At 38.8% G+C, this 138,480-nt stretch overlaps 6 protein-coding genes across 8 annotated transcripts; 5 read left to right on the forward strand and 1 right to left on the reverse strand.

The window, feature by feature from the left end:
- The first annotated feature begins 738 nt into the window (after positions 1 to 738).
- On the forward strand, positions 739 to 27,914 carry LOC117302992 (SUN domain-containing ossification factor-like). Of its 2 annotated transcripts, none has more exons than XM_033787011.1 (16): positions 739 to 943; positions 1,476 to 1,614; positions 7,568 to 7,761; positions 18,024 to 18,146; positions 18,871 to 19,712; positions 20,115 to 20,304; positions 20,837 to 20,944; positions 21,416 to 21,580; positions 22,047 to 22,120; positions 22,588 to 22,725; positions 23,396 to 23,456; positions 23,778 to 25,016; positions 25,405 to 25,492; positions 25,902 to 26,006; positions 26,345 to 26,585; positions 27,279 to 27,914. In XM_033787011.1, exons 1-16 carry the CDS (start codon positions 885 to 887, stop codon positions 27,674 to 27,676), a joined length of 4,164 nt encoding a protein of 1,387 aa, XP_033642902.1. In that variant the 5' UTR covers positions 739 to 884; the 3' UTR covers positions 27,677 to 27,914. The 2 variants fall into 2 exon arrangements, with proteins under 2 accessions (XP_033642902.1, XP_033642903.1); XM_033787012.1 differs by having other exon boundaries at positions 7,574 to 7,761.
- Positions 27,915 to 31,126: 3,212 nt separating this feature from the next.
- LOC117303432 (blastula protease 10-like) lies at positions 31,127 to 42,113 on the forward strand. The gene is made up of 10 exons (XM_033787625.1): positions 31,127 to 33,484; positions 34,322 to 34,574; positions 35,217 to 35,349; positions 36,097 to 36,160; positions 37,226 to 37,417; positions 38,301 to 38,430; positions 39,296 to 39,418; positions 40,239 to 40,348; positions 40,807 to 40,928; positions 41,596 to 42,113. The coding sequence occupies exons 1-10, from the start codon at positions 33,422 to 33,424 to the stop codon at positions 41,723 to 41,725; spliced, it is 1,320 nt and encodes a 439-aa protein (XP_033643516.1). The 5' UTR covers positions 31,127 to 33,421; the 3' UTR covers positions 41,726 to 42,113.
- Positions 42,114 to 42,455: 342 nt separating this feature from the next.
- LOC117303000 (major facilitator superfamily domain-containing protein 6-like) lies at positions 42,456 to 68,492 on the forward strand. 2 transcript variants are annotated; one of them, XM_033787025.1, is made up of 8 exons: positions 42,456 to 43,120; positions 57,911 to 58,054; positions 61,718 to 62,690; positions 63,599 to 63,758; positions 64,858 to 65,005; positions 65,873 to 66,076; positions 66,563 to 66,798; positions 67,376 to 68,492. In XM_033787025.1, the coding sequence occupies exons 3-8, from the start codon at positions 61,741 to 61,743 to the stop codon at positions 67,439 to 67,441; spliced, it is 1,764 nt and encodes a 587-aa protein (XP_033642916.1). In that variant the 5' UTR covers positions 42,456 to 43,120; positions 57,911 to 58,054; positions 61,718 to 61,740; the 3' UTR covers positions 67,442 to 68,492. The 2 variants fall into 2 exon arrangements, with proteins under 2 accessions (XP_033642916.1, XP_033642915.1); XM_033787024.1 differs by lacking the exons at positions 42,456 to 43,120; positions 57,911 to 58,054 and adding an exon at positions 60,044 to 60,924.
- On the reverse strand, positions 45,654 to 55,196 carry LOC117303303. The gene is made up of 6 exons (XM_033787470.1): positions 55,118 to 55,196; positions 52,876 to 53,211; positions 52,052 to 52,387; positions 51,434 to 51,802; positions 48,964 to 51,077; positions 45,654 to 45,988 (listed from the first exon to the last, which is right to left on the reverse strand). The coding sequence occupies exons 1-6, from the start codon at positions 55,194 to 55,196 to the stop codon at positions 45,722 to 45,724; spliced, it is 3,501 nt and encodes a 1,166-aa protein (XP_033643361.1). The 3' UTR covers positions 45,654 to 45,721.
- Positions 68,493 to 68,500: 8 nt separating the features above from the next.
- LOC117302999 (major facilitator superfamily domain-containing protein 6-like) lies at positions 68,501 to 74,907 on the forward strand. The gene is made up of 6 exons (XM_033787023.1): positions 68,501 to 70,006; positions 70,604 to 70,757; positions 71,467 to 71,617; positions 72,225 to 72,428; positions 73,408 to 73,643; positions 74,092 to 74,907. The coding sequence occupies exons 1-6, from the start codon at positions 69,036 to 69,038 to the stop codon at positions 74,161 to 74,163; spliced, it is 1,788 nt and encodes a 595-aa protein (XP_033642914.1). The 5' UTR covers positions 68,501 to 69,035; the 3' UTR covers positions 74,164 to 74,907.
- A 2,596-nt stretch (positions 74,908 to 77,503) lies between these two features.
- On the forward strand, positions 77,504 to 112,218 carry LOC117303398 (nuclear receptor subfamily 6 group A member 1-like). Its single transcript, XM_033787580.1, has 5 exons — positions 77,504 to 77,786; positions 88,386 to 88,658; positions 89,404 to 89,459; positions 109,750 to 110,485; positions 110,966 to 112,218. Exons 1-5 carry the CDS (start codon positions 77,705 to 77,707, stop codon positions 111,268 to 111,270), a joined length of 1,452 nt encoding a protein of 483 aa, XP_033643471.1. The 5' UTR covers positions 77,504 to 77,704; the 3' UTR covers positions 111,271 to 112,218.
- Positions 112,219 to 138,480: the final 26,262 nt, after the last annotated feature.

A 138,480-nucleotide genomic window follows, 5' to 3' on the forward strand; every position in this document is an offset into this window, starting at 1 on the left:
TATCGTATTTCCTTCTTGCAAAGTTTCAAAGTCCTACTTAACTTCCAGCGTGTAAACACATCGTCTTTCATTTTGGTTACAGCAACCAAAATCAGCTAATTGCGTATACAGTTTTCTCTTCCAACAGTTTGAGTTGGAAATTTTTCACTGGAAAAAAAATATGAACTTTAAAATCAGAAGCTTTAGACTACTATGTGGTTCATTCTCACCAACCCTTTATAATCATATGTTTTTGGTTAAAATTTTATTTAAAACCGTCACCGCAATAAATTCTACAAAAATTGAGCAATCAAAATAGTTTGGGGCGTATCTATTAAGCGCACATTGGGTGCATTGATACATAACAACCCCTTTGTGATTCGATCAAGCGAAACAAAAACTTATTTTTTTCTAATAACAATATCGTGTTGTTTTGTCTAGACAGCGCCCTCTTTCAGATCATACACGTCAGCGTTTCTGCTGGTCAGCCAGTCCATTTTTATTATGGGGGTCACAAACTTAACCATCACACATAAACACAACAAATAACAGCATCCGGGGATCTGGTAGAGTTCAAAGAACTTGATAAATTATTTCCCCTTTATTTCTACAAATTTGACTATTTTGTACACAAAAATATCTTTTCATTTTTTTGTTCACCCTTTCAAAAGTATGAGCTGTTTTGTTAAATTAGTTTTTGGTTGTGTCCAAACCCAATTTTTGACACACATGTCATGTATGTTGTTTTGAACGAATGTACATGTACAAATACACATCATGTACATCATGTATGTTTCCAGAAAAGACTGTCATGTAAACGTAGATTTGCAGACGACTTTTCTTGTTTTGTGGCATTAATCTAAAATGCCAAATGGTGACTTAGTGACAATAACACACTGCACAAAATGGTGCCTTTCTGGTTTCAAGGGGCCAGGCGGATACTTTTGGCAGTGCTTCTTTTGTGGTAAGTAACATTCCAAAAAAATGTTTATCGACAAAACACTCTGCGTGGACTTAAATATGGGCGACATTGCTGCACAGTCAAGTGCAGTCACACTCACAGAGATCACAAAACATTTCATTCATGTTTGCCTTTCTATCTCAGTTTCAGGAACCCAGTTTCACACGATACTTAGGTTTATGAGTATTAGGTTTATGTTTGTTTCCCTTTATTTTTGAAATTTTAACAATCAATGTTGTTTTTAAATCAATCAGGATGACCTTTTAATTTGGACAATTAGGCCTATAGTAAAATTAAGGAAACGTGTCGTATAAATATAACTTTAGAAGTTAGAATAGATGTCCCTTGTCTTAAATTGCAATTGCATTGGCTAGTGTGGATTGCTGTTGTGAGGCTGTTGATAAAGTCCTGTTTTGGGAACACAGTTCTGCATTGATTGTCTCATTTTTCAAAAACTTGATTACTTGATTGATAATTGAGGTGATTTTGTTCGGTGATAATGTTTTTATTACGTGATATTTTATTTCTTTGACAGTGTTTGTAGACAGTCTGTGACTGAAACTGCACACAATCAAGAGGACAACAAACCCAACGAGGATGTTGATAAACAACCTGCCGTCAATGTGCAGCAACATCAACAACAACAAGATGTCAACAACAACAACAACATTGATGTAAGTATCCTACTCCACACGTTGGACTTAAAGGCAGTGGACACTATTGGTAATTTCTCAAAATAATTGTTAGCATAAAAACTAACTTGGTAATGAGCAACAGAGAGCTGTTGATAGTTCATGTGTATAGTATTTAGTAACGTAGTTTTTGAGAAAGAAGTATTTTTCCACACAAATTTGATTTCGAGACCTCAGAATTAGATTTTGAGGTCTCAAAATCAAGCATCTGAAAGCACACAACTTCGTGTGACAAGGGTGTTTTTTCTTCCTTTTGTTATCTCGCAACTTTGACGCCCAATCGATCTCGAACTTTCTCTTGTTAGTTATTTTATGCAAATGTTGAGATACACCAAGTGAGAACACTGGTCTTTGGCAATTACCAATAGTGTCCAGTGTCTCCAACTGCATTTTTAACACAGTGTTGACATAAACTCTACACACCTACATGTACAATGTATACTTAACATGCATACCTAGATGTACCAGCCTACTGAGGGAGTCAGGGGTACACTGTTGCGCCGTTTTGCTTGTATTGTATCATCAAGTTACGAAACCAATCTCAACAGTAGACACCGGAAATTAGACGATAACAGCCTCTCGTCAAACCTTCCACAGGCACCAGCATAAGTTTCAAAGTTTGTGGCGTGTTCTATATCAACCAACATGATCAAAGGAACTTTTGGAATAGTGGCTGTGCCAAAGTACAAACCATTCAATTTAGTCAAACAAACTAAACTTTACACAGTAAGGTGTGCTTTATTGTACGGTCCGTTTAGTTAGACCTACATGTCTGACCGGTTAGTGATGACAAGGCGTAATAGCTTGACCTGGTTTTGTAGTGCAGTGGTGAACTCCTACATCAATACTTGATGATAAAATTTAGCAAATATTAGTACACACACTGAACTTTGCTCTTGAATTTGAAGGGGGCACATAAGTTTCCCTCCAGGTACATGTTGTAAGGGGCACTTACAAGTAAAATGTTAATCTATACGAACTTTGCAGAGGGCACCACAGCAAAAGCACAGGGCGCCACATCAATTTCTGTGTGTTCCCGGGTTATTTTGAGGCCTGTTCTAAGTACCTCTGATGTACTGCATTCCTTTTTGGTTTGTAATACCAAATGATCAAATATAAATAGTCAGTCATGCTGATTCTCAACCAGGTTTTAAAAGCATTTAGGAAGGTATGCTGTCATGGTTGTAATGCAATAATCAATGCTAAGCTTAAACAATATCAATTTATTTCATTCATCGTTTACAATATATCGCAATATTCGATATAATCGCGATTAATTAAATTTGACATCATCAGTCTTCAAACTCCCTGTGAAAGTTGTAGAAGAGACAGTCATGGCATAAGAGAGGTGTTCTAATTTCACTCCAAACCTATTGGGTGTGAGATGTCTCGGCTAAAAAATACATCGCGATACTGAATCGATATTGCGATACTTAACTGATATCGCGATACTTAATCGATAACGCGACATTTCGATTAAAACCAAATCGATCCGATGTCGAGATCGTTTCCAAATAAGTATCGCGATATTCGACTATATAGTGGTATCGCCCAAGCTTTAAAATCAATGCTACAAGTTTTTGCAAGGCAAGCAGAATGTGCTACATTGAACTTACTTGACAAGTTCAACATTTGTGTACAACTGAATGTAATCAGTAACCAGATTCAACTTAATAATGCACTTTGATTCTACTTTGTCTTGTAGATTAAATTTGAATAAAATACCTCATTGTGTAATATCTTTGTATAATGAAACAAATGTTGACTGTGTGAATGTGATAATTATCCTCCAATTCTCTTTCAAGAGTATCAAAGTAAAAAAAAAAAAATACACATTAAACACAATCTTCTTTGAGTGTTTTAAATGAACATTACCGAATGCCCCTTATTTTTGACAGCGCGAGGGCGCTATAAATACTATTTTTATCACTTCCGGGGGTACACGCGATTCGCCCTGCACAAATTAATAGGCGTTCTGTCACTTTTTTTGCGCCGTAGTTTCAATTTGCTTTAGAGGTGGATTATAACGGCTCCTTTAAAAGTCTTATTGTCTGTGATGGATTAGATGTCTGTGGTGGTAATGTGTTCCAATCTTTAAAAACTGTTTTGGGTATGAATGAATATACCCCCGGAAGTGATTGAGAGCGCCCTCACACGGTCAAAAATATGGCCCATTGGTAAGAAACAAAAATCGTGAAGATCACAGATTTACATAAAAACTTACACAATCTAATGATGGTGATAGTAGAAAACATCCCTTGAAATATTTCTGTCTGAAATTTCATATTTTATGAGAAATAAATAATCTAACTTTGCGTTTGGAGTTTATCGCTCAGTGAGCGTTTTATTCATTTTTGTTTTGGCATCGATGCAATGCAAAATTTGTAATCGGTTTTTCACTATTCTCTCGTGACCCCTGGACCGATCGATCTCAAACGTCTACAGGTTTGTCAGTTATGTATAGATTACATAAAGTGCTTACACTGCCAGCAACTTGTTTGCTAGCAAAACCAATTCTGTAATGTTCCTTTAACAATTCATTTTTATTCTGATCTTGTATCTGAATTCTAGTCCAGTAAACATGTTGAGCTACGTATAAGTCATGTGGTCTTGTGGATTTCCAAGATATAATATAATAAACACAACTTGCAATTTGTTTACATATAGTTGTGGTATGGATTTATAGTATGTAGCAAGGACAAGTGGGTGTTTCTTAAAGGCGGTTCGGGGTGCATGTAATTTCTTCTCAAGGCTTTTTAAAGAAAACTAAATGGGAAGCAATGTACATATGTTTCAACTAGTTTGCGGAGTTCATGTTTTCTCCAATGATATTGGTGCAATACACTTTAGAACCATGAGAAATACACTGTAAAAGTAAAAAGGTTCTGAACAATTAGCGAAGTCAGCCTTTTCCCATGTTCTGCAAAACCTAAAAGCTGCATGTAGTGTTAGTATTCTAGCCAAGATTTGGTAAAAGGGTGTCTTAAATTCCTGGAAATTTAAAAACTGGGTGTCCGTGTTGTTGAATGTTCACTTACTTTGTACATACATGTATACACATGTAAATCAATGACCAATAATAAGCCAAGGTGTCTAAATCTAAAACAGGGTGTCCAAAAGACACCCAGACACCCCTTTGGATAGCACTACCATTGTCGGGCATTTATTCTCACCCAGGTAATAAATCCTAAGGACAAAGAGACCAGCAGGGCATGCAGGTTGCCTTTTGAGTACCTGGGCTTTATGATATTGCTGCAAGATCTGGTTTACAGGAACTTCAGTATTATGTGACTGGGTGATGTTATATAACACTTAAGGACAAATACATATTTTCCTTGCAGTAGCTAGTAGTACTACAGTAATTGAAACTCAGTATGTAGGCCTGTTACATATGGATGTCTACTTGATACTAATGCAGGGGTGTTTAAGGAACGCGTTGCCTTGGATCGGACGAGTTGGCCTATAAAAAAGTGTTTGGAACCGTTTGTTATAAAATGCATTTGGTTGGAAAGATAATTTAAAAGTAGAATACAATGATCCACACAAGTTTGCCTCAAAATTGCGTGGTTTTCCTTTTACTGTGTGAACTAACACGGTCGGCCATTTATGGGAGTCAAAAATTTGACTCCCATAAATGACCGACCATGTTAGTCGACGAGGTAAAAGGAAAACCGTGCAATTTCGAATAACAAACTAGGCCTTCTCCCTGCAATTGCTCTTGATGCATTTGTTGCTCCATGGTTGAACCATGGTTGTAGAATTGTACCTACTACAATTATCATGGAGATCTATAATATGCAAGGTTTTTTTTAAAGTCAAAATCCCAGCTCTCTGATCAAATCAAGTGATAAACAGAGATTTGGCTGATTCTATACAGCTGTGTGTTAATCTGTTATCACTGCGTCATAAAACTGGAGAAACAATTATGTACATTATTGCCATTCAACATGTCTCAGCATGATTAAGCGTTGACACTTAGAACAAACGAACCATCAGTTTACTGATTAAGTGGGATTATTTAAATATCTAAAGATATTGGTGTTGGTGACACTCCTTGTGTTCATGTGAGAGATTAAAATAACCGATTTTAGCAATAACGATCCATGATTGCTTTAAAATAAACAAACAAATCTTAATTTGTTCTTCAATACAAATGTCAGGTTTTGAAAACAAGGTTGAAAGATTCTTATCGACGATTATGTGTGAAACTGTACAACAACAATAATAATTCGCATTCCCAGGAAGTAATAACTGGGCTTATGAGTACCTTTATCTTATTTTATTTTGATCCCCAACAGAATTGAAAGATATTGATCACTGATATTGATCAGGTCCGTGGTCAATATTTGTTCACAAGGGTATTACACAACAGAGGTTTATTACTTCAGTGGAAAAAAAACCAAGACCCCTCGGCTTGTCCGGTCAGGAGGTTACTGGCCTGATGCTAAAATCACTGGCCTTGGGTGAAGTGGTCTACGAGAGTAACCTAGCAAGGGTCCCTTGCTAAATTATAGTGTGGTTGTCAAATTTTACCTCGTGTGAAAGGACCAAGATTTTTTTTACTTGCCACGTCCCCTTTAAAAATATTGTCAAACATTGCAACATTGTATAACCATGCTAAAATTAAACAAGGGACCCCAGTTAAAGTGCTGTCTTGTGAATAGGGCTTATGGTAATTTTCATACGACAGCAGTTTAGCCAGGGGTCCCTTGCTTAATTTTAGCTTGGACTGTCAAACGACCCTGACGTGAAATCTTCTCAAGTTTACCGTCCTTTATGGACAGTATAAACAATGTTATCCTTTCACATGAGGTGCATACTCGCAACCATGCTAAAATTAAGCAAGGGACCCTTGCTAAATTGCTGTTGTGTGAAAAGGGGTTATGGTGCTACAACTTAAAGTCATGTATGACACGTCTTACATGAGCAAAGGTGTATGTGCAAAGCAGAGTTTATCTCGAGTAATCATAGTGCATCAGTAAATCTATTTATTCAAACTGCCTCCCTTGGCCTACATGTACTTTGTAGAGGGTTTTCGGTTGTTGGGGAGTGCTATCAGATTCACACTAAATGTCAAACCTTTATTTGGCTTAAAGTTGTCTGATAAGAACCCGGCAAATGGAACTACATCGCCGGATGTTTCCCCTCATTTCGTCAATCAGTAATTTATTTATCTGAACTTGAGTAAATAATCATTTCTTTGGAGTGCTTTTACTCCTGGGTAAAAGGACAAATTACAGAACATCACATGAAGAGAATTTGCCAAAAGCAGATTGTACCAAAATGCCCTTAAAATTGGCTGCTACCGGCCTCAATATTGACCTATTTCCACTCACGAATTTGGTTGTACAGTAAAATGTCCTGTTCGAAATTGCAATGTGTTTCCAGTATTTCTTGTGTTAACATTATTTCCAAAACAATAAAGCAAGTTTCTGTTTAGTGTTACATGTATTTTGTTCCTTATTATACACAGACTGGTTTGGCCTTTTTGAGGAAAATACTTTGACAATTTTCTGTTGCTTTGGTAATAAGTAGCCATTGTGTTCAGCTGAAACTTTCACAAGTGGCTTTGAATCTTTATTGCATTTGGCACATAAAAAGGGTAGGTTTTGGCAATCATGACCAATAACTGTTTTAGTCATTGGCCAGTGATCAACCAATGGCAAATTCAACCGAAACTGTTAATGAATACGACCACCAAAATGCACCCTGTTTAACTTCCACCCGAAAACAGAAGCATTTCGATTCCTAATTTTTTTTACACAGATTTGAATTCTTTTACTGAAACTAAATATTGACAACATATTGGTATTTACTCGCTTAAACAGTAACAGGAAGTCTGACCAAATTAATAATCAATTATCAAATCAAATGTGTTTACATCTGTTGTGCGTGATGTCACAGAGTCTTTTGTTTCCTCATATAATTTGTAAAGCAACAGGTGGGGGAAGTGGACGCAAAACCTGCCGACGGCGAGACCCAAACACCGTCATCGTCACCACCAGCTGATCGTGGTGCTCCTAGGGCAGGATTCAATGAGGACGAACCAAAGGCGAGGAGAGGATGGGCGGAGCTTCCAAACGATGAGGGTGGGCCAGATCATGGGATGAAGGATGAAGATCAGGAAAGGTGAGAACATTTTTGATCTTTTGATAGCTGTAACCAGATGCTCCTGGGTGGGTGTAAATTGGATTAGGTTTTAAATTAGAAAGTGGAGTTAGCTGTTGCGAACTGCTTACCAATAAACAGGCATGATACTCGTTCTACTTGCGTGAGATTTCCAATTTTTTCGCCGGAAAATTTGTGATAAAATAGCATGAAATGTCTGTTAAAGTGTATGTCACTATGTGTGCAGGTAGGTAAGCCTGTGTACTCGATAAAATATTCCTACTATTTTCCAAGGACTGATTTTCCAACACCTGCATCGAAAAGGAGCTATAGTGCCTTCATGTAGTTAGTGGCAGCCTGACGTTTCGAACATAGCAGAGTCATTTTAGCCTTCAAGAAAGACTCTGCCAAAACTCTGGTCGAGGCATTAGGCCATGAACGATTTTTAAGATTAATATTGATAACAGAATACAACGACCAGATTAAAGGAGTCTTAAACTTGGAAAGTTTGAAAACTCAAAAGATTTGAACCTTTTGAGACTAGGAACTGAACCCGATTAAAATGAGCTCATAAAAAATATTTTTGTCCTGCAATGCGAACTCCATACATAATAAGGTCATTGATTATTTCCACCTGATTATTACAAGGGGTCAAGGTCAGGGTCATTCCTTCAGCCTACATTTGTGCACAGGCAGTATTTTACGAGTGCCTCTTAAAATTGAAAGGTTGCAGCAGGTGGGAAGTCAAGCTGTCGAAAAGTAATATTATTCCCTTGCTTTTAAATTAACAGCAGACCCGATTTTATAAAAAATTGTAAATGGGTTTGGAGGCATCAATTCAGTTGTGGTAACACTTCGTGTAATATATTCTTTGCTACATTGTTCCCTGAGTGTTTATCTTGCAATTTATTCTACTGTAGTGGAGTAGACTTTTTGCAATTTTCTGCTAAGCAGAAATTAGCATGATACCACCACAAGTTGTACATGTGATATGTTATTATGGCCGGTAATTTATTTTGCGAAGCATGATACTGTGGCGCTTAGCTACTGTTTTGTGCTTTAAACAGCTCTTCGACAGAGTGGTTCTGCCAGGTTGTGTATATTGGAGGATTTAAACAGTCGACAACAGTGCTGATAAATAACAATGAGCTCCACTTTAAATGCAGTCCAAACCTATTCACTCTTTAAACATTCAAGCGGTCTACTCTGCATTTTGCAGCTGTGAATTATTTGATGCCAGATGTAAGTCTGGCCCAGTGGTATACATGTACATTGTGTGTCCCTTCACCTTTGCCAAGTCTCTCCCAACGGGTCTTGTCTTTCCAGGGCAGACAAAACTTGATCTTTGAGGTTTCCTTCAAGCTGTGTAGACTGAATGTCCCTGAGCTGAATCTAAATTCAGTTGAGTAGCAACAAAACCTCTGGCTTAAGACCTACGTTGGAATAGGGGTTTGGCAGTTAAAGGCAGTGGGCACTATTGGTGTTTACTCAAAATAATTTATTAGCGTAAAACCGTACTTGGTAACGAGTAATGGGGAGAGGTTGATAGTATAAAACATTGTGAGAAACAACTCCCTATGAAGTGCCATAGTTTTCGAGAAAGAAGTAATTTTCCACGAATTTGATTTTTAGGCCTCAGGTTTAGAACTTGAGGTCTCGAAATCAACCATCTAAACGCACACAACAAGGTTTTTTTCTTTCATTATTATCTCGCAAGTTCGATGACCGATTGAGCTCAAATTTTCACATGTTTGTTATTTTATGCATACAAATGTTGAGATACACCAATTGTGATGGCTAGTCTTTGACAATAACCAAAAGTGTCCACTGCCTTTAATAAATCCAGGATTTCAATATGGGCGATTTGCACTACAGTACACCATCACCCTCTACTGTGGTCCAGCTGTTAGACTGCAATCACAAGGTTGTGGGTTCGAGTCTCACTGAGCTAACTAATGATTTCATAATGATTTAAAATGTCTTTGAAAGGTCGCTTAACAAAAATTATAAGTGTACTCTATACGCCTCTCTTAATATTTATGCATGAGGTACTTCACAATGCTAACTCAAAACGAGGCGAGGGGCGCAGCCACTGCAAGTGATGGCGGACGTGCGCCCATAGCCTCATTTTGGGTGAGAATTATCGCGTCATGCATAAATATTAAGAGAGGCGTATTGTACGGTACCAGTCATGTCTTGGATTAAATGTAGATGATTTTTTGTAGTTGCCAATTGAATTCAATCCATGATGCACAATTTCAGGTTCTAAAAATGTACGAAGCAAGAGCGGGACCGGTGTCTGTCAGAAAGTTGGCAAGGATCATGTACACATGCATGTGTACATTATTTTGATGTGTCTTCTAATTTGATTATACCCACACGTACAGTACAGTATGTAGAAAGATCAAGTGATGATCTTGACACACTTTGTGCAAGTCGGCAGTTTTCTTTTAAAGCATCTTGGTGAATTGGTGCAAAAGAACCTCACATATACAACTTGGACCTTGTCAGTTCTTGAAAAACAGTTATAAATAACATGGGTAGGGTTTTGAAAGTGTACTTTGTGGGAATACAATCAAGTGAGGTTTGCCGAGACACCAAGACTCTGTGAATAAAGGCCAGGTCACACAGGCCTCGATAACGAAAACGAGAATGTTAAAAAATGCATGCGCTCGATTGGTTGAAAAAGTGGGTCGTATTCTGCGTGGAGCAAGTCAACCAATTGAATGCGTTCTCTTTGTGTCGTTATCGTTTTCGTTATTCGCTGCAGTGTGACTCGGCCTTAATCCTCTTCATTCTGCGCATTGGTGGTTCTGAGAAGCACACTGTGGTTGACATCTTGATGATTTGATCAGTGTGCTCTTTCTCTTGAAGACAATCGGAGCCCACTGGTTGAAAGGTCGACTTGTTAACCTCTGGTTCCTCTCAGAACCACCATAGCTCACTGGTAGAATTGTTTACAGACCTCAATTTATTGTACAAGTATGTTTATCACTCAACATTACACTTACAGTATGTCGTAACATGACTCTTTAAACAAAATCACTTGGTGTTTACTGTTTGCTCGAATTCTTTACGTTTAATCATACATGTAGGTTTACTAGAAAATCAAAATGTTTGACCAGTTCCAATGGACCTCAGGTTCATTGGTTTTTTCATTGGTTTTTTCCCCTGCCTTTTACAGTGTGGACCCCAGTTCGAATCCCACTTGCATGTTGATTGGGTTTTCAGTTGTAATACATGGGTTTGCCCCATTTTGGTTTTCTACCCACATCTAAAACTGAAAATTTCTTCTCAGTTCCTAACCACCATTCTGTTAATATTTGGCGCTTGTTCGTTTGGATGTGCAATGAAAAAAACCACCTGTTAGAATCGAGCTGCCTCTAGCTACCGGGCAATCTTGGTGGTCTTGTTGGTGTGTTCCAAGTAATATGCCTGTGATTTTTTTCGTAGAACTCGGGTAAGTACCGAGTATACAGTGCTAACCCACATCGGTGTATATATGGGTAAAAACAAAAATGAATATGAAATAAACAAAGCAATGAAATAATTTTGCCTTGAACTCTTCATTGATAATCTTACATGCGTTATGAGATTACAAGAAATGCTTATAATTCATGCAATGGGCATGTTGGTAAACTGGTTCAGAAGGCTTACTGTGCAATGCAATGATGTACAACAGAACACAGAGTTGTAGTGCTCTAAAAAAAAAAAAATGTCTGTACTTTTGCTGGTACATCTGCTGTACATACAAATTATTCGACCATAAGTTGCTTTTTTCAAAATAATTTATTGCATCCGTACACGTGTACATAAAATTCATTCTAATTTATAAAGGGGAATCAACAAAGTTTTTAAAGCAAGGGTAGGCTAAGCCTCATGGTAATAACTCCAAAAATTAACGAGCAGAACTTACCTGAAAGAAGCGCTGCAGCTGATTATAATGTTTAACAATCCCTTTCAAAGGAATTCAGTTTTAGAAAGAGGGATTCAAGTTAAGTTTCAATGTGAGAAACATTTCTGAATGAAACATTTCTCAGATTTTGTATACCAATGACGGGTCATTCTTCCACCACGGAAATCACCACTCCGGATTTTCAACAATATCTCAAAAATACTACCACCAAAATTACGGGTCATTCTTCCACCACGGAAATCATCACTCCGGATTTTCAACAATATCTCAAAAATACTACCACCAAAATTATGGGTCATTCTCCCACCACGGAAATCACCACTCCGGTTTTTCAACAATATCTCAAAAATACGCCCACCAAAATTACGGGTCATTCTCCCACCACGGAAATCACCACTCCGGATTTTCAACAATATCTCAAAAATACTACCACCAAAATTTCACAGGTTGATTTTGTTGTAATATTTATCTACAGATTTCTATTGGATTAAATGGTTCAAATAACCTATTATTAGAAGGTACTCTTTGCCTTTCATAACACATGGTGAAAAGGAATTTATAAAGCCACGTATACCAAATTATTCTTCAATGGACCAACTGTAAACAGTATTTACTATGCAAAGTGCATGTTCTTTTGTAAAAAAGAAATTGTAACACATAATAGGGGCCATTCAGAATACTAATTGTTCAAACAAATTTCAATTTGTTTTCATAATTGCGGAAAGATGGTTAAAAATAAAACCTGACAATCAAATGTCAGTTTTAAGTTCAAATGACGGAATAATTGTCAGTGCAACGGGATGACGTGGACTTATTCTTCTGTTTCAACTACAAAGTTGCATGATGGAAGGAAGCCCTGAAAAACCGTCGGAAACTTCTGACCTCAGAGGGCAGTTTTGATTCTGACAAATTTGAGGCATTTCTTATTTTCTAAGTTTTGTGGAGTTTGTTCGCAGAACTCTGGACAAATTATGTTGTTTTTATCCCCGATGTAACACTAACTTCTAATTAAGAGAAATTATTTGCATCGTGTTTTTTTTAAGAAGGGAATAAACTAGGAACTCCTTTTCTTATTCAATAAACATATTTGAGAAGTTGTCATATTTTTTCTTCAATAATTTCTAAACTGTTTTCCATATGGATACCGTAGATAAACAGCCCTCAAACCTTGTTATATTTTGTCTTCCTCAATAATTTTTTGATTTTTTTTTTTTTGCAAAATGGAGATAGATAACCGGCCCTGAGAAATTGTCGTCAAATTCAGGAATACGTCGTAAATTGACATAGCATATGATTACTGTTGATAGGATACACTGTTTGTTAATGGGAGGCCATTACAGTTTGAGATAATAAGAGTAACCAGTAAATGATGCACACGTGAGCTTAATGGAGTTATTATCAACCGGCTGGGTAGAGTTTGGTTAAAGGAACACGTTACCTTGGATCGGAAGAGTTAGTCTATAAAAAGCGTTTGTAACCGTTTGTTGGAAAATGCATATATGGTTGGAAACATGTTTAAAAAGTATAATACAATGATCCACACAAATTTGCCTTGAAATTGTGTGGTTTTCCTTTTACTTTGCGAACTAACATGGTCGGCCATTTACAATGTATGGGAGTCCAAAATTTGACTTGGGAGTCAAAAATTTGACTCCCATAAATGGCCGACCGTGTTAGTCAACGAGGTAAAAGGAAAACCACGCAATTTCGAGGCAAATTTGTGTGGATCATTTTATTCTACCTTTAAAACATCTTTCTAACCATATGTATTTTATAACAAACGGTTACAAACGCTTTGCAAAGACCAACTCGACCGATCCAAGGCAACGTGTTCCTTTAATTGTTCATCATAAATCGACATCAACACAGAGTTTATAGCCTAGTTCCTGATCCTTCCAGACTGGACTGGACTGAGTTGACTGGTAACGAGGAATCGCAGCCCCCATCGCTGTTATGATCCGGTTTTAACGTCTTGCGAAAGACAATCACCTTATCTACAATGCGATCACCCTTTGAGTTATTGATTGTAATAGGATATTCTAGTCACGTAGACTGCAGTAATGTTTACAAATTACCGTGGATGAGGTTTTTAAGACAGCGCAGCTTTCTGAATGTCAACTGATGAATACTGAAAGGCGATTATGACTGCTTCTGTTTTCAGGAATGTTATTGGGTGTTGACTGGCACAAGAAAATTTTCCTCAAATAGAATAATTATCAAGTATAAAGTTGCACAAGGAGAATTGTTGTGATCTTCTCTGCTCTGTCCAAAATGTCTTTGATAACCTTTTGGTTGGGTTGGTGCAGTCACTGGCAGTGGTATCTTTCCTTCCACCTCTAGGACCCTGGTTCGAATCACGCCGTGAGCACTACGTGGATGGGGTTTTCAGTCCCTACCTGACTGCGATGGTTTCCCTGGAATAATTTCACTGCAGTTTTCCTCCCACATCTAACACTGAAACTTCCTCGTTCTCTCTATTGGGTTCTTGGCTAGTGATTATAAAGTTCGCTTCTTGGCTTCACAACCAGAATCGATGAAATTATCAACACGCGCTCTTTTGGATAATTAATAATAATAATAATAATTTTTCGATTTATATAGCGCCTAATAACTAACACTTAATTCTCTAAGCGCTTTACATTAGTGCCCTGGTCATAGGGCCAATAACATCCCTTTTTAATGTTTCTCAGCTCCCTTGGGAGTATAAAACCTGGGCAACAGTTTATATCGCTCCAAAGGCTTTTTCATTCACAATATCAACCTCTACCCTCGCAGGTACCCATTTATTCCCCTGGGTGAAGAGAAGCAATTATAGTAAAGTATCTTGCTCAAGGACACAAGTGTCACGACCGGGATTCGAACCCACACTCCGGTGAAAACGCACCAGAACTTGAATTCGATGCTCTTAACCACTCGGCCATGACACTCTACACTCTATAATTAAGACCAACATCGACTTCAAAGGGAAACATTTTTCAGGAAAAAGTTGGTTGTACTTTCTCATAATCAGTAAGGTTCTAGACTGAAATTTAACTTGCTTTTATATACATTGTACCTACCAATTAAGTATAAATTCATTACAGACAGATGGTGTATTAACATATAAATTAATGGTGGGAGAAGAGTTTTTTTATGAAGACCAAAAACTGAAGAATTATCTGAATGCAAATTGTAACAGCCGGTTTGGGATTGTACATTCAACTGCAATATATAGTGAAATGTGTGTCTAATACTAAAAAGAACAAATATTGTCGTAAGGTTGTTACTGTTTCAAACTTATCATGTAGGCCTATTCAGTTTCAGGTTTGGTCCATTGTGAGTAAGAATCATGAACCGGAAAATTCATATCTGTTTCACATTTGAAGTCTAGAAGAACAAAAAGCAATGTTCGTAGTACGATTTTTTGCTGAACTCTTCTTCACGGAGTGATTCACAAGCAACAATGATTGAGCAGAAATATTGTCGTAAGCTTGTTACTGTTTCAAACTAATCATTTACTCAGTTTCAGTCCTCTGTGAGTATCACAAGATTAAACCGAAAAATTTATATGTTTCACGTTTGACATCTAGAGGAACAAAGATAAAGAGTACTATCTTGTGCTGAACTCTTTTTAACTAGTTTACTCTATGAACAACAATAATTGAGCACAATTGTCTTAAGCTTGTTAGGCCTACTGTTTCAAACTATCATTTACTCAGTATCAAGCCTTTGTGAGTAAGAACAAAACCGAAAAATTCATTATCTATTTCACATTTGAAACCTAGAAGAACAAAAACAAATAGTACACTCTTACGCAAACTGACTGACTCAAGGAACGACTATATTGTTGAACGCTTTGTACTGTTTCAAACTCAGTTGCAATCCTTTGTGAGTAAAGATTGAACCGGAAAGTTCATTATCTATCTCACATTTGAAACCTAGAAGAACAAAAACAAAGAGTACAGTCTTGTGCTGAACTCTTCTTAACTGATAAAGTAACCATGATCGTGCACATTTTGTAGGGGGAAAAAATGAACAAAATTAGAATTGATAAACTTGAGTGTGACCCACACTGAACTGATTATCTTTCCTATAATTTGTGCACATTCTGGCTTTTTTTTCTTTGTCTATCGCTCTACTAAAAATTGACCGGCGTGGAGTTTGAGCTGGTTACCCTTCGGACTTTGACAAGTGCCAACGAGGCTTGAAAGTGTGCCAAGCCGACTGCAATTGGTGGAATCACTCTTAAAATGAGTCTGAAGCCATAGAATTCAATCTGATAGCTTTGTGTTTTAACAAACCCATGTGTAGGTGGATGTATGCACAGAAGACAGTATGGCATTAGGGTGATGGTCTTTTACACATATGTAAACAATCGCAGTGTTCCTGCCTGCTGCACCCCTTTATGCATGCTCAGTATCAGAGGTGTGGGAGATGCAGAGTTTAAAAACACTAACTTTGTGCTGGAAATAGGGGACCTTGCAAAGTGAAATTTGACTGCTCTTTGAAAATAGCAAATGCACACTGGATGAGTTTTTGTACAGCTGACTACACTCAAGTACACAAGTATTGGATGAGACAAGCCATACCTACTCTACTGTGTGTGAGTTTCTCTTTTGCCTCTAAAAACCTTCGCGCATGGTTGGATTTTATTTTACTCTGTGTTTGATCCAGGGGCCGGCAAAAACTATCCAGTATTTGAAGCAGCTTTCCCTGTGTGTCTGGGACAGTTTTCAGCTCAGAATTTTCACGTGTACCTATATGAAGTCAACTGTAGTTGCATGAAGAGCAATTTACCGCATTGTTATGTGTGTGCTTCAATTGATGCAAGAAGCTGCATCTGTCTGTCTTACTGCCATGCTGAAATCGTACCGTCAACAATCCACACCCGATGTGTTTGTGTCTAATGATGTTTGTCTAACTTACTGAAGGAGTATGTGTGTAAGTTACATGAACATGTACATGTGAGTATTCACCAATCAGTGATCATTGTGTAGAGCTATGTATATCTGGCCTCGACGACACATCATAACTAAGTTAATTACCAGATGACTGTATTGTATTACGGCAGACTGATTGGAAACAGATAGCGTTTACATGTGACCCGTCATCATCATTGGATTCCAGTTCAATAACGTGTCGTACGTAAAGTTTCAGCAACGTCTTCCAGACGGCAAACTTTGTACAAAATTTAGGTTTTGAAGAAAGAAAAATTGGACTCGGGCTTGAACCATTGGATTAACTTATCAGCGTACTACCAACTGAGGAAACTTTTCAAAATATTTTTTTTTCAAGAAGTACCTTCTCTGCAAGAGCATTAAACTTGGAGAAAATTCGAATGAACAAAACAAACCCTGATATGATAGTGGTGTGAGTGAATTGGTGGAGTCAAGTAAAGTGTCATACGTGAAGTTTCAGCACTCTGTTTCAGACGAGAATATATTTGATAACCTCTTAAGAAATAACTTCTCTGCAACAGCATTAGACTTGGAGAAAGTTTAGTGACTTTGTGGAGACAAGTAAAGTGCTCTACCTGAAGTTGTAGCTCTCTGTTTCAGACGGGGATCTTTTTGGATAACTTCTCAGGAAATAACATCCCTGCAACTGCTTAATATTGGAGAAAACTACAAATGGAAAAAACAAACCCTCTTATTATGAAGTGTTAGTGAAATGGTGGAGACAAACTCGTTGGATGTTTGGTTGAGATATCTGAGAGATTGTCATGATGATTTTGACTCTAAGTTTCTGGAGGGGAATCCCCGAGCATCCTGAGACATCATGCATCTACTGTTAGTTTTATTCCTACTGATGGCAGTCTACATCAGACCTGTCTCCTGGAAAGAGTTCAAGTAATTATATATCGATTATAATACATTCCCCTTCTCTCCTCCCCCCCCCTTTCCCCCGTCCACTTTCCCCACTCCTTAATAATAATGCGTATATAGTGCCTTTTACAAGATCTTTAGAAGTGCTTCACAGTTTACCGATAACATATGTATGATATTATAAGCTGGACAGAAATAAAAAAGAGGAATAGAAGTTTTTTAATGTCTGAATGGAAGTACAATCTCTCATGTGTTGTGAACAGGGAGTTTGTTCCAATCCCTTGGGCCAGTTATGAAAAAAGTCTTGTCGCCCGTACTCAAGATTTTATGTTAACATATGTAACAATAAGTATTAGATCATAGATGAAGACCGAAGCCCTGTTTGCCTGGGACATGAAATGACAGTAGGTCAATGAGGGAGGATGGAGGAGCTACGCCATGCTGGCATTTGAACAGATTGAGTAGTAATTTGAATCAAATTTTCCCCTTCCCTTTCCCTTGTTTGAGAGTCTCTTTGATTACCTTGTTGACAGTTTGGTATTTGTTTGTCTTTGTATTTCCAGCTTGCCAAATGAACCCATTGCCAGTGGAGGCACTTTTCAAGGAACAGTCAGCCAAGTCATCGAGCTACCCTACATCAAGAAGTCAACTGAAGAGGAGCTTAGTTCCGATGAAGAACAGTTGGTGTACGTATAATTCTCCTGTTAAAGCCATTATACACTTTCGGAATAGAAACAAAAATAATAGTTCACAGATTTACAAATAACTTACAGGGTTTACACAAGGTAATGGTGAAAGACTTCTCTTGAAATATTATTCTATGAAATGCTTTACTTTTTGAGAAAACATTAAATTAATTATCAATTCTCAATATCGAGAATTACGGATTTATTTTAAACACATGTCATGACACGGTGAAACATGCAGAAACAAGGGTGGGTTTTCCCAGGTTTTTTTTCTCCCGACTCCAATGACCGATTGAGCCTAAGTTTTCACAGGTTTGATATTTTAGTGTGGGCCTTTGGACAAATACTGAAAGTGTCCAATGGCTTTATTATCCTACCAGTGTAAAATTAAGCTTTGGACAGAATTTAACCTTGTAGTGAAATTCCCATTAAACCCACAACTTGCTGGCAGGGAGCAGTTGTCATACAGCGTAAACAAACAGAAAATATTGCTTAGCAAATTTCTTTTCTTAGTGAAAAATAGTTGGGCACCAGTTGCAACAATGTAAACTCTATGGAATTTTGGCTGGTGACCAGTAATTTTTTTGTTTGTGCTACCAGGCTTTATTTCTATTTATTTTTTCCTGCTCTGAAAGCAAAAAATGACTTGAAACAAAATTGTGGAATATTTACGAAATGATATAATGAATTATTAACAGAAGTTGTATTAATATTTTACTCACAGAGGTCTTGTTCCTGGCACTGATAGTGATGTTATACAAGAAGACAAAGTCCTGGAGGCAACAGAAGGAGATGGTTCTCCAGAAAGCATTCAAGATCCTTGGAAAGATTCGGACGGCACAGCTGCGATAGATTCAGGCCTACTTTCCCCTAATGAGGAGGAAGTGCCTGGTCTGGAAGGAGAGCCTGACACAAGGACAGAGCAAATTAATCGAGAAGCCTCTTCCGAGAAACTCAACAACCTTGCCGCCTCGCAGTCGACAGACTCCATCGAGGAGGCTGAAGAAGAATCCTCATCCCAGCCACCCAAGTCGGAAGATGAAGCTTCCTCAGAGGTGAAAGAAGATCCAGCTGAGGCTGTTGTACAGGGAGATACAACTGGTGTCGACACTGAGACTGATCCTAGCTCCAAGCTAGTTGAAGGTACTTCCCAAGGAGAGGACTCCAATGAGGGAGCGATTGCTACGGATTCTGAAGCTGTTGAGGAGGATCTTCAAGATGTTGTGAAGGAGGAGCAGCCTAAAGAGGTTTCCTTAGAAATATTTAAAGACACAGACAGTGAAATTGAAGTCACTCCTGATAGTGAGCTTGATGAGGTTGAGGAGAATCTTGGGGAGGAGAGGACGGTAGACGGAGAGGAGAAAGTAGAAGACAAAGATGCTGTCCTAGAAAGAGACATTGGAGAGCAAGGCAAGGACCAAGCCCCAGGACTTGTTAAAGAGGAAGATGCAGTCAAGGAGGATGGGAAGACGCCTACCCCATCTAAGAAAGAAGAAGTTGAGGATATGCCGTCATTTGATGAGTGGAAACAGAAGATGTTGGAAGAAGAGAAAGAGCGACAGCAAGGTAAGAATCTTCAGGATTGAGTTTAACGTACAGTGTCCGGCCGTTCAATGAAAAACACTCAACTTCACTAGCTTCCCAGACTGTCAAAGAAATACATTTTTTAATAAACTATATTGTTACATTGAGAGCTATAGAACTTCTCTTGCCTTATACTCCCAAGTCACAATCTTCGATACATGTTACTTACTGTCTCTAAAAAAAGTAACATATGCTATAGCCATTGGCCTTTTCTGGACCTATTACAAAGCATGCTCAAACTGCCCCTCCGGCTGCTGCTTCCCAGGTTCTCAGGATAGCTGAGTTGGTACAGCTCTGGTATGTTAATCCCGCTCCAGTCAATTTTTCTTTGTCTTAACCTCAACATTTTATAAAGACTGTTGATTTATTTTACTATTCCCTTAGGTCAAGCAGGCCAAGGTGCTGTAGCTCCACCCCCTCGTCCATTCAGCCTGACGGAGAACAGTAAGAACCACGCCTCCTCAGACTGTGGAGCTAAGATCCTCAACGTCAACAAAGGGGCTCAGAATGCCCCTGCTATCCTACAATCCAATAGGGATGTATACACCTTGAATCCATGCACAGCTAATATTTGGTGAGTAATTGTGTTACATCCACATGTTACAAGGAGGGTCATCATTTGGTCTTTGTCATTGTAATGCTGATTTGTGGTGTGACCTGGCATAGGTAACCGAAACCAAAGCTGTGGTGTTTTCAGCAGCAGAGTGTGGGTTTGAAAACCCTGCCATGACATTTGTGCCCTTGAGCAAGGCACTTAACCATAAATGCTTTTTTAAAAAGTTTGGAAGGCAGTGTATCTGCTCCACCAGCCAGGCTCCTAACGGATGACACACATGCCAACATCCTTACGAACTGTGAAGGGGATAACCCTGTTTCAGCCCAAGGAGTAGGTGGCAACATCGCTATGGTTACAGTTGATTTGGGTTGACAGCCTTGACCTTGAAGTGGTCATAATTTGCTTTATGATCTGTCATTAAAAATAGAAACAAAAAACATAAAGAAAGGGTTCTTTAAAAGAACAAGATTTGTTTGATGTCATGCTTTTCTCAAACACATATATAACTTTGAAATTAAAGATGACATGTATGTGCTTCATTCATGGACAGGTTTTCTGTGGAGTTGTGTGAGCCTATACAAGTAAAGCACCTTGAAATAGCAAACTATGAACTTTTCTCGTCCGTACCCAAAAGCTTTCGGGTGTCCATCAGTGACAGGTAAGTACACAGAATGAGTTTATGGTGGTAGAAATGTAGTGCGTTTCAGTAAACATTTGGTTGTATAGGATTGGTGTGTCAGGGCTGAGCGGATAAGAGCACCGGACACAAACTCTGGTGTTTCTGTTCAGCAGAGTGTTGTTTTAAGTTTGTGTGCCTTCTTTTGTAGCGCTAACGTGAGGTTCATGGCGCTTCAGCATTCAGTATTCTTTTTTCTGCAAGGTATGTGGAGCGCTGTTTTTTTTTAAAATATGAGACGTTTCCCCTTTACATAACACCATGTAATGATTCTCAAGATTTTGTGGCGCAATATGCAGCTAATCAAACAAAGAACACCGGGGCGTTTCTCATGTTTTGCTGTCCTCTTATAATAATGCTCCTGTTATAAAGAAGTGATTTCGCCAGTCCCATCGATCTTGTTATATTGAGGGTCGACTGTAACTATTCCTCTTCTTTTATCTTTATCTTTAGATTCCCAACCCGTGAGTGGCGACAAATCGGCACATTCCACGCTCGTGAAGAGCGGTCACTGCAGAGCTTTCCCGTCCACGAGGAGCAGATGTTCGCCAAGTACATGAAGATTGAGATGTTGACGTTCTTTGGCAGCGAGCATTATTGCCCACTTAGTATTCTCAGGTACGGTAACTCAAACCTAGGCTGCTCTTTTATTTTGGACTGGCCTATGGCACCTGTTTTATGATGCCTTGAAAAGCTTTGGAGAACCCTCACATTGTTGCAGTCGTGTGGCTGAGGTATATATTCACTGGGCCAGTCCGTTGTGTTGTATGCACGGGCACACCTACCCAAATGATCCCAAAAATATTCTTTATCTCAAAACCAACCTGTTCACTACCGACCCAGTCATAGATGTGAGAAGATGTTTTTTATTATTTACTTAAAGGGTTATGCCTGCAAATTTGAATTTGAGAAGCATTACTTTCAAATAACATTTTGTCAGATTGTGTATTCCTATAAGGGATTATTCATCCTGAGTGAACATACATATGTATTCACTCCTGATTTACAACGCTATCTAAGAAGTGAAACTGTTTCGAAAATGAAATTTTCACTCGTTAGTTTGCTGTCTTGATTTTGTTTACAGAGTGTTTGGCACAAGTATGGTTGAAGAGATTGATGACGAGAATATACCAGAACATGGACTTAATGGGGAGACAGGTCAGTGAAGATTTTACTCCACACCCCCAACCCTCGAACACACTCTTTTCTGAGTGATCAAACGGGCAGCTTAAAACTCAGAACTTAGGACTGCAGAACTTGGTGGTTGTTCTGATCCAGTAAAAATTGTGAGATGCAATACAAACCCCTGTGGTCTTGTTGATTTTCCAACCAAACTTGGGCCATTATTAAGCACAAAAAGTAGCTTAACACAAAACTCAATAATTAAAATTTGGGGGGCTAATCATCCTTACTCGCAGCTAAGAGCTGAATTGCGAAGGCTACAAGGTGTTCGAGAAGCAGGCATGCAAGGGCGCCTTTGGCTGCCAGCCACAGATGTGCGCATGCTCAGAACTGCGTAATCAATGGAAATTTATATTGTAAGTCTGCTACCACCCAGCGTGGCAAAGCTCCCCATTGATGTGCTTGTGTTTAAGCAGTTGTAACTTTTTCTTAACCCTTGGCAGAAGTGTTACCAGCCCACCCTGCGCAGGTACATGAAGATGATAACAGTAGTTTACTGCAGAGTGCCAAGGGGCTGGTACGGAACATCATGAACGTTATCACTGGGAATGGAAACAATAAAGCTGCACCACACTGTGATAGTAAGTAACAGTTTCTACGCCAAGGGAAGTTTTTCTTCTTATCATGTCCACACATGCTATATTCTGTGTTTCAGCCAGAACTGAGCACAGTCGTTGGCACTAGCCAGGGCCCAATTTCATGGCTCTGCTTACCGCCGAATTCTGCGCTTACGATCACGATTCCCCGCTTGACATGCTAGCGCCAAATTTCTGCGCTAGCCTTGTAAGCATAGAATGCCTAGTAATGTGGACAAGCCACAATTCGCCGCTAACCCGTGAAATACGCTTGCCGTAAGCACAGAATTTCCTGCTTCCGTAAGCGCTGATTCTGTGCTTACAGTAAGCAGAGCCATGAAATTGGGCCCAGGTCCCTAGCCTCGCTTCTTTGCGCCAGCAGGGAACTTCTGAGTCTAAGGTGGTTCATGGTTTGTGATTTTGAACCGCATATGCAGGTCCCAACCCGGCCGTTCTTGAGCGTTACTTTGCATTGACCGGTACAAGATCCGAGTCAGTTGAGGCATTTCCTTACAGCCCAGGCTTTTTCACTTTGGCTAGTGTGCAAAAAGTGATGGCGCTCTCTGTTGTCCAGTCACATGGAGACATTCAACCTTTTGTGTTTCTTTAATTAAGCAGGACTCTTTGGTGTGTTGAGTTAACAATGGGCTTTGTTTGTTTATTGTTTCTGTAATAGATGAGAACTCATCGTGTGGAGTTGGTGATAAGATGCTGCCATGTTTGCCCGGAGAAGAACCGTATGTACTTTCAAGGACTCTTCAGAATGATCAATATTTAACCATTTCAATATTTTTTCAAAATTGTTTTGACCGACCCACCGACCCCAAACTTTGACTTTTAAATATTGACTGATAATTAAATATACACTCCCTATGTTCTGAAGAACAAAGTAATGCGGAAAATGAAGCAGATTGAAAAACGAATGTTCTCCCGGCTCATGAGCTGCAATGGCTTTTCCTTGCTTGCAGCAGGCGACTTTTTAAAAACTAAGGTCTGTCTGTCTTTGTAAACATGTATAGTAATATTTTGTTGTCTTGTCTTACTTTTTTTTCCGCCAGTGACAAAGAAAATGCAACTTTATCAATGATGGGTAAATCTCAAGGAAGTAGCCAGTGTCTGTTCAGAAGCATGTTCGATTTTAGCGTGGACAATAAATGGTTCCAGAAGGAGTGCAGCGGCTCACGGTGGTGCTTCAGCCCAAACTACGGCCAGCATTTCCAAGATTGTTGTATAAAAGACATCTACACTTCTTCACATAGCATTAATTCATTTTTATATTGCAAAGACGCCATGCATCTACCGCTGTACCGCAGCGTGCGGACGCAGAAGCCTCTGGTCGTCAGTAAAAACTTGTTGCTGGAGTCCCACGAGGAGACGCTTCATGTCGGGGACTCGAAGACAAAATACCAAAGACACATAGATGTCGAGGTGGAGGTGACTTCTGTGAAGTCGGAAAAGGACCACCTCAGACGCGCCGATCAGGATGATAAGGATCCCGCTAAAGAGGGGGTAAAACCTAGTGGTGCTTCAACTCCAATCCCCTCCAAACCTATTAAGAGACACACAGAGTCGCAACTGAAACCCAGCAGCTCCCCGCCGGCAGTCAAAGCAGTTTCTGCGACCCCAACACCAGCTCTGACAACCACCTGCGGAATGCTACCCTCAGATCATCCTAAGATCCAGACCATCCCTCCTCTGCCTATCCAACCTACAATTGCTCAAAGGGGCAATGAGGTCCAAGGAGAGAGTGGTGCCATCATCGTAGAACCTGACCCTGGGAAAGGGTCGGAAGCCGGGAGGCAACAAGAGGTCGAGGAGAAGCCCTCTCAGGAAGAGGTTAAATTGCCAGTGCTTGAACTCGACGAAGACCAAGAACTAGAGGATACTATTGTAAAAACTCTGGATGAAATACCGACTCCCATGGAGCCTAAACATGCTAAAGCACCGAGCGACACCGCAGCTCTGAACGACATCCGAGCAGATCCTCTGAACCTACCGGATGAGAGCAGGAAAGCCGACAGCACAGGGAAGGACCCCAGCACCAAGACCGCAACTCCAGATGAAGCAGCAAAAACTATGAAAGCAGAACCCGTCCTGAAGAGTCCTGAGACTGTTAAACTGGACTCTTCAGGAAAGGGGTCCAAGCTGCCGTTGGAGTCCGGGGGTACCGGAGCAGGGATCGGGTCCATGGGTGCGACACAAAAGGAGTCCGTCTTCATGAGGTTGAATAATCGCATCAAGTCGTTGGAGTTTAATATGTCTTTGAGCAGTAGATACTTGGAGGAACTCAGTCAGCGGTGAGTCGATGTTTTGGTTTGATTAATGACCTGACATTCTGTTCCAAGCAAAGTTTTTCTCCAAGGCTTTAAAAATTATATTGCTTAACCTTTGAATACGAATCTGCTAGGGTCGGAATGTCAGACCATTAACTATATTGGTTGGTAAGCAGTTAATTCTATTTTCTCGTTTCGATTTATTGCGAACTAATTCTCTAATAGTCTTGAATTCACGACGCTCCGGTTGTCAATCAAGAATAATTCTAGTCAGAAAAATAAACATTTCTTTCTTAATTATGAGTTATGTGTCACTGTGTCAAAATCAAATCAAAGTTGTTTTTTTTAGCATCTTGAACATATAATTACTATGTCAATAATAATAACAATCAAACTCTTATTTGTTTGTCAGATATCGGAAACAGATGGATGAGATGCAGAAAGCGTTTAATAAGACAGTACAGACACTGACAGACAATGCCCAGAAAGCTGAAGAAAAGGTAGGATATTTCTACAATCCCGGCCGAAATGCTTGGGCAACTCGACAATAAATTCTTTTTCAGGGAATAAAGTATGGTTTAAAATTTTTGATAAGCAACATTCAGTTACAGGGGACATATATCTTTGGTTTTTTGGAACTGTAAGATTGTATTCACCACACAGGAAAAATAATTCAAAATTGGAAAAAGTGTCTTACGGTAACTTTTCTCAAACTCAAATTTTGGGAGATAAATCAGATGTTTTAAAATCCAAAATACATGACTTCAAGTCGAAATGATTTTCAAAATACATTTTACTACCGACGGCTGCTTCTCACCAAAATATTGGATTGCCATTAATTTAAAAAGTAATTACCAGTTGTTCGCCTTCCCTTTAAAACTTTCAAACACGTTGTTCTCTTTCCATCAGGACCTGAAGCAGCAGGAATATATCACCCGTCTTGAAGGTCAGATGTCAGAGGTCATGTCCAGTATGGAGACGACAACCCACAGATTAGACTCCCTTCATAGAGAGGTCAGTAGAACCGACAATTTTGGTGTGTCTTGGCGGAGCAGAAAAAAACACTGGACTCAAGCTCTAGTGTTTCTGATTAGCAGAGTTTAATTTTAAATCCCGGTCAGGAGACTTATGTCCCATTATTGCTGCGTCCTTCGAATTGGACGTAAAGTGATTTGAAATTCCAGGACTAAGTTGGTCCCAACCGTCAATGCAAGGTCGACCTGAGAGTATCATGTCTCTACAGTCTGCTGTGGAATTTTATAGCACAGGGCAGCTCGGCAGGAGAGTAAACCAAAAGTAATTCAATCTGTACTTTTTTATTTTTTATTTTTTTATTTTATTTCAAATTTCAGGTTATCGAGCGCCACCTCTTCCTCATGTTTCTTGAGATCTTGCTGATGTGTTTTCTCTTCCTGATCTGCATACGACGAATACGCAAAGAGAGACGCAAGCTGGAGGTGACCATTCCGTCACTCATCAAGGCAAACGATAGCGGAGGGAGGAGACAGTCGCTCCCAACGGCTAAATCCAAAGACGTACGCAACAACAATATCCTGCCTGGAGGGCGCCCTCGCAGGCGGACAGTGTCAGGTGGTAAGTCATTGTTTTATTGTGTGTTTTTTTCAGCTTGCGGATAAAGTCACTTGGAGTTTATATTTTGTGGGAAGCGAGTTAAGTCAAAAATTTACACAATGGTTTAAGCTGACATTTATTGCATAAACATGAAGCACTTTCAAACACTGTGTTTCAAATCAAACACTTTCGATCTTGGCTGTGCGCCGTGGTCATAATGGGTTGATGTGGCTGGCAGCCAAAGGCGCCCTTGCATGCCTGCTTCTCGAACACGTTGTAGCCGCGTCCTTCGCAATTCAGCTCTTAGATTCGAGTAAAGGATGATTAGTCCCCCAAATTATTATTATTATAAACTCCTTGCCTGGTGCATTCTTCCCTCCATCCTACAATCTGAGATTGTAGGATTTCAAGAGGAATATAAATTCTTACTTGTAGCTTCCCTGAGTTTTTTTTCTTAATACTTTTCTTCCTGTAGCTCCTTACCAAGAATGGCTTGAAGCCTTGTTCGGGGCGAACTTGCATACAAGTCTGAGGCTACTTCAGAAATATGTAGGCATGAGTGCTTGTAGGTTTCCTATTTGTGTTAATTTTTCACCCAGTTACATTTGATTGTTTTTTAAGAGATGTTAAATTTGCATTGGGGATAAAGAATATATAAAGAATATTAATTTGTTTTCCCTTTTTTTTTTTTTTTTTTTCATTGTTCAATCGTAGGAAGCTGTGATGATCTCCTCATTATCGGTCCAACACTCCCCATCAAGAAGACAGATGCACCCCCACCACCACCACGCAACAAACCAAAGGCCAAACCGCGGCACCGATCAACATCAAAAAGTTCATCGACCTCTGGACTACACAAAAATCGGTCGCACCTCCCACCGAACAAACCTTCCATAATGTCACCCGCCGGTCTACTCTTCAGAGGGTCCGCTTTAAAAAGGGACCGTGCCTCCCCTGAGCTCCCCACCATGCCCTTACACAGAACGTTCAGTGCTGAGAACCTTAAGAGTCGTGTGGAGGAGGTCAAAGGGGGAGCTCCCCCTATGAAACAACATTCCAAAGCCGGGGGTAAAAACGCGGGGAAAAAGCACGGGTTGTGGATGAGGAGGTAACAGAACATTGAGGTAAGCTTTTAAAAAAAACAAATCAGTAACGTGTGCCAGGAAGTGGATAATTATTATATTAAAAGATGCAGTGTTTTTTAAAATGCTTCAACATCATACATGTATTTAATAGATGTTCAATTTGCAACGGGGATGTAGAATAGGATTACCCTCACACCAATGTGTGTTATCGCTGTATACTCAGTACTTTTCCAAAGTTCTGTGAAAACAAAATCACAGGCATATTATTCGGGTAGGATTCAAACCAACGACCTTTGCCAATCTAGAGCAGATGTCTTACAAGTTAGACCACCGAGATTGCCGGGTTGCTAGAGGCAGTTCGAATCCTATATTTTAGCAGCAGGTACTGCAACAATTTAATAGATAGTTAAGTTTGCATCTTCATCCCGTATGCAAATTTAACATCTATCCGTGTATTTATATGTCAAACGAATGCTGCATGGTTCGACTAGCTAGTCCAACTGGATGAACCTAGCATCGGGCCGACTGTTTCTGTTGACAACTCGCTAAGTTTCATCACTATTTCATGATGGTGGTTAAGGTACATGACTAGAGAAAGTTGTGTATATGTTATTAAAAATCACACAATAATTAATTTGAACAGCTATCTCTTAGAGTACTCAATGGTCTAACAAAACAAATTTGTAGCTTTTTTTGCCAACAAGTAGCTAAGCACAACAAAATTCTGCTTACCAGAATAAGGGTTGCTAGCCAAAATACCATGTCGCATGTAGAATCCTGGACTGGTATCCTGGTTACTTTTGCTTAGCAGAACATTTTTTTAAGCAATTGGTTTCTGCAGCTCTATGATATTTGGCCCAGGGATCGATTCCACAAAGTTAGTCCTAACTTAAGACTAGATTCCACAAAGTTAGTCCTAACTTAGGACTAGCTCCACATGTAGGACTCTTTAGGAGTTATTATAAACTTAAGACTAGTCCAAAGTTAGGACGAAATAATAACTCATCCTTACAGGAGAGATGACTAGTCTTAAACTGGTGAAATCCACCCCTGTACAGTTTGGATACCAGGCACAAATGGTACATGTTGACATGTCATTTTGGCGGGTGCCCTTATTCAAAATGCTTTAATTATTTTTTTGTGAGCAGCTCCGTAAGCCATTTTGGGATATTGTGGACACAGTACTATAACACTATTAGGTTGGGGGTAAATTTGTCTGTAGTCACCCAAATCAAACAGTGCACTCCTATAGTGTCGACCATATCTCAAAAAGGCTAACGAAACCGGGACCTGTTTGTGTACACAAGTGTGATAAAAATGTTTTTCTTTAATTTTCCAAATGAATCTTCCATTTATTTCACCTGCTCCGATGAACGGAGACTAATTTTTCTATGTAATTGACCAATGCAGATTTAAATATATGTATTGATTAAAATGATAAACTGCTTTATTTTTTGTGTGGAGAAAAGTGAAGTTTGGGGGATTTTGGATGTCGAGATGTAGTCAGGAGTGATTATTTTGGTCTAATATGGGAGTTATTTTAGTTGCCGACATGAACAACAGTTCAAAAACCACTTCTAAGTTGATTGGCTCGTGTAAATCTTTCCATTTATAGACCCCTTTGCATGTAATGAGGTCATATTATTCAAAAGCGCCCTCACTGGCGCAAAAAAGCGCTCTCACTGAGGCCAAAGAAGGCAAATCTTTGGATGATAACTGTTGTACGTGAAAGCGTGCACGCGACCTCAGCGTCCTTAAAGCGTTCAGCATTATGCAAGGGGTTTATTGTTGACTTTTGTTTTCATCGTGAAATGTTGTGATTATGTCTGTTTAATGTCACCGTAGATAAATTAGAGGGGACCACTATGCATCAGTTTTTTTCCAGTGGTTGTAATGTTTTAGTGCGAGTCTGTACAGGATCATCAACAGCAAACATTTCAAATGGATTGCAAATTCACACAAACACAGCCAACAGTAATCGTTCTGGGTACTTTGATGTCAATTTATTCTAATAAATCTTGTTTTCTCAAAACTGATTTTGAAACTTGAGTTGCATTATAAAAAATAAATGCAACAATAAATGCACTCTGTAAAGTTGTTTGTTTGTTTGTTTGTTTGTTTGTTTGTTTATTGTTTTTTTTGTACCAACCAAATTCTGTACAGACTTCATAATTATTTTAAATGCATTATTACGTTCACACAATAGTAATTAACTTGTTGTTTATTTCATTGCAATTTGTATTTACAGAACACACTTTATTTCATTTTTTAATACACATGTATCCTATTCACAATGCATTGACATTAACAATTATTTGTCAATTTACTTACACGGCTCAGTTTCATAAACTTGGTAAGCACAAAACAAAAGGTTTCACCCTGAACAATTGTAGCTTAATAACAGAAACAGGTTTACCCACCAAACTATATTGTAATGTTTTTTTTGTGTGACTGGTACCTAGCTTATTTTGGCTCAGCAGAAGAATTTGCTAAGCACGTTTTTTCTGCTAAGCTGTTAAGCAGAAAATTGTGTTTAGCAGATTTCTTTGCTTAAACAAAAAATGATTTGGGAACAAGTGGCAACAGTTTCAACAATGAAATTTGTTGGCTGGTGTTTCAGCTAAGCAAAATATTGATATGCTTAGAAAGGAAGTTCTGTGCTTACACACTTTTATGAAATTGAGCCCAGGTAAGATGTTGACCATCGTAAATTTCAACAATTTTCCAAATAAAAGGCTTAAAGCACTGATATTCAAACAGGTCTTTGTGGTTATAAACAAATACTTGAATGTTAATAGTAGTAATTACATAATTATTATCATATATGCATTTATTGTTTATCACTGTGCCTTCCTTTGTTAATTGAAGGTGCTTGTCGGATTGTGTTGGAATTTATTCAGTTAAATATTACTTATATACAATTTAAGATTTTTGTTTAACAAAAGAAATGTTAATAAGGTAGGGTGCAATTTGTTTTCCTGATGCTAGAGACACAGGTGTAGTGTCAAAGTATCGGCTAAAATTTCAAGTATTCATCCGTTTACACATGGACCTTGTGTTTATCTGGTATATTTTAGAGGGAATAAAAGATGAACAAAACAGAACCTAGCTGTTGCAAACTGCTAACAGCCAATAGGACCAATAGTGGTATAAATGCAAACAATAATAGGGCCTGGCGTTTCGACCCTAGCAGAGTCTTTCTCGAATCTTTCGAAAAAGACTCTGCTAGGGTTTAAAAAATGTCACTCAGGCCATTAACTATTTTTTTTAAATATAGGATTTGAGGCATTGCATGGTGAGATATCACTGTGTATTTGTTTTGCGGTAACACCATGTGTGTATCTACTTGCCAGGTAGAGTTTGTTTTTTAGAGAACCTGTCTTGCTTTATTTTACTGCCGTTGAGTAGATAATCAGGGGTTCGGGAGACTTCTACTCCACAGCAGTAGAATAAAGCAAGACAGTTCTCTAAGAACAAACTCTACCTGGCAAGTAGATACATGTACACACATGGTGTTACCGCAAACCAATAAAATACATTTTTTAAATTAAGATGCACAGGCTGAATGCTCCCAATAGTGACAACTGCAACACATTTTAAGTTCCGTAATGGTTGTCTTTTCTCAGAGCTGTGGTGTATTTTGTTGTGTGCTCAGAAAGACACAACAACAAGTTACTGGAGAAAGCAATTGTTTTTTTTTCAAACACCAGAGTGTGAAAGTTTTTTTGCCATTCATCAAGCAACATCTTAGGAATGTTAAAAGCTGAATGGGTAATCACCGCTTGTGGGTAATTTTAGCAACAAAAATGTAACAGTAAATTAATTGTTGCCAAATAATTGTTGTCAGGAGCCAGTTTATTACTGGAAAAAAAAGTACTCTATGTGGCTGGAAGAAGGTGATGAAGAGCCTTCTTCTGGGCGTACATTTCATTTTGTTGTCACTAACAAAAAACTGTGTTCCAATTTTGTGTGTTATCCAAATGTTATGAAGTAAAGCTTTAATTGTCTGTATATACAGTACATGTTCGATATGCCCACTAAATAAAGGCGTTAACAATTTTTATGGAAGTTATAAAAGTGTCTCCAGAATTATTTTTAACCACTTTTGCTTGCCTGATTCATAGAAGGAAGTTTCAGACCTCAAAATAACCCATGGCACTCACTGAGAGCAATTGCCATGGTGCCCTTTGCAAAGTTCCTATAACAATTTAACTATTCCTCATCGAAGTGCCCCTGACCAGAGGAAATTTGCTGTGCCCCTTCAAGAATAAAATTCAAGGCCTTAAGTTTCCAATAGCTAGCTTTGTTTGTAAAAAGTTTCCAAGAGATTATTGAAAACTAGAACCTGTAACTTTCAGGCCTGTATGCTTCGTTTTTGAAAGGGCAAGGGCACCAAGGCACTTTCTCCTCGGTTGAGGGCATCCTAGTATGTGTAAATTGTAAATGTCTACTGGATTGTTCAAGGGCACCAGGGCACATTGACCAGGGGGGCATGGAGACAGTTGCCTTTGTTGCCTCAGTGAAGTATCAGGCCTGAACTTTCATGTATAAACATTTGAGTTCTTGTCGTGATAAACTGTTGGCTTACCCTCATTCCCCACACAATTTAGAGAGTTAATTGCATGTTGTTGCCAGATTATTTGGACATCCAACTCCCACTGTCTCAACTATATATGAGTTATTTTTATGTACACGTACTGTTTTCCACCCTGTGCGTGGATCCGCTTTGTAGACAACATATTGGAAAATGACTTTTTAATTAAGCTATTTTGTTGACACAGTGTGAATGTGCCTTGAAGAACTCTCTTGGTAGGAAATTCTGTTTACTCCATGCTGTTAGTCATTAAGATGAAGGTTTGAAAGTGCACTGACTGGCCTCGAGACAAGCTTTATAATAAGGTTTTTATGATATTATACCACGTCATTTATCAGACAAAATAAACATCCGTAAAAAATGTTGATTCTGAAATTTCATTTGATAGGGCTTTGGTGTAGTTCCCTGTATACCCTTTCACACTATACTTTAATCTTGAGAATCTTTGTGTTCAGGAAAATATTTTAACTCTGAGATTTTCCAGATAAGTGGAGCATCACACAGCACTTTTCAGGGCTCAACATTCTCCAACTGGGTAATAAGGGTAATATTTAACCCAGCCCAGGACGAGGGTTAACCAACCAATCTCGGTGTTAGGATGGAGCTGGGTTAACCTTTCTCTAGATTAGATACTGTAGTTTGAAAGGTCATTTTTAATCCTTGTAGGAGAATTTTACACATAACAGATTGCCATGGAAAGCAGTCATTAGTATAGAGGAAAGGTTACTGTTGAACGTCCATGCTTACATTTTATTATGCTTCACACTAAAAAATGTTGCTTAGCCACACACTGCATTTTGAGTTTTACTTACAAAACTTTAAGTCATCGCAACTGAGTTTCTACTTTAAGACAAGTTACATACCACACTATATATCAATTAGTTTGGACAGCAACACAAAAATGTTCAATTTTGTACTGTACCTGTTTATTTTGTAGAGAATGATTTATTGCCGCCAATTAAAAAACTTGTAATAATTATCCCAGTTCATGTGTGTAAAGCAAACAGAAACTCTGGGTAATTAAATTCCACCAATCAAATAATTTAGAAGACCTGTCCAGGTATTAAGTTTGGTGCGTGACTTTTCCAAGCTCTGTAAGGCAATATAAAGGAGAATTTCCTATAAAAGGTACGCTGAAACTCTCTCTCTATCTCTTGCTATACATCTGATTGGTCACCATGCGGTTCATGCTGCTGATGAGTGTGGTGTTAGTGTCGGCCCTCACAGATGCTGGAGAAGTAGTAAGTTGGCAATGTTTAAATCTTTTTAGATCAGGGCCAAATTTCATAAAGCCTTCAAGTACAAAAACTTGCTAAGAACAGAAAAGGATACCAGCCGAAAATGCTGTTCAGTTTACCTTATTGTGACTTGTGCCACACTCAATATTTGCTTAGCAAAGAAATTTGCCAAGCAGTATTTTCTGCTTGGCAGCTTTATGAAATTGGACCCTGAGCCCCAATTTCATGGCTTTGGGTACTGCAGAATTCTGCATTTACAGCCCATAGATTCACACACTTTACATGTACATGGGTCTGTAAGCGCAGGACTTTGTGGTAAGTAATGTTGTCAAATTGTTATGTATGTTATGCAACGCTGGGTCTGTAGATTTAAAAGTCTAAGCTAAGCAGTCAAGGGCACCAGACTCAAGCTCTGGTGTTTCTGATCAGCAGAGCGTCGGTTCTAGTTCTGGTCTTGACACTTTTGCAAGAAACTACACCAGTATTGCTCGTCCTGTACCGTGTACTGGCGTAAAAGAACCCAGTTATTCTTTGCTACTCAGAGAAGAGGTTTGCCCCAGTGTTTCTGACAGTGGCCGTCGAGTGTGCCACAGCACTTTGTAAGCCCATTTAAGGTGCTCTGTGAAGTTGTCTCATAATCACAAATCCTCAAATTTCTACTGAAAATTACCAGTGATCTCCCTCTAGCTACCATCGTTTCACGTTTTAAGAGTCTTCTCAAAACATTTTTGTTCAATTCGTCATATACAGAATTTTCTTTTGTTCATATAAGTGCTTAGAGACGTTCTTTTGGAGGTTTTAGGCACTAAACATTATCAAAATATTTCCTTTTTACCTCAGTTTCGCGATGACTTCAGCGGAATGGCGGAGAGGTTCTTCATGGGGGAGGACAATTTGGCTTCCAAGCTGGAAATGACACCATCGGAGAACTGCTTGGAGGGTGATATGGAATTCTCTGAGCAACAGAAAGAAGTTTACTTCGCCATGAGAGCTGTAACGGCAAAGAACAGGGCAAGAGTGCGGAGGGACGCTACCGAGGCGTTCAAGTTGTGGCCGGAGAAAACTGTTGTCTACGAATTCCATCCTGATTTCAGTAAGACTTTAAAATTGATTAAAAAAATTGTTTTTAATTTTAAACTTTACTTTTAATTTTATGTCATTTGGGTTATTACTCAAAATAATTGTCCTTATAAACACCTACTTGGTAACGAGGAACGGAGAGCTGTTGATAACATATAAAATTGTAAGAAGTGGCTCCCTCTGATGAAGTAACATCATTTTGAGAAAAAGGTAATTTCTCACTCATGTTAAAAGGGTTCAGGCCTGAAGTATTCCTAAAGATTTTTGTAAGCATCTGAAAGCACACAAGTTAGTGCAACAAGGGTGTTTTTTCTTTTTTTTCATTATTCTCTCGCAACTTCGATAACCAATTTAGAAAAAGGTAATTTCTCACTCAAATATTAAAAGCCTTCAGGCCTGAAATTGAAGTAATCTGAAAGCACACAAGTTTGTGCAACAATGGTGTTTTTATTTTCATTATTTTCTTGCAACTTCGGTGACCAATTGAGTCCACATTTTCACGTTTTTGTTTATTTTATGTTGGGATACACCAAGTAAGAATACTGGTCTTAGACAATTACCTAAGACGCCCAATACTTTTCAATTGTGCAGTGACCGTTACAATTGTCTGGATTATTTAAACCTTACGTATTTCTATATATTTTTCTTTCTGAAGGCCCTGAAATGAAAGCTAAATTCCATGAAGCAGCTCGTGAATATGAGGAGAACACATGTCTCAAGTTTACTGAGGCAATGGACGGATACTCCGGGGACGTAAAGCCATTGCTCGTCCACAGCAAGAAAAAGGGGTAAGTTTATTTTTGAAATGTTTATTGTGTTTTATGAGAGGTCACCAAACACCATAAGGCCACTGATGGCCCTTTAAAGTGAGGGCTACACTTAAGTGAATTTGGCTATCGACCCAAATCAAGGGGCCATTGCCACCTGCTCCTGGAGCTGAAACAGGGTTACCCCCTTCACAGTCTGTAAGGAAGTAGGCCAAATCAACTGCCACCAGGGGCCATTGCCACCTACTCCTGGAGCTGAAACGGGGTTACCCCCTTCACAGGCTGTAAGGAAGTAGGCCAAATCAACTGCCACCAGGGGCCATTGCCACCTGCTCCTGGATCTGAAACAGGGTTACCCCCTTCACAGTCTGTAAGGAAGTAGGCCAAATCAACTGCCACCAGGGGCCATTGCCACCTACTCCTGGAGCTGAAACAGGGTCAACTTCACTAGAAGCCTGGCTGGTATTAAGCAGAATGCACTTCTTTCTCAACTTTTACTGTGTCATGACTGAGTATCGCACTAACACTCAGCTGCTGACAACACCAGAGCTTGGGTCCAGTGAACTAGACTGTTCTAATATTGGTTATATGTATTCTGAGCAGGACTCAATTTCACATAGCTGCTAAGCACAAAAAAGATTGCTTAGCAAAAAAAGAAATTGCTAAGCAAAAAATTGAGTTGGTGCACCAGTTGCAAAAAGTCCAAGTTAAAAGAACATTAATTCTGAATGGTCTGGTAACTATTTTATTTCTTTATATTGGTGGTAGGTGCTCATCCACTATCGGGGGACCAGGTGGTAATCTGAATCTGGAAGAGAAGATGTGTGGCCATGTGAGTAAACCCATCAGAACTTGTTCATATTCTTTGATTAAGTTTTAATGGAAGTTGTCCGTTTTGGTAATCGCTAATTAATGGTAAAAGTTAATGGTAATTAAACCTTTGTTAGAAGTACAGCAGCTCTCGATACTGTAAATCTCTTTTGAGTGGTGTTGGTGGTTCTGAAAAAAAAACCCTGGTGGTTGACAACTGTTTCGATCAGTATGCTCTGATCCTCTTCAGGAGAACGCTGGACTGCCTTGGATATTAACTGGTAGTCGGGCTTGGCTCAATGGCTCACAAATGTTGGACCTGCCAGTTAACCTTCATCCCAGTACCTAAGCAGCATCCAGCAACCGAGTCCAGCATCCTCCAGAAGACCATCAGAGCATACTGATCGAAACGTTGAGTTGTCAACCACCGGTTCTTCTCAGAACCAACACTACTCAAAAGAGATTTTCACATGGTGCTACCACTAACCTCAATGGGAAACTTTGGACTATCTGCCAATCACCAAGAGAGGGCGCTCTTCACCAGGTAATGTCAACAACTTAGGAATAGGAGAAGCATGAGTGACGGTCACTGACAGCAAATACCTTGTGTTTTGCGTGTTTTTGATTTTGTACTTTAGATTTAGCCAAATTGTATTTTGTTTTTAATAACACATTGCCAGCATAAACCAAACTGTTCTGGAACAGGACGTACTGGACACGAGTTCCCCAAGGAAAACAAGCGGTGTGCATGAGTTTTTGGGAGTGTTTCTTCTAGGGTAATTAGCAAAAATTCCAAAATGCTGACCTACCAAAAATTGAGAAGAAATCTGAAGTTTAGTTGTATGACAATGTATCTGATATAATTTTCAAAAGGCTGAGAGACTTCTAAATATTTTTTGAGTATTTTTGAATTTTTAGCATTTACCACTGTTTGCTATAGCTGTTGAGCACCCTTACCTGGTAGGTCTGCTGCCCTCTAGTGGCAGAGCTCTCAAAAAGTCTCCCATTGATTATACTCCAAACCATGCAAAGTTTCAAGTTCCTTATTACTACCATGTCAAACCAACTTTTCATTTTATCATGTCAGTTTGGTGTAATCTTGCATGAGCTCGGCCACTCCTTGGGACGCTACCACGAGCAGACCCGCAGTGACAGAGATGAACATGTCAGCATCATTGAGGAAAACATCAAGTCGAGTTACTCTCATAACTTCAAGATAGCGGATCGACCACTGCTGGTCATTTACGATCTTCAGTCCATCATGCATTATTCATCCGATGTAAGTGATAACAAACTTATTCGTTTTTTGTTTCTTCTGTTGCTCATTTGATTGATTATGTATTATGCAGGGTTTTTCTAACATAGATTTCAAGCTCTGGGCCCAATTTCATAGAGCTGCTTAAGCACAAAATTTTGCTTAAGCAAAAAAATCCTTGCTTAGTAAAATCAGATTACCGGCCAAGACTCCACTCAATTGTTATGCTAAGTGAACAACAGCTAAATACAAGTCACAATCAATGTATATGGCATAACATTTTGGCCAGTAACATGTGTAAAATAAGCGAGCTGTTTTCGTGCTTAAGCAAAATTTTTGCTTAAGCAGCTCTATGAAATTGGCCCCTGGTGATTTCGGTCATCCGAGTGTGGGTTCGAATCTTGGTCATGACACTTCACTATAATTGCTTCTCTTCACCCACTACTAGAGTAGAGGTTGATAATGGACCCTTCCCATGAAATATGCTAATCACATTCACGCATGCGTACAGACCCTGTTGGTTGGCAAACGCCGTAGAGTTGTGCACTAAGCAGACGCGCAATCGCGTCTGCCTCACGCACCCATTAGCCGTGTACAAAACAGCGCGATGTTCCCTCATTCTGCCAACCAAAACGTTAGTGCGCACGCGCTATGTGCAATTAACATATTTCATGGGAAGGGTCTATTGAAAAAGCCTCTGGAGCGCCACGGCAGCTCAGGGGTGTACACTCCCCAGGGAGCTGAGAAAGATTACAGGAATGTTTAATGGCACAATAACCGGGCACTTAAGTAAAGAGCATTGATCATTGATGTATAAATGCGCTATATAAGAACTAGTATTATAAAAACCTAGCAATATACTGCTTTAATGATTGAGTTTAAACACTATTTTTGGACTCTTATACAGGCCTTCAGCAAAGACGGCAGGTCAGAAACAATAATACCCAAGAAAGAAAGTGAGAAACTGAAGATGGGACTGCAAAAGCGTCTCACAAGACTTGACAAACTCAACCTCAATACTATGTACGATTGTTTTGGTAAGTAAAGTACAGAAAACGCAAGTTTGGCATTGGAGCTGTAAAAGTATTAGGGCCCAATTTCATAGATCTGATTAAGCACAAAAGCTAGCTAAGAAAACAAAAAAATGTGCTTTCCAGAAGAAGGGTTATCAGCTAAAATCACATTTCCATGCTCAATTTTGCTGAGTAATATTTGATTTCCTTATACGAAATTGGGCCCAGTTCTATCAACACAATACGACTTGTTTTTGGTTCAAGTCCTTTACAGTTTGTCTACAGTTTTTCTTTCCCGCAAAACCTAGTTTACTGCATTTGAAGGAGTTTTTTGGGTTTGTTTTCAGGGCTGTAGTCCATTCTATAGTTTTTGTTTTTATTGTTTTCCCTTCCTCTTATTGTGTTTTGTTGTGGGTTCAGATTTTTTTCCCTCAATAATTTGGGATTGCTTATTGTGTTTTAATGTTTTCTTTTGTGTGATTTTTAATGTTTCAGTGCAATCTCCTTTTTATATTGTATGGTTATATTTTTTTCGTTGGCAGGGTTCTGGTTTTACACATCTTTTGAAGACAGTTTTTATACTTATATCTACTTATATCTACTTATATCTACTTATATATCAGTCCTACAGAAAAACTCATGCCACAAAAGACGGAGGATTTGAACTGCCTCTAGCCGTCGCACAATCTTTGGAGTCTAGTTGGTAAAACACTGCTCTAGATATGTAAAGGGTCGTTGGGTCGAATCCCACCCGAGTAACATGCCTGTGAATTTTTTTTCACAGGACTCAGGAAAGTACTGGGTATACAGTGCTAACACACATCGATGTATGGGTAAAAACCAAAAGTAACAATTCAACATTATATTTTGACCCTTTTTTTTTCTACAGAAAACTGTCCCGAGGACATGAGTGATAAATGCCTGAATGGTGGGGTGCCTTATATTGACTGCTCCTGCGACTGTCCTGAAGAGTATACCGGAGTGTTTTGTGAGATCTTCAAAAACCCACCAGGTGAGAAATAGAGGACAAGTTAAGCCCGGTTCATACTTCCTGCGAATGTGAATGCGATAGGAATGTTGACGTCACTAATTCACAACGAATAATTCGCAGCAGTTCAACTTTGGACAAGTCACTTGCGAATATCGCTGCGATAGGAGGGTTGTGACGTCAAACTCAACCTCAAATTAGCTTTGCATTCGCAGGAAGTATGAACCAGGCTTAATCATTGCGTCTGGGCAAATGGCACTCGTCTCCAGATCTTGGCTCACTTTCATGGCTCTGCTTCTTACCGTGAGCACAGAATCAACGCTTACGTAAGCAGGGAAATACGTGCTTACAGCAAGCGTATTTCAGGGGTCATCAGAGAATTTTGGACTGTGGGCATGCGTACTCCACGTTACTAGGCATTCTAGACTTGTACAGCTAGCGTAGAAATTTATAGATTGCCATGTAAAGCACTTTACATTAGAGCTCTGCGTGGTCATTGGGCCAGTAACATCCCTTCAATCTTGCTCAGCTCCATGGAGAGTATACAGCCCTGAGCTGCTGTGGCACTCCAAAGGCTTTTTCATACACAGTATCAACCTCTACCCTTTGCAGGTATACCCATTTATACCCCTGGGTGAAGAGAAGCAGTTATAGTAAAGTATCTTGCTCAAGGAAACAAGTGTCACGACCGGGATTCGAACCCACACTCTGGTGATTTAGCACCAGAACTTGAATTCAATGCTCTTAACCACTCGGCCATGACACTCTACAATGGTCTCATTACTGTTTCGAATATCTAAGAATCTGTGACTCCAAAGAAGTGTTTTTGTTGTTGATAAATCAGCAGGTTGCGGTGAGGAGTTCGTTGGGCCATCTGGTACGGTACAAACTCCTGGCTTCAAGATCTCAGGAGGTAAATATCCGAGCAACCTTCACTGTAGCTATGCCATCAAGGTAAGTAAAATATTTTTACAAATTAGGTTTTCCCCCTTTTTTATGCTGGAGTGCGTTTTGGCGACTCCAACCAGAAACATTGGTCTTCGGTTGAGCGTTTTAGCGTGTTCAGTTGAGCGCGGTGACCAACCGGTAACCTTGTTGAGTCGGTTGGGCTTTGGTTGGGGTCGCCAAAACGCACTCCTGTTTTTAACGTGTTTGGGTCATGATGGTTTGGGTAATTGTTTGATATTGTCTAACTATTTGTTTTTTGTGGTATTTTTTGTGGTGTTTGTCTTCTGGATGGTTGTCTCCTTTTTTTATTTATTGCTCTTAAAAATCTACTGGTTTATCACTGCCATAAACATTATTGTTATAAACACACATACTCTCCCACAAAGCAGGAATGCTATCTTATTTTCAAAAGCCTATGATGCTGCATTGGAGTATAGACCTGAACCTCTTCTATTTCTTATTAGTGCCAAGAAGGAGAGCGAGTTCATCTGGAGTTCACATCGTTCAACATTGATGGATATGGCTGCTTCTACGATCGATTTGAGACCAAGATCGGGAGCATTGTGGATGAGGTGTACCCTGACACGTAAGTCTCAATTTTTCTTTTCAATTTGTTTCCCCTTTGAAAGTCAGGAAAATTTACTTGAGGGGAGTGTGTTGGGGTGGGGGGGGGGAGTTAAAGATTTGAAGATGCATACAGATTGCAGAATAGTTATTTTTGTTCCTGGAAGATTTGACAAAGATGCAAGTTTGATACCAAGCAAATTGGATGGTTGCTAGAGTTGGATCATAGATTGGGTTTTGTCAGTGAACTCCTGATTTTTAGCTAGGTTATCAAGAACAATACAATAAAAGTCACATGTTAAAGTCTTCCACTTAATAACGTCTCTACTTTTTGAGGAAAAACAACTAAAAGTATCTTTATTTTCTTAAAAGGAAACGAATTTGAATTTCCAAAAGTCACCTTTAGGCAATCTTTCAAATTTGTTGACTAGCTTTTAAAGATTTCTAATTAATGGGTGCACTTTTTGGTGGGTCATTACCAAATAAACTCACTTAAAACTATCCGTCCTGGAATTTCATCTTACAGAGGGCAAGGCCATCTTCATTTTGTAAAGGGCACTTTTAGCGGGGGCACCAAGTCAAAGACCATGCAGGGGCAATAGAGGCCAATGCCTCTGTTCATTGTAATTCCAGGCGTGAACTATATTTCAACCCGGCAAAACTATTTAAATATTTTGAATAATCTGCAGGTACTGTGGAAAGGATCTGAACGGGAAGTCACTGGTGTCCGAGACCAACCTTGCACTTATGACCTTCATCAGTGACAGCTCCTACAACTTTCCAGGATTTCAGTTGAATTACAAGTGTGAACCGAAGTAAATGGTTTGACCGAAAAGTGATCGGGGGTTGTGTTTTCGTTATTGACCGCAACGGTAATTGCAAAAACGCACCTCATATCTAACCTTTGTTTGTAATAGCCTGGTAGTCCTTGTTTAGTAGTTGACATCATTATGGTGCGTAATAAACCTATTTCCATTCCATTTTTTAATTTGATCTATTAATTCTGGTTGTTGAACCCATGGATTCGCAGAAAAGTCCTCATCATGCTGCTTTATAAGTTTAATTTATGTCTAATTTAATTTAATTTAATTTAATTCAACTTATTAATTTTGTTTGTGAAGCCAAGGTTTTTCCAGAAAAGTGCAGGTACACATTTGGTAATTACTCAAAACAAATATTAACTTGAAAACTGACTTGGTAATGAGCATTGGAGAGCTATTAATAGTATAAAACATTGTGAGAAAGGGCTCCCTCTGAAGTAGCATAGAAGGAGAAAGAGGTAATTTCTCAATAAAATAATAACAGACTTCTAGCTAGAAGTCTTTTCATTCCTATCTGAAAGCACACAAATTCGTACAACAATGGTGTTGTTTCTCTCATTATTTTCTTGAAACTTTGATGACCAATTTAGCTCAAATTTTCACAGGCTTGTTATTTTATGCTTATGTTGGGATACACCAAGTGAGAAGACTGGTCTTTGACAATTACCAAACGTGTACCTTCAATTTACTTGCCGAGAACCCACATGGATAGAAAACAATGAAGGGTTTTGTATACGCAATCGTGTCCTCCGGACAGTATTGCATAGAGGACATAATTGCATACGACACAACAAGTATCCATCACACCAGATGCTCATGGCGTACAACCGTGGAAATTCATTTAATTGGAGAATACATTGGAGGATAGTAACTAAAATTGATTTAATCTCAGCATAGCCTACCCCACCCCTCCTAAATTGGGCCAAACGGTATGGACAATCTTGGCAAAGAGCAGGAGGAAAATGTACACAGACAGGGGATGGGAATTTGTTTAAACCCACACATTTTTACCAGATCCTTATACATTTGTACTTGGTTGTTATCTTTGTCTTAAATTCGGGCAAATCAACCCCTCTGATACCCGACTCCAATCCATTTCCCCCAATCAACCAATTTATTTGTAATAGCGCCCTCCTCCTTTATGGGAGCAATATGTGTGACGTCACCCTTTCAGGCAAAGCAACACACGTAGACTGGTCCCCCAATTATCGAAGCTAATCAGACTGAGCAGCATGTTGTCAGTAAAGTGAGCAGTCTGGGATCTAGGTTTCCCTTCACCGTGTGCATGGTTTTTCAAGTTTCCAGCGGGAAATGTGCTCAAAAGTGTCGAAAAATCACGTAACTCCATTCTGCCACCCACTTTGCCGCTAGGAACACAATGCTGATACACCAGGTAGGCCTAAAAACATTTGACCACTGTAATGTTACAATCTACCAGAAAAAGAATGGTTGGTTACAAATTAACTTTGAGAAATGCTAACGAGCAGACGATGGAAACATCAAGCTGTGTTCAACTTCAAGAAATTACACGTGACATAAATAGGCCTAATCGCCTTTTGCACGGCCAGCCATTTGCATGTAGAGCCTCGAATTTAAGACAGCAGTGATTCAGTGAATTGAAGTGTTATATAACTCAGTGTCACTGTATGTTCAGACATGATTAGGCATATTCACTGTAAACAACAGGTACATACATGCAACACAAATGAAGGATGAAGTCGGGGCTCTATCTGATATTTGCGACTAGCCCCGTTTCGGTTTGTAAAGTTTGCTATAACATTTGGCTTTAAGATGGCTATGGGCAAACCGCCTGTAAACCCTACAGGCTTTCTCGATGGACAAGCGAAAGACATTCAATTCGGTAGAGTCCTGTATGCTCGATTTTGGAAGATTCAGTTTTCTTCAAAATGTGGATTCCTGCAGGCCTATTGTACAAAAGCTTGTCATCCGAATGAAATTAACGTCAAAAATTGTAGCCGTTTCAAACATTGAGTATAGCCTATATTACTCCCGTTGTCATTCGCTCACGAAATTTAAAACTTTAAAACTGTCATCGTAACTGTATTAATATCAGTGTGAAACTACGGACGCAACCATTATTCTAAGAAATATCTTCAACTGAAGTACTGCAAAAAGCGAGATTACCAATTACTAATCAGCGACTTCAAAAAGACACTGACCTTATGATAATAAATACCATATAAACATAATTGACCTACATAGTGATAAGTGATTTTTTTAGCGGTTGAGATCTTCTCAGAATTACACTAAAAGCTAGGATCAATATACCAATTAGTGTCTCCTTTATAATATAAATTACAACAATGTGTGTGTATATATATAAGACATGGAAACCTAGTGATAAATGAACGTTTCAACGATTTCGACATCTGAAATCTTCTGAAGTACACGCAAAGCTAGGATCAGTTACCTATCAGCGTCTTCAAAACGCCACTAAACTTAGTACTATGTAGACATGTTATTAACATCTAGTGATAAATGTATTCTTTTAGCGTTCTGAGGTACACGAGAAGCTAGGATCAATTATACCTATCAGACAATTAAAAAACGGCACTATAATTAGTACTATAATATACGACATATTAAGACATCTAGTGATAAATGAATTCTTTTAGCGTTCTGAGGTACACGAACAGCTAGGATCAATTATACCTATCAGACAATTACAAAACGGCACTATAATTAGTACTATAATATAAGACATATTAAGACATCTAGTGATAAATGAATTCTTTTAGCGTTTTTTCTTCTGAAGTACGCTTAGAGCCAGATTACAAAAAAACAAAACAATCATCATCTTTAAAACGCCACCACCTTAACAATTAGTATTATATGACAAAGGACATAAATATAGTGATATTTTATTGTGTCTGACATCTGAGATATTAATTTCGGGTACAGTAGAAAGCGAGAGTACCAAACAATAATCATCAAAACGCAACTGTAATAATTAATACTACATTGTGATAAATGCATTTACGTTTCTGATGTTAGTAGAAGATGACTAATTGTATACGTGTAAGAGTCGGGTAACTTCCTCGAATACGTGTGTAAGGCTAATATCATTTTGACCAGCAATCTTAAACGCTCAGGAACAACTTTTAATCGTAGCTTCCTTTCATGGATGCTGAATGGTTGCACAGTTGTAGCCACATTGATCATACTGATCGAAACGTCGAGTTGAAACCAACGGTTCTTTTCAGAACCACCCCAACTCATTTAGAGATAGTCATTACATGGTGTTACCGCAAACCTTTCCATATCGTTTTTCCACCATGCAAAGTTTCAAATCCTACCGTATTGAGCAAACTGATCGAAAAGTCGAGTTGAAACCAACGGTTCTTTTCAGAACCACCCCTACTCATGTAGAGATAGTCATTACATGGTGTTACCACAAACCTTTCCATATCGTATTTCCACCATGCAAAGTTTCAAATCCTACTGTATAGCCACATTCGTATATTATAGACGCAGCTGCCAATGGTCACCTCAACGAAGTAATTGTCTCCAATGAAATCACTGGTTCTGAAAAGCAACAGCCTGTTAAAGGAACACACTGCCTTGTATCGGTCGAGTCGGTCTTTGAAAAGCATTTGTAACCGTTTGTTAGAAAATGCATATGGTTAGAAAGATGTTTAAAAAGTACAATACAATGATCCACACTTATTTGCTTCGTAGTTGCGTGGTTTTCCTTTTACTTTGCGAACTAACACGGGCGGCCATTAATTTTTTACTCCTATAAATGGCCGACTGTGTTTGTCGACGAGGTAAAAGTAAAACCACGCAATTTCGAGTGATTCTTGTGTGGACCATTATATTCTACATTCAAAACATCTTTCCAGCCATATGCATTCTATAACAAACGGTTACAAACGGTTTTCAAAGACCAACTCGACCGATCTAAGGCAACGTGTTCCTTTAACCAAAATCAACGTCGCTATCCAAGACATAGGTGGTATTTCTGGACGTGTCTTTAAACAGTGACTGTGGCGGTCCTGTTGGTGGTGACGGAGGAAGTGCTCGCACTGTTGGTTCGTTTTGAGTTGGAGTCTTTCCTCACTGGCTCATACCCAAGTTTATCTCGCCAAAGCCCTCGGATGCGTGCGTTGCAGCCGAAGGAGATGAAGATGAAGACGCCTTGTAAGGAGTTAGTGATGATGAAGAGATACCACACAGCCTGGTGGTCGACGAACGCCCCCAGGCAGCCAAAGATCCAGGTGAACCCCATGATGCACGATATCTGCAAAAGGCATAAATAAAACTCTTGTTATTATAGTTTGATTTGGGGTTGCTTAATAAAAGATTATGACAAGAGTGGGACTCGAACCACCTCAGCCATTTAACCCTATGCTGGCAGTCTCCCTATTTCGTCAATATCTTAGTTCGGGGTACCATACAGAAGCAAAACAACCTTTAACTGCTGTGTAGCCAGGGAACACACCACAAGTTATTGTACAACCTGGGAAGCGGCAGCCAGGAGATCACCTTAAGGGGATGCGACTTTTTACTTTTAAAGATATCGATATTATATTATTGGTTTTAAAACTTCTCGGTACTTTTTTGTACTCGAAATACATCGAGCGCCCTCCATGTCCATTCCATAACATAGATATTATTAAACTGTCTTCATGCATCAACCGATTTATTGGTGATCAAGTTTCCGATGCGAAACGCCGCACCAGGTTCAATTGTATAGAGCTCTTTTGCTTAGCAAATTCCCGCTTAGCAGAAGTCAGCAGGATACCAGTCCAAATAGTACATGAGACATGGTACTTTTGCTGGTAACCTTATTCTGGTAAGCACACTTTTATTGCGCTAGCTATTTTTCGTGCTTAAGCAGCTCTATGAAAATGAATCATGGTTTTGAAGTGCGCATTGAAAGTAACTCGATCCCACCTTTGGTGCGTTTTGGCGGCGGTAACCAAAAACTGTTTCGGTTGTTGGTTGTTGGTTCTGCTGTTCAGACTGAACGATAACCGAGTTGTGAGCTCGGTTACCGTTTTGGTTATGACGTCAGAAACAGGTATTGGTTACAGCCGCCAAAACGCTCCCTGTATTCGCCCAAAACGACACGGCCGCCGTAAAAAGTCTCGTGCCGGGCCCCGGCTGGAAATGGCTATAAATCCGTCGCGAACCGTGCTCCCGAACCCATCGCAAGCTAATTGTGACCGGGTTTTTACTTGGGTTTCATGATTAATTTGCCTTTTATATCTCACTTCTCTGATTTCAGACTGTAAGTGAAGAAATAGCACATGGCATCTAAATATTATTTGTGATTCTGTTTCAGTGAATTCAAAATTAGATTATGGAAATTAATATGAGATACTCAAATGAGATGATGTTATCTCCACTTCAATGTTGCGAAATTTACTCTTGCCTGCAATATTGTTACTTGAATAATTGATGTTATGGTCCTTACCTTAGTTACTTATAAAACAAACTATAAAAACTAATAAAGTCACTATACGAATGGCAATAATGCAAAAACAGACCCGCATTATCCTTCTAAATTTGCAATAAATGCGATTCTTCGCTTCCCGATCCTTCAAAAGCATTTTACATACATAATAACATTCTCTAAAACAATACCATTCTCGATATCCCGGTTGTATTGCCGCACATGGAATAATATGGCCTCTCGTTAAATTTTACCTTCACCATAAAAAAAATCCCCCAAAGCTAAAGCACTAAAAACAGTGTCATTACGAAAAACCCGCAAGCATTATATTATATTAAAATTTTTTAACACTGCCAGCATTATATGACTGTATTTTTGATGGACATCCTGGGAATTTTGAAAAGCAGTTGCTTTTCCAGACTTATTTTTCTTGCTAGGCTATTTTATTTCATTCTCATTCCCCTGTCTTGTTAATTGTTGGTTTTTAATTTATTGTTGGAAAGCAGCGTGGTACCCTTTCTGTGTAAGAACCAAGTTAACAAGTGCTTAGATTATTATACTCTTATTAATATTTTTCAAATACATATCCGTGGGTATCTAAAAGGAGATTCTGAATACAATGAAAGTAACGTCCCGCTGTTTTTTTATTTTTTATTTTACGAGAATCAGTATCAGATGATATGGCATAAAGTGCACCTTATTAATAACTGGGATGTATTGAATGGTCCACCATCAACTCGATACCTTAAAGGCACAGTACAAAATGAGTAAGAAGAACACAAACTCGTCCAAGATCACAGATTTTTTTTTAAACTACAGGGTCTAATGGCGATGATAGAATAAAACATCCCTTGAAATGTTTATGTCTGAGCGTTTTATTCGATCTCAAACTTCTACATGTTGGTCGGTTTATGTATACGGTGGGTTTACATAAAGTGCTTACACTGCCAGCAACTGTTTTGTAAGCAAAAACTAATTCTGTAATCACCTGTTTTGTTTGCCGCAAAAAAAAATTATGCAATGTTCCTTTAACGTCCCCATCTTTCATCTGTAAACCAATCAGCCGAGCTACAGTCCATCACAAAATAATGTGTTTTTTAATTTAGAAATCCTCGCGGGACGCAGTTTCAGGCTTTATAGGTGGGCTCGAGGGAAACACACGCGGAGTTAGCCTTTTGGATGCGATGTTGAACAATGTTTATGAAATCGTATTACCGTAGGCGAGTTGATTAATTAGAGGCAATTGTGTCAGATTTCCAGGCGAGCACCGTTCCCCCCCCCCCCAAAAAAAAAGGTTTACCAAGGGAGTTCGGTGTTATTCAAAGCAGATTTTTCCTACTGACATCAAAGTGTAATAACATCAGTAATGCGTGGATTAAAGGGAGGGTGAGTCAATTTGTTTTCAGGCTGTTACAGTATAAATATTTTGCTTATACGAGACAAACATTATGCGGAGGTATCACCTGTATATGACTAAATAGCAGTTTTTGGTCCTAAAATGTGATTTCAAATCAAATCGACCAGCTAAAAGTGAGGTAATCCATGTATTTTGGCAACGTTAATCTTTCGTCAATTAACACCGAATGAAAAAATAAAATCGTTGACATTTCACAATCTTACACCCCCACCTAACCTGCACACCTGTACCCCTACCCCTGCCCAAATCTGTATCAATAACTTCAGTGGCACTGGTAAACATACCATTGCCAACCAATAATTAACATTAATGCGTAATTTTCAGCATGAACATTTTGTTTATTGGGTGGCAAGTTTCAGAGCGATTTACACAATATTTAGATCATATAATTATTGCTTACCTTTAAGTATATCCACAGTTCAGTTGTTGTTTCTTTAGCTTTAGATTTCCCCTTACGGACCATACTGGCTGCTTTGAGAGTAGCGTGGACACTATGCACAGTCAACCCGAACAGGGCCGCGTTAGCCACCAGGCTTACGACTAAAGGAACTCCAAATGCAACCAAAACAGCATACCTCCCAACCAGCCAACAAGATCTCAAGCCGCCATATTTGAACTCCACGCCGTTGGCATGATGGGCTGCTAGGCAGGCCGACACGATCAGAAGAGGTACACCCCAACCGTACAGGCAGTACGTCAGGAAGATCTTCTTGTTGTTGGGGTTCAAGACTTGCTGAGAGGTGAAAGTTCGCACGAGATCAAAAGCCAAAACGTTCATCCAGGTAAAAGTTGACAGCCACATGAAGTGAAGCAAGACCGCCATGGCAATGCAGAAAGCTTGATTTTCAGCTTTATCCAGGACGGTTAAGGTCATCAGCTGAGCAGTGAATAACGCAGAGGTCAAAATCATGATGGCACCACCAGGAACGTTCCGAAGGCAAGCAAACGCAATGTAGTTGACGAGTGTTGCAAAAAGAGCGGCAATAGACAAGCTGTAACCGACTGTGTTGAGAACAGTCAACGGGTCAGAGAAAGAGATGAACGGTTCTCCGTAAGTTGCGAAGAACTCCGAGCAGATGAGAATATGGCCGTCCGGTAGGTAGGTCACCTCGTCCTGCTGGAACTCCCTTCCTTTGTAGATGATCCGAGGATAACCGTCGGTCGAGCTTACTAGCTTAGTCTCTGCGATCAATGGTGTGTGACAGTTGGTCGAGTTGGCTTCATGGCCGCAGACGACAATCCTGGAGACCTTGTCAGTTGTTGGGACGAGTTGGTAAGTGTACGTCCGCACAAGTGATACAGAACTCGCCTCAATAAGCAAACCGCCACCGATGTATATTATTTGGTTGCCGCTAATATTAAATGCTCGCATCGTTTTGTTATCGGTGTTGTAGATATTTTCAGTGCAGGCAGGTTGAATCTGTCCCATGGTTGTCCCACACACCTCAACGAAATCAACTCTCTCGATTCCACATTGGGTTATCCAGTGTCGTGCACTCTCTTCGATGATGATGGAAGGAGTTACCGTTAAGGTTTGATCCAACATGTCCTCAAACTCTGTTGTATTTGTAAGATACTGAGTGGTCAATATATACCTTCCATCTCCAGTAGTCAAGTCGGCTGTTCCGTTATTCGATTTGTAAGAATCAAAGAAAGGCCAAGTCAGTTGAACGTTCTGCCAACCCAGCGTATGAAGGTAACAGCTTGTCACATCGTTGACAAGCCATCCGAATAAAAACCAATTGATGTTGTTTGTCGAGTTCATCCCTTCAGTGTGAATAATGAGCTGTGTCTCTTTGTCGTAGCAGTGTATCTGGTCTTGAGAAAGTAGCGAGACAGATATTTCTGGAGCCCAAAGGTCAGGTTCCCGACCGAGCAGAACCTCCAAGTGACCAGGCGCTACGCTAGTTCTTGTGTGAGTACAGTAATTAACATCAAATGTAGCGTTCCATCCATTACAGTAAGCGCAATGATGATTCTTGTACAGTATACCATCGAACACTACAATGGACGTGTACGCACGGCAACCCATCTGTATTTCTGCTGATACGTCGAGCGAACACTCGGTATCCATACCGTAAGGACTTCCCTCCCAAACGTACTCCGAGTTGTTCACGTTGGCCGTGATACCGTGACACGTGGCGCAGAATTCGTTTTGAAAAAACGGTCCGTAATCGTATTGAAGGGGATCACCCAAGGAATCGTTGGCACACTGCATGGCCACAGTGGTGTCGTTCCAGTCCGGCGGGCAACTATCTATGACAAGTGCTCGATCGACTGAGCCGTAAAACAGCTTGCAGGAGGTAGACCCAATAAGGGAGTTATTGAAGATTCTTTTGTGGTCGTCGGTGACTTCTTGGAGGGGACAACGCTGGTTGAAATCGTAACAGCAGTCGCTACATTGAGAGCATGCAGCATCGCAACCGCACGTGGTCTTGGTTGCAGGAGTTCCGCAGCGACCGCGACAGGACTGGGATGGACAAGGGAAGATCGTCAGATCAAACAACCTCGTACCTGCAGAGAAAACAGTCAGAATAATTTAGAGAAAATCGACCGGTTTGGCTGGAGATTCTGACCCCCGGAGATACCCCCGCCCCCCCCCCCCCCCTGGTGACAAATTTCTTTTGATAACACCCTCTTGTGAATCGTTCTTCTCCAGCCCAAGTTAATTTCCCAATTTCCGAAGTACAAAGTATGACAATCATGCTCAAAGACACAAGTCACGACCGGGATTCGAACCCACACTCTGCTGCTGATCAGAAACACCAGTGTTCGGTGTTCGTTTCCCACCCTGATTGCAAGATCAGACCACCATGGGTGTTCATCATTTTCTTGAACTACTGTCTTAAGGAAACCGAGTCAGGCCTTACCTGTCTCACATTCCACAAAGACGAGTTCATAGTCAAGAATCTGGCACGAGTTGTCCCCCGTGGTCCAACGAAGCGAGTCGGGTTTGCCGAGAAAGAGCTCTCGCATGACGAGGTCATCCCCGCTACCGATGTAGCCACTCGACTCCTCAGAGTAGCGGACCAGCTCGAATGCAGCAGCCCACGGGTAGCCTAGTTGACGGCATGCAGTGTCTGCTGCAGAGGTGACTTGCCAGGTGTGCCATACCCTAGTGCAGACAGTCTTCCAGCTCGACCTGCTAAACCGCCCTTCAATTATCCCAGTGTGGGACTCGTTGGTTACGGCGGCAAGTCGAAACTCCAAAGTTGTATTAAGAGGCACGATGTTACTTTCTAGTGATAATAAAATAAGATATGCGAAGCTTAGGACACTGAGGTTTCTTCCGGTATACAAGTGAATATATTTGCCCTTTTTGCCCAGTTACACTTTGAATGTTGTCGACCTTTTGGTTGTTTTTATTCAGATTCAAGTAAACCATTAATATATACTTTACTTAGAAACTAAGATTGATTTCTTTGTGAAATCGACCCCAGGTATCTTGCTATTTCTTGTTTTGTCGTGACATAAAAATAGTGGCTTACCTGGTGCACATATGACATTAACTACGGTACCCTTCCATTCACTTGGACACACGCTCAGTGTATTCTCATCCAAGCACTCAAAGAAGTTGAGGCCTTGATCATCTTCGCCATATAATAGTTGGCATGAACTGTATTGACAAAGAGTCCCACTGGAGCTATTCTTAGGTACTGCGGTGGCCCCAACGGAAAATTGATACCCAAGATGGGAGCATATCCAGTCGGCGAGTAGCTCTGCATTTCTCCCGTAGGCTGCCATCGAGACCCACTCCTCACCGCCGACGTGCAACTCAGCAATTCCTTCGTGTTGACTTGAGCTTCCGGACAACCGTAGGTTTCCTTGAAAAAGGGGGGGGGGGGGGAATGTTTTGAGGGGAAGATTTTATAACTCCGCAAATCAAAATAAAAAAGAGTTTTGTGGAGGATATTGGAGACGATTTGACGGGAAATTAAGTGGTCATCGGGGCCCAATTTATAAAGCATGTAAGCACAGAAACGTGCTAAGCAAAGAAAAGTATGCCTAACAGAAAAGGTTACCAGCCAAAATTGTATTAAGCTTACACTGTTTTTACTTGTGCCCAACTCAATTTTTGCTTTGGAAATAGAGTAATTTACAACGGATATGTAAATTAAGTAGGTTTGAAACCTTGTATGGTGGAAGTAACTGAAGAGAGGTTTGCATTGAGTTGTCAACCACCGGTTCTTTTCAGAACCAAGACTATACTCACATAATATTCACATTATTTTGTGTTACCGCAAACCTCTCTTAGATATATTTAAATTCATATTCATTTGTACCGTTTCACATTTTCTTGCGGCAAGGTTACCTGTAAAGCATGTAATTCCGACATCAAACCGGTGATCACACGTTCCGTATAATGGATACCACGCCGTGGTTTGGCACTCGTTCAGAGTTGCGTAGTAACCGCAGTATATCTCTTGGAACCAGACTGGGCCGGTTGCAGTCCCAAACTGTGCGTCAGCGGTGGCCGATAAAAGGGCGGGAAAACCAAGTTGTCTGCACGCCAGACGACCAGTCCTGAAGGGATTTGCATTGGAGCAGTACGACCCGAACGTCTCGTGGAAACCAGGTACACGGACCTCCATTCTCCCTTCGTTTGGATAGTGCCCGTCTGCAAGGCGGATCTGCAGTGTTGTATTGTCTGAGGTGAAAACAACGGGAACAATAATTTTATCGAATAGTATGTATCGACTAAAAACTTGAAAATCGGATTTTTGGTGGGTTTAATGCGTTATGATTTGGAAGTTATATGCCTCAATAAAGAAGAGGAATACAGGTTTGTCTGGTATGTTGGTGCAATTACTGACCTTGCGATAAGTATGACTAATATTTTCTGTATCTGCCCTTTTCACGTCTCTGTAGGGTTTACTTTTCAACTTTCTATTAAGGTCACTCTTTCTCTATTGAACATTGTTTAATTCATTTTCTAACGTTGGTATTTTGTGTATTGGAGGTGTGTTTTTATAATATTAAGAAAGAAAGAAAAAAAAAAGGAAAAAAAGGAAAAAAAGGAATTTCCCATCAGTGACAATACAGTTTTATGCAACTATATTGTATTGTATTCATATTTATTTCATTTCTCGGTAGTTAAAAGTACAATAATGAAAATTAATTTGGTAAAAACATTTTAAAATGCAGCAATGAGCAAGTTAAATACAGATAACGTGAAAAAAGAAACAGCTGAAGCCTGAAGGATTGTCTAAAAGAAACACAGTTCACAGAGGCTTTCCTCTCTAGCTGGTCCAATAGAACAACAATAAATTTAAATACATAACTATATAAATATATGTATATTTTGGTTTACTTGCCAGGTAGAGTTTGTTATTTAGAGAACTGTCGCGGTAGTAGAATAAAGCAAGACAGTTCTCTAAAGAAAAAACTCTACCTGGCAAGTAGATACACACATGGTGTTACCGCAAACCAAAATATACATTTGTACCACCATGCAATGCCTCAAATCCTATATATATAAATATAGAAACGGCAAACAAAAATAAAATATTACAAATATGCATACAAATCACGAATACAAGAGCATACAGAAACAGTTAATAAAAAAGTAAGATAAAAAAAAAAAACTTTAAATTTGTCCTAACATAATTAAATAACAAATCTGTGAAAGTTTTGGATCACTTCGGTATCATAGTTGCAAGGACATAAACAAGGAAAACCACCCTTTTTTGCACAACAAAATTGCGTGCTTTCATCAGACTCGTAATAAAAGACTCAGTCCTGAAGAATTTTATTATTTGAGTGAGAAATGACCTCTTTCTCAAAAAGTACGTTACTCCAGAGGGAGCCGTTTCTCACAATGCGTTATACTATCAACAGCTCTCCATTGCTCATGATACAAAGTATTACTTTTTATGCTAACACTTATTTTGAGTACACGTAATTACCTATAGTGTCCAGTGCCTCTAAAGCGACGCACTTGGGACCTTAGTAGTTCCAATTATTTTCAAATACGCGCGAACCGCGCTTTGTCTTTTGTCCATGTTGTATTTCTATAGGCGAGCAGTGCTAACGTTCACAGCGATAGCAATCTAATGATAGATCGGTCAAACTCACTAGAAATAGGTGGACACTCTATAATTGATGAGATTGCAATCGCACAAAACTAGACCTGGAAGTCATTAACTGTTAATGTTCATGTTTATGATTGGGAGTACCTCTTGAAAATACACTGAACACCTTTGGTAAATTGTCAAAGGCTAGTCTTCTCACTTGGTGTATATCAACGTATGTATAAAATAACAAACCTGTGAAAATTTGAGCTCAATTAGTCGTCGAAGTTGCGAGATAATAATTATGAAAGAAAAAACACCCTTGTCACACGAAGTTGTGTGCTTTCAGATGCTTGAATTCGAGACCTGAAAATCTTATTCTGAGGTCTCGAAATCAAATTTGTGGAAAATTACTTCAGTCTCGAAAACTACGTCACTTCAGAGAGCTAGCCGTTTCTCACCAATTACCAGTAGTGTCCACTGCGTTTAAGGCAATAAAGTGCTAAGTGGGGAAAAGAGAGCAAGGAAACGAAACAAACTTACCTGATGCAGCTGAAGTTCGGAAGAAGCCAGTAAGGCCAACGCAAACCACTACCAAACTGAAAAGCCAATGGCACTTCATTACGACTCGTAAAAATGAAACTATTTGTCCCGTATGAAATTTGAATGAAAACGCCTCAATACGTACGAGATTCAGTCACTGGTAGAATTCACAACACATGTTTTAAAGATCTCACTTCGTTCTGGGTGGTATCGCTTTACGCTAACAGTTGTCATATTGGTTATGTATAGCGATGGCTCTCGCAATTTTGTTCTGATTACACGACGTAGTACGGGATCGGTGTTCACGCTCCTGTGTCAATTATTACGGAGTATGCATGGACTATTTATGGATGCGTGAGACTTGACTGACCATGCGCAAAGAAACACTGGTGCCAATCGTTGTTGTGTAGAACACTTCAGATGAGGTCTTCAGATGCCGTTGCTTTAATGAAATTACCTTTAAAGGCACTGGACATTATTGGGAATTACTCAAAATAATTGTTAGGAACTTACTTGGTAACGAGCAATGGAGAGCTGTTGATCATTGTGAGAAATGGTTCCCTCTGAAGTAACGTGGTTTTTGAAAAAGAGGTAATATCTCAAATTAATTGTTAGGAACGTACTTAAAAACGAGCAATGTAGAGCTGTTGATAGTAGCCTATAAAACATTGTGAGAAAGGCTTCCCTCTGAAGTAGCGTAGTGTTTGAGAAAGAGGTAATATCTCACTCCAATATTAAATTACGACTTCAGGCCAGAAGTCTTTTATGGAGTTGGGATACACCAAGTGAGAATCCCTTGGTCTTTGACAATTACCTAAGGTGTCAACATTTTCATTTTTTGCATAATGTTGGGAACTTAGGATACACCAAGTAAACATACTGGTCTTTGACGATTACCAAATGTGTCCGGGGGTCGATTACACAAAGAGTTAGGACTAGTCCTAACTTAGAACTAGTCCTAGGAGATATACAAGTTGCATGGATAGTCCTAAGTTAGGACGAGTAAACTGGTCCTAACTCGAGATAAGACTAGTCCCTACTCTTTGTGAAATCCACCCTGTGCCTTTAAAGCGGCCTTTTCTTTACTGTATAGCTATTAAACCTCGAGGCCTTAGAAATACCATGGAGATAGTTCAAACTCCATGGGAATACAAACGTGTTTTTGTAAAAGACATTTGCGAGAGAGAGGCGGCCTTTAAAGGTATTGGACACTAGTGGTAATTGTCAAAGACCAGTCATCTCACTTGGTGTATCTCAACATATGCATATTTGAACTCAATTGGTCGTCGAAGTTGCGAGAGAATAATTGAAGAAGAAAAAACACCCTTGTCACACGAAGTGTGCTTTCTCAGCTGCTTAAATTCGTGACCTCAGCTAAGGTCTTGATTTCAATTCATGAACATTTCAGTGAGAACAAACTTTTTTTCCCAAAAAACTACGTTACTTCAGAGGGAGCTGTTCTCACAATGTTTAACATTTTATACTATCAACAGCTATCCATTGCTCGTTGTCAAGAAAGTTTTATGCTAACGATTTTTTTCAGTAACTACCAACAGTGTCCATCCAGTGCCTTTAACATAAATCATCATAGGAACTGCGATCAGATGCGCACCACGTACGAGTGCTGCCCGCATTGCTCTGAGGAATGCACTGTCAAAAATTGATACTCGTGAACAGTAATAGAATCCAAAACTTCGTGTGCGAGGTAGAAAACGAGGCAATCTGTCGCCTGCCAGAATTGGAGCGTGATTCTGTGACAAGAAATAAGGAGCGTAATCAAACCTGAAAGGAATCGTGTTTTATCAACATTAAAAACGATATAATAAAAATACTTCTTAATATATATTTTTTACCCTAACACTGTGTGTGTTATAGCGTTGTGTACTCACTACTTTCCCCAGCTCTCCTATGAAGAAAAAAAATCACAGGCATATTACTCGGGTGGAATTCTAGAGCAGTGTGTTAATACCACCAGGGACAATCCTATACATACATGTTTTAATACTTCTTCTTCACACACTCGTACTATATTAGACTGGTCCCCTTTCATTTTACGCAAAGAGAAAGACACGTTTTGAAATTACAGAACCAGTGATTTCCTTGGATACAATGCTTTCATTGGATAAAACGTGCAGTGACGTAAGTAGGCTTTTCATATTAATTTGTTTGATTGGTCCAAGGCGAGGTTGGGCAGCTCCATTTCGACTGCGAATCTCTATGTGAAATGACCGCATTATACCAGTCAAAGAAGTTTTTGGACGAGGATTAAAGACAAATTCTCTGGCGTAACTCCCATGCCTCGAAGTGTGATGTCAGATGGTCAGGCTACCCTATCATTTTCTGTAAACAGAATGTATTTATGATAATACAGAATATATAGAAACGTTCAATAATTGAGAATAAAAAAGCATCACCATCAAGTAGTGTAAAATTAATGATTTTGAACACCCGTAACGAACAATATTACAAATTTCCTTAAGGTTTCCAGTGGCGTTCAAAGCTTAGTTTTGTTTTAGTAATCTGACGACAGTGATATTTTGATATTGGTAAAGTGATCGCTATAGAATGAAATACGAAGAGCTGGTTCGACAGAGGTATTACAAAGGAAGTATATTACAGTAGACTTGAGATAACGGTTATTTGCGTCGAGCCTCGCAAAACGCCCCCGCACAGGTTGGTATCACCACGATGTCGGGGGTTAATCCACAAGAGGGTGCGATACATTATATCCAGTAATTTTGTGAGGTTAAAATGAACCTAAACGTAAATACTTATATTTGTTTTGTTGAACAGCTCTCGATCTACATACACAAATCCCGTTTAACATGATTTTGAGGAGCATTTGGGGCATCATTTGGTCGTCTCTGGTCTGAAGATGGCACAGAGTAGTCGTGAAAGAAAGACTGACGGACCCAGGATACCTCAAGGCAGATACAGGTACAAATTGCGTTTCTTTTAGCATGCTTGGTTTTATGCAATCATAGAGCAGATTATTTAGAAGATATTAATTGGCAGGACATGTCGTTAATTAGTAAAAGGGGTGTCTCGGAGATTCGGTTCCCAAAAGATTTGGAGGATGATTCAAAAGAGGGCGCTATATCAGAAGTAGTTTAAACACAGTTCGCTATATGGAGGGGGGGGGGGGGGGTACACTAGAATCTCCTGCCACAGGGGACCAAGTGTCTCTGTGTCTTTTAATTCATACTTTACCTTAACGTCTGTGTCCGCGACCTTTAAACCAGTCTCATCCGTAAGCTCTCAGCTGGGAAAGAGAACCTTCAACATAATTTCTTCAAGACTGGTGTCGTTTGGGAAATTCTGTCCCGGAGATTCGTACCCCATTTGGGAAATTAACATGAGCTGGAGAATAATGATTCAAAAGAGGGCGCTATCAGAAGTTTGTACACATGGATCTTTTCGCACACGCATCAACTGCTAATGTCGTTGATTATGAAGGGCATTGAGCTACAAGCTGACAGCTAAATTCAAAAAGAGGGAGTTCCGTTTAGGTCGCGAACATACACGCGATGTTTTCAAAAGTAAACATGCACGAACATTGAGGGCTTTTGATTCGTCAACCGAGAATAGGTTACGGATTATGATCTAAGGCGCACTGAATTACATGCTGACCATAGGTCGAGAACAGTCACGCGACGTTTTTATGCAAATAAGATGAACATTGAGGGCTTTTGATTCGTCAACCGAACACAAGTTACGGAAAGGTGGTTTTCTGAACGATTAAACGGTGTTAACCTTCGAGGGTTTTAATATTACAGCCATATTGTAAAGGGACACCCGGAGGACATCGTTGTGTAGATAGTAGGACCAGATGTTTCGAAATGTTTTAAAGGATAAACAATAAATTGTAAGCGTGTAATTGTAAAGTGAACTGCGAGTTGTTACGTAATCGTAATTACGTAATTTTTTTCAAAACCGTTGTGCGTGTCTAATGAAATAGCTCAAGACCGAAACTAATTTTGGCGGTTTATTTTTTGGTCTGTAATCGATATAAAATAAGAGCAATGGTAAGGAATGGGAGACTTTTTGAGAGCTCTGCCACTAGAGGGCAGCAGACCTACCAGGTAAGGGTGCTCAACTCCTATAGCAAACAATGGTAAATGCTAAAAATTCAAAAATACTCAAAAAATATTTAGAAGTCTCTCAGCCTCTTGAAAATTAAATCAGATACATTGTCATACAACTAACCTTCAGATTTCTTCTCAATTTTTGGTAGGTCAGCATTTTGGAATTTTTGCTAATTACCCTAGAAGAAACACTCCCAAAAACTCATGCACACCGCTTGTTTTCCTTGGGGAACTCTTGTCCAGTACGTCCTGTTCCAGAACAGTTTGGTTTATGCTGGCAATGTGTTATGAAAAACAAAATACAGTTTGGCTAAATCTAAAATACAAAATCAAAAACACTCAAAACACAAGTTATTTGCTGTCAGTGACTGTCACTCATGCTTCTCCTATTCCTAAGTTGTTGACATTACCTGGTGAAGAGCGCCCTCTCTTGGTGATTGGCAGATAGTCCAAAGTTTCCCATTGGGAGGTTGTTTTGTGATCAACGAGTAACCCTGCATAATAAGCCTTATTGTTTCTTATGTAGCCTTTTCGAAACGACAATTTGGGCATTCTGGCTCAAACTTAGGCTCCGACCGCCCGTTCGTAGCCCCGTTCTTTAGCGTGCAGTGTTTCAAAATAACTCACGGAGCCTATAAGCCGGAGCCATAGCCACAACCGTGGTTTCTAAAGGGCCGTAGATTCCACATTTTAGAAATTCCTCAATCTAAGACATACATACAGGTCAACCCTTTGAAGAAACGATTTCCCACCAGAATGTTTGTTTATTTGTTTGTTTATTTATTTATTTATTTATTTGATTTCCATTCATACATTCGTGCACTGTTTTGTGAATCACACTATGCACAATATAATAAAAAAAGGGTTAAAAAAAAAGTGAGAGCATTTTTTTTAGTACAATAATTTTGTGAACGGGTCGTCGTCCTGCATCGAATCGCCACTGGCTAAAATTGTCATTGACCTAGAGCCTTTATTGTGCACACGGGCCAATTTCTTTTATCCTCCCAACCAAAGGAAACATTGTGTGAGAAAAATAGCCTCGAACGAGGCATAGTTTCATTGTTCAGCAAAAGACTGTACAATGAAACAGTCAAAATTGTAAGCTCTATCCGGTTGACGATGTTTTATGGCAGGCTGTTTTCAAACTTTGATGGATAGTTTCTGTAGCGTTTATGATCATCGTTTCACAACGTATCCACTCTATCACTGAACCAGCGTTAACAATAGTTTTAGTATTTCAGTTTTCATTGTGATGAAAAATAAACTTCAGGATGAATTATTTCATCATCCTTGTGGCTCTGATCCGGTTCACTGGAGTAGAAACCAAGGGTTGTTGTCACACATCGCCTACCACCAGTCCCCCGTGCTCAGTTGGCTGAACACGGGTAGAAGTAGTCTCTCTTTAACCCTCAACACCGAAGGACTGGTTTCAAACAAGATCCGACAGCGAATCGACACGCACACACCGACCGTTTTGCAAAACGGAATGGGTTTGACGTGGTGTCACTCAAATATATTGGAATAAAATAGAGTAGATAAACGAAGTTACTGGAACTTGACTTACTGCTTCAGAATTCAACCACCAGTTGAAGTGTATCATTCTGCAAGGTATCGGTCATGTTAAACCTCTGCGGTGAAACAAGGCGGCTTCGTAGGCTTCATAATTGAATCGTCGTGCCAACACGGAAGAGCAAATGAGACAACAGTTTTCCAATTGTAAAGGTGAGGTTTTTATGTCCACTCCAATCTTGAATATTGACACTTTCCACATCTTATAGGCTTAGTATACAATCATGAACTATGTGAATGGAAACATTTCCGTATGAGTCCTTTTTCATTCGTTATGAACTAAATTAGCATCTAGTTTACTAAAATAGGATATTTCTCTTTGTAAAAACGAGTGAAAAGGTTTTCGTAACTCGTTCATAACCCGCCTCCCTGATTTTAGAGTTGATGCCTAATCGCGATGTCATGATATAGTATTACAATGCAGTTATGGTTTGACCATGGATATTTGTTCTATACCTCCATGATTTGCCAGCTTTTGGTAACATGGAGGAAGGAACACAGTACGTGCTTATACAATAAGTGACGTCGGCTATACAGATGTTCACGTATCCAAACTCCTGGGACCAAGTTGGTCCCATACAGTGAGTTTTACGCGTGCATGATTTTGTTTGTTACCATATTACATTGTTAGTTTAACGTAGTTTTTATGGCAATATTTAGGGCTCAATTTCATTGCTCAGCTTAACACAACATTCCACGGTCCATTGAATTATGTGCTTTACGGGGCGCCATTAGCGCAGAATTCATTGTTAGGCAAATACATGACGTGGTTTAAGTCCAAATGAAGAGTAGTGAAATAGCGAAGTAGTGAAACTTTAATTAAGAAGGTCTATTTACCCGAGTGTGAGAATCACAATTTTGAATGTAGCATGAACCACTTTGAAAAATATTTTGAAAATACGCTTCCTACAAAAAAACAATCGAAAATTTCTGTTTTGATTTCTAGTCCGGGTTTGACAAACCTTCACCATGAATGTTCCACTTGACGATTCCTACGGCAAACAGAAAGCCAGACGGGCACGAATTCTGAATAGTTACCTGGAAGTAGCTGATCAACTGCCTGATCAACTGCCCGGTCAGCGAGCATGGGACACGGACCAAGGGAGTGAGGAGTGGGACGAGGTCCTAGACCGTGGGGACGGCGCTCTCCCGACCTGCTGCACGCGCGAAGCGACCCGCTACTGCAGCGTCGACGAAGGCACACTCCCGTTCAAGCTCCTCTACATATTCTTCCGTGGTGGTATCGCGTGCATCTCGCCGTACCTAACCGTGTTCATGAGCTTCATGTCTCTACCACCCTCCACCATCGGCATCCTCCTAGCCATCCCGAGCCTGTTCATCGCGCTCCTGACCCCCGTCTGTGGCGTCCTCGCAGACCGCTTCAACGCCCGTAAAGCAATCCTCCTCATCTTCTTATCAATTTGGATTCTATGCATATTATGTGTTAACTTCCTCCAGCCACCAGAGCAGACGCCCTGCACGGCGATCGCTGATAAACTCCAAGACGTCTCGCGACATCCCAAAACAGGACCCCAAGAGCAGTTCAATAAGTGTTTGAATACTTCCATAGATATGGATTCTCACCCCACCCGCTACAAACAAGCCACCACGAGTTTGCTGCAACTCCCCAACCCCATATCAGGGTTTGATAAAACATGCAAGCCGCTAATCGGCACTAAAGATTACTTCATCACGGATCTCTTCCTACCGTCCAGCGGCGATATCAGAGGGTTGCTGTTCGAGAGCAAGAGCCTCATGCAGACATTCGTGACCGTGTTCGTCTTGCTGAGTCTCGGGGAGGTTATGCAGCGGCCGACAATGTCTCTGACTGATACAGCCACCTTGAATGAACTTGGGGAGCAGTCTTGGGATCGGTATGGATGGCAGAGGTCATTCGGCTCGGCTGGCTTTGCCGTATAGTAAGTCATGATCAGAGTTTTATTTGTGCCAAAAATGTGAGATTTTTGATTGCTAGTTGGCAGCCGGGTAAATTCCAAGTGTTAACATTAGTTCTAAACTTGAGAGCATTATTGATTTACCTGGTAAAGTCTGCTGCCACCTGTGCCCACAGAGTCGCCAATTAAAGACACTGGCCACTATTGGTAATTGTCAAAGACCAGTCTTCTCACTTGGTGTATCCCAACATTTTCACAAAACAAAAAACCTGTGAAAATTTAAGCTCGATTGGTCGTCGGAGTTGTGAGATAACTATGAAAGAAAAACACCCTTGTCACACGAAGTTGTGTGCTTTCAGATGCTTGATTTCGAGACCTCAAATTCTAAACTTGAGGTCTCGAAATCAAATTCGTGGAAAATTACTTCTTTCTGGAAAGCTATTTCACTTCAGATGGGGCCGTTTCTCACAATGTTTTATACTATCTTCCCATTATATACTCGTCACCAAGTGAGGTTTTTTGCTAATAATTATTTTGAGTAATTACCAATAGTGTCCCTGTGTTTTGGAGCAGTTTTTCCCAGAGTAACGCTCATGAATTACATGCGGGAAAGCTCCAGTAGTAAACTGCCTCCCAAGGAGGAGGGATGTTAGAAACCTCAGAACCTCACGAAAGCTTTCAACAAGACATCTGGAGGCCTGTTACAAAAAAACCCAAGATGGTTCCACTTTATCATAGGGTTAGATCTACAACACTAACTCTTTCTCAGATTAGTAAATGTAAACTCAAATAACATTATTATTATTATTATTATTATTATTATTATTATAACATAATAATTATGTCAAACACTGCGTTCAAGTTCTCTTATCTTCTAACATTTTCATGAAGTTCAACCTTAACTCTTTTCAAACCCCTCCTTCACTTTGCAGTTCAATAGCTATAGCGTTCGTCATCAGTGTTCTTCGATTCCCACACATCATCTGTGGTATCGAGATCGAAGTAATCGATTATCGGATCTGTACCGTAACGTTCGGAGGCACCGTTGCCTGTGCTTTCGGTCTACTCTTCGCGTCCTGCTTCAAATTCAAGGTGGGTAAATACTCCGTTTTTCTCGATACCATTGACACTCCCTCTGCTTATCCTGACCTTGTCAAGTTCCCCTACGGAAGTTTCAGGAGGACAACTACCAAGTACCACTTAATGTTGTACTTTTTTATGTTGTCCTTGACCCAATTTCAATATTATTGCTTAAAGGCAGTGGACACTGTTGGTAATTACTGAAAATAATTATCATCATGAAACCTTGATTACGATTAATGGGGAGAGGTTGATATTATAAAACATTGTTAGAAACAGCTCCCTCTGAAGTGACAGAGTTTTCGAGAAAGAAGTAATTTTCCACGAATTTGATTTCGAGACCTCAGGTTTAGAATTTGAGGTCTTGAAATCAAGCATCAGAAAGCACACAACTTCATATGACAAGGGTGTTTTTTCTTTCATTGTTATCTCGCAACTTCGACGACCGATTGAGCTCACATTTTCACAGGTTTGTTATTTTATGCATGTGTTGAGATACACCAACTGTGAAGGCTAGTCTTTGACAATTACCAATAGTGTCCAGTGTCTTTAACAGTTTTCGGAAAAGTTTTCGTACCTGCCACCAATTTTTTTTTTCGTAATGAAATTGTATCTATAATTTGTTAAATGAGATATTCCCTGTTTGTAAATATAAGCGAAAACGTGGTAGCAGGACACGGAAACCTTCCAACAATCTTCTGGCAAGCAGAAAAAGCAGGATGCCAGTCATAAACTGTACAAATTGATTTGGTAATTTGGCTGGTAACCTTTTTCTGGTGAGCATAATTGTATTTGTGCTTAGCTACTTTTTGCTAAAAAGCAGCTCTATCAAATTTGGCCCTGATAAGAACAAAATCACTGACATTATTCGTTGATTTCTTGTTTAAAAACCATGAACTTTTCACAGATTGTTTGCATGGTATGTGTAAATTGAAAACAAGTTAAAGCCTTTATGAAAAACCTCTTCATGAAAATAAAAGGCAGTGGACACTATTGGTATTGCGTGCATAATTATGTTCCAATACAGCAAGTGATAAGACTGGTCTTTGACAATTACCAATAGTGTCCATTGTCTTTAAGTTACGTTTTTATTTGAATTCATAACCCGCAGTATTACACAACGGCAGAATACAAGTTTAGCAACGTCTTGCCAGCAATCTGCTCCGGCTACTACGGGTCGGTGATGGCCACTGCGTTTGCCCTAGCAGTGTGCAACGGGTGCGTCTATGGTTACTTCTTCTGGCATCTGCGTAATCTAGGTAAGATTAACGAGAACACTCTCTATAAGAGATGTTAAACTTGCATCGGGGATAAAGAATATTAATTTTGGTTTGTACCCATACACCGATGGGTGTTAGCACTGTATACTCAGTACTTTCCCGAGTCCTGTGAACAAGTATCACAGGCATGTTACTCGGGTGGGATTCGACCCCACGGCATTTGAAATTCTAGAGCAGTGTCTTACCAACTAGACTACCAAGGTTGCCCGGTAGCTAGAGGCAGTTCGAATCCTATGTTTTGCAGCGGTTACCGCAACGATATAAGAGATGTTAAATTTGCATCGGAGATAAAGAATATTTATTTTTGTTCTCTTTTGAAATTACAACTTTGTGTACTCATCTCGGGTACGTTAATTTTAATGTAAAGTTAGTTCAGGATTCGAACCCCAAACCCTTTCTGTGCGGTAGTTTAGGGTTCAAACCAAACATGTTAAATGCAAGTTAGTTCAGGATTCGAACCAATGATCTTTGTAATGGAAGTTATTTTAGGATTTTTAACCCAAACCCTTTCTTGTGCATGCTAGTTCGAGGCATAACATGTTTAAAGCTTGTTATTTCAGGGTTCAAACCCACGACCCTTTAATTGCACGTTAGTTCAGGATTCACACCATTAAATTTTTAATGCATATTTATGTTTTATAGCATTCGAAATTATGACCTTTTGAATGGAAGTTAGTTCAGGTTTCGAACCCACAACCTTTTTTTAAAGTGGAATTTATTTCAGATTCAAATTCATAACCCACCCATAATCTTGTTAAAGAAACAAGTTCAGGGTTCGAATCGATAACATTTCAAAGTAAGCAAAGTAGTCTGACCGTGTCCCCCTCTTTTCTTACAACCCACAAGGAGCCACAGAGTTCACTGTAGGTCTTATCCTTGCCATACGGGCCGGCTCGGAGCTATTACTTGCCTTTCATACACCGAGACTCATACGATGTTTGGGGCACGTTGAGCTACTCGTCGTGGGTCTCTTGGCGTATTTTGTCCGGTTCATTTGCTATGCTACTATCGTCAACCCGTGGTTATTTCTACCCGTTGAAGTTATACATGGTAAGTCTGTATATTTTATTTTGCAAGGTAACCTGTTAGAAATATTATGTTACCCAGATATGGCTCTAGATTATTATTTTTGAAGCAAATTTTATTTGTTGGTGTTCATTCAAAATTTCAAATATTTAGCCAATTGTATTCGTTTTTCGTTTTGTAGTCTGTTAAAATGAGCCGTTGCTTTTGAATGCTTTCAAACATTATACTCTTTATTCGGCTTATTTATTACATAGTTTTTGAGAAAAAAAATGTGATTTCTCACTGAAGTTTTTAAAGACTTTAAGCCTAAAGCATTTTTTATGATGCTTCTGAAAGTACACCAATTTGTCCAACGAGGGAGGTTTTTCTTTCATTTTTCTTGGATGACCAATATTGTCACAGATTTTCACAAACCATTATTTTTCTGTCGTTTCTAATTATTTATCAACAGTTAATTTCAAAAGTGGGAATGAAAATAACAAAAGACTATTTCTGATATCTTTGCTCTAGGAATGTCTATCGCTCTGACATGGAATGTCTTGGTGTGTTTTATGTGCCGTTCGGTCCCCATGGAGTGCATGGCGACGCTGCAGGGATTCCTAAGCGGAACGTACTTTGGTCTCGGCCAAGGAGTCGGAACTCTCATCAGTGGCTTTTTGATATCATCTTACGGGGTGTCCATGACATTCTACGCTTTCGCAGTCGCCATCTTGTGTTATTCAGTCGTTTTCGTCACCATTTTTAAGGTACTATATTATATTCAATGTACCTTTGTCCCTCTTCTTTCATTGTCGGTGTTCCTTGTTTGATCGGCAGCATAATAATGTGACCCTAATCACCCTAATCACCATCACCCTAATTCCAATCACTTTTATTTTCACTTTTATTTCCACTAACAATTTCCACAAATTTCCACAAATAATTATAAAAGACGGAATAAGAATAAACGAGCGGAAAATCGCATGGAGGCAAGGCCCAAAATAAGTCAGGTAGCTCGTAGGGGCCTGCCTTGACATAACAAAATACATAAACTAAAGTTACATGCTTACGACAATACAAAGAAAAAACAAACACACAAACAAACAAATGGGCAGATAGACAGACGAACAAACTACTGGAGAAAATGACAATTACAAGCCATTTTAACGTTGCTATGTAAAAGAATAGATCGCATACTTCAAAAACGTAGCTCCACAATAACTTGCAGGAAAATACTGAATGTTGAAGCGCCTTGAGTATCACTGTGTGAAAGACAATATAAGCGTTATATATAACAAGCCATTATTAATATCGTTTATGGTTGTTTTCCTTTGTTTCATATAGATATCCAAGCAACCCAAAAGACCCATGAGTAGCTACCAAATGATGCCATCTTCTTTCATTCTCTAAACTTAAAGAGGAACTCATTGAACGTAGATTCATGCACATTTCGGTCCTTTTGACTCTATGTGGTGTAATTTTGAGTCGAGTAATTTTGAGTCGAGTAATAAACCTAAATCAATGTTAATTGAATATAGTTATAAAGCCACTACGCAATTATTTACCAGAGGGTTTGATATGCGGTATCGGCAAGCACATGCTCCCCACATATTTTGACAACATTTATTTGGTTCGGACTTGATTAGCTCTGGGGCAGAATGATGGGTCTGGGTACCAAACTTCAGTAATTGAAGGACATGCACAGATTATGTTTTTATACATGTTACGCAAAATGTTGTAGCCAGTTTTCCCAAACAATATTCGGTATCTGGCATTAAGTTTTATTAAATTATTTGAAGCTGGATGTGGAAAAACATCACAAAATTGTGTCTTGAATTTCATCAATTTGTGAGTAAGATTTTATGTTTAGACTTTAGAGTATCAGCTTGTCTGGTACCCTTTTTCTTATTCATACCGAGATGGCAAACATTGAGCTCATTGGTTGGATATATATGGTGTTTATAGTCTGGTGGTTTCCTTTTCACTTATTGCTTCAGAAAACTGAACCAAATTAAAATTTGACTTTGCACACGATGATGGTGTGTGTGTGTGTGTTGACAAAGGATCAATCTGAAAACTGGCAATTTTGTCTGAATTCTGCAAGTTATTGTGAAACAGGCTTTGAGAAAAAAAGTCACGTGTTTTATAGTTTTAAGGAAAAAGGGACGAATGAATTGATGCCTTGGATGACATAATATACCCAGAAAATTGTCATATTATTTGCCGAGATGCGTTTGTATTTGTTTGGAGGGAAACAAAATCGATGGGCCCCGGGACTCCCCATAGCAAACTGGGCCAAATTATAGAGCTGCTAAGCACAAACATTTGCTTAGCATGAAATTTTCTTCCTTGATAAAAAAGTATTACCACCCAGATTTCCATTTGTTCCATATTGCTTGTTACTAGTATTCAGCTCTTGTTTGCTTATCCTGAAAATCGCGTGGAAATTTGGTTGGTAATCCTGTTTTTATCAAGGAAGAAATTCCACGCTAACCAAATTTTTGTGCTTAGCAGCTCTATGAAATTGGGCCCAGAGCACAAGATACAAGTTCAAAAGTCATCAAAAGTTTCCAAACTACTGTAAAAAAAAACCTGTGACCCTTCTTTTTGTCCGTGTCTTTTGAATATTAAACATTTTGAACTGTATGCTTTGGAAGTTTATTTACTGTACCCTATAAACAGACACAATATGGATTGATGAAATAATAAATTTAGCATCCCTAAATCCCAAACCAACATGGCAGGTCAATTGGAGGTAAACAAACTATGCTGACTGATATTTTTACCATTAGTGCTTAGACCTTAGAGTTACCTACGCATTCCACCTTTCAATGACGCCACAAACAGCTCAGTTCACATAAATCCCAGCTAAAAAGACCAAAGAATACCAAAGAAAGCTTTTGTGCCGAAAATTCCGCTCGGAGCCTTTTGAACGTGGGGACTCGAGCGTGGTATTACTGGGGCTGTGAAAAGAATTAGAGCGGTTTAGGGTTGAGTTATCAACATGGCGGACAAGAGTTTACCCAGTTCTGAAAAACGAGAGCGGATTCTACAAGCTCTAACGCAAGCTAGCGAGTTGGAGAGCAAGGGACACCAGCCACATGAAGGGGGGCATGCATCGGACAATCAAGGTATTAAAAGAAAGGCGAAATTAACTCTAGATGAAGGTAATAAGGAGTCAAAAACGAAGCTGCAAAAGTTTCAGGATTGTATCCAAATCGATGTGAGTGTCCTTGAGAACAAGTTGGTGTACTTTCTGTTCAATGTTGCGGCAGCCGGGGTGTTGCCGTTTCTCTCGGTGTATGCCCTGCAGTTAGGACTCCCCTTGTGGCATGTTTCTCTCATCATTGGTGCTGGACTGTTGGCGGGGGCGATCGTCACACCCATGGTGGGGTTCGTCGCAGACAAAACCCGACTCCATCGTGGGTTTTTCGTCGCTAGCGTCTGCATGTGGATGGCGTTCACACTGTTGGCTGTCTACTGGCCCACGCCAGCCCGAGTTGACTGCGATGTGGCCAGGGTTCAACTACTGGAGGTGATGTCAGAAGAGTGCAGGGAAGCCCCGCCTAAGCGAATCAACGCATATTTTGAGCAGATGGCCCGCTTCCCTATTGGTATTCAAACAACACCACAACCGTGCACCATTGATATAAGACAGATTTGCCCAGTTCCTGTATCCTCACCCAACGCCACATCAACCCCACTATCGGTCACACAAGAGGTGACTGCAAGAGCCTCAAACCTCACAGAGCGTTACAAGGTACCCATGAGGGACACCCACCTCGGCTGGCTGTACAACCAGACTGGGCTGCAGCGAGCCTCTATTGCTGTGTTTGTTTTTGCGGCAGCAGGCAGTGTGAGTCAGATGTCGACAATGTCCATGACTGACACAGCAACTTTGGTTTCCCTGGGCGAGGCGAGGAAAGACTACTATGGATGGCAAAGATCATTCGGTACAATGGGTTATGCCATATCGTAAGTTAACATTTATCTCAACCAATTTAATTACTGATCAATACAATTTTAAAATATTGCTTCTTGGATTAACAAAGATAGTCTGACACTGTAACATAAACAACTACGGCTTCTGAGGATTAACAGAACAAGCAAAATAAAACAAATAATATCTTATTGGTTTTTCAAAGTTTATTATAAAGGATTGATCATCTTAATATTTTGTAAAAATAAAAACCAATATTGGAAAAGTTTCCGTATGGCACCACCACTTTTTCATTCGAAATAAAATAATATAGTATCTAATTTACCTGATTGATATATCCCTTTTTGTAAAAATTAGTGAAAAAGTGGTGGCGCCATACGGAAAGTTATCCCCAATATTGTTTAATTTGAGTCTAAAAGCTTACTGGTTATGAAGGTCAAAGCCATTTTTTCTATAAAATATTTTCCTCTGAAATATTTTCCTCCTACGTTACTATAGAGGGAGCTGTTTCTCACAATGTTTATATTACCAACAGTTGCTTGTTACCAAGTAATGTTTATGCTAACAATAAGAGTTATTACCAATAGTGTCCAGTGCCTCTAACAGGTATAATTCTTCCTTCTATACCAAAGATCTTTGTTCGTTGGTGTCGCTCTTCATGAGTCTCGGAGTTCTCAGTATCTCTGCGGGTTGGAATGGACTCAGACTGACTACCTTATTGGAGCTGTGGTCTTTGTTGGATTCCTTACCATCAGCTTAGCAGTGTCGGGATACGTCAGGTTCAAGGTAGGTCAACCTCATTGGGTGTCTTTAGAACGCTAGGTGGCAGCAGACTTATTACCAGTAAACATTCCATAGACCTTAGGTGCATTGTGGTCTAGCTGGTATTCAAATTTGATCCATATATATCCCACAATGCACCTCATTCAACAGTCTGCGCTTGCGCATTGGTATTTGAGATAAGGTCTATACCTTATCGCAAATACCAATGCGCAAGCGCAGACTGTTGAATGAGGTGCATGCTGGTCTAGCTAACTATTAAATTTGGGTACTAGCTAGACCAGCATGCACCTCATCCGACAGTTTGCGCTTGCGCAATGGTATTTTCGAAAAGGTCTATTGTTTTCATAGTTTTTGGCAGGGGCACACTACTTCTGTGAACAATGGATTAACCTGGTAAGTCTACTGCCTGCTGGAGACGGTATATACACCTCTGTTAGAGGTTGCTACAAATACTTATCTTAAACCATCTGACATTAGGACTCACTGTCTCTAGACCGATAAATTCAAATTTATTATTAAAGTAACTTGTGATGTTCATGTGTTGTGTGTTCAACCATACATGAAGTAATAAACCTATTAAAATTGGCTTAATTTCGTTGTGTGAGTCAGGGGAAAACAGCCTGATCAAATTTCACATTTTCCAGCATTGTAAATACATGCACTTTATTCTTGAATGACGTTGTAACAACCAAAATCAACGGTTGATTTACAGCACAGTGACATGTCTTCTGAGCATTCTCTAAGCACCGTTGCCGAAGCCATTTTGACCGTGAATTACGGCTCGGTGTTCGTCACTGCATTCGTTCTGTCCTTATGCAATGGCGCCTTCAACACTCTTCTAATGTGGCATCTTCACAGTATGGGTAAGAATGATTTTTATCTCTGAAATAAAGATGATGAGTCTTCCGCCCTCTTGTGGCGAAAGGGTGATTTTTGCATTTATCTTTCACACGGACTGACACCCGATGGAAGAAGCTTTGCCAATTAATTCTCTTGTTCAGAAGTACGCTCAAATGTTCTAACGAATTTCTGGGATTCCCACAACACATTGAAGACATTTTCCCCCACCCCCCTTTTTTTTGGGGGGGGGGGAATGTTGGCTCTGAAAATAGCCGGCCTGATCTCGACAATACCCACCAGCTTTCGTCAAAAACAACTCAAAGCCCAAGCGGTAGTTTTGAAAAGGGTCTAGTAAAGTTTTTATTTGCTCAACTGTCGTCTGTGTTTCTTTTAAAATATCCATATGTCAAAAGATATCAGATTGCCAAAATTGAACAGTTGCTCAGAGAGCGTATATTGTATTGTATTATAAAAGTCGACCTAAAGCGAATAGGTTTGGTTTATTCAATGCTGTTTTCTGAAATACTTAAAATCTTGCCAAGCGAACTCTTATAAATCTAATTTACTGGAAGGATTTCAATGTTTGGATTAATAGTTATCCTGGCCAATATAATTTTCTTCCCGTATTAGGTGCAACTGTGACTCTCATGGGTGCCGGGATAGCAATGCATGCACTGAGTGACGTCATCACATCTTTTTGTACGGTGTTTATCATTAAGAAGTCTGGGTACCACCTACCACTAGCCGCTGGCCTCACCGGGTATTGCCTGACGTTCTTCTGTTTTGCCATTATGGCCAGACCCGGATGGCTTGTGGTTGTTGAAATCATCCACGGTAAGTCCCCAGTAAGGCCACATTTCATAAAGCTGTTAAGCAGATAATTCTGCTGAGCAAATTTCTTTCCTAAGCAGAAAGCCAAACTCGGAAGCCAAATCTCCAAATGCTGTAAGAAGTTGTTCCCGTAAAATGATTCAAGAAAACTGCGTCTTAATTTCCTAAAAAAGAACATCAGGTGACGAGAAAAGAAAAAAAATTAATGCTGACAATTCTGTCGATTTTAATTATAATAATCATAAAGATCGAATTTCTAACAAGTTTGTTATTTCTATGGTTGATCACACAACACATGAACATTGGCTGCAAATATTTTGTTGACTCCATGAATTGTCAGATATTTAACCTTTAAATATAGCTTATATCGGGTGTAGATTGTTGAATTAAGGGCCTTTCAACACGAGGTAACTTTTACAGGCAATTTAGAGGCAACTTGTTGCAGTGCATGTTCATACATGACCTCTTTGGTAGCAAATGAGTTTTTCTCCAAACAATGTACTCAAGTCCTCAAGAAAAATATATGAATATTGAAATGTGAATGGCTGTCTTATTTCAGATTGCCTGGAACTAGTTGCCTGTAATTGCCTCGTTTGACATGGCCCTAATGCCCTTCTGACATGGAAATTCGCTGTACAGTCTGTTCGTTTTTTTATGAATAAAAGTTCTCGTATTCCTCCGCTACCCTTTCTGATCGAGAGCAACATTGCACGCTGAACCAAGTGGCATCTCTATGGCTCAGTGGACGGTCTGTGTCTCGTCCACTTCCTTAGGAAGAATATTATCGCACTTATGGATAAAACCATGTTCGCGTGAAAGACCTGTGACACCTTTGGTAAATTGTCATATACCAATCTACGCACTACTTGGTGTATCTCAACGTACGCACACAAACAAAAACTGTGTAAATTTGAACTCATTGGTCATCAAAACCTACCACTGCTATAAATATATTTATTTGTTTTTTGTTTCCCACTCGAAGGTTTCTCCTTTGCCATCACGTTGAACACACTGACTTCCTTCCTGTCGTCGTCGGTGGCGCTCGTCAGTCTGGCCACAACACAGGGTCTCCTGTGTGGTGTATACTGGGGTCTGGGCCCCGCCGTAGGAACTGCTTTGTTTGGTTATCTTGCTGACGTCATTGGACTGACGTTGTCGTTTTACGCCCTCTCCATGGTGTGCTTGGTATACGTTCTTATCTTCTTAATTTGGAATCGGGTATGTTTTCGTATTTTCTTTTATTTGATTAGGGTTTTCAAAATATCAAACGTCCTAAGGGGTTGATCAGGGTATTTGATTTGCGTGGGGCTTGTTTATTTAAAGGATTTATGCAGTACAAGTGTGAAAGTATGACATGTGTTACCAACTAAAAATGAGCTGCAATTTCCCAAAACATCAACCTCATTCTCAAAAGCGCACTTTTGTCATGCGGTCAGAATTGCGGCAGTTTCGTATTGGTTTGCTCTTTATTCATTTACGTTTTATTATTTGCATTTCATTATTCATTTTTGTTTTCATCAAAAAAACAATTCCTCGTCCAGTTTTTGGTTGTCTTCGGCAATTTTTTTTTCGACTTTTTGTTTGTTATTCTCCTTGTTTTATTTTTTATACTGTCGATTTGAATTGCATTACAAAATATTCTTATCCATTTGTCATTAATTTGCAGAACGACCTGCCATTCATCGACAAATACTTCCCTGGACACTACCAACCGGTATCTTCTGGCCACATGGGATAAAATATTAATAAGGAGCTACCTCTTTTTTTCAGGGACATTGTAAATAATATGATTATTCACATGAATTTGTTAACTTACAAACTATACCTCCAGTTGGAAGAACTTGCAATTTTAATAGAAACAATTATGTGTCCACAAACCCTCGCATTGGTGAAAACAGTGTATATGGTGCCAGACTAGTCTGCCCATTTTAGTTGTGCTGCATTTGGACCGAAAATGGCGTCCAGAAAAAACGTTACTGAAGAGAAATGCTTTTCTTTGTCGCAACTCTCTGAATGCACAGTTTTGTCACAACTACCTGCTGTTTTATTAAAACCCTCGTATGGTTAAAAAAAAAATCGTACACTAGATAAACTTTTGGTTTGTGACATAATGGGTAAAGGTCAATTAACAAACTTACAAGAGCATGGGGAACAGCGCCACCAAGAGACAAAGGATACTCAGGTGGGGGAAGGGAACATTAACCCATTTTATGTAATCTTTACAGCTAGGGTCTATATACACAAAGGAATTAACTCCCTAAATACGCTTAACACACCTGTGAAACGTTTACTCACTAACTTACAATCGGTGAAAATGCAAATAATTTCAGTAATCGTGAAAATATTTTTGGAAATTGTTTCAGTTTCATTTTAATTTGTATTTATCAATGTATACAATTTTTTTTTTAAATTGGAGCGGAATTCTTGATCATGTTTCTTGTCGTTATGGGGGTTAGTTGCCAAGTTGTACACTGTATGAAAAGAACTGTTGTACCCACACTTTGTATAATGTTATGATAAACATGCTTATCATTTCGACACCAGCTTATGGTTTGTGTTTATATACATGTACCTGTGGAAAAAGTGGGTACGAAACGTATGCTTAGAAATAATAATGGTGAAATTCTAAACACTGTTTCTAGACTGTAGTCGAAGTAAATAACACATGGCCTAAACCTGATAATCATCCATCAAACAAACACGTAATACTACAGTCAACATGATGGTCATATCTGTGTGTGAACATCATTCCATCATAAATTTAGACTTCAAGGCCTTATTCCGATCCATCTACCGTCCTATGAGTTTGAACAAGATGTCTAGATCTATCGAGATAAAAAGCGAACCAACGTGTGTCCCTCACACGTGTGTCCCTCACACGTGTAGGTCAAAGGTGATGTTCAGAAGAGGGCCGACAATAGAACCCTGGGGAACGCCATGATGGATTTCTTGTATGATTGGTGGTTGTAAACTGTTTCCTATTGGCAAGAGAACCATTAGAGAGCAATCCTCTTATAGCGTAAACATTATTGGAAAATGACAACCCGATGTCAATCGAAAATAAGGAAAATTTAAATCGTGTAGGCCCATCCTGTAATGAGGATGGGTATAACTGTTAGTCATTTTGAGCATGGAGAAAGAAGATTATGGTTGAACACATTACTATTACATTACTAGGTTTGGGTAAAATGTGTCTGCATTAGACCCAAACCAGTAACAGTGCACTCTTATAATAATTATAGTGTCTATCTCAAAAAGGCCAAATTCTCTAGTATTGTTTTGCAACTCACGAAACAAACGTGCAGACCATCATTTGAACTATTATTGACTTAATAATTTTTTTTTGTGTGTATTTAATATAATTTGTTGTGTAAATTTTGTAAATAAATTGTTTTGTGGCGAAGATCTAACAAAACCTCAATGTAACAATAAAATTACCACAGAATGAAGTGAAACTCAAGTTGTGTATGCTGTGTATGAAGTAAAGACAGTTGTGTATCTACCAAAATGTGATATGGTATATAAAATATTACAATTATATGCATTTATTAATTAGATTTTCAATAATAGATTATTTTTTGTTTATTTTATTATTAAAACAAAGATTATATTTTATAGAAAATTACAAAAGTAACTTTTTTTATTTGAATACCTGCATCGCAATAAGAATCAGAAAGTTGGCTATTGCTATGTAGTGATGAAGTGTTCGACCATGACGAATTAATTCGCCAACAGAGGGCGCCACCTTGAGGTTGCACGGGCACGTGGCACAATGACTTTAAAGTCCTTGTGCGTATTCTCAACAAATTTCTATTAAACTTTTCAGAAACTTGTTATTCCTCCATGCACCTACTAACAACTTTTGTGATTTATATCATATTTTAAAGAAAGAAAACAATAAATTACTGGCAAACAAATTATGACGAGTACGTGAACTATAGTATTATTTCCTTTAAGGTTATGTAAGTACAACAATTATATTTGTCATTCTAGAAATGAGTCAAGCTACGGTAACCAACAACACAATTTTGTTTTGGTCGCTACCTGAATAAATATTATCTTTGCAAAAGTCTATGTTTGTTACACTAGTAAACACTTCCAATATATTTTGCAATTACTTAAAAATAATATAGCCTTGTAGTTGAATCGTTTCGAACAAGTATACAGTGTCATTAAAACATAGTTTGGTGTTGGTTTTCTCGGATGAAATGACATCAATCGTGGATGAGGTGGTAGGACCAAACAGCAAGGACAAAACCGACTTATTGGCATCGATTGAAATTGACGAGGCTTTTCTGTATCGATTTAAATTTTGAAGAACTTGTTCCTCCAGAGTCTAATGCGTTGCATCCCACTTTAATCTGTAAAGCATTCCATACGTGTAGTACCATGACATTGTGCAGTCACAAACCATGGAGCCAGAATGACTTTGATAAAAAAAAAACCGCAGAAGAACAAAAGTTCCACATAAATTCAACCATTAGACCACACCATTGCCAACGTTAGTACATGTACGTGCTGTACATTGTAGTCACACAACATGGATCGCCAATGCAATGTAATAGTCGTAATATGTTTACCTATTGTGTACAATGTCATGAATAGCATATGCAGGGCCACAACGTTGTCGTGGAGTGTTACGTAACAGGCTTCGACCGTCGCATTTTGAATCAAGGTGGCGGTCGCTTGCCTAGTCCGCTCCAGCCCTGAGGGGCAGGGGGGTGTAGTAATTCAACAGAAAACACACATTTGGGGGATTTTAATGGATACTAGGATACCAGAAGGGTAAAACGTGAATGAACCATGCGGTTTTGAATGGATTGGACGTAGGAGAAACCATGAATGGATGAAAAGGGGACGGAATATTGCGGGTTTATTATCAATTTAACCGTCCCTCCGAGCTACGTTTAGTACCCCCGCCTTGACCACTGGACGGTGGCGCTGGTCCTGCCAATAACCTTGATTTGGACAAGTATTAGAAATGCCGGGCGATGGGCATTCATGAGCGACATAAAGAGGATGTAAATCTCTCCAGCTTCTGGTCAGTGGCTTAGGCAAAAACGGACAACAGCCCGTGTTAGAATTATGCACGGTTACGCAACACGTCTGTGCAGTTGTGTCTGCGTCCAGACTAATTAAGCGCCTAGTCACTGCTAGCTAGCTAAGTCCAAGTCCAGCCAATATAGGTTGGGTGTTCCACGTACAACCTTGTGTCGGCCATTGGACCATTTTGTTGGACTGTCCATCCACCAGTTATTTTGTGGCCATCCTCGCTTACCATGTTGTCTTACCGATGGGGGCCCTATTCCATCCCCGGTCCTCCCTCGACTCAGCCTACGTCGGAGCATGCTGAACAGCAGGGTAAGTCCCCATATTTTGTGTGTTAAATATATAAGTAAATTGTGGTAAAGGAAGGGGGAAGGGGGCTGCTCTTCGGACAACAAGACCAGGATCCGGGTTAAGGGGGGGGGGGGGTAACTTAACACATGGAGGTAGAAACACCAATTCTAACGTCACCTTCGACGACACAACTTGCTCTGTTTGGTAAAAATCACAAGGTAGCTTACAATAGTTCTCATCTATTATTAACCTCAAACCTGATTGCAAGAATTCGTTCACCCATGATTTCAACCAATTGTTTTGTTCTCTCACTGCATGCACCGTAAGATGTAAATGAGTTAACGGATGAGCACTCTTCTGAAATGCTTGTTTACAATAAAGACAAAGTATGCGGCCCCCCTTATCCTTCTAAATCCATCATATGTTTTAGTTGCATAACTGTATAATTTAAGAGAAATAGGGCAATGTGAAGTCACAACAATGATCAAGGAAGTTTATGTATCCACACAATAGAAGGGGCTTACACCACCATCGTGGTTTAACCATTCTTCCTCCATGGTGGTTTAACCATGGTTAACTCCGATCTCTACTATACACACTAAGCCTTTTTGTGAATATGCATGAGGGTTTGGGAACCATAAAGGAAGTCGTGCACTTAGGAGGTGAACTTGGGCCTTAATCCACTGGTTGTGGTTAGAGTCACACATCATTGCGCCGTTGATAAGATTAAGATAACGGTATACCGTTTGGCCAAGAGATGCCAGGGTCTTCGTGTGAGAAGGTCCTAAATTTACTTTTGTTTTGATTTGCTAACTTCGATGCTTTGTTAAAGGCACACTGGTGACAAAGAGTTAAGACTAGTCTTATTTCGAGTTTGGACGAGTAGCTCGTCCTCAATTAGGACTAGTTTTAATTTCTTGATAGGACTAGTCCCAAGTTGGGACTACCTTTGTGAAATCGACCCCTGGAGATACGGACAAAATCAAAGAGACCCTATGTAACTGTCGATAAACAGTCTATTCCCTTGGTGTATCTCAACATATGCATAAAATAACAAACCTGCGAAAATTTGAACTCAATTGGTCGTCGAAGTTGCGAGATAATAATGAAAGAGAGCACCCTTGTCACACGAAGCTGTCCTTCAGATGCTTGATTTCGAGACCTCACAATCTACTTCTGAGGTCTCGAAATCGTTTCCCCCAATGTGTTGTCCTATCAAATCAACAGCTCCCCATTACTCGTTACCAAGTAACTTTTGATGCTAACAATTATTTTGAGTAATAATCAATACTGTCCACTGCCTTTAACTTATTTTATAATTTGGCCTTTTTGAAATAAATTATTTGCATACTTTAGGTTTCGGGGATTGAATAATAAGTCTTTAAAATCAAGAATGCAGTGGCTTCCGATTAATGTGCATCTCGTATTCAGTTAAATATCATAACTTTCAAAACTCTTCATGGACTATCTTGGGACTCTATTACCTGATATGTAAACATATCTATCCAAAAAATACTTTTCTGTCAGTCCTCTTCGTTCTGCTGGCCAATCCTCGCTGACACAAACTCCTCTTTCTATCAAATAAATTCTATGGTCAAAGAGCCTTCCACTTCATCGCACCTTCGTTATGCGACGGCTTACCTCCTCACTTTCGCTAAGCTGACTTTATTCAGAAAAAGAAAAAAAAAATGTTAAGGTATCAATATTGTTAGAGCTGACGAAGCAGTCGCAGACAGTAAAATAAAATACCTTTCTAAGTGTACTTATTCCATCAACTAAGTCGACTCGGCAAAATAACCTTACCAAGTCGGCCTATTCCATAAACTAAGTCGACTTGACAAGGTAAAAGCCGTTCCAATTCGACTTTTTTTTAAGTCGACTTGGCAAAATCCAACTCGACCTTTCCATCATACCAATCGACTTGCTGAGATAGCTACCGTGACAAGTCGACTCGACTCGGTACTGGGATCCAGATCATTAATTATGGATGAGTGACATGTGTTATCAAAAAAAAAATTGTTTTTGTGTGAATTGGTTGTTTTGTCGTAAACGGGGTTGGTGTGGGTGGGGGTGGGGTGGGGGTGGGGTGGGGTGGGGGTGGGGTGGGGGTGGTACAAGGTGAAACTTTTCCCCTCTCTTCAACCCAGGATACTTTTTTAAATTTATTATTAAGATACTTATCTGAATATTCAATATTTGTGTATTACACATGATCATTGTCTTTGTTTTTAAGAAAAAGAAACTTTCCCCAAGGCTCGAGGTGTCTCAAATCATAAAAACAACTTATACACGATTTCTATCTGTGTATTGTATTCATAATGGGACATGATAATGAGAGTGGCGACTTGTTGTTTATAAGAGGACTGTGGTTCTTAGAGGAGGTATTTTTTTTAATTTTTTTTATTTTTTATTATAATAATTGTGGGTACGGTCAGTGGATTAGACTGGCCTTGTAGTGCTCGTTTGCTTTACTATGATTCACAACACAGTTATTTCACAGACAATGATGTGAGCTGTTAACTTTTCCTCATTCAAGTGCATGTTTACCGTCGACCCCCAGGGCGGCGCATTACTCATGCCAGTTTCGCTGGAAACCTTGGCAAGTTTATTGTTGTATAAAGGATACTATTATTATTGGACTCTTGGTTACGTAATAAACAATTGAATTGATTTATAAAAGGCGGAATGTAACAGCTTTGGATTGTATAATAAAACCGAGGGCTTTTGGGACAAAATAGCATTGTATGTTTATTTTGCATCAGCCTCGAAAAAAAAAAAACTGTATAATCTAGATGTACTCTCTTAATGTAAAAAGAGTGAAAACCCACTTGTTTTGTCCGCTATACCACTCATGCAAAGAGCCATAATGGAGGACAACTCCTTTTAGAGTGAAATATGGGTACTTTCAACTCGATTTAGAGTGAACTCATTCCAATTTCACTCAAAAAGAGAGACACAAATTAACTTTCACTCTCATACAGAGTGAATCTGACACCACTCGGACAATAGAGTGAAATTTTCATTTTTTTACATTATTAAAGAGCGTAAGATTTTGTTGCGTAACACGCGTTCGATGCATGACGTTCAAACTATGAATATAATTGGGAGGTTTAGCTTCACGTTGCGTGGGAAAACATGTGAACGTGAACGCCAGAACATAGTGTGTTGTTTCCAGGTGACGTCACCAGTTTTGGGCTTATTGCAAGCTCACGAGTCACGAATGACGTCTGCACGTACGTAGCTTTTCTAAAAACGTGAGTTTTTTACAACACAATTCTCTGACGTTCTCGCTCACGTATTAATTTTGCTCACGTAACGTGCAGCTGAACTTCCAAAACACATCCAAGTCACTTTTGAAGGGGGCGGGCTTAGCATTTTTAGGGGGCCGCGTCTCAGAAATCTTTACTCTGTTTGTTTGTGTGATCATGGCACACCATGCATTACAATTGTTATTAGAAATAACATCCAAAGTCACTGACGATATAGGGATAGACTTTTCACAAATTTACTTTATGATGACATACGATATTATCTTATTTCTAATACTTGCATAACATAACAACATAACAATTACAATTTATAAGACGCAATTCCATCAAGATCATAGCGCACTAGAAATGAGATTAAAGACACTGGACACTATTGGTAATTGTCAAAGACCAGTCTTCTCACTTGGTGTATCTCAACATATGCATCAAATAACAAACCTGTGAAAGTTTGAGCTCAATTGGTCGTCGAAGTTGCGAGATAATAATGAAAGAAAAAACATCCTTGTCACACGAAGTTGTGTGCGTTTAGATGGTTGATTTCGAGACCTCAAGTTCTAAACTTGAGGTCTTGAAATCAAATTCGTGGAAAATTACTTCTCTCTCGAAAACTACGTAACTTCAGAGGGAGCCGTTTCTCACAATGCTTTATACTGTCAACCTCTCCCCATTACTCGTCACCAAGTAAGGTTTTATGCTGATAATTATTTTGAGTAATAACCAATAGTGTCCACTGCCTTTAACATACGAATAACTAATAGGATAGTATCTAATTTCTCAGTAATCTTAAAAATGAGATAATATCCTATCGTATGTTATCATAAAGTAAATTTGTGAAAAGTCTATCCCTATCTTCAGTGAATTTGGATAGTTTTGAGCACGTGTGTACATGTACACGTGCCACATTAAAACCCAACACTCCGAAAAGTTTGCCACAGGTACTAGACTTGTGGACAAGTCGTTTATGGTCCCACGCGTTGAGATAGTCGAGTTGCAGTAACCAGCAGTTCGCGCGAGAGCAGTGACAACTTATCTTTTTATCAGTGGCCATGCATGAGAGATTTTCACTGCAATGTACATGTGTTTGGTTTGGGTGTGTAGTTTTCTTTGTTTTTGTTTCTCTATTGGTATATTATATTACTGATGTTGCCGACTAAAAACGAGATCGTTTCAAAATACATACACATTTCAAGTAGGGTAATAGTTTGCACCCACACATCTATCGTATATAATACGCTAATAAGTTGATGAGATACTGTTTTTTTTTTGTTATTGTATGATCGAGAGAAAATGCACTCAGTATTGTAGTTTCAAAAGATACAGTCGGCATAATGATGCGGAATAAACATGTTGGAAAGGCTCTTTGTTCTACATCTCAGCAAAGCCAGAGTGCACCTAGCCGTATATAGGACTCTTTCTCTGTACACAGATACAGATAAAGGGTTCTATAATATAGGGCACTCTTGCTTTGCTGAGATGTCACTGTAGTATAATACGAAAGTGTAAGGCCGCCAAGGGTTCAGGCTCAAAACCCTGATAATAGGAGATACCAGGTCGGACACACTTGTGGCACATTTACCATGACAATACTTGTAAAAAGGACAGAAAACCTGGCTACGACCTACTCTGGGAAAGAGGTTGTAACGCTGATCCCAACACAAACAAACAAGATTTAACAATGCGCTCCTGCACTCAATCTAGTTCATTGTAATAGAAAGTAAACAACGCACACTTTTGAAATACTGCAAAAAGTCAACCACGAATGTAGAAACAGCGAATACATTCAATGCCTTCATCTATGTCGTGCACCCATTATGTAATTGCAGTAATACCTGACAATAGCGTAAGGTGACCAGACTAACACTACCCTCGTTTCCGTCCATAATGATATGAATGTGAAATTCAAAATGGCTGCCATTTTTTTGTGTTACACAGAGATAGTCTATACACAGTTCTCTGGTATTGGAACTTGGGCGTCAAAATAACTCTCTTCTTTAATTGTTTAGGGAGTCCGAACTTTAGGGAGTCCGAAGTTTCCACAAGAATCACAAGAAAGTTTCATGAACACCACTTAGGTTGTCTTCAAAACCCAGAGTCTTTGTGTTTTTTTCGGTTGATGAATTCAAAAACGCCTGACAAACAAATTGTTTTCGGTTGGAAACTTCGGACTCCCTAAACAATTAAAGAAGAGAGTTATTTTGACGCCCAAGTTCCAATACCAGAGAACTGTGTATAGACTATCTCCGTGTGTTGACTCAAGAATGTGTCCTTGAAGGAACCGAACAATGTAGCCCCACAACAAAAAAACAGGGGGTGTAGGGGTAGGTTTTTTTTTACCATTGAGCTATGCTTTGACTGTGGGATGAGCGCTTTGTAAAGGAACTCCATTGTATGACCAGGATAAGGAGGGCTTGGATAAAGGAGTCCTGAAATTAATCAGTATACAAGGTCACAGCTGCTTTTATATTATTTAAATTAGGCTGTAATGTAGGGGGCCCCCAGCTTGTTGGGGGTGGGTGAGAGTAAGGACTGGGTGTGGTTTTGCTTCAGTGCAAAACACTTTTATAATCGTAGCTTGTTGTCCCCGTTAAAATGAAGAAAAATTCTACTCCAGGTTTAAGTCGTTAACTCTGTAGGCACTGGGGTCGATTTCACAAAGAGTTAGGACTAGGAGATATACAAATTGCATGGATAGTCCCAAGTTAGGACGAGTAACTGGTCCTAACTCGAGATAAGACTAGTCCTAACTCTTTGTGAAATCCACCCCTGGACACCTTTAGTTGTCGAAGACCAGCCTTCTCACTTGGTGTATCCCAAGCATTGAATAACAAACCTGTGAAAAGTTTGGGCTCTTAATAATAATGAAAGGAAAAACAGCATACGTAACAAATGGTTATAAATAGGCATAAAGTATTTTATTAAAGGTTTTCTCGGTCAATTCAGAAAATGAGCAGCCATTTTCATTTTCATGCGTTCGAATTAAAGCTGTTTTGCCTCTCCAGTTATTACTGTGTTGCAAATTCAGAATTCGGCCATTCAGTATCGTTTTGAGTCGTGTCAAATACTGTACATTGCATTTAAAGGCAGTGGACACTATTGGTAATTGTCGAAGACTAGCCTACACAGTTGGTGTATCTCAACATATGCATTAAATAACAAACCTGTGAAAATTTGAGCTCAATCGGTCATCGAAGTTGCGAGATAATAATGAAAGAAAAAACACCCTTGTCACACGAAGTTGTGTGCGTTTAGATGGTTGATTTCTAGACCTCAAGTTCTAAACCTGAGGTCTCGAAATCAAATTCGTGGAAAATTACTTCTTTCTCGAAAACTATATGTCACTTTAGAGGGAGCCGTTTCTCACAGTGTTTTGAGAATGTTTTATACCATCAACCTCTCCCTATAACTCGTTACCAAGTAAGGTTTTATGCTAATAATTATTTTGAGTAATTACCAATAGTGTCCACTGCCTTTAAGGCATCAATCATAGCTTTGTCTGTGATCAGCGCTATTAAGTTCAGTTAGAAACTATAAATAAATAGACTGAACAAACCTGCGGGTACAAACCACGTGTAATTCCTTGTGGGAGGGCTGGTTCTGAAAAGAGCCGGTGTGGCATCGACGTTTCGAACAGTATGCTCTGCTCGTCTACAGCGCTATTTTGTTTGTCAAATCTTAATTGCATTTCACATTTGATCATTTGTTTTACAGTGTCCTTGTAGGTCTCATTGATACACAAAACATTCTTAATGAGGAGAGAGACTTCGCATTATTGTTTAAGGCTTTCCTAAATAACATTTTGTTGTTGCCGGTACCAGCATTTTGAGGTATTACACAACAGCGATCGATTAAGTTATAACGATTGGGTTTAAGAAATGTGATAGTTTCGTTCTAGGAATGCACCTTTAAAGGCTCTGGACACTATTGGTAGTTACTCAAATTGTTAGCATAAAAACTTACTTGATAACGAGCATCGGAGAGCTGTTGATAGTTAAAATCATTGTGAGAAACGCGTCCCTCTGAAGTAACGTAGTTTTTTTTAGAAAGAAGTTAAGTAACAGATTTGTTATTTTATGGATATGTTGGGATACACTAAATTACATTACTTCAGAGGGGTCCGTTTCTCACAATGTTTTATACTATCAAGAGCTCCCCATTACTCGTAATCAAGAAAGGTTTTAGTTGTATAATAATTATTTTGAGTAAATACCAATAGTGTCCCACTGCCTTTCAAACCCAACCGCACATTAGTCAACATCTTCCAGCTGGTGGCGCATGTTTTGATTTGTCATCAACCCTCGTCTCGTTTATAAAAATAGTTCAGTCATTAAAAAACATGTTGATAAAAATCTGATCTTTCCCATGTGCCCCTTCTTCGTCTAGACAATAAATTAAGTAATCAACCCGATAAGAAACCAGCGTGGAACTTAAAGGAAGGGTTGGCCAACTCTCGATTACCCAATAAATAAATGCGCTTAAAGGCACTGGCACTATTGGATTACTCAAAGTAAATTTAGTTGTAAGCATAAACACGTACTTGGTAACGAGCAATGGAGAGCTGTTGGTAGTATAACATTTTGTGATAAACGGATCCTGCTGAAGTAACGTAGTTTTTTAGAAAGACGTAATTTCTCACTCAAATAATAGTAAAAAGACTTCAGGCCCAAACCTATTTGATAGGATATCCCACACAAAAGTGTGTAACAAGGGTGTTTTTACTTTAATTATTCTCTTGCATTTTTTGATGACTAACTGAGTTCAAATTTTCACAGATTTGTTGATTTACGCATATGTTGAGATACACCAAGTAAGAACACTGGTTTTTGGTAAATACCAAAGGCTACCATAAAACTTACGTGATAATATAAAGAGCACTGGAGAGCTGTTGATATAAAAAACAACAACAACAACAACAACAATTTAGAGAAGGTTTTAGAGAGGTTATTGTCACCCCCAAATTTGAATAAACAGGGTCTTTCTCGGGCTTGTATGGTTGAAAAGAACCAAGTGAGGAAAGTGGTCTTTGACAATCAGACTGTTGACACTTAACCAAAAGTAGACCCTGCCTTTAACCGAGTTACCGCGTGGGCGTATTGTTATACCATGGTGAAAAGTCTTTCAATTTAGTTTTGGTCTGGTTCTTCAATGGTTCCTAACCGCAGACGTCTAGCAAACATAATTCTATCTTGTTAAAGAAGAACGGATTTGTACATTAGCAGAACTCCTTAGGACTTAGGCTACTTACTTTTTAAGATCTCCTTATATTTTATTGACAAAAATGGAGCAATAACACCTTGTTTACGTCTCTCAAGATGAATATTATGTGTGTATTGAAGAACGCACTCTCGTTTTACACACAATATGTTCGCGGATTCTTGTAGTTTCTTGTAGGCCTATTACAATACCACAGAAGGTTTTAAAGGATTTGGGTACTTTTTAATGTAACACAAAACACAATGTCCACAGATTTACATTAAACTTACACCGTTTGAAGATAATGATAGTAGAAAGCTTCCCTGAAAATATTAGATGCTGAGGTGCTGTAGGTTTTGAGAAATTAGTGAAACAATGTTATGAAAATACGTTTTGACATGCTAAAATAATGTTCGTCTCATGATCAGTGAGACTAAAATTATTGTCAGGACATTGGTTTACTCATTTCTCAAAACCTACAGCACCTCAGCAGGTAATATTTTTCAGGGAAGCTTTCTACTATCATTATCTTCAAACTGTGTAAGTTTAATGTAAATCTGTGGACATTGTGTTTTTTGTCCTACAAAAAAAAGTACATGGACCCTTTAAAATATATTTTGTACTGTTTATGAGCATGTTCGACAGTGCAAAATTTTCAGATTATGCACAATAAACATTGAATTGAATTGAATTAAATTGAATTTGCGAGTACTTTCAGCAGGAAAAAAAATGCCCAAGAGATAGCTGCTTTGAGACGATAAGCCGTGTCCAAATTGGCAGCTACGGCTTGATTTGCGCGTTTCCTTTATAGCAACAGCCCTAGCAACCGTGGTAGCCGTAGTTGACGACCGTAAATAATACGTCTCAGCTCCCTTATTGCAGGAGAGTTGTACACAAATGTAAACAAATTTGTCTTCACTCTCCTGTTGGGATAGAGCGTTTAAATGCAAATTATTCGCAGGTGTTTTTAAATAAGCAAATAACCCATGGGTTCGAATCCCACCCGAGTAATATGCCCGTGATTTGTTTCTCATAGCTCGGTATATACACGCAGCGCTTTTTTACACACATCGGTTTAACCATGGTTTAACACTCTGCGCTTTTTACACACATCGGTTTAACACTCTGCGCTTTTTACACACATCGGTTTATCACTCGGCGCTTTTTACACACATCGGTTTATGGAGGTAAAACCAAATTCAGTATACTTTATCACCATTGAAAGTTGCCATCTCAAAGTAAATTACGTTTAAATAAGCAAATAATAATAAATCAAATGAAGCGGGGCACCTTTTCACTTCTCCAGTGGCTTATTTTTGTAAACCGAGAACTCGCGACTCGCAAATTAGTTCGGTAGTCGCGACGTCACATTCCGTGATAATTGTACACTGTCATGGTGAAAGATGCAAGACTCTCGGCTGCGGTCGCTCCTTCATTCGTCTAGACGACACATTAGCGACTGTTACGTAACAATTCAACATGATCCGACGATCCCATTTAGTTAATTACATCGTCGCTGATTGATCACATTATGTCAGCCGGTTTTTATAAATACGCACCTCAAACCACCCAGAACACATAAAAGAAAAGAAATAAATTAAGTGTAATTGTTTTTGAGAGAATGAAATGGCCGCTTGCGTCACGAGGGGGTATTGTTTTGTGTTGCGGTTTTGTATACATTAGATTGCGGCGATTGTCTTTGATCAAGTGCCTAATTTGCAGAATATGTGCAACTGATTGGGGGACCATGTAGGCATAATGCAGGTATGCGTACTTCTTTTTTGAAAGGGCATCGGGCACCTAGGCATTTTCTCTTTTCCCCAAAGGGCACCCTTTGAGGAAACTGTAACATTTCTACTTGAGCAAGGGCACCAAGGCAATGACCAAACAAACTGTCATCAAAAAAGATTATAATTATTATTATTATTATGTATTCGACCAATACAAGGTACAACAAACAAGTTACAATAGCACAAGACAGAACATTAACGGGAAAAATTACAGTTATAAAAAAGCAAGAAATAACCTGAAAGTAGGTGTTTCGTTTCGTGTTGTCAATAAACGGCTTTGGGATGGGAAAACAAAACCTTCACAATTTTAGGATTGGGTTAAAACAACTTAATTAATTAAGTGTTTTGTGATTCTTTTTTTCCACTTGTAGCTTCTTCCAACGGTTTCGAGTACTCTCCCCGTGCCTTTCTCTCACCCAACGATGAGGCCAAGACGTGCCTCATCTGTGGCGACCGTGCAACGGGTCTCCACTACGGCATCGTGTCCTGCGAGGGATGCAAGGGTTTCTTCAAGAGGAGTGTATGTAACCGCAGGATCTATCGATGCCTACGGGAAAAGAACTGTATGATGTCACGCCAGAAAAGGAACCGCTGTCAGTATTGCCGACTCCTAAAATGTCTGCAAGTTGGCATGAACAGAAAAGGTGAGGCATTGTAGTCAAGAAATAGCGCCCTCTGTAGGAAAGGGAGTCCATTAAAAACCCACTCTGAGGCAGAGACTTGGTTTAAATAACGAGAAGTCCCCTCGATCCACAGCAAGTTTGAGCATGCAGAATATCATTTGTCAACCGAGCAGTTTGAGCAGAAACCAAGTTTGTCAACCAATGTCCCATTATCCTGTTTGAGGTATGTTGGACACTACAGGAATACACTGTGTGGTTTGGGTAAACACCAACAAATTTACCCAAACCTACAGTCATAATAGTGTCCACCATACCTCAAAAAGGGTCAATTATGTATCCTTGGTACCAGGCATAGCCCAATAGACGTCAATACCAAACTTGCTCTAAGCTTCTCAGACTCAAAGTCGTATGGGACAAAACAAATGAATCTTTTCAATAATCGCAGTTCTTTGAAGTGGAATGTTTTTTTCAAAATAGTATCCATTTTCATGACTCGTTATCAAAACTGATACAGACCGTAGACCCTTATATGCATCTCGTCACAGGGTTCATGCTCGAAACACCTGAATGTATTTTCTTTATCATTCTCCTTTTTTGACAAATTTTATCGAAATAAGTGTTGATTGAACTGTTGTTATTGTTGTATTTGGCTGGTAAAAATTTGTTGTAAAACCTTGTAACTACTATTCGGTCATTAATGGTTGACAATTCTTTGATTAATTCCTGTATTGGTTTTATTTCTCTTGCCCCCCTTCTCTCTCTCCAGCTATTAGAGAAGATGGAATGCCAGGTGGACGAAACAAAAGCATCGGCCCAGTAGAGGTAAGCATTTGGACCTTTCTTTAAAAAAATGCAGTGGACACTATTGGTTATTACTCAAAATAATTGTTAGCATAAAAACTTACTTGGTAACGAGCAATGGAGAGCTGTCGATAGCATTAAACATTGTGAGAAACGGCTCCCCTCTGAAGTAACATAGTTTTCGAGAAAGAAGTTATTTTCCACGAATTTGATTTCGAGACCTCAGAATTAGATTTTGAGGCCTCTGAAAGCACACAACTTCGTGTGACAAAAGTGTTTTTTCTTTCATAGTAATCTCGCAACTAATGACGACTAATTGAGCTCAAATTTTCACAGGTTTGTTATTATATGCATATGTTGAGATACACCAAGTGAGAAGACTGTCTTGCAATTACTGATAGTGTCCAGTGTCTTTAGTTGCTTTACAATTTATAATTAATAATTTCGGTGTTGCTGTTGTTGGTGTGGTTTCGAAGTGCCACCTGTCCTAGATTTGGAATACCATGGTTATAGCGCCACCGACCGGTCGTTGTTTCTTTCCCCGTGACGCGTCCTCTTTATTGACAAATATTGTTTTCTTCTCCAATAAACTTAAATAGCGCCCTCACTAGTCTTCAGGTGCCAATGTGATTGTCATGATGCCGAAAGAGGTCGCTATTCAGTTGCCCACAATCGGCTTCTCGTCCGGCGCGGTGCAGCAGCCATCGTTCTTGAAAAAAACAAAATTGGCATTGACTTTCAGATCTTTTGTTTAAGTGACCCAGACAATTCGTTAGTGAGCCAATTTCAGGGTGCATGTTTACTTCATTGATGCCTTCCGAAAATAATCAACAAATATAAAGAAACAACCGCAAATAATCACATCGTTGTCAGTTTCTTTCGTTGAGCTTCGGCACATTAACATTCTTCGGCAAAAAAATTATGTTTTATTCTTGTTTTTCTCAAAATGAAAAACGTGAGCAGAGAACAACATTCTCTAAATTCACTTCAATTTTGTGTGGCTCTCTAGACTGTAAGTGTCCTTCTGAGTGGTTGTTTGTTCAATTGATGGGTTTATACCTGAAATTGGTCATCCTTGATAACCTTTTGTTGCCAGAGAAAAGGAGGCGCTATTTGAGTGAGAGTCACGAGAGAGAGAGAGAGAGCGTCTGTAATTCAAGGCTAGGCGACATATAAAAGGAGATCAGGGCTGTACAGTTATAGCTAGTTGCTTTGAAAACTGTAATTTCATGTAATACGCCGGACCTGAGGGAGCCACTGCATATGAACAAGCCAACACCTTGCGTTTGTTTGTTTTTTTTAACCGACAAATATATCAAAATTTGTGTTGAGATATTGTTAATTCTATATGCGTATGTAACGGTGGTATAAGGCCACCTTAAAATCGGCTTGTATAGGGTCCTCGAAGTTCGAGTAATTTTCTCATGTTAAGAACGTGAAATTTGTGTCATGTTAGGTTGAGCACAATTTATGTGGGACTTGGAATTGTTTTTCTAATGTAACCTTAACATAATTTCCTTTTTTTGATAAAAGATGAGAGGATGTTTTTTTGATGTTTAGAAAGCTACCGTCACCTTGGCGAGATTTTCAATTCAAATCCAGTAATGGCACCGAGTTTCCTCAAAGTGTGGCTCTTTGAATCTTTTCAAACATTTCGGAGCTAAAACTTAAGTTAAAATGAGTTAAAATGAAGAGTTCAATACTGAAGATAGCTTTATCAATTTTTCCTCTTGTCATAATTGTTTTTAAATATATTATTATAGCTAGCAGAGGAAACATGTTGTCACAATTAGTATGCAATCCTTTCTGATGATCGGAATGTATTATTTCAGTTTGTATTTAATGGTAATAATGGACTATTGCTTAGCCGGTGATATCATTCACTCAGGAGTTCACTCACAAATTTTAGAGAAAACGGTAACAATTTGGACGATGTTGGTACCCATGACAAAACCAAAGGCGTTGTGCAGTCAACGTTGTGGTGCTTTGATGTTCAAATTGGCATCAGTCCAAACACATCTGGCATCAGTTCTCGAGGGTTGTGTTTCATTGTTAAAAACATAAACGAAATATGGGTAAACTTATACTTAAAAGTTGTTTTCTCCTGCTGTGTTGATTTGAAGGTAGGGCCAACGTAATGCTCCATACGTTCATACCGATAAAAACCCACTTGTGAAAAGCACTGCAGTTGTTGATAGTTCTAAACTATTTCTGAGGAAGAGTTCCCTTCAAAGTATTTATTTTGATATTTTTCTTTTTCACATTTGATGTCATGTATGAATCGTTTCTCAGAATTCTTAGTGTTGGTGCCCGTTCGCGAATGCTTTGCGGTAATAGATATGGTTGGTGCCCGCCGACACCTTGCCAAACATGCATGGATTTGACATTCTTGCATAAAACAATACTGAATTTGTTGCTGTTTTCTCAGCGAGTGGACATTGGATCCAGCTGAAACATTCACATGTGACTCTGATTGCATCTTTCTTCGTAGTTGTGCCTTTATACACCAGCAGTACGCTGGCTGGCACAATCATTCGCCACTGTGAATTAATAGCCCCAACTTTCGTAAAGTATTACAATGATTTTATACCAGTCGGTCTTGACGTGGGTTATGTAGGCCCTGCCTACCAGGAGAAAACTAGTCTAGACGGACCAAATTGGTCATTATGAGCGCTGAAATATGCACATGATTGTAAATAATTTAAATTTTGCCACACATTGTTTTTAAAAAGATAGAGGCACGTTGAGTAAGAGTACTTCTTGAACACAGGTTGAGCCATGCTCGAAACGTCAAGTAGTTGCGTCATCAGTTCTTTCTAGAGCCATCACAATGGGAGACTTTTGGGACGCTTGGTGGCAGCAGTCTTATCAGGTAAAATCCATTGTTCTTGGTAATGTGCGTATGCTCAGAACTACGTACACAATGGAAATTTACCTGGGGTGTCTGCTGCCACCTAGCGTTCCAAAGTCTCCTATTCGTCGATGAGATAATTTCGTGTATGCCTACATGGTGTTACCGCAAACTTTTGTATCTCCCTCGTTCAAAGTTTGAAACCCTGTCTATATACATGGTGATTTTGCAAACATTATTAGATTGTATCTCCACCATGCAACGTTTCAAACCCTGTTCATGTATATGGTGTTACTGCAAACCGTACTAGATTGTATCTCCACCATGCAAAGTTTCAAACCCTTTAATATCCACGATGTATATGTACATGTACATGTCCCTGCAAACATACTAGACTGTTTTAATTCCTATCTCGTTTTAATTCCTACTCACTGTGCAACTGAAAACTTTGTAAGACTGTATATCCACCACGCAACGTTTCAAATCCACTTCATGCACTTGGTAACTGAAAATCTCCGCCATCCAAAGTTCAAACTCTACTTGAGTAGGCCTACACATTGTTATATACAGCAGACCTTACACGATTGCAAAGTTTTAAAATGACCCCCCAAAAACCCGCGTGGTATTATAAACCATTTCAGATTACATCTCCAGCATGCAAAGTTTCAAATAACACTGATGTACATGGTGTCACAGCCAATCTTACTAGATTACCATTTCTAAATCACAAAGCAGTGCAAACCCACGCCATAGAACCCAACCTAGTGCACCACAGGTTAACGTTGTAAATTAATGGCGGCAAAAAAATTACAACAGTTAAATTGATAGAGAACCAACATTTCATCTTTTGTTATCTTACCAACCAAACACCAAATTATTGTTTGTTTCTAATCCGTTTAGTGCACTCTCCCAGACTATGACGTGAGGGTCTGGTACCCAGACGTATAGCGTCTAGCACCCCGACGTCTAGTGTATGTTTAATTTGCAACGTCACCGCCACCTCCTATTAACTCGAGCATATATTTTCCAGACTTTATGGGCAGCAGTGCATAACGGGTACCTGTCAGTCATTTGAAATTTAGTGTCCGTGTGTGGCTTGTTTGAAGGTTCAAGCTGCTTGCTTATTAATTCATAATACCCGGTAATCCAGAGACCTCGCGGGCCTCCCCTCAGGGGGATTATTATAAGTTCATCGACCAAGAGAAGGTCCCACCCCCTGTACAAATATATGCTTTAATTGCGTTGGGTTTTGTGTTAGGAAAACAAAACTTGTGAAAGGAACTATAGGCATATCTCTCTGTCTCGAGAGAGAGAGAGAGTGTTTTTTTTTTTGCAGTTCAAAGTTGTAAATGGTGTGTCGGAATGGTCTCGCTCCAACAGTTTTGTCTCGTTTGTCATACAAACAAAATTGAATCTTGTTGATGGTGCAGTTGCTAAACTTTATGTACAGTACATGATGCTTATTAAGTTCTTGTGTCTGTATGATATCTTCTGTTTATTTCTGCTGCTCTGTGGTCTGTGGTTTTTGTGGGTTTCATTTGCTCTCCATACCTCCCTTTAAAGGGTGAGATGGTAGAGTACCCGGTGGTCGGGAAAATCTGACTTCACCCGTCTCACTGAGCTTGATTCAAAGGATGATTCAAAAGTGGGTGCTATCTGAAGAAACTTGTACATCGTTCGCGATGTAGGCAGGGCAGAATGTCCGGTGGGTGAGAGAGCATCTCCGTGATACAGTCTCTCCTGGGGGACAGAACCTCCTTCCTCACCGGCAGTGTCGTGCCGTCTTTTGGGCTGCAGTCCCGGCGTCCCGGCGTAGGAGACACGTTTAGGAAATCGTTCGGAGCCAGCAGCCGGAATCTCGGGCGCTGTGCACCGCCCGATTCTAGTGCCGTGAAGATCGGACGACCTCGCGGCCGTGCACGTCGCGTCTCTAGCTGGAGAGAAATTCCGCATCTAAATTGAGTTTTTTTTTTAAATCTGGGCCAAACTGGTTCTTTCTCCCTCTCCCTCTATAAGGTCAAGTATTACGTCATTACTAGGTCACGCGTAGAGGATTTGAGCTGATTGGTCACTGGGTGCGTTTTGGCGGCTGTGTAACCAAAGTCATTGGCCAGTGATACAGTGATAAACCAATAGTAAATTCAACCGAAGTTTTTTATAATTTCATTTGAAGCAGGGTGCGTTTTAACAACGGTTGTACTAAACCAGTAACTGTTTCGGTTGAACTGGCCATTTGTTAAGCACTGGCCAAATTAATGAGAAACAGTTAGTGGTTTATACAGCCGCAAAAACTCGCCCCGTTTCAAATGAAACGACGAACAATTTTCGAATCGCGCGAGTTAAAAGTTATCGTCACTAGAGATTATTTGTGGTGGTCAATGTTTTATGTAATAATGATCAAAGCTGATTGATTGTAACTCACAGCCCTGATCTTGTGTGCTGTTCTCGTCTTAAAGACATTGGACACTATTGGTAATTGTCAAATACTAGTCTTCTCACTTGCTGTATCTCAACACATGCATAAAATAACAAACCTCTGACAATTTTAGCTCGATTGGTCTTCGGAGTTGCGAGATAACTATGAAAGAAAAAACACCCTTGTCCCACGAAGTTGTGTGCTTTCAGATGCTTGATTTCGAGACCACAAATTCTAAACTTGAGGTCTCGAAATCGAAATTCGCGGAAAATTACTTCTTTCTCGAAAACTATGTCACTTCAGAGGGAGTCGTTTCTCACAATGTTTTATACTATCATCCTCTCCCCATATTACTCGTTACCAAGTGAGGTTTTATGCTGATAACTATTTTGAGTAACAACCAATAGTGTCAATTGCCTTTAATTAGAATGTACATCTATGACCACCATAGCTATGCAGGCTCATGGCACTATGTTTGCAATATTGCGCTACCAGCTACAATACGGGGCACAATGTTGCAATTTACGAAGATACCATTGAGCGGGACATCGGTTGCAATTACGGCGATACCAATTACCGGGCATGAGTTGCGACTGCCGCAATATTGTTATGCGGGGCAAGCGTTGCAAAGTACGGGGATACCAACCTACGGGCATGATTGCGTTTACGGCGATACCATCAAACGGGACATAGGTTGCAAGTTACGGCGATACAACAAATGGGGCAAGGGTTGTAATGATGGTGATAGCAAAATACGGAGGCATAAAGTGAGCTATTATTACTGCCATATCAACAAATGGGGCATACATTACAATTGCGGGAATACTATTAAACGGACAAGGATTTTGCGGACATACTATTATACGGGGCACAGTATTGCAATTTACGGCGATACAACATGTTGGGAGGGGCGATGTGCCCTCCCGGAGGGCACATCGCTTTGATGAAAGTTTTTATAACTTTTGCCTTAACCCGGACGGCCCCTGCCAACAAAGAATTATGTCCGAAGATTTAAAATACAAAATAAAAAATTGCATAAGTTTTTATATTACGGTGATAACAACAACACGGGGCAATGGTTGTAGTTTTAAAGGTGGCATTTCTCACATTTGACTTTCAACACTCCATTAATATCGCAAACAGAAATGACAAAATGAAATACGTGAGTCGGGTCAGCTCGTCCGTCCTTCAGTGTCCCTGGATCGTCCAGCGGGTTGTTTTGTCCTCTCCCTTTTTGTAGGTTAGTCAATTAAACGGAGTGGGACCAGACTAAAATAGAAACGTGTGGCAGCGAACGGGGCAAACACACCTCGTCAAAGGCGGCTGAGCGTTTCGCTGCTGTGGTATGGGTATACCAATATAGATGTGTAAAATAATGAGGGCTGCAATGGGCAATATGTAAACAGTACACATAATCAAATATAAATATAGTAATAATCCTCAATTGGTTAAAGGAAGTGGACACTATTCGTAATTACTCACAATAATTATTAGTATAACACCTTAATTGTTAACGAGTAATGGGGAGAGGTTGACAACATAAAACAATGTACATTGTAAATTGTGATTGTACGTTGTTTTCGAGAAAAAAGTAATTTTCCACGAACTTGATTTCGAGGCCTCAGATTTAGAATAATTTGAGATCTCGAAATCATTGGTTTTTGTTATTTAAAAAAAATACAAAGGGTCGAATTTACAGGAAAATATACAGAGAGTACACAATTTGAAAAGAAGATAAAAATACACAGCTTTACAAAATAGAGAAATCAAAATTGGTTCTGGAGGGAAAAGATTGATACAAACAAAATTGTTTGAAAAACGGATTCATCACCAGGATTGTGTGGTGTCACATGATTACAATTAAATTTAGAATGTTAATATGGTTTGAAAAATCTAGTTGTGTCCCCACCCAAAAAAAAAAAAAAATTATGGTTAATACATCCAATCTCCAAATAGTAAAAAAAAGGTGTCAGGATCACTTACAGCCGGCCCTCTGTAATTTAATCAATTACTGGTAATTCGTGAAAACGGACGTCAAAGCTTTGCCTGCGAAAAGCTTTTACGTTCGGCTTCTGCAAGCTCGTTGTAAGCGAAGGGGAGGTGGGGGGGGGGGGGGGGGTGGTAGGGGCGTCAATTTCATCATTGGTCTCAATCTATTGGGTTTATTGTGGAATTTATTGGTATTGAAAACTGATTGTTAGAGGCCATTTTGCATTTTGGCCGTCTTTATACCCTGCTAATTCGACATGGATGTAGTAGTATGAGGGTTGAATTTATTACCTTGGTTTTGAAGTATGAATTATTCATGAGCTACGAGTGTAAAATGATGCTCTTGGGTTTGGATTAGTTTACTCTATTCTTAATTGAGCTGGCTTTGGTAATCGGTAATTATGTTATTGTTGACATTACATAATTTCTATTTAGAGGTAGTGTCTGCGTTTGGCTTTTGCCAAGTGTTGTGATGCCGACCGATTTTAAAAGGGACCCTGGACACTCCAAAAATTATTGTTTACACGAGGAAGATTTTGTAAATTGACAACCTTGCGACATTTTAGCAAGCAACCCAGGCTAAATTGCTTCCATGTGAAAGGGGCTTTAGTCATCAGAGAGACACGATAAAAGTCTCCCCTGAAAGTTTTAGTTGAATGGTCCTACATTGTCTTCTGTTTGAGACAACATCAACCCCCCTCCCCCCCAAAAAAAAAAAAAAAAAAAAAAAAATTCAAATACCACCACTAGCGAGGTGAAAGCGGGCACCAACCATATCCATGGCAGGATTGAGGGCAGCATTCAGTATTGGTCACCATGGACCCTTACGAAAGTCACCTACAGGCAATCTTTGCAGATTAAATATTTGGGACATTCTTTCATCGGTTTCTAAATCAACAGGGGGCAATTGCAGACGAAATAATTTCCGCAGGATGCTATTTTTTATACTCCCCTTACCGTCTGTAGAGTAAGTAGTAATTCTAAAGAAAAAAAATACACAATTTGTTTCCGGGGTCATTAACAAAAGTATGACCCTATATCTTCAAAACTTTTAGTAGAATCCTAAACTAACTCTGATCGGGATTTTGTATACACTCCAACCTCAAATATTTATATTTCATGAAATATTAGCCTCTGAAATAAAGTCTAAATTCGAATTGTTTTTATCTAAAAACACGAAACCCCTAAAACACAGCAGCAAAATGACGGACTTTACGCTGGTCGAGTTTCCAGAGGCAAATTTATGATGTTTTTTTTACAATCACTTTTCACGATTTACAACACACTGTAAATGTTTATGTTAAAGGCAAACTCTCAAGAAGGAAAAGGAGTAATTCCTTGCACAAGTTTGATAATTTGAAGTCATGTGCCTCTTTAACGAATTTCATTGATCTCGTCTTTTGCTTTTTTTTCACGTGTTCAATTATTGTTCTCTACCCAACTTCAAAACGTGTCCTCCGTGCCTTGCATCTGAAAATACACAAACTTTTGCAACAATGTTTTTTTTTCTTTTATTAATCTCTTGAAACTATACAAAGTTAGAGTACTGGTCTTTGACTGATACCAAAAGACTGGTGTTCATTTCCTTTAAGTTGTTCGTCTGTTGTGATGATGCATCTTGCATCTATTCTCCTGAAGACGAGCAGAGTATACTGTTCGAAACGTCAAGACCAAACCGGCCCTTTTCAGAGACACCACTCCAAAAGAGATTTTACCCATGGCTGTAGCCGCAAGTTTACTCTCCTAACTTACAATAATTGCTGCTGCCCTGGAGAGGTCGGGTTGCAAAATTCATTTTTGCTCTGTGCTTATTCTGTCAACATTGTGCCTTTCCGTTGTGCTGTGGTGTTGTCAGTTTTTCCTGAGAGAGATTGGAAGCTCTATCCCTCTTATAGCTGACAGTGCCAGTGCTTCATTTTTGGAACCCTTTCAGATTTGATGTTTGTTTGTCTGTCTGTTGTAAGAAAATCAAAGTGTTTCAGTTCCATGATTTTAAATGCATTTGTTTTAGTAATTTGCATGTTTGTTTGTTCATGCAGCTTTGAGGTTTGTTGTTTGTCTGCATTAGGAAGATGTTCTCTAATTCCTTTTGTTATATACATTTACTTAATAGTTTAATAAGTTTATTTGTTTTGTATTTAGTTCTTTTTGTGGGCTTGGATTGTGGGCGTTCAGCAGTCGAACCCAGCCTTTACACGAGAGAGTCCCCTGCAGCGAATCTTTGGGACACGTTTCGTTCCGGCTGAGGTTCAACTGTAGTCAAGGCCTAAATTTGGCCGTGAGACACGCCATAAAAATCTGCCGCAGCCGTGTTACGTAACCGCGACTCCCTTCAACGACCGAAATCTGATTAATATGGGTTCACGCATGCGCAGTGGCGGCGAGGTAATGATCAACGGTCATGCTCAGTTCGTCATGTATGAGTTCATTCAAGGCCGATTAAAAAACTCTGCGAAAAAACGTGCAACAAGCAGCCCATAGTCTGGAGCGCAAATATGTTGATGACAGTGTCCCCCCTTCTGGTTTAGTTTGGGGCAAGGTCCCCAGGCTGATTCCCCACAATGCAATACGAGATAATTCCTAGAACAAAAAGAGTCTAGAGGTTTCATGATGTAGTTTTGTAATGCTGAAAGTTTTTCTGAGTCTCGTTAAAATTCGAACTTCAAATAAAATCCTTTTTCTAAGAACAAAAATCACAGCACATCAGATACACATGCGTCAATGCATTATGGATTGGTAGGAGACTTCTTGTGAACAAAAGAATGGTCCCGGGTTCCCAAGGGATCGATGCTTGGTCCTAAAATAGAGAGCGAGAAGGCTGTGTTGATTTAGACGGAGAAATGAGCGTTGTTAGACGGAGAGTGTTTGAGTTTCGACTAAATTTTAATGGTATACCGTCTTCCATAGGTATGATGCAGTCATACTAAACTTTAGTGACCACAGAAGGAAATATTGGTGTTTACCATGTTATTAATGGTTTATTTTATCTGATTAAAAAAACTAAACAAAAACAAAACACGTAACAACACTCAAATGAACATAGTATTTACAGCGTTTTGGAATTAACAACAAACTGGCTAAATCGATACACAAAAACAAAACAGTTTGTAAGTGAGTAAGAATTTTCATCGAGCAAAAAGTTAATGTCAATAAAGCGAGAAAAACAACTTATCTCTGAATTGACAGACGTGAAATCACTGTTGATGAGTGAAAACTTTGCCAGTGGTGCTACATACAGTCAACGACCAAGGCCGGATGACGGAAGAAAAAACACAATACTCAAGAAAATTCATTCTGGTTTTCAAAATCTGTTTTGTTCTGTCGGTTGGTGCTGCTAATCACGGTGTATTACACACAAAGCCCGAATGAATAAAAGATCGTGCAATTTTTGTTTTCTTCTTCTTTCTGGAGAAAACGAAAACCTCGACAGTCAAACAACCTTGGCATCCAGCAGAAACCAGATTGGTTATCAAGAACCCTACTCGGTTTATCATATTCCACATCTCACCTTGGTTAACGACTTATACAACACAAATCGCCTTATAATGTGGGATTCACTTGCGATGCAATGTCATCCAGATGATAAGACAATGAACTTAAATAATGATTGTCCTCCAAGATAACAACAACAAATCCCTCCTCCTTGTGATTGAACATGGGGACATCTTTCCGCATTATATATCTTTATAATACAGGAAGTCTCAGGGAACGTTGTTTTTTCTAGACATCAGATTTGTATACATATACCATTCTCACAATACCGGTGTAGTCGTTATGGTTCAACTTATTCCCCTGAAAGAACCTTAAAACCGGCCCCTATTAATGGCATTCTGCCCCACTCCCAGCCCACCAGAAAGCATATTTTTTATCATCTCAGCCAAAACGAAGGCCCATTTTGTCGAATCTTTTGTGGTGTTTTCCTTGGGCAATTGCCTGCTCAAGAGATCCGTATTGCCTTTATATGAACAGATACACAATCGGAAACTCTTGGATTACGATATTGGTCCTTGTCCCTGTTTTTTGTTTGCGAGTAGAGAACGCTTGGGTTTAGGTCCTGCGTCTGATGACAATTCCAATTGTTATTTGTGGAAACAATTCATTTTGGTTTGTCTAATTCCACCTACTTTTTAAGGGTATTAATTTTCCGCAGACGAAGAGTCTGGGGCTCGTACTCCCAAGGGCGGGGACGCGGGGCGGTAGTGTGGCATCTTTCTGGGAACGAGTCGCTCGGCAGCCGCTGATTAAAAAAGGAAAATGCACACCATTGGTTTGTACGTGGGAGATGGCGCTGCTTGGCTTACTTCGAACGTAAAAACTACAAAGGCTTTGTTAACGTTGTGTCCAATTAGCATTTTGGTAGTAAACAAGAGAAATAATCTTGATGTCAAAATGTACCTTTTAAAACCAGTATAGTTGTTTTGAGAAACTTAGTGATGGCTTAAAGAGAGGACCTGAATTCAAAGGCACGGGCCTCTTTGGTAATGGCGAAGACCAGTCTTCTCACTAGGTGTATCCCAACATCATGCATAAAATAAGAAAATTTGTGAAATTTTGGCTCAATTTGGTCATCGAAGTTGCAAGAGAATAATGTAAGCAAATACACCTTTGTAGCACAAGTTTGTGTGATTTCAAATAAACCTGAAATATTTTAATATTTGAGTGAAAAAATCCATCTTTTCTACTATCAACATCTCTCCATTGCTCGTACCAAGTGAGTTTTTATGCTAACAATTACCTCGAGTAATTACTGGCCTTTTAGGTTGTACTTTTTAAAATAGTTTTACAAGATAAACAATTTTGAATACTTAAGTTTCAAATGTTGATTGTTTGTTTCCGTGACAAGTTCAGCGCCCACGCCTGAGAGACTCAAGGTTGCACCTCAAAACTTGTTTGTTGTCATCGTCAATTCTTGGGCTTCGAAACCGCAACTGTTGAACTGTTGCGTCCACAAAAAGTACACCAGTCGGAAATACACTAATCAGAATCTGATACAAATTAGGGTTCAAGGATTGATAAAAGGTAAACAGTTAACTATTTACTCTGTTGTTTATTGTTGGACTTGTCGAGCTTATTTCTTACGTCTTCTTATTTTGAGCGCCAGTGATAGCCACCGTGTCTTAATATCGTTTTGATATCAACATCAAATTGCAGTTGTATCAGAGTAAAGCCATATAAATTCTCCCATATATATCAATATTACCAAACCGAGGCTGGAAGAACAAAATAGTCTGGTTCCTATTTGTAGAATGGTTGTTAGCATTCATTATTGTTATTTGATACGAGGAACATGACCAAGATGGAGGCAGCATGATGAAGGTCTATTGGGTTGTTCTTTCCGAAAGTAGTTCGGACGTGTTTTTTGGTATTACCGTTTTGGTAAAAATGTGGTTTTTGTTTTTGGATATAAATGTGCCGTTAATTTGGACAACGGACATATGCCTATTTCATAAAGCCTGTAAGCACAAAACGTGTTAAGCACAAGGAAGTATTGCTTAATAGAAAAAGGTTACCGGCCATGATAACATTAAGCTTACATTGTTGTGAATGGTGTTTTCCAACAAATGCATTTGTCAAGCAGTATTTTCTGCTTAGAAGCTTTATGAAACTGGGCCCCGATGACCACTGGCCAAACGGAACTGAAACCTTCGTGTTCAGAGACCCATATAACGTTACAATAACTCATTAATGAGTTCCTTTCGTTGGCTCATCAACTTGGCCATCTTTTAATGAGCATTTTCCAAAGCTGATATCCGAACTTGTATTTTATAACTCCTGCCTTCCCAAAGAAGTTATGGCGTTCTGTTCGTAAACAGAACGAGATTGTGACTACATCCACTTGACTTACATATTGGTTCACAGACAACATTTAATGAGTTTTTTGTGCACATATTTGACTGATTTTAATGAGTTTTTTTTTTTTCCAAAGTTGATGCCGTTGGTTTTCAGTTACACAATTAGAAGTCTTAATTAGGACTATGACTATTCCTTGGTTTTAAACCTGTTCTATCCTGCCCGTGTACTTATAACGGATCTCAAATTAATTGGAATGCCACAGTTGGCCTTTGTCAGTTATTTTGAAAACGTGCGTTTTGGTCTTACGGGGTTTAACCATTAGAGTCCATTTGAGTCCATGAATGACGTCATGTGTGTGTTTGTGTTTCTCGCAATGAGACGAGTCTACGGATCCTTTCGAAACTGCGGCCTTGGCTCTCGGGCTAAGCCTCCATCAGTTGGTTTACAAACGTGCGCTCTGTGTATCATGGATTCAAGCTGACGGAAGCCCGAGTCCGAGCACAAACTGTGGCTCGAAAGGACCCTGTGTACATGTTAGTGATTATACTAAACATTGTGTGTCATATATAACTTTCATCGTTCAGGGGAGAACATTATTCCTATAAATAGACACACCCAATCAGGATAATTGTTTTATTTATATTTATTTGTGTAATGGTATTACTATTATTATAGTTTATATTATTGTAAATTGATTCGATTTGGCATATCGATATAAGAAACTAATTTGCTGTGGGACATTTATAATAAAAAGAAGTATTTTTTCAGACTGTGTTTGTTACATCTTTTTAACCCATCTTACAAAATTGGGTTACCACTTGATATTTAAAAGAAAGATGTTAAATGAAACAAAAGGACAAAAATATTAGTTTTTCGATCCAATGTTTTCCGAAGACAACGATAACCACTCGTACAAAAGACTCATTTTTTGCAGCCACCTTTGCTAGGGCAAAGAACCTGATGAAACTGTGATTCTCAAAGTTTCAGGACATTTTTTCAAAAGACTTTCACTTTAGAAAATGACCGAAATGAGTGACGTAGCTTGAAGCACCAAATCAACCCTCTCTCCCGTACGTGTGTCAATCACCGTGAACTGAAGAGCCAGCCTGCCGTGTGGAATGAATTATCTACCCTATGGTTATCATCGATGGATCTGCTGATTGCATCTGTAGTCCTCGTAGATTATTATGAGCAATGTCTGTGGAGTTCAAGGTCCGACTCGCATAGCTAACTCGGCTAGTGGGCACGCTCGCGCTTTCCGTCGGCAGGCTGGGATCACGATCGGCATGGAGGTGGGAGGACAAAGTCATTTCAAATTTTTCACTTTTGTAAATGTCAAAACAATCAGCGGTTTGAAAAAAATACGAAACTTCAAGAACGATTTAATTTTAAATAGATGATAAACTTGCATTTGGGAAACGAAATATTCATTTTTGGTTTTACCCATATACACCGATGCGTTAGCGCTGTATAGGTTCCCCGAGTTCTGTGGTAAAAATCACCGGCATATTACTCGGGTTGGATGCGAACCCACGACATTTGAGATAATATGAAAACTATCTCCTTTTAAAACACATTTTGTGAAATCAGCATGAAAGTGGGAGGGGAAAGTCATTTCCAAATTTCCTTTTTTTTTTTTTGCCAAAACAATCTCGGTTAAAAAAATATGAAACTTCAAGAACGATCTTATTTTGGAAACACATTTACGAAATTTGGATGTCCAAAGTCGTTTGAATGTCCTCACAATATTTGTGTAGTAGTAGGATGATCTATTCTTTTTAGGTTATTTTGTATTTCTATATTTCCTATGGCAAGGACAACTTTCGTGTTCAGTATTATGAGCTAGCCAAGAATTATTTGGGTTGAGAGTATAATAACGTCTGTACCAATGCGTAAAAACAGAGAATATTTTCGTAGTTTATTATAAAGGCATTTTATCCGTGATCAAAGTTGATCTTGTGCGTCCTTTTTCACATTGGCCTTTCATCTGTTTTTCTTGTTGGTGGTAATCAATTTTCTGTTTTTATGCAATTGTTTTCTGCGGTTGTCTTGTTTAATTTTCCCGAGCAAACTTTGTAATTGTTGTGTGATTTTCACATTGGCTCTTCATCTGTATTTCTTGTTAGTGGTCAATTATACTTCTGTCTTTCCCTTAATGCATCAAATAACAGAAAACATGTTCGTATTGTTTACTTATTAGGCGCAAGTTTTTCGCGGTTTTTGTGTTAGTTATCCCCGAGCACACTGTGAAACTTCTGTCTTGATTTCACATTGGGTTTTCATCTATAGTTCTTATTGCTTTATTTTCGATTATTGCAGCCACTAACAATGTCTGCCAAATTCTTGTGTGGAGTGATTTTGGTATGTACATTAATAATAAAACAACATAAATGCGTTTAGAGACTTTTTGCACCGGGTGCTTTACAAATGTCTTTATTATATACTCTTATACTATATAACAAAATTAAAACGCAAGCTAAATTTGAAATTGTATCGAAAATTGCCACCAGTTCCACGGAAACAGTAGTTTTATGAGTTTTTTTTCTTCGCGGAAAGCCACAGACCGGGCTGAAACACCTGAGGGCTTACTGGGGAACACGTCCGTCCTTCCACCCGCTGTGAGTCTCAAACTCACGGCCAGAAGAGAAGAAGAAAAACTTAGGATCGTGATCTCAGTCTCCGGGCTGACAAGAAGAAAACAACATCCTTGAGAATAATCTAGTATATCTCAGGATGTCTTCTCTCTTAAAGGCACTGGGCACATTTGGTAATTATTGTCTAAGACCAGTCTTCTAACTAATTGGTGTATCCCAACATATGCGTAAAATAACAAACCTGTGAGAATGGGAACTCAATTGGTTGTCGAAGTTGCGAGATAATAACATGGAAGAAATAAACACCCTTGTCGCACAAGTTGTGTGCTTTCAGATGCTTGAACTTGAGACCTCAGCTGAGGTCTCGAAACCAATTCAATAATTTTTATTTGAGTGAGAAATTACTTCTTTTTCAAACACTTCGTTTCTTCAGAGGGAGCCGTTTCACAATGTTTTATACCATCAACCTCTCCCAATTACTCGTTACCAAGTAAGTTTTGATGCGAACAATTATTTTGAGTAATTACCAATAGTGTTCAGTGCCTTTAATTCCGATTTCGACGGTAACTAATCAAAAACTCTCGTCCAGGGTTGATCCGTTAATTATCAGAAACTATTTTTTGAATAATTGCCAAAACAACAGACGGTGGGTGGATCCCGTATAGTTTTGAAGAGGACACATCAATGATAAACTGAAATCAAAAGTTCAGAATTGTTGACGGTGGGTCAATATTATTAAGTAATTATATCACCCAAGCTAGTATTTTCCCCCCTGAAAATTAGCAATATAGAATTAGAGACCGGGCACTTTAAGCTGAGGGCTAAATTCAGACAGACAACTGATTTCGGCTGTCGACCCAAATCAATTGCCACCCGGGGTACTTTGCTTCATACTCCTGGGGGCTGCAGTAGGGTTATCGCCTTCACAGTCCGTAAGGATGTTGGCATGGGTGTCATCCACTTAGGAGCTTGGCTGGTAGAGCAGAATGCAATACTTTCCCAACTGCCACCGGGGCACGTTGCTTGACTCCTTGGGCTGAAATAGGGTTACCCCCTTTATACCGTCCGTATTAAGGATGATGGCATATTGGAGCTTGGCTGGCAGAGCATGATGCACTACTTTCCCAACTGCCATCAGAGGCACGTTGCTTGACTCCTTGGGCTGAAATAGGGTTACCCCCTTTATACCGTCCGTATTAAGGATGATGGCATATTGGAGCTGGGCTGGCAGAGCATGATGCACTACTTTCCCAACTGCCATCAGAGGCACGTTGCTTGACTCCTTGGGCTGAAATAGGGTTACCCCCTTTATACCGTCCGTATTAAGGATGATGGCATATTGGAGCTTGGCTGGCAGAGCATGATGCACTACTTTCCCAACTGCCATCAGAGGCACGTTGCTTGACCCCTTGTGCTGAAACATAATGGTTAAACCACTCACTGACCGTAATGAGGTAGGCATGGGTATCGTCCATGGTTGGTAGAGTATGTTGCACTTGCTTCCCAACTTGGGTTAGTTTAAGCTTATTGTTTGCTTGAAGTTTGATACTTCATCTGTAGTTAATCTGCTGTCGATTTTATATACTATGGATGCTGGCAGAATTCTGTTCTGCCCTTCATCACCAGATAACTGTCCCATGATTGACACCCCTCTAGGACGAGTGGTATGGTCCAGCTTAGGACATCATGGCATATGAGCTGATCGGTTTGTACGATGTGGTTAAGACAATGGAATTAATTGTTAAAACATCTATGACGACGGCCCTCACTGCTGGGTTTTAAATAAAACATAATTTTAATGATATATTTTTAGCGAGCGATTTTAGTCTGTCCATGTCGTCTGTATCGACGTCTACAATTCAAAACCTTGACGACCTATTTTTCTCGAAAAATTTCGCCATCTTTTGAACGTTTGTCCTCGTAACCGGCCATAGCTCTTTTTACTCTTATTTTCCCCCCGTTTCTATGGCATCGGAGGCTAAGAAAAATTGGAAAATGAACAGCTAATGGAATGTTGATGCTGGCAAAATTCACCTGGAAATTTGTTAAAAAACACAACGTCATCTTCTAATAGCGACTTGCAAAAAAGTGATCGCATAGTCCTATGTCATAATCAGTTCTTTGTCTGGAATGTTCCCTGGTGGCAGGACCGAGTTAGTTTAAATTTAAATAAATGCAGATCCACATAATGTGTTTCCCCTTTTCAAGATATAGGATACTCATGGAGGTAGAAATACCTCCATGGGATAACAACGTTAATTTTGTACACTTTAAAAAATAACGTTGGCCAACTTGGTGAGAAGCATTGATTTATTATCAAGACTATTTCGAGAAAAGGATTCTGTTAGAAGTAAATATGGTTTGGCTAATTTGTCATTAAACAATATTGTGGTCAATAATAATTATGAATCGTTTCTCAGATTTCAAGGGCTGGGCCCAATTTCATAGAGCTGCTAAGCACAAAAACTTGTTAAGCATGAAATTTCTGTTATAATAAAAACAAGATGACCATCAAAATTTCCACGTGATTTTCAGTATAAACATACAACGGCTAAATACCAGTAACAAGCAATATGCAACAAATGGAAATTTGGTTGGTAATCCTGTTTTTATCAAGGAAGAAATTTCATGATTAGCAAATTTTTATGCTTAGCAGCGCTATGAAATTGGGCCCTGTCACTTCGCTATATTGTAGACAGATTCATGTGAACACACTGTGACAGTTTTTTCTTTCTTCTTCTTAGCAAGTTGACGCTGTATTCAGCTGATACTTTCACGTGTGACATTTTACTTTGTCTTTCTTTACAATGTCGCTAATAAATCAACATTACGTAGACAAAAAAACAACAACAACTTGACCCGTCATTGAGGCCGTAAGTGTGAGCAGACATGTTACAAATAAAGAGTTTCCCTTTAATTAAAATAAAGAACCTGTGCACTGTAACTCCACAATGATTGGCCAGATCGCGTGTGACACTCTGGCGCCTAGGCTATTCATCAGATAACACAGAGTTACGTAACATCTTGTAGCCCTCAATCGTGATTGGTCAGTGGTCAATCCAACATGGCGGTGGGAATTACTGACTGACCAATCAGAGGATGAGTAACTGATTGAATCAGTCTGGAAAGTCAATCCCAAGGGGGTTGCTCATGCGTCCAGCCCCCTATTTATCTCCTACAAACCTTGAAACGATTATTGTCTGCAGAGTGTGGTATAAGAAGTTCCGACAGTCAATCTAATCCAAGTGATTTCCCGCCAAAAGTGATTTCCCGCCAAAAGAGCTTAAATGCACTGGACACGTTTGGTAATTGTCAAAGACCAGTATTTCTCACTTGGTGTAACCCAACATAATGCATAGCATAGCAAACCTGTGAAAATTTGGACTCAATTGGTCATCGAATTTGAAAGAGAATGGTGAAAGAAAAAAACCACCCTTGTTGCATTACTTTGTGTGCTTCCTTCAGATATGCATAATACAAATGCTTCAGCTGAAGTCTTTTATAATTTGCGTGATAAATTACCCATGTCTCTCAAAAACTACATTTCTACAGAGGGAGCCGTTTCTCACAGTGTTTTTGATTATTTACAGGTTTCCATTGCTCATTACCAACTAAGTTGTTACTAACAATTATTTTGAGTAATTACCAATAGTATTCAGTGCCTTTAAACAATAAACGACACCCATATACTCTCCGTTGTCTCATTTTCTTGCCATCCTTTCCCCGCCTTTTTTTTATTGAGATACGCGCGGTACAGTTTTCCCGCGCTCTGTGCAAGTTAATACGCCGATTATTGAATCAGATGTTTTTGGCGGGCTTCCTTCAGGACTGATTTGTCACCGTGCCGTTTTTTCCCGCCCGCACATTTTTTTTTTATTGAATTCAGTCGGAGCTGTTCTGCAACGCACCTGTTCAAATTATCGGCCAGCTGGGTGTTAAACAAAAAATCGAGGGAGAGAAAAAATGTGCGCAACCGTACACCTTGTTAGACGAGAAGTCATCTTAATATAACCCATCAAATGTAGTCATGCATCTGAAATAAATCCCATATTCTGGGCTCAATTTCATGGTTCTGCTCTCTGCCGAATTCTGAGTTTACCATCACCATGATACTTCGCTTACTGAATTTCTGCGCTAGCTGCGTTAGCGAAGAATGCCCAACAACGTTATACGAACTCGAGCGAATAACTTCCTGCTAACCTGTGGAATACGCTTGACGTAAGCGCGGAATTATCTACTCCCGTAAGCGGCGATTATTGCTTACGGTAAAGCAGGGCCATGACATTGGGCCCCGATCATATGAACGCGTAAAAACATCTGCAGCTGCCTCGCGGCCGCCACACAACAGTTAAAGATTCATTACATTCACCTAGAGATTTCAAAATGGTGGACGAACTCTTTGCTAGAACCATAGTCTAATTTCAAGCCGAAACTGGAACCAAAGCCTGTACCCCAAGCCTTCTGTCATGATCAACTTGCTCAATGCCATTAGAGTCATAAAGACTGAATGCCATATGCACTGTAAATGTAAAAGGTACTTTGACAATGGAATGTAAACATTCCCCAAATGTTTGGAAAAACATGAGATATGAGTTGTGCTAGGCAGCTGTAATTGGGCCTAGATTTGTTAAGTGTTAAAATATAATTGTCTGTTTTTTTCTTTCGCAGTTATCAGATGAAGACATCGAGCGTATTATGACCGGTGAGGAGTACGAACGGGAAGACATGCTCGCCGGTCGAGTCCCAGGCGATCAGACCAGCCCGACCCGGAGCGACGGCATCTCGGACCAGTTCTCTCCGACCTCCATGGGCAGCAACAACTTCTCACCCGAAGCAGCTGAAAGGTTCACCTTCAACGTGGACGGCCTCCGCGACCACTACATCAGGCCCCGGAAGAATCGCCGGTCCAGCTCTCAGAGCTCCGGTAGCTCCGCGATTCCGACCCTCACCATGCTGCCTGAGATCGAGGTCCTGATCATTGCCGAGCCGGAGGAGACACTAGTCATGCCTTGCAGCATCTCCAAAGACCAACCAGCTGGCTACAATGAGATCTTTGAGCTGCTGTGCATGCTGATGGATAGCCTGATCCACCACCAGGTCCAGTGGGTCAAAAGGCTTCCCTTCGCCAGGAGGCTTCCCGTGCGTGATGTCACGACATTGCTCAGCAGCTGCTGGTGTGAGACCATCCTCCTAGCGGCCTTGCACAGCCAACCACCGGCTATCTTCAGTGAGCTTGGCGCCATCTTGAGCAACTACATCCCGAGTGAGGATGAGCTTCGGAGATTCGGGCAGACGGGCCTGGAGATCATTGACAAGACCACAGCTATGGTGAACAAGTATCAGATGCTGCGAGTGAGCGTCCAGGAGTACCTCTGCATCAAGACCATTAACTTCTTGGATCCAAGTAAGTTCAAATTTGAATCATCCACAAATGCCAAACAATCACCATTTTCATCCGGCCCACAATATCACTGTTACTGGTTACGGGACATGCTATGCTAAATGAAGCCATCTTTCCATTGCCATTCACTGTTACGGGTTACGAGAGAGGCTAATGATGTTGCCACTCATTATCACATTGCACATTCCACCGCTCAAATCATATTGCTGTTATTGCAGGCCCTAAAACAAACCAACATCTTTACTTGGGATATGCTTACCAAGCCACCTATCCGCCATATTGCCACTCCCTATCACATTGCAGAAGAATTCATCTTGCTATAATCGCAGTCCCTAAAAAGAGCCACCAGCTAACATTCATTCACACACAATCCATGCTCATTGTTGACACATTTCTGTTTTAAATTAATGCACAAAATGTTTTTGTTTTTTTTCTTTCCCCGTTATTAATACGTCACCTGTCCTGTCATCCCCGTTCCCATAGACGCTGGCGATCTGGTCGAACCCGCTATGGTTGAAGAGCTCAGTCAGCAGCATTACTACGTCCTACACGACCACGTTCAGCTCAACAACAACGCCGCCACCGACCGATTTCGCGCCCTTCTTCTTCTGCTGCCCGACGTTCGATTTTTGGCGCGAAAAATCCGAGATGTGTCGTTCGATAACGCGCCGTTATTGTTTAAGGCCATCATGCACACATGCTGTGCAAAGAAACCAGGTCTCATGACCCCAACGGTAACCCCTGTGGCGATCCCAACGGCGAACCTTGACCAGGGAAGTTCTGACTAATATCTTCGGTTCAAAGGTCAGAGGATACCAGGGAGATGTTTTTACCTTTGCTAGTAATATTTGTTTATTTTTAAGATTCCGGGTTCTTCTTTAAGAAAGCATTTCCTTTTTTAATCGTTTTGAATGTATGACAGCGAAGTGTCAAATCAAAATAGAGACACTGCTTGGCCCATGTGACTATGAATTATTCATAAGCGTGTCTGAATTATGTTAATTTACTTCATTATTTTGCTCGATGTATTCACCGACGGATGTTTCTGAATATTTAGTTGTTTAAAACATAATCATAATCAAAATATGCTCCAGGTATTGTTTAGAAATACTAACCTCCAGATTTGTTTATTTTTTTTAAATAAAAAAAAAATGTAAAAATATTAATAACCCCCCCAAACTTTCAGTGTCTTTTCTATAAAGAGGTGTGAACCAAAAATGCCTGCGCTTTAAGTGCGAACGGATCGTTTAACGATTCGGAATAGTCTTTATATTTAACACACAAAATTAATGTTATAGAGTTAGCTCCTATTTCAGATATCGATTAATTAGAGTAAATATAAATTCTGTTTTGTATGAAAGGATCTTGCACAATTTGGTTTAGTTTTAAGGATTGAGAGAATAGTGGCATTAACTTGTTAACTGGTTGGGCCCTTTGAAATCTAAGTGGTACATGATAAGCAACCGCGCCAACAAGGGTTGCCATTTTGTTGGTATTCCGTGATTTTATGTGTGATTCTTGTTCTAAATATTACAATTGTTCGAAATGAATTTACGTCTTGTCCATGCTGATAGCAAGGCAAGCGTGAACTGACGCTGATTCCACAATAGCATAAATCACGTCAATTCCACCCCCGCTCTACACCAATGAACTTTACAACCATCAGTAAATCAAAAATGAATTCGATTCATTCTTATCGGTACGGTCCCGGTTCTCAAACGAACAACTCAACAATTATTTACTTACCCCCCCCCCCCTCCCCCAAACCGCCAAAGAACACTTGTAACTTGTATAACATCATTGAAATGATACCATGTCTTGAATTTATTTTTTTTTTAAAGGTGCCCAGCAATTACAATCTGGAAAGGGGCATTACTTCTTTGGGAACATTTTAATTTGTACTGGAAATTTGATTGGTGAAAAGGACAGGGCACTACGGCGATTACCGTGGGTGCTGTGGCTTACTTCCAGGTCTGGGATATGATCAAATTGAGAAGCATTTTTTTTTTTTTTTTTTTGTATATCCGAGGAAAGCAGTTTGCATGTAAAGGCAGTGAACACTTTTGGTAATTGCTCAAAATTATTTATAGCACAGAACCTTACTTGATAACGAGTAATGGGGAGAGATTGATAGTATAAAACAGTGTGAAAAAGCGGCTCCCTCTGAAGTAACGTAGTTTTCGAGAGAGAAAGTAATTTTCCACGAATTTGATTTCGAGAACTCAGATTTAGAATTTGAGGTCTCGAAATCAAGCATCTGAAAGCACACAACCTCGTGTGACACGGGTGTTTTTTTCTTTCATTAATATCTCGCAACGTCGACGACCGATTGAGCTCAAATTTTCACAGATTTGTTATTTTATGCACATGTTTAGATACACGAAGTGAGATTTGAGTTAAGTGTTGTGTCGACGTTTCGTGTAAAGTATTTCTATAACTATCAATTAGCAGCTAAGCTTTCTTGTCCAGATGTCAGAGTGGTGTTGATATCATTGGTCCCTTTTAGAAACCACGGCTTCGTCTTTGTATTCGGCTCGGGCTAGCTAGCTTGGTCCCGCGGTCGTTTTTAAGATGTTGCGCGTGCTTGTCGTACGCGCTCAGGGCTTCAGACGAGAGGACGGAGCCTGAAGCCGAATACAAAGACGAAGCCGTGGTTTCGAAAATAGCCATTGTTGTGTCGATGATGAAGGAATGAATATATAAATTATTGAATACTGGCTTGATATACCAAAGTATATTTACAAACAGATATAAAGAGCAAACTATTACAAAATTAGTATTATTGTTGTTTTCCTTGTTTAATAATAACATATGCAGCTTTGACTTAAATGATTGCTAAATATCTGATCCAACTATAGACTGTGCAAATCTCACGCGTATTGACGTAGAAACAACTCGTACGAAGACTAGTTTTCCATGACGTCAGAACTCTCTTGTTGTAATAATAACACACACAATTAACATTGAAACCAAATTATAAAACTTGGGACAAGAAATCCCGTTTGCCAATCAGGCCAAACTTTGAGTGACCAATGACAACAAGCACGTCAGTTTGGCAAAATATATCAATTGTTGTTGACAACAAAACCTGGAAACGGCGGACACTACTCTCTAGTTTCTTAATTTTTTTTTTTTAAAGATCCATTTTACCTTCATTTCTTAGCCACGACTTCATATGATACCTTCCTGACGTTAGACTATAGCAGTTAAATGAAACGGAATCGTGCACACGTAAAACTCAACAAAGTTGGAACAAAATTGGTACCAATTGGTAATATAAGTTCGAATACGCGCCAGACTTGCACAAGTCTATTATTGTATAAGACCAAACAGTATTTTCGAATCTGTAAACATTGTGCACAAATATGACACTTGTCAATTATAGGCCACTTTGTTTCTACTTTTGATTTTCTTTAGTTCTAAAATATAATAGTAGTTTGTTTTTCTTTGAAAATACGTGTTTAGGGTATAATGGATTCGTTTCGTAGGTTTTCACCTTTCGCGCGTGATTTCGTGACAAAATTCTCAAACTTTGTTCATAAAACAGCCGTTGAAAATATCGAAAAAAGCAACAAACAAATCAAAATGTGGTTATTCATACTTCTGAATTCAGACATACCAAAAATCTGTTTCTTTTGTTTTTTTGAAAATTGTTTCAATTCTGTTTCTTATTTTAATCGAGTAAAAAACATAACCTTGATTTTGCAGGCTTTTTGGTTCCCATGGAAAAAATTAGAAGTAGTTCTGCCCGACGAAAATAGCCGATAAATTTTTGTCAAAGTACTCTCTATGTTTTCTTTTTTTCTGTATTTTAGCAACAAAAATTAATTGAAAATTGATAGACCACTGTCAGCTGATATGATACCAAATCTTAAAAAAAAAAAATATAAAAAAAAGTTTTCCTGGCCAATTTTACAACTAATTCAATTTCGTCAATTTAAGGAGTAATTCAATTTCGACAGTTTAGCATTCACTGCTCAAATGAGATCGCTGAAAATTAATCCGGTCGGAGAGATCTACGATTTTGTAAACACCTGCAACAAGAAGCTGGTAAACCAATTTCACAAACAAAATTCAGTAGAAATTCAAAATTTGCTATATCAAAGAAACATATTTCCATTCAAATGAATTCGGGAGACAGGCTTGAAATTAAATTTAAAAGGAAATCGAATTTAGTTTTACTGAAACCGGCTGTGAACACCTGTTCTAAGCAATGAACTCAATGCATACTCACGTCATTTCCTTTCTTAAACTTAAACAAAAAATCCGAGCGGCAACCTAAACCATGACATCCTTAAGACAGAGTTGTGATTACTTTTTTTTTTTCTCCTTTTTTTTTTTGAGAAAACTTTGTTCAATCCGTCCGAGATCACAGGGCTCGCTAAGCGCTGTACTCTGTGGTAAGCAGAGTCATTGAATTGGATCTTGGTGGAGCTATAAACACTCGGCAGCCATTTTGTGTTTTCTACAGTAATGCCAAAACAAATTAAGACCAGAATCAGTGGATGGGGGCTCGGTAAGCGCGGTATTTTGCGGTATAAGCAGAGCTATTGAATTGGACCTTGGTGGAGCTTTAAACACTCGACAGCCATTTTGTTTTTCCTTAACTATAGTTATGCCAAAACAGATAAAGGCCAGAGTCGTTGGGTGATGGATGTTAAATGCAATCAGGGAGTGTAATATAGATGCCCAAGGTACGGCTACAGCCTTCTCCAAAAGAACAATACCAAATAAAACCATGATAAATTAGTTTTTTTTCTTTGGCGTCAAAATGCTCATGTAGAACCCTAATGGCTTTACGCGCCAGTTGGGAACACGTGAGGTTCGGACTGCGTGGCGTGCTCCCTCTTTCAAATTAATGCCGTTTGAATAGTGGGAATAATTAAAATACCAATAACACACGCATTGTGACTACTCAATTGTGACTCTCTGAGCTTAAGACAAGAGTTTCAGTCAAATTAAAGGGTGACTGTACTGTTATTTTGTAATTTAGCTTCGTTTTATTGTGGGATTTGGTTGACTGATATGAAGATAAACTGCTTTTTGGGAGCCTTAAAGGTGTGTGTGCTTTCGATAATTTGTTTGTGGTAAAAAATTACTTTTCAAACTTCAGGATGTTAATAAATGATTTACGACATTCCGACACTATTAATTTTAAAGATAATACTCTGCTTTCATTATTTGGAGCTTTTCATAATAATAATAATATGCCTGGTGAATAATGAATTTTATATAATATTGTTAATTTCCTTTTTTTAATAAGATGAATACTTAATTGTAGATGTAGTAGAGTTTACTTTATAAAGATGATTCGAGAGTTAAGAATAATGTATTTTGTCTATGCACAGTGGAATATACCAAAGTACATTACGCACATTGTTTCGTGTGCTTTGTTGCAGCTGATGAAGTATAGAAGGGAAGAAATGCAATGTTGAAGATGCAGTAATCGATTCTCTGAATCGAATACATTTATAAGAAAAACCAAAAATCGAATACTAATACTCGATATTGTATACCTTGTATAATTAGGCCTAAATGATTTGTGTTTTAACATAGAGCTTTGCGTGTAAGCTCCTTGGTTTTAATGGCTTGATAATGTGTGTATTTGGATCGTTGCCGTGGATCGCTCGAGTTGTTATTTGAAAAGCGTTTGTAACCGTTTGTTGCAAAATCCATTATGGTTTGAAAGATGTTCTGAAAGTAGAATATAATCATCCACACAAATATGCCACGAAATTGCATGGTTTTCCTTAGACGGCGTGAATTAACATGGCACGCCATTTTGTGGAGTCAAGTTTTTGACTCCATAAAATGGCCGACCGTGTTATTTCGCATTGTGAAAAGGAAAAATCATGTAATTTCGAGGCATATTTGTGAGGATCATTACTACATTTAAAACATCTTTCGAACCATATTGATTTCATAACAAACGTTTTCAAACACTTTTCATAGACCAACTCGAGCGATCCAAGGCAATGTGTTCCTTTTTAAAGTCGAGTTCGATTTCATGCAAAGTTTGAGACATGGAAGTGCCGTAGGGTTTGATTTTGTCTTGCAGCTGTGGCCCCAAGTTAAATGGTACCCAGACGACACTGGCGTCATTATAATGCTTTATATCTCATAATTTGTAAAATTCTAATCCGATAATAATTGTTAGTTAGGCGCCTGTTATGCTAACATGGGAGCTATTACGTAACCTTCGTCTAAAAGAGGAAGAAGACAAATGCAAACTAGAACCTAGATGATAACTGCATCATTATTACTATTTTTTATTATTAGCATGTATAAACCATTAAATAGTGTCTGTTTACCAGACTACTGTTACGTCATCATTAGATGTATTGTTGTACACATGATAGCAATATTGAAGTGAATTGTTTTATTCATCAGGTATAGTGTATGAGGCCTCATAGTACGATATAGCTGCTGAATTAAGCAAAACAAAACACAAAACAATCAATTAATACTTTGTTACTGTTCTGTTACTAACGATGGAATGGAACAGTAACACAAAGGCGGGCAAGAACAACTTGTTAAATCAGATGAAAATACACTATTTCTAAAACGGTCAGGGTTAATAGAAGTGAACCTCATCACTGTGACCGGAAAAACCTTATAATCCAATTTCAAAATGGGAAACGGGACCTAAAAATAAAATGGATAGGAAACGCACACACAAAAACACAATAATGTCAGGTGGCCCAAACGTTTTGGCCGGTCCATTTTCGTCAATTTTTGTTCGATCCCTCGCAAGAAATCGAGCAATAAACAAGAGGGAGAGATAAGAGGTTGAACTTTCACAGTTGGAGGACAACCATGACGTTAAACAAAAATTACAGTAAGGGATACCAAGAAAAAATGCACACCAAAATGAAATGAATTAACGGAAAGTATTGGTCTTTTGAGGGAGAACACACACGAATGATCATTGACGCCTATTTTGGGGTTTTATTCATTTAGTTGGATTCGAAACTTTGCATGGTTGGAGTATAATTATGAATGAGGTTTGCGATAGCACCGTTCGAAATGTCCTTTGAGTAGTGTTGGTTTTGGAAAGAATCGGTTGGTGACAACTCGACGTTTCAATCAGTAGCTCTGATTTTCTTCAGGAGAATGCTTGACTTTGTTGTTAGATGCTGCTTAAAGTACTGCTTAAGTATTGTACTAAAGCATTCTCTTGAAGACGGTCAGAGCATACTGATCGAAACGTTGAGTTGCCCACACCAGTTCTTCCCAGAACCAAATCACATCTTGTTACCGCAAACCTCGCCTAAAATCCATTATCTCCATTGTGGCGCAGAAGCATTTTGCTTTATGTGTCATAGTTTAGATATAATTTTTTAAATATTTTTCTTTTATTCAAAATTTGTTTTTAGCTGTAAGCAAAAGTCACCACAATTTTGGCAGCTGATAATTATTTTAGATGATATTAATTGCACTAACAAAAAGAATGTGTGATAAGATGTAGTTCCTACTATATATATACGAAGGAAACTTAGAGATAGTTTTTTGGTGTAGTTTGTAGTATTGCACGGTAGTTTTGTAAGTTTATAAAGGCTTTGGTCTATGTGTCTATCAGGGAACATTCTATACAGAATGGAATGGCAATTTAATTTACAACAATCTACCTCTATTGATGTTCTTCTATTAATGCGTAGTTGTCGATTACTAGAAAATTGGATTCGAAAATGCGTTAACCGATTATGTATAATCGATATACATGAGTGCGTAGTTTTAATATGTTGTGGAATCGATTCTTTTCAAGTACCGAATAATCGGCGGCCCTCGTGCTGTTTAGTATCGACACTTCTTTCCTTGACACCTGTTGTTTTTGTCTTTCGAAAAGTAGATAATATCCATCTAAATTATGACATAGATTTTTCTTAATCATTGATGGCATTTTTGTCAACATTTTCTGTACTGTGTGTTTAATTGTAATTTTTAAATTTGTAAAGGGAATAAAACAGCAAACTCACACTCAGTTGAAGGTGGAATTGTTTGCGTTTAAACTAACATTACGTATTTTGTTGTCATGTCACATGAAGAAGAGGGGAAACAACACATTGCGAAAAGGGTTTCATGTAAAAGAAAGGTATCATCATTAGCTGTTGATAATGAAGGCTTACACAATCAAAATGTTTATAAGTGTTCGATTTGCAGTCAAAGTGATCAACGGCCAAACCAACAAGCCATTGTTGAAGAGTTAAAGGCATGGACACAAAATGATCTTTTAAGCATCACAACTTACTTGGTAATGAGCAATGGAGAGCTGTTGATGGTATAAAACATTTTAAGAAGTAATTTCTCACTAAAATAATTGACTGGATCTCGAGACCTCAGATGAGGCCTCGAAATCACTACAAGCCAAAGAAGAAGAAAAAAAACCACCATATCAAAAAAACAAACTCAGAAAAATCAACAAAATTTAATTGTTTTAAAAAGTCAAGTCACCCTGTCCGTTGTGGATCACTTGACGTTTAATTATGTGACACACTCTACGTGTAATGATGATGATTTATAATATTTGTTGACAGTATGCATGTGTATTTTAACAACCAATAAAAAGTAATTTCGCTGAGAGTGAAAGTCAATTATTTTAGTTTGTTATTTATTTCAATTGTTCTGAGGTCGCGTGGTTGGCCTTGGTCAATACCTGCCGGGTTTCGAAGGTGATCTCAATTTAATGTCATATATTTGTTTTACATGCCTCGGGTGTCATTGGATTGCAGCTGAGTTCTGGCGTTTTGTTTTGTTTTGTTTTTTGTTTGTTTTTGTTTTTTTCTTGGGGGGGGGGACCACAGTCGACAAAAAGAAGGAGCCCTGTTCTTATTTCATCCGTTTAAAAGTCGGAAACCTGACGTTAGAAAGAGACCTCTAACTTTCGACCTGTTTCTTTGGGATGACTATTATTAGTCTAATGTTGACTTTCAACTTATCAAATTTAACTTTGACAAGAATTTGCCGCCATTAGATTAAAAAAAATCCAGGCATTTCCACCGAGAGCTTTTCTACAATACATAAGCTCTAACTTATTCATTTTTCATACCTATTTGAATAAAATACCTTCAAATAAAAGTAATGCATTATGTAAAACTAAATTTGTCTTGAATGCGTATCATAATCGAGTACTCTAAACACAGCTCAATTATTCAACAACCCTAAACCCGTTGATCGATGATCCATATAATAAAAACTTTTTTCGTCACCAGAAGGCCGGCTGAATTGTTTAAAGGCACTGGGCACGTTTATCAAAGACCAGTCTTCTCGCTTGGTATATCCCAACATATGCATCAAATAACAAACCTGTGAACATTTTGGCTCAATCGGTCATCGAAGTTGCAAGAGAATAATGAAAGAAAAACCAACCTTGGTGTTATAAAAGGTTTGCGGTTACACCATATAATGACTATCTCTAATGAGTTGGGGTGAAAAGAACCGTTGGTTTTAACTCGACGTTTGTTGTGCTTTAGTATTTCATTATTTGAGTGAGAAATTACTTCTCAAAAACTACCGTTACTTCAGAGGGAGCTATTTCTCACAATGTTTTATGCTATCAACAGCTCTCCATTGCTCGTTACTAGGTACATTTATTATGCTAAACAATCATTTTAAGTAATTACCAATAGTGTTCAGTGCCTTTAACAGAGATGCTATTGTACTTTTATAGGTTGAGAATTAATATTTAATGGTTTGAATAATTTTTCATGAAAAGTGCACATTTGGCATAAGTGCTGGATTAGGGGTTAATCCATACCCACCTGAGACGCGAGGGGCGCTCGGGCTAAAAGTTCGATCATGGTTTCTGTATGTTTAGCGTTGGAAGGGTATCCTATATGAAAATCTACATGAAGGCCAGTCTGCTGGGAAACATTTGGTGAATATTTTCATTCATATTATAGTATCACATTGAGGAATAATTTAGATTGTTAAAACTATCAACATTTAGTTTAAACCATTTTGTATCCAAAACCTTTTTTTTTTTCGTGTCTCGCTGGATACTTAATTCAATAGCATTGTTTGTGTTTTATTAATGTTTTTATTTTGAATATCCGACAATAAGAATATCTTGACCAGGAAGGGTCAAGGCAACACAAATTTTTTTTTAAAATCGCACCAACAAGATGTGTCTTCCATAAGATAGATACTAGATAGATAAAATGATTTATTAAAAAATTGTTCTCGCAGCACAAAGGATGAATTACAACAATTTTACATAAATTTAAAATTTGAAATAAAATAGAAGGCAAATTGGTAGTAAAACAAAACAAAAATATGTAAAATAGTTAAGCCACTCCCCTTAATTTACACATTGAAAATTGCACATTGAAATTGAATTACTTTTACTTAAAAATGGTGTGACAATACAACAAAACAACAGACAAGAATTGAAAATGCTATAATCAAGAAAAACAAGTAAAATACCAATTAAAATCTGAACGTCAATAAGCCCCTTGTCATCAAAATTGTAAAGAAATATAATCAAATATAATAATGTTAAATGTAACCAATTATTAAACAATATTTTTTTATGATGTTGATTAAAAAAAGCAACACCACCAAAACAAACGAACAATCTTTGTTGCAGTATTGTGTGTGTATTCCTTTGTTCAAGCGTTTTCCTCAACGCTGTAAAATAACACTGTGTGGACGTGTGGACGTCCACAACGTGTTTTTGTAAAACAAGACATGGCTTTGATCATGTCCTTCCATTTCTCTGAACAAAGGTTTTAAAGTTATACCGTAATCTTTGAATAAAATCGACATACTAAATAACAAAACCTATACCTCTAAAGATTAAATATATTATTCACGTCATTTTTAACTGGTACATATTTAATTCATAGTAATTTAGATTGATAATGAGGGAACAATAATCTTTGTTGTTTCAACTCATTAGCCACGTTAATTTTTTATGAAGCATCCATTGATGTTATCAACAATAACCATTTATCTTAAGTGGCAGCCATTTTGGTTTATGCAGTAAAGCTGGGCTTTGTCCAAACCTTGACTTTGGGCTTTGTCCAAACCTTGACTTAAGTTCCAACCCAGGAGGTTTTTTTTAAATTTTTTTTTATATGCATTGGACACTAAATAACTTACTTGGTAAAGGAGTAACGAGTAATGGAGAGCTGTTAATAGTATAAAACATTGTGAGAAACGGCTCCCTCTGAATTAACGTAGTTTTTGAGAAAGAAGTAATTTTCCACAAAATTGATTGTGAAACCTCAGAATAAGATTTTGAGGTATAGAAATCAAGCATCTGGAAGTACACAACTTCGTGTGACAAGTGTTTTTCACAGGTTTGTTATTTTATGCATAAAGTTGAGATACACCAACTGTGAAGACTGGTCTTTGACAATTACCAATAGTTTCTAGTGCCTTTAATGAAATTTGATCATTAGTGTGTTTTAATGAGTCTATTGAACACTCACAGTTGATACATTTTTTTTCAATCATCATAATACCCTCAGACTACAATCCCGACCATATCTCGTTGCCCCCCCCCCCCTGCCACATTTCAATGTTGGTTCTGATTGCAGGGTCTTCTGCATTCCAGTCAACATTTAGGGGGGGGGGGTGGGGGGGACGAGAGAGAATGGTTATTATCAGGGGGAGGTGGACAGGGAATGTTTTTTAAATAACGTTGGGAATGGGAGGCATAATCATTTTGGCCGGCTTTGTAGATATAAAATTGTACACATCTTACCACACATGATTAAACATTTTGTTTTTTTAGCAACCAGACCAGCCGTCCATCATTTTGGAGATATTATTCTTTTATATTCCCATTAATTTATGAGATTCGTTTTGAAACTCGTTGTGGCAAAATATACAGCATAATAATTGTTCAATTTTATCGGTTACATCCAAGGTCAACAATGTGGTGTGTTTTCATAAAATACACTTTGAAGAATAAATGGCCCAGCAGAAAAAAACATGCCATGCATGCTCGTAAATAAATGATTAACTTTATTGGAACGTCAATACACTTTGTTTATTTTATTAAAATTCGTAAAGTATAAATCGTTCTATAACTTCGGGCTCATAATGTTTTACTCTTTGTTTTGAAATTTTGCTTTGTATGCAGAAATATTGCACTACGGGGAAATAAAGTTTTATTTTTTAAAACAAAGAAACAGAAACAACTGTGAAATAAACTCAGCCAAAAAAACAAAAAACAAAAAAACGTTTATAAATATGTGTTTTACCGCAAGTTTTAATAACTGAAACTTCTTCTGTACCCTTGGTCGTGTTTTTAATTTTTATGAATAATATCAACAGTAATAATAATTATTTCCCTTAACAAAAAAAAATCGACACCAAGACACGGAAATAACCGGAATGATAAACCGAGCCAAAAAAACTGTGCTTTCTTAAAAGAAAAGGGTACCCTTTTGTTTTAACCGTTTGATTGTTTTAAAGGCAATATACACGTTTGGTAATTGTCATAGACCAGTCTTCTCACTTGGTGTATCCAATCGTAACCATAAAATAACAAACCAGTGAAAATTTGGGCTCAACTTGTCATCGAAGTTGCGAGAAAATGATGTAAGAAAAACATCCTTGTTGGATAAACTTGTGTGCTTTCAGATAGGAATAAAAGACTTCTAGCAAGAAGTCTTTTATTATTTTAGTGAGAAATTACCTCTTTCTCAAAAACTACGTTACTTCAGAGGGAGTCGTTTCTCACATTATAGAAAGGTTTGCGGTAACACCATGTAATGACTATCTCTAATGAGTCGGGGTGGATCTGAAAAAAACCGTTGGTTTCAACTAACGGAGTTGAAACCAACGGTTCTTTTCAGAACCACCCCAACTTTTAGAGTCATTACATGGTGTTACCGCAAACCTTTCTATATCGTATTTCCACCAGTCAAAGTTTCAAATCCTACGTTTCTCACATTGTTTTATACTACCAACAGCTCTCCAATGCTCGTTTACCAACTAAGTTTTTTAAGTTAATATTTGTTTTGAGTAGCTACCAGACGTGTACGTCCCCTTTAATCCTATAATATTTTAATTTAGATATTTACAATAACACTAACTTGTGAAAAATTCTAAACTGTTCATGGTTTTGAGATATCGCCGAAACATATTAACGCTTAGTTTTTAAAGGCAGTGGACACTATCGGCAATTACTAAAAAAATAATTATTAGCATAGAACCTTACTTGGTAATGAGTAACGGGGAGAGGTTGATGGTATAAAACATTGTGAGAAACGGCCCCTCTGAAGTAACGGAGTTTTCGAGAAAGAAGTAATTTTCCACGAATTTGATTTCGATACCTCAAGTTTAGAATTTGAGGTCTCGAAATCAAGCATCAGAAAGCACACAACTTCGTGTGACAAGGTGTTTTTTCTTCCATTATTATCTCGCAACTTCGACGACCGATTGAGCTCAAATTTTCACAGGTTTGTTATTTTATGCATATGATGAGATACACCAAGTATAAGTTAAACGTGAAACTTAAGCTGACCTTGCGAGAGATGGTTCGTCCCAAGGTCACTAGATCAAGACACACGAGGCAAAAAACGGCTTGCACATTCTAGATATCTCTTTTCTCTTAAGCGCCCTCTTGCGTTCTTTGACCACGATTTTTCAAGTAAAAAAAGTGTTCTCGTCCCCAAACGCCCTATCCCATTAAAACTGAATCCAGAGTGCGCAGTGAGTATCCTCTTGTTCAGACTTGATTTTTGAGAACTTTTCCTTAACTTGTTTATATCGTTGGTAAAAAAAAAAACGCCCAAAAACATGTAACTGTAATTACTCCGTTAGCGTTTTTTCTACAAATTTTTCCTCTGTTTTCCTTTTTGTTAAAGGCAGTGGACACTATTGGTAATCACTCAAAATAATTATTAGTATAAAACCTTTCTTGGTGACCAGTAATGGGGAGAGGTTGATGGTATAAAACATTGTGAGAAATGGCTTCCTCTGAAGTGCCATAGTTTTCGAGAGAGAAGTAATTTGCCACGAATTGATTTCGAGACCTCAAGTTTAGAACTTGAGGTCTCGAAATCAACTATCTAAACGCACACAACTTCGTGTGACAAGGGTGTTTTTTCTTTCATTATTATCTCGCAAGTTCGATGACCGATTGAGCTCAAATTTTCACAGGTTTGTTATTTTATGCGTATGTTGAGATACATCAAGTGAGAAGACTGGTCTTTGACAATTACCAATAGTGTCCAGTGTCTTTAATCCGTTTAAAATATTCATCCGATAATATTCAATACCAGCACAATGGCAAAATTAATTAATGTCAATTGCAATAAAGTCGTGCTCAATTCGACAGGTTTTCCCCCGCTGTAGACAGCCTACAAACATAATTATGTTTTGGTTTGTGCTGGTAGAACAACATGTACTTTAAAGAAAAAAACAAAACAACTATTATACATTTTGAAAACCGGTCAGAAACATTGATCAGATAATTTATTGCGGTCTGAAAAGAATAATGTTTTGTCAGTTGAATGTCGTAAATGCTCCCAACCATAAAGTTCTACGTCTCCTGCCTTTAGTAGGAGTACACAATCTCAGAAGCGCTTCTCAGATTCGAATTATTGGGGACAAAAAGTGAATGATTTATTTTTTTTCATAAATACATTACTTCGAAGTGAAGTTTTTATTCTGAAAACGCTTTATACTATCAGAAGCGGCTGTACTTCTTTTTCAAATATTATTATTATTATTATTTATTTATTTTTTTTTTTTTTGGGGGGGTGGGTAAACTCGTATCGTCTATTTTCTCTTAGACAACCCCAGCCTCAATTTGAATTACATTAGATTTGTTTCATGCTAACTTATATAACAAGAACAAGTGTAACAGCTAAAATATTAACAGTAAAAACAAACACGTGAATTTGAGTCAGTGTTGCAAAGTTTGGTGAGTTGTTTGATACCAACACAATTCTCCAACCGCAAGTCAAAAGTCATGGGGGAAAAAAAAACACTCACTTACAAAGAGTCGGTCTTCGTATCTCCTCTTCGAATGCAATTATATTTAGTGACTCTAACCGTAAATTGTATTGTATTTTCTTCAATTGCACGCAAGCCTCTACCCTCTGCGCTGATACCGTGTTTTGGGGCAAACAGTTGCTTTTTCATGCGGGGGGGAAAAGTACACGCGACCCCGGTAAGCACGTGCTCTGGTCATTCGGCCAATTTCCGCTGTCGTTACGGTCCTTACCACAGACGCATGCGACCGTTGCATAGCAATTTGACATTTGAATTAGTCATTATTGTTGTGCGGTTGTAATAATTTAGTTGTGTTTATTTCCGAGTTGCAGTTGGGCAAGCCGTCCTACTAATACTTAATCTGGTTTAATTTTTGGCGATGGATCGCGTAAATCGCTTTGACACCGTCCTCTGCACTTGTAAATCAATTTTGACGAACACAGGAAGGGAGAATAATGTGTATAAATAAAATTAATCCACCCCTACAGCCAGCTACTTGTCTTACGTAACATTTTTTTTCTCTCCGATCGCATAAAAACTATAACTATTTGTTTTCCAAACGACATTGCTTTCCGTCAAAATTAGCTCTTTTCGTCAAAATTACGTCATAATGAAATTGGCCTGGTCGTTTGGAAAAAAAAATAGTGGCCGGGGTACACCATTTTTTGCGAGTAACTTGGTGTATCCGAACATGGGCATAAAATAACAAATCAGTGAATATTTGGACTCAATTGGTCATCCAAGTTACAAGGGAATAACGCCTTTAATGCACACTTATTTTGTGTGTGCTTTCAGATGCCTGAAAAGGGGCCTGAAGTCTTTCTCAGATTCAAATGTTATAGTGTGAAAGTATCACTTTCTCAAATGCTACATTACTCCAGAGGGAGCCGTTTCTCACAATGTTTTAACATTATCAACAGCTCTCCATTGCTCGTTACCAAGTAAGTTTTTTTCCGTATGAGTCGTTTCCAAAAGTGTACAGTGCCTTTAAGGAGAATCTAATTAATCGATTAATCAAACTCGGTAAACAAACTAAAGAACGAAATTCAGTATCTATAAATAATGCCTCCTTCGACTCTTAGGCGCTTGGGTTACAGAGTGCTTTATAAACTCAATCTATAAAGGCATTACTGAAGCTGCCACAAACTGTTTATTGTAATTAACTGTGAAATGTTAATTTGTAGCTAAGTTTAGTTGCTGCTTACTCGCAAGATTTACACATATAACTATATGTTTGTAATCTAAACTGTACGTTAAAGGCAGTGTACACTATGTAAATAATTATTAGCATAAAACCTTGGTAACAAGTAATGTGGAGAGTTTGAAAGTATAAAGAAGTATGACAAACGGCTCCGTCTGAAATAACTTAAACTTAAAAACTTAACGTAAATGCATTTATAAAGCGCTTTAACACTGTTTCGAATTTGATTTCGAGAACTCATACTTAGAATTTGAGGTCTCGAAATCAAGCATCTGAAAGCACACAACTTCGTGTGGCAAGGGTGTTTTTCTCGCAACTTCGACGACCGATTGAGCTAAAATGTTCACAGGTTTGTTACTTTATGCATACGTTGAGATACACCAAGTGCCAATATTGTCCAGAGTCTTTAAACGTATATGCACATTATTTTGTTTATGAGAAATGACTGTGAACATTAATGGCGATACAAACATTATTTAGTAAAGAGTACAAAAGCTTTGGATAGTAAATTGCACATTGAGAAAGAAACTGTTCACTCCGCAGTAGGCCTACTGCGGTTATGGTTAAACATGATCATGTGAAAACTCTAAACAAGCCAGATTTAACAACATGTACAGTAAACAACTACTTAGAGTTGTCACTCAAATGCAGTATAGTGTAACAATTATTTTGTTGTAGTGTAGATGGACCACTAAGAATGGATATTTAATTGTTCAGGAAAAGGTACCGTCCCATTTGTAAAATAAACTAATTACTGCTTCAAGCGCTAAGGCAAACTGTAGAACTTGCTATAAGTAATTGCACAGAGTCCTTGACAAAACGGAAAATTTTAAAGGGTAGTTGCAAAGAGATTAAAAAGCGTAATTTCCTTTAGTTCAAATAATCATGAACCACGAGACGTACCATGTATTTCTATAAGCAATTAAAAATGATTATAAAAAGGGAACTTATTTATACAAGAACTCGACCACAGAAAACTAAACAAATTTTGCAATTAACTCATCGCTTTCCCTCCAAGGCACTGCACATTAGTGGTATTTATTCAAAATAATTATTAGCATATACAAACTTATATGGTAACGAGTAATGGGGAGAGGTTGATAGTAAAACACATTGTGAGAAACGGCCCTCTCTGAAGTAACGTAGTTTTCGAGAAATAAGTAATTTCTCAGCTCAATTGATTGTGAGACCTCAGCTGAGATCTGGAAATCAAGCATATGAAACCACACAACTTGTGCGAGCAAGGGTATTTTTTCTTCAAGTATTCTCTCGCAACTTCGACGACCAATTGAGCTCAAATATCTCAGGTTTGTTATTTGGATTGATGCATAATGTTGAGATACCCCAAGTGAACAGACTGGTCTTTGACAATAATTACCAAAGGTGTCTAGTGCCTTTAAAAATGCCCGACCCTGTCTATTTATTGATACACTTGAGGTTAATATTTGATGCAAGAGATGGATAAATGGAAATAGCAATGACTGGCTGAGCGAGCACAGAATGACCATTGTCTTAAATGGCATTGGCGTACCCTCATTATTTTTCATCTCTTTTCACCAAGGTCCCTCAAGTGTATTAGACTCTGTAAGGGTATGAAAGTAGCAAGCTGTTATGCTGACCGGTGGGTGATAAACTATGAAATTAGTTTAAGTAAATATTTAGAGAATATTGATAGAAATCAACAAAAATGAAGGGATAGCTTTATAGTTTCCAAAATGCCCATTCACCTGTGAGCATGAATGCTTAAAGCCATTGGACACTTTCGGTACATAAAACAAGGGTCCACAGATTTACAAATAACTTACAGGGTTTACAGAAGGTAATGGTGAAAGACTTCTTTTGAAATATTTGTCAATGAAATGCTTTACTTTTTGAGAAAACATTAAAATAATATCAATTCTCGACACCGAGAATTACGGATCTTTTTTAAACACATGTCATGACACGGCGAAGAGGTTCTTCCAACCATTCGTATAGGCCCTTTTCGAAACCACGGCTTCGCCTCCAGATTAGGCTCAGGCTAGCTTGGCACTGCTTATGTTATGACAATGTTGTGCGTGCTGTAGGCCTAGTGTTCAGGGCTTCAGACGATAGGACGGAAGCCTGACGCCGAATCCATGGATTCGAAAAGGGCCATAAGCCACGTGAGATATGTTGGACAAAATACACTGTTAGGCTTGGGTATAAATGTGTCTGTATTTACTCAAGCCTAACAGTGCACTCATTGGGTGCGTTCGTTTAGCTTCCCCGGGTCGACCCCGGTGTGTGGCGTTTTCTTTTTCTAGGACGAACGTGTGCAGATAATTACCCACGTTCGTCCTAGAAAAAAAAACCGCCACACAACGGGGTCGACCCAGGGAAGCTAAACGAACGCACCCATAATAGTGTCAACCATACCTCGTAAATTGTAATAGAACAAAGGGATAGCCGAGTCAACCCGACCCACATAAGTTTTCTTTACATAACCAGAGAGCGAGTTTCCCGCCCGTACGCACGATGCGTATCCTCTGATTATGGGCCCAGGCACCGTCATGTGCCGCTGGGCAACCGTGTGCCTTTTGCGATAAGGGGCCCTGACTTCCCGTCACACGATGATTATGACCCGGAAAACATAGTATAAGGGTTTATCGCCCCTAAACCGACCCCCTGATAATTGTTTTAATGTTTTCTCAAAAAGTAAACAACTTGAATCAAGCAAGGTTTACAGTGTCACGATACCAAGTTGCATTTTGTTTAATGGCAAGGGGGCTTTGAAACAACCCGACGTTTCGATGCCCTGATTGTCTTCAGGAGCTAACACATTGCTTTAAAAGGGAAGGTACACGTTTGGTAATTGTCAAAGACCAGTGTTCTCCCTTAATGGTGTATCTCATCATAACCTTAAAATAGCAAGTCTGTGAAAATTTGGGCTCAATCAGTCATCGAAGTTGCGAGAAAATGATGAAAAGAAAAAACACCCTTGTTGGACGAATTAGTGTGCTTTCAGATAGGAATAAAAGACTTCTAGCTAGAAGTATTTTATTATTTTAGTAAGAAATTACCTCTTTCTCAAAAACTACGTTACTTCAGGAGGAAGTCGTTTCCCACAATGAAATGTTATACTATCAACAGCTCTTCAATGCTCATTACCAAGTAAGTTTTTAAGTTAATATTTGTTTTGAGTAATTACCAAACGTGTACCTTCCCTTTAAAGAAGAGGGGAACAAAAGTATCCCCTTTAAACAGGAGTCAACTTTATAATAGTCATTACATTATCTAGCTTACTGAAATTCGTCATCTTCCGCTTTCAGTAATCCCAGTGTTAAGACTCTCAACACAGAACTCGCAATAGTTGCGTGCAACCAATAAACCCAGGGCACTCGTTACGATTGTATGTTTAATTACTGTCTTAGTGCCGTTGCCGCTTTGAAACTGAACTCCCAATCCCGCAGTACTCTTCTATTTGAAAGTTAGACTTGATGTTTAGTCATGGTAATTATTATCCCTGTGAAAGCTTGTGTTTACTTTGTTGTCAAAAGCTTGTCATATACAATTATCACTTAATAGGCTGATTTGAGTGTTTGTTGTTGTTGTTTAAACCGTTTTAGCTTAGAGATATGTGTTCTACCATTCTCGATATTTGGCAGTGGGCGTGCCCCCCCCCCCCGAAGTACCCGTTCTTGAAAGGGTCTGTATACGTTTGGAAATGACTCTAACAATGTAAAAACTTCAATTGGTCAGAAGAATACAGCAGTTTGAATATTATAATGCATTTTGAGAATCATCACTTCAAAGTACTGAGGTCACGCAAAAATACACCACTTCCCCCCCCCCCCAATTTGAATTGGTGTAGGCCTAGTCCTGTTAAATGTATTCGGATCCTGTTTTGTGATTTGTGTGTGTGAATAATGACAAAAAATAGCATTGGTTGTGGTATAGAACAACCAGTGCTAAATAGGCCATATTGTTTTCCCTTCTAACCTCGTTTTAGATACGAGGGTTTGAATAGAAGGAAGTCAATAAGCGCGTACCAGAAGGAATTTTTTTCTGTACATCAAACATTGCCACTGTCGTAGTGCTTTTCAATGGGGAAATGTTTGTCTTGTAAGTCGATTCAAATAGGGAATCCTTTAAAAAAAAAAAAGCATTAGCAATTCTAAACTGCAGAAAAAAATGCGTCCCAGATCTGTGTTCCTATTATTTACAAAAGCTCTATGTTCTACCAGAGCATTATTTGGGTAACCTCCCTTGTGAGGGGCGGGGCAATGTGGACAGAGGGGGATGTTCTCGATGGTCATTAATAAAAATGCAATTGAGTCAGTAGATACCGTAATTACGAACCCCTACCAACAAAGGATTCCGCGACCATTATTTTCTCATAAAATCGACAAATACTTCACCGAAGGTTACCCTATTTTTCCTGTAGGAACGAAACAAAATCCCTTAATCATGCGATCGATCTGTTTTATTCATTTGTTGAGGAACCTTTATTGTTCTGAGAAATTTTTTTTTAGATAAATCGAGAGGAAGGGGTGGGTAGGAAAATGAGTTCTGGAAAGAATAATAATATTTGTCCAATACTTGAATGTCAAACTGATTTATCATGGAGAGACGGAGATTAAAATATCTGAGTGAGAAATAAACTCTTTCTGAAAGACTACGTTTCCAAAGGGAGTCGTTTCTCACAATGTATCCACAACTGTCCGTTGCTGGTTATCAAATAAGTTCTCATGCTAATATTTTTTGAGTAACTATAGAAAAAGTGTCTAGACTAAATCTTCAAGATCTCATCGGATTTTGAAGATCTATGAGAACATAGAAAATAGGCCTACCGGTTAGCAAACTGCTTACCATGCAAAATAACCTACATGGAATGCAACTTATAGTTATTGGCCCGACATTTCGACCTTTGCAGAGTCTGTTTTTTAAGGCCTTTTAATTTTAGCCTTCGAGAAAGACTCTGCTTTGGTCGATGTCAGGCAATAATTTGTTTTTCTTCTTCAGTTTTGTAGATGAAACTTTGTACAATAATAAACTACCGACGTTTGACATTAAACACTTGTTATTTGACCTTCCACATTCATGTGATCTTAATTGGTATAAACTAGTTCAAAACCTTGACAGCATTTATTTATTAAGTTATGTTTTTCTTTCCAACATGAAACTATCTACCGAAAACCCAGAAACAGAAAGTATAAATGGGAAACAATAAAACAAGCTTTTATGATAATATACTGGCTATACGTAAACATTAATTTGGCAATTTTAGGGAAAATCATGTTAAGTGTTTATTTTTTATTCTTTCATAAAAATAAAACACCACCATACAATGCAAACAATAGTTCGGTTCATTTATACATATTGTGAAAAGAGGGATAACATTGCACAGTTTTGATAATACAAGTACAACAAAACTTATGTAAAACCAAATTCTTCTATTTTCATTGAAGGTGTGAAGATCAATTTCTGTGTGCTGCAGAGCAAAGTCTTTAAAATCCACTTGCAATGAATCTGATAAAGATTTCAAGCCTAAAGCCGGCCTTTCTCATGCATCTGGAAGCCCACAAATGTCTGTAACTAAGGGTGTTTTTGTTTCTTTCATTAGTTTCGTGCAACTTTAAAGACCAATTGAGCCCAAATGTTCACAGATTTTGTTGGATGGTATGTCAGATTTTTTGCCCCAAACATTAACAAATATTTTGTTTTTAGTGAATGGTATTTCAAAGAGTATCACCCGCTCTAACGATACAAAAGATTTACTTTTACTTTTAGTGGTCAGGAACCATGACAAAACATTTGAAACGTTTCTGATAAAACACATAAGAGTTGGTCACGTGATATATTGTCGGGATCCCGACAAAAACTAATTATGCGCACTTTATTTCACTGCTACTAATACTAATAGTTAGCGGACTTTTTCGAGCAATGGCTTAAATGAAAGCTTGTAACTTTCTCGACCCCCATCAACATACCTTTTGAATTTTCAATCCAAATGTTGGGGTCTAATCGGCCAAAAATCTGACATAGCATCTTTAATGCATATGTTAGGATAGTACACTAAATGCGAATAATGGTCTTTGACAATAATTACCGAACCTCTCCAGTGCCTTTAAGTACAACAAGATCGTCGTGCGAGACCATATATGTAATAGTTCTCGAAAGATAGAAAGGATACCTCAAGATCCCACTTATAAATCACACCCGGTAACCATCTCATCTCTATGTGGGTTAAAAACATGTCTGAAGGTGGGTTGTCATGTCTTCAAGTGGTTGGGAACAGGATAGCTCCTTCATGCATCTTCTTCAGTAGAGGGGACTCCTTGTACCTGAACGCTCCCCCCCCATCCCATCTCACCAGCTTTCAAACAATAAAACAAACCACTTCCTGGTGCAGTTTAACCAAAGGTCTGAAGATGCGTTGTCATGTCTTCAAGTGGTTGAAACAGGATAGCCCTTCTTCCACCATCTTCAGTAGAGTGGACTCCTTACCTAAACGACCCCCCCCCCCAATCAGCTTCAAACCAATAAAACAAATCACTTCCTGGTCCAGGTTAACCACCGCGAATTACTCACACAAGCAGTTTTGAATGGTTAGAAGAGGTTATCGCATTGCATAAAGGACATTGGTTGTAGGGGGAACGCAAAACTGACGCCAAAAAAAGTACAAGTGAATAATTATTGTGTCGAGTGTGTGTCGGAAATACACATCTCAACAACGCGTTGCCCCCCGTGTCATCTTGCATTGGACATCTGTCGTATTATTATTTAGTTTCAGGTTTAAAAGGCACTGAAAACCTTCGGTAATGTGGTCAAAACCAGTCTTCTCACTTGGTGTCCAACCAAATGCATAAAATAAAAATAAACTGTGGAAATTTTGACTCAATTGGTCATCGAAGTTGCAAGAGGATAATGAAAGAAAAAAACACCCTGGTTCCACAAGTAGTGTGCTTTCAGATTCACAATAAAAGGCTTCAAGCCTGAAGTCTTTTTAATATTTGGGTTTGAAATTAGCTCTTTCTCAAAAACTTCGAGGGAGCCGTTCCTCTCACAATGTTTTATACTATCAACAGCTCTCCATTTCTCGTTTAACCAAGCAAGTTTTTATGCTAGCAATTATTTTGAGTACCAATAGTGTCCATCTCTTGCCTTTCAGTGACTGTTTAATGTGTTTGACCGATCAAGCCGGGACAGATTTGTGTTCGTTAGGTTAAATGGAACAGTGGACAAGGATCACGTGCGATCTTAATTCATTGTACAATTTGTCATCGGCTATTTCCCGGCAGTTGTATTTTAAACAAGCGCCACATGTCAATAGATATGTTTTAAATAGATCTATCTTAATTTCTTCGTTGTTTCTTCTTCTTTTTCAGGGGGGGTGGGGGGGATTCTGTATCTATCTACACATGTATACATTTGCAATTGTATTTACTTATTTGTTGCTATTTACATAACGCGTGAAGACTGTTGTTTGATTTATCCCTATTTATATGCTTTATCCCCGATGCAAATTTTACATCTAATTAAATATAAGTAAGTAAATATTACTTGGATTTCCTTTTGTCATAATAAAAATACAGCTGAAAACGAGTGAAACCTATACCCATAGCTTACTGTGACCACCACCCCCAATGTCGGAACTGAAATTTTATGAGCATGTTCAACTAAACTATCCAAAGCCACAAACCATAAACAAAACTACCAAATGGCCACAAAGACAGCGATTTGGAAAAGACAGTTGCATTGTCCTTGATGTATCGTTGAGGCCGCTGTTGATAGCGGGGTTGGCCAATTCGATGCGTACAGCACACTGTCAGTGTTGACAGTGGATGCATGTGTTTTTCACTCTTACAAAAAAAAATCCTCCATCGTTAGAATTTACCAATTTCTAGGTCAAGCTGACACTGAAACTGTTTTTTAAACGCGACAGACATTTAACGACTTGTCCAGAGAGGTCTATTTCGCACCACGATCTTGGAATCTTTTCGAAGTTAAGAGAGGAATGTGAACAGACACATTTCCAGTCTCTTTAAGCTGTACTTATCTTTCCAGTAGCATATCACATTGAGTGGCCATTTTGACCTTGTGTCTGGACCATTAAAAAAAAAAAAAAAAAGACACGCACAACAACAAAAGTTGGTGACTTGAAAGTGCGTATTACGAGGCTTGATTACACTAATTATTCCTGATAAATTGCCTCTAATATTCTCAAAAGCAGAACCTCTCGGATCATCTACCTGCAAAATAATCTCCTCCTCTACATCAATAAAAGAAAAAAAAGAACAAAAACCGACCATTCGATACCAGTCGAGGCTTCGGAAACGCCGGTAATTAGCGTGTACCGGTGGAGGTTATCCCCCGGTGTAACGAAGCTTGTTCCCCCGTCAATTTTTTTCTCGGTGGTCGCCACTCTCGCTTCTTCTCGGTCTCCATTTACTCAAGTGCCACCATCGCTAATGTACGTTGCTTCCTGTATGTAAGTGATATTTTATTAAAAATTATTGACTTCTCCGGTGATCACAGGTACATCGTATTTCACACACACTTAACTGACTTCAGGATGACCATATCTTTATTCAACTATAGAGTGAAACTAACAAACTTTTTTTTTTAAAGATCCCTCTCATTTGTTTTTAAAGAGGGTAGTTGTCACGCGTACCTGACTGATTTTTATCTGCCAGAATTCCTCAGGAAGTTGATGGTTGTGGACATTAACTGATTTAGTTTATACCAGGGATATAGTTTTTTTTTTTTTTTTTTTTTTTTTTTTTTTTTATAGCTCTGTTTTATTACGCTGCTCTGCTCTGATAAACCAAAATATATTGCCCAATAAAATTACAGCGCATTGATTACTGTATTAGTTTGCTCGGGTTAGGGTGGAGAGGGGCGTGTCTAGATGGTTAATAATGGAAGGGGAAGGACTTTCTCATTTTGTCTATACTTACACCAGTAACTTGCCCTTAAAGCCTACTTCGAGATTTCCCGTAGAGTTAGACAAATATCTTATTTGTTTATTTTTATTTTAAATCTTGAGACATACACAATAGTTACAAGTTGTTTAGGGGTTGTCAAGGTTAAAGGCAGTGGACACTATTGGTAATTACTCAAAATAATTATTATCATAAAACCTTTCTTGATTACGAGCAATAGAGAGAGGTTGATGGTATAAAACTATGTGAGAAACGACTCCCTCTAAAGTGCCATAGTTTTCGAGAAAGAAGTAATTTTCCACAAATTTGATTTCGAGACCTCAAGAATTTGAGGTCTCTAAATCAAGCATCTGAAAGCACACAACTTTGTGTGACCAGGGTGTTTTTTTCTTTCATTAATATCTCGCAACTACGACAACCGATTGAGCTCAAATTTTCACAGGTTTGTTATTTTATGCATATGTTGAGATACACCAAGTGAACAGACTGGTCTTTGACAATTACCAATAGTGTCCACTGTCTTTAAAACAAAAGTTTAAAAACTGTCACCAAAAGATGTGTAAAACCAGACCCCTGGCAACGATAAAAATATAATTATACAATACAAAGGAGATTGCACTGAAACATTACAAAATCACACACAACAAAGCATTAAAACACTAGCAAAACCAGATTATTGAGAACAAAAACTGCACACACAACAAAACACCGTAGCAATAGGAGGAAGGGATAACATTTTAAAAACAACCATAGAATGGACTAAAAAAAAAAATTAAAAAAAAATAGCACAGAGAGCAACACCCTTATCACACGTAAGAACCTTGGGGTTTCTCTGCAATGTTCCCTCAGTTGTTATCAATTGGGGTACACTATGAACGGTTGCTAAAATGCTAAAAATTTCAAACAATATACCAGCTTCTTTAAAACAAACCAAATGTATTCTTTGACAACAACTGTCGCGTTTTTGAGAATCGCCGAAAAATCCGGCGAAAAAATGCACACTTTGACAAGATTCAAATTGTGCGCCATAAAAAATGATATCTTTTTCCATGATCACGTTACTTTATTATAACAGCCCCCCCCCCAAAAAAAAACTCTTTTTTCCCAAAGCACCAAAACAAAGGTGGATTTGAAAAACAAATAAATATATAAATAAAAAACGACGAACATAGACGGTGTCCTATTACGAATACTCTACGGTAAGCGTCGCTAGCATCAGGGAACCAAACTTCGACATAGGCCTTTGCACACTTTGAACGTTATCTCCCATTTGTGCGTGCATGCACTTTGAGCGCCAAAAATCAATTCACTTAAAGGAACACGTTGCCTTGGATCGGATGAGTTGGTCTATAAAAACCGTTTGTAACCGTTTGTTATAAAATGCATACAGGTAGAAAGATGTTTTAAAAGTAGAATACAATGTTCCACACAACATTGCCTCGAAATTGCGTGTTTTTCCTTTTACTTTGCGAACTAACACGGTCGGCCATTTATGGGAGTCAAAAAGTTGACTCCCATAAATGGCTGACCATGTTAGTCGACGAGGTACGAGGAAAAACGCGCAATTTCGAGGCATGTTTGTGTGGATCATTGTATTCTACTTTTACAACATCTTTCCACCCATATGCAGTTCATAACAAACGGTTACAAATGCTTTTCAAAGACCAACTCGACCGATCCAAGGCAACGTGTTCCTTTAAAATAGGAACTGTTGTCAGCAACATACACACGCTAATCCTGTGGGAAATTTACCATGGAAATTACACTTCCTCCTTTCCTTTATAAAAGATATGCACACTTTATGATTAAAATTCTGAGCAAACGCCATTGTTCAAAAGAAAGTTAAAGCAAAGGATGATCTAGTGTTTTCTGGTAAAGTCAATAAAATAAACACAAAGCTTTGAGTTCTTGACACGGGTTTTTAGTGCTTTCTTTCCCTTTCTTGTTCTTCGTTCTCTTTCACTTTCGAATGTTTTATATTTCTTATTTCAAAATATTTGTTTTTAATAAGTTTATTTGTAATTTCAGATGAACGACGTTTATGATCCGAGCTTTCAAAAGTAATAGTATGGGTGTGCTAATGTGGTATCTAGCTAGGAGAATATAGTTTATCAGAAGTATAAACTATATCTACAATTAAAGGCAGTGGACACTATTGGTAATTGTCAAAGACCAGTCTTCTCACTTGGTGTATCTCAACATATATGCATAAAATAACAAACCTGTGGAAATTTGAGCTCAATTGATTGTCGAAGTTGCAAAATAACTATGAAAAAACAAAAACCCTTGTGAGACGAAGTTGTGTGCTTCCAGATGCTTGATTTCGATACCTCAACTTCCAAACTTGAGGTCTCAAAATCAAATTTGTGGAAAATAACTTCTTTCTCGAAAACTAAATTACTTCAGAGGGAGCCGTTTCTCACAATGTTTTATACTATCAACCTCTCCCCATTACTCGCTACCAAGTGAGGTTTTATGCAAATAATTATTTTGAGTAATTACTAATAGTGTCCACTGCCTTTAATAACTTTTAATTTGACTACTCTGAATTTTTCTTTTTTTCAAACTTGATGGGTTTGACTAAATTCTACCCGCGGGGCAACAAATGTAAAACGTGACCAAGTTGTAATGTTACCATGGTAATATTTTTACCTTGGGTACTCATGTTTTTACGCTTTTTCACTATTTTACACAGTCAAGATATTGATTATTATATTGACTCACCAGAGACAAAACAATTAATATAGGCCTAAAAATTGTCCCGAAAATTGCAAAATCAATGAGTAATAAAACGTCCAAGGATGGAAATATTTCCCTCCCCGCTGCGCCGTTGAACATCGGAGGACAAAAAATTGCCAAATATCACACAAACTTGTTCGATCTTGACTTTTTTTTTTTTTACAACTCCTTTCCCCCTCAAAACTTGCACAATCATAAAT

This window comes from Asterias rubens, chromosome 19, assembly GCF_902459465.1.
Source record: "Asterias rubens chromosome 19, eAstRub1.3, whole genome shotgun sequence".
Lineage (NCBI taxonomy): Eukaryota > Metazoa > Echinodermata > Asteroidea > Forcipulatida > Asteriidae > Asterias > Asterias rubens.

Coding starts and splice junctions, on each gene's coding strand:
- LOC117302992 (XM_033787011.1), top strand. CDS start 885: ATGGTGCCTTTCTGGTTTCAAGGGGCCAGGCGGATACTTTTGGCAGTG. Junction 21,581..22,046: donor TGCCCACTTAGTATTCTCAG/GTACGGTAACTC, acceptor TTTTGTTTACAG/AGTGTTTGGCACAAGTATGG. Junction 25,493..25,901: donor CCCAGAAAGCTGAAGAAAAG/GTAGGATATTTC, acceptor TCTTTCCATCAG/GACCTGAAGCAGCAGGAATA.
- LOC117303432 (XM_033787625.1), top strand. CDS start 33,422: ATGCGGTTCATGCTGCTGATGAGTGTGGTGTTAGTGTCGGCCCTCACA. Junction 34,575..35,216: donor CGAATTCCATCCTGATTTCA/GTAAGACTTTAA, acceptor TTCTTTCTGAAG/GCCCTGAAATGAAAGCTAAA. Junction 36,161..37,225: donor AAGAGAAGATGTGTGGCCAT/GTGAGTAAACCC, acceptor TTATCATGTCAG/TTTGGTGTAATCTTGCATGA.
- LOC117303303 (XM_033787470.1), bottom strand. CDS start 55,196: ATGAAGTGCCATTGGCTTTTCAGTTTGGTAGTGGTTTGCGTTGGCCTT. Junction 51,803..52,051: donor TAATGTCATATGTGCACCAG/GTAAGCCACTAT, acceptor TATTATCACTAG/AAAGTAACATCGTGCCTCTT. Junction 45,989..48,963: donor AACTGTGGATATACTTAAAG/GTAAGCAATAAT, acceptor TGCCTTTTGCAG/ATATCGTGCATCATGGGGTT.
- LOC117303000 (XM_033787025.1), top strand. CDS start 61,741: ATGAATGTTCCACTTGACGATTCCTACGGCAAACAGAAAGCCAGACGG. Junction 62,691..63,598: donor TCGGCTGGCTTTGCCGTATA/GTAAGTCATGAT, acceptor TTCACTTTGCAG/TTCAATAGCTATAGCGTTCG. Junction 66,799..67,375: donor TTTTCGTCACCATTTTTAAG/GTACTATATTAT, acceptor TGTTTCATATAG/ATATCCAAGCAACCCAAAAG.
- LOC117302999 (XM_033787023.1), top strand. CDS start 69,036: ATGGCGGACAAGAGTTTACCCAGTTCTGAAAAACGAGAGCGGATTCTA. Junction 70,758..71,466: donor CGGGATACGTCAGGTTCAAG/GTAGGTCAACCT, acceptor GTTGATTTACAG/CACAGTGACATGTCTTCTGA. Junction 72,429..73,407: donor GGTTGTTGAAATCATCCACG/GTAAGTCCCCAG, acceptor TCCCACTCGAAG/GTTTCTCCTTTGCCATCACG.
- LOC117303398 (XM_033787580.1), top strand. CDS start 77,705: ATGTTGTCTTACCGATGGGGGCCCTATTCCATCCCCGGTCCTCCCTCG. Junction 89,460..109,749: donor AAAGCATCGGCCCAGTAGAG/GTAAGCATTTGG, acceptor TTTCTTTCGCAG/TTATCAGATGAAGACATCGA. Junction 110,486..110,965: donor CATTAACTTCTTGGATCCAA/GTAAGTTCAAAT, acceptor CCGTTCCCATAG/ACGCTGGCGATCTGGTCGAA.